This window comes from Gallinula chloropus (genome assembly GCF_964237585.1).
Source record: "Gallinula chloropus genome assembly, chromosome: 1".
In the NCBI taxonomy this organism is placed as follows: domain Eukaryota; kingdom Metazoa; phylum Chordata; class Aves; order Gruiformes; family Rallidae; genus Gallinula; species Gallinula chloropus.
The window spans coordinates 24,181,442-24,325,620 of NC_140085.1; the positions used below are offsets into that span (position 1 = coordinate 24,181,442).

A 144,179-nucleotide genomic window follows, 5' to 3' on the forward strand; every position below is an offset into this window, starting at 1 on the left:
CACCCTAGTGCCGCTTACAACTTAATTTAAAAAGTCCATGGCAGAAAAAAATCTCTTGGAGGAATTAAATGTGATAGCCCTGCCTTTGGCTCTGTGCGTCCTTGAACCATACATCACTGAAGGTGGTATCACCAAGAGATAACTTTTTCTTATATTTTTTCTTCAGTTTCTGGCATTGGCCCTGTCTGGACTACTCAGACCCTCCCTCTATCTTCTCTTTCTTCAAACAAATAATGGTACTTTGTGATCTAAAAATCATTGACACCTTACAAGCAAAATACATCATAATGTATTGTTATGGAGGTAGAAAAGTTGCTCCACCAGATGAGAAGTACAAACAACGGCAGACTAACTCCTCCAAAGAACCTGGCCTATTGCATTGGATTTTCTCTAAACAGCAATGACAATGGGATACAATCAATGAGAGGGTTCCTCATCTGGGAGAGCAGATGCTCCGAAGGAATCTGCCTGTGGAGCCTGCTCAGCTGATGTGCCCCCATTGGGTCTGTGCCTGCTTATCGTGGGGCTTACCAGCTCCAAGCCCTTGGGCAGAAGGGAGATTTGGAGCTGTTTATACCACTTGACCCTCCATCCATATGACCTTCCATCATCTGGGGCCAGCTGATGCTAAGCAGTAAATTAAATTCAGTGGCATGCTGTCTCACTTCTCAATGGCGTGTTAGCGTGAGAGCCGGAGTCCATAGAGCAGGGCTCATTACACACTGCTGCAGCAGCTGGAGCTAAGGGGAGTGTCAAGCTCATTACCTTTTATAATATGCCCACCGATGGAGCTAGGTGTGCTGTAGATGGATTTATCAGAGGCCAGCACTTTTGTCTGGGGGTGAAGCACTCTGTTAATTTGACAGGCCAAGACTTCACATTATGCAAAAGGAAGAATTCAACAGGAAACAGATGCATGTGGCTAGAAATAATCAATATTTTCACAACCTGCACCTCTGAGTGCAGCAGCATCTGTAGCAGTTGAAAGGACATATCTTCTCCTTCCTCATCTCTTTTCCTCAGCAAACCAAGGCTTATGGCGAGCAGTTTGCAAAGTTTCACTCCAGTTCAATGAAAACCTTATATGTTACCTAAGTCTTCAGCAATTGTTTTCTTGGCTTGCTTAGTCAGGTCTGTGTATGTCATTGTCTAGTCCACTAAACCAGGGATCATTTTGCTCCTGAATGTCTGAAGTAATGCAACAAAACCTGTGTTTGACTATGTTCATTAGTATTCTAGCACACGCTTCCATACAAAGCTAACCTTGCAACACCATTTTGTTTGGAGTGCAGTGCAACATATTTCAATAATCTATGTGCATTCACCTAACTCACCATACTGCAGAAAACAATGCCACTTGCCTTTAAGGGAGAGAGAGTGGCAAAACTAGAGAAGAAAACTGACTGTGTCCAAATCCCCTGGGTAGATAATGCATACCTCGAATCTGTCCATTAATATCTAGATTTGTTGAGATAAAGAACGTCAGAGGTGCAATGATTATGAAGTCAGAAGGGAGTCCCTTGCTGGTCTCTGTCCACACAGTACAGCAGTGGACAGCTGAACTGGCAAATGCAAGAATAATCCACTTGCCACTGCAGACTGTCTTCCCGGGAGCTTTGTTGTTCAAGATCCTGAAGGATAAGAGGTTGTTTCCGAACTTCAGAGCTCATTAGCACTTATTGGTAAAGGCCACTGGGTCATTGATGGTGTTCAATGTCTCTGCTAGAGGATAAGGAATAGTTTGCAGAGCTAGGAGAAGGTGAACTTCAGGGAATGCACTGACATTATAAACCTTGTCTTTTCTGTACCCATTGATTCATGTTTCACACATGCCTGTTAAAAGAAAGTGGTTGTATGGTAGGTGGGAACCTTACACAGGCCCATCACTGAGGCAGCCAGTTTTAATTTCCTGTCTTCTTAGTCAGGAAGATGGCAAGGATATGTGTGCATTGTCTCAATTGCAGCAGTAGCAGCTAGCAGACATGCATTTAACAGTGGTCTTAATAAGGCAAATGCTCCTGGTCGTGTCTCAGAGAAGTAGTTGTGCAGCCCTTGCTTCTTTTCATGCTGTGGTGGCATCTGGCACAGCTAGATCCTTGTTTGGGTTATTTAATTGCTTCTTTGCCTGCCTTATGCAAACTACATTTGTAGCTGGGTCTGACGTGGGCTTTTGGGCACTCGGACCCATGACTGCAGTGCATTTAGTAAGCACTCTGCTCTGTCCTGTAGGCAGTATTTCACATTGTCACCCAGTGACTTTATTCAATTCGCTGGTCCCCAACGTCATTGTCACTCTGAATCATTTACCAATACAATTTTCACAAACAAAATTAGTCATTGCAATGTAGGTGTATGGAAGCTGTCCCACTCTGGAAGGATTCATTAAAATTCCCATAATAGTCTCCTTGTCAGGACTCTTGCCTGCTGTCTGGGAAGTATTTCAACAAGTCTGTCCTACTGTTGTGTTAATTAAACATTGTTCTATTTATAAATGCTCCATTGGTCAGTAGCAGTTCCCCACACAGAGAGCGCGAAGGAGCAGTGGTAACTAAAAGTGATGTGCCAAGAAGACAGGATTTGGCCATGCTGAGAAGCCAAGTGACAACCCAGGCTGAGCAGAGTGCCCTCGTGGACCTGTCATTGTCCCCGTCACCTGCCCCTGCAGCCACGGTGGTCTTCCAACAAGCAACTTTGAAGCAGGGGAGGAAAGGAGGTTTGCTCCCTGCTTCTGCCAGCAGCTTTTTATTTCTGGTTGTCCCTACATCATAATCCCTTTACGGTGATTGCTGCAGCGTGTTGTAGAAGGCACAAATGTGTCTGGGTGCAGAACAAGTGCAGGTAGGTGAATGGAGGATGCAGCCATCAGCGAGTACCCAGGATGGGCAGGCGCAGCCTCCAAAGCAGTGCCTGGCTGTGAGATGCGGGGAGGCTGCGCAGCCCGGGGGAGGCCTACTCCTCCTGTGCCTGCCTCACAATGCCACCAGCCTCCTCTACATGCCTCTCACACAAGCACATCTCTCTTCTGACATATGCATGGACACAAGGAGAGGGAGCTGTGGGGAGCCCCAGGGTGCTTGCTGCTGCGGGATCATCTCCTGGGGCTGCCAAGTTTTGGGGGTGTCTATCCAGAACTGCCGTTTCTGTTTGCTCCTGTTTTGCTCATCAGTAATCCTGCACTGTCCTGACATCCTGCCTAGCAGCACGTGGCATGGCTTCTTGGTAGGGAGCCTCTGTCTCCTTGATGACTACTGTGACTTTCTGCCATAGCATCCCGTGATAACTGCAGGTCCACGATGTCCCCCTTTCTGCACAGGTGGGGGGAGTTGCCAGCACTTTTACCAACTTCTACAGACTCACTGACCTCAGAGGCAGGAGAAGTTTACCACCATCCCCACCAGCAGGAGCCTAAGATGCAGAACCCAAATCTTTGGTGAAGCCAAGGGGAATTTAGAATTCTGGTGGGAAGTATTTGCAACAACATGCTTCTGGAAATCACATCTACGCTTTCTTCTTGATTTTATGACTCCTTCCAGCCCACATTTGTTCTCAATATACTATGTTGATGTGGGATATGAGAGTGCCTGGATGAAGACATATGCATATAGATACTTTGTCTTGAAGCTGGTTCAAGGTGTAACTCTTGAACTGCTGCAGGCCTAGATACAAGAAGCAATGAAGTATAAAAAGGAGGCCAATGTTTTGGAGGAGAAGAAAGCGAAAATTTGACAGCAGAAAGTCTAAAGTGTTGCCATGTTCATCCATGGACATAAATCTGTCTAAAACCTTACTGGGGTGCTCAATTCCAGCTTCAAATCATTGAACATGCAAAATCTGTGAGGACTGTATGAAACATTGGGGAACATCTGAACAGCAGCACCGTCAGAGATGTGAGAGAGAAGCTGAGCCTTTTTTTTTTGGCAGTACCTCAAGTTTGACAGCATATGAAACCTTCCGAGGTCAAGGCTCATCCACAGCTGAGCAAACCAACCTGTTGTGCATTACAGCAGTCTAAAATGCAGTTTGCTATGAAAGTTAAAGCAGGATGAAGCAAAGTGTGTCCAACTGCCTGCTCTTCAGCTTCTTGGGTCAGCAGCTCCAAATGCAGCTTGTGTAGCATGGAGGAATACACACAGACACCATGAAGAGCACCCTTCATCTGGAAGGCTCAGGTGGCTATTAACCAGTGACCCTTTGCTTGTAGACCCACTGTCTGACATTATCCCATATATTGCCTGAAAGCTATTGTTGTCCCATAGCAACACTTGGGACTGTGGGAGATGTGGGATAGACTGCATGTTTTGTGTTGGCTGGTTGTACCATTGTTCACTGGTGCACCCTCAGACATGCAACAGTGAAGACCTCCAGTGCAGTGAGATATTTAATTAGAAGAGAGAGGAAGGGAAGGGAAGGGAAGGGAAGGGAAGGGAAGGGAAGGGAAGGGAAGGGAAGGGAAGGGAAGGGAAGGGAAGGGAAGGGAAGGGAAGGGAAGGGAAGGGAAGGGAAGGGAAGGGAAGGGAAGGGAAGGGAAGGGAAGGGAAGGGAAGGGAAGGGAAGGGAAGGGAAGGGAAGGGAAGGGAAGGGAAGGGAAGGGAAGGGAAGGGAAGGGAAGGGAAGGGAAGGGAAGGGAAGGGAAGGGAAGGGAAGGGAAGGGAAGGGAAGGGAAGGGAAGGGAAGGGAAGGGAAGGGAAGGGAAGGGAAGGGAAGGGAAGAGGAGGACTGAGTTGGAAGGGACCCATAAGGATCATCAAGTTGTTTAAATGTTACTGACACTTAAGCAGGCTGTCTAGCCTCCTGTCTTGCTCAGGGAAACCCTCCATCACACTCCAGTAGGTCTTTGGCAAAGCAGAGTGGGGAAATTCGCCATGCTATCGCCTGTGCTGTGTTTGCCGTGGATATGACGCAGGACTTTGCCCTCCTGCGCTGTCAGTCAGGCACCTTTCAGGAGCACCGCGTTCACTTCTCCAAGTGCACATGTGAATTGTTGTTTACTCAATAACAAACCAAACAAATTCCCTTCCCTATTCAAAGCAAACCGCAATGATAAAAGCGGGCTGATTTCCAGCATTATTAGCACCAATTAATGTCTTCCCTTCACTTGACTGTCTATATTTCACATACAGGTGGCTTTGGTTTTTTTTTTTTTCCATTTAGAAATGTCATCACCACTTAATTAGCAATGTGCTGTTACCTGAAAGTAAAAGCAAGACCACCTTAGGCCATATGGCAGGGTTTTAATCTGCACTGTCACAGTATAATCCTGTTGAGATGACTTCCCTTTTCAGTCAAAACTGCATTTCACACTTTACTAATATGGTGCATTTCCTTTCCTGTTCCAGAGTAGTATAGCCCTGCCAGTGCAGCAAAGTGCAAATTAAAATAGCTCAGGGCTTTGACCAGCAGCAGGAGGGGAGAGCAAGCAAGAGATTGGTGTGGCTGGAGGGGAGGAGGGCCCCATCCTAAAAGTGGAACATGAGCTCTTTCTGTGATCTGCTCTCTGTGATCTGTGAAATTGGACCAGATGAGCTTGGACTTCAGTTCAGAAGACAATCCCCAGCACTACTGCAAAGGCCTGGACTACCCCCCCGGGGCTGACTATAGGGGTCTTTGTGATTTTTACCTTTCCTTCCCCACTTCTACCAAGTGCTTATAAAGACAGAAAGCGAGAAAGCAGCTTATTGCTGCAATGTAGGAGGAGCAGCAGCAAACTTGGGCAACTGGACTGCTGCAGTTGTTTACAGGATCTAAGACAGGATTGAAGCACACAGCCAGATGGATCACATTTTCAAAGCAATTTTGCTCCCCTGCAGTGTGCAGGTAACAAATAGGACAACATGCAGACATTTGCTCCCATGTTTTAGCAGAAATGAAGCTGTTCTGGGAAAAAAAGACGTGACTGTCCCTTTCTGGGGTGGTAGGTGAAGAGTACAAATAGGATTGAATCCTGCTCACAGAGGGGTGAAGGGAAACATGGATAGTCTGACCTCAGAAAAATAAACCAGACTAGACTATTAATAGGCAGTGGATCTTCCAACAGCACTTTGCACACGAGCAGAGTTTGGAGCAGGCACCCCCTCTTTCTTGCCAGCTTTCTCACCTTCCCCCAGTGCTGCATATCCCCAGGCACCTGTGAGGAGCTACTCATGGTCCCTGTTTAGCACTTGTGCATCTCAGGCTAACATAATTGATCCAGGACCAAATCACAGCCAGCAATGAATGTAGATAGCTTTGGTCCAAGATCAATGCCTTGTCACAAAACCAAAGCTGTTCTCCCTTAGTTACCTTTCCCTGTATTTTTAGCCAACCTCTCTCCTTGCACAGTAAGTACCAGGAGGGCAGGCAGAGGGAGAAAAGGAACCTCATGAAACTTCTCCCTGCTCCTACTGGTTGCTTGTGTTTGCCCAGGACAAAAGTTCCAGAGCTAATGAAAGTGCCAGTGCTCAGCAGGGCTCTTCCTTATGTCCTTCTGGAGACACATCTGGCTCCAAAGCCCCAGGAAATACCTGTCTTCTCTGAAGGGGGACAGCAAGCACCATAGTGCCTGGATGCACTGTGCTGCCTCATGGTGAGGGTGCTGCATGGGATGGAGGACTAGGGCTCTTGTTCCGGAGGCCAGAGCTCCTTCCCTGTAGGATGTATAGGAATCACGCACGCAGCTCTCTAACCAAGAGCAGAGTCTGACATCTATCTCTCTTTCATGTTGTCTGAGCTCTTGCTGTGTCCCTTCAGTGGTGTAAACCCTAGAACTCCTCAGATGTTGTTTGGAGATACTGCTTTTCTTCAGTCACTTCTAATTTTACTGTAATTTTATTTTTTCAACCCACTTATGAATAGCACAACACACACAGCAGTATTCTCCCCTGCTCTTCCCTCCCCAGCAAAAGGCTATAGAAGCTGTACATTGATGATCTGGTCCTTATCAGATATTAACATACACGTGCATTCGCAATGGACAAGGTAAAAAGGGAGAAGGGGAAAGGGGTGGGGGTGGGGACGGGATGGTCTGAGATTTTGCTTATAGTAAGAAAAGAAGCAGAGCTCTCTTGTAACTGAGATGCTTGAGAAAAGCCCATGAGTTGTCCAGGAAAGTCAAAGCTGAGATGTTCATTTGCAGACAGTGCAAGAAGGTTTTAAATAGTTTGGTGTCCTTGTCACGAGGTATTTCACTAAGGAAAAGGGTTTCAGCATGTGAGTAGTGCATCTGGATAGTTGAAGTTATATATTTGAAATAAATTTTTAATTTTTAATGTTTATTTCTTAAAAAATCTGATGAGTAAGGTAGCTCTGGTTCAGTACATCAACACAGCTCTTCTGACACAAGAATCTTCAGCCCAGCTGGGGATCAGCCCCACTGGACATCTTTATGACCACAGGCATGGAAAATTAGGAGTGGGACTTTGGAGGGAGCAGAAAGTAAATGGCGATAACAGCTCTGCCGTTAGGTTAATGGGCACCTCGAGTGTGCTTTGCAGAACCGAGCAGGAAAAGGTTGAAGATGTAGAAACCGGCGTTAGTGAGCATGATGGTCCTGACCGAAAATACAATTCAGGAGCATGAAACAGATGGATGAGTATCAGGAGAGAGAACATCCAGCTGCAGGTCCCTTTCCCTTCTTTTTCCAGCTTTCGGATGAACTGCAAAGCTGAGGGGGACTGTCAAGAGCCTGGGCCTGTCCATTTTTCTCTCTACTTCTCTGTCCCTAAACCTCCCCCTCCCTCTCCCCTCCCGCAGCTCGGGAGGGTGGAGGTGCGATTCGCTATGCCAGTTTTTTATTTCCAGCACGCTTGACAGGCTGGGCGAGGAAGGCGTTAATGTTTTCTGACAGGCCCCCTCTAATTGTTGGAGCTTTTCTTCTCTGCCTTTTCTGTGAAATTCTGACTTAGGCGAGCAGCATAACAAAATGCTCTGGCATTGAAATGTGCGCTTGCACTACACTGGGCTCGGAGAAACAGCATTATTCATGAAGATTTTCAGCTGTTTTTGTCTTTTAACTAACCTTTGAGTTTGATCAGAGGCTAGCCGGGCTCCCTTTCTCAAAAGGCGGTCTTGGCAACCCGACAATGGAGCCAAACTGTTTTCCCTGTTAAAGAGATAACTATGCCGTTGAGTTGGTACATGGGGAAATTAATCTTCAGGCGCATACAGATGATAGCTTTACCTCGGTCTGCAATCGCCTGCGCGGGATTATTAATAGGACAGGGGTAAGGAGCAGGAAAAATGCAGTCTGGGGCAGGGAATTTAAAAAAAAAAAATAAAGAAAAAAAACCCCAACCCCAAACCCATCATCCCTTTTGATTGCATAAAGCCTGCGATTGATTCCTCACCACTTGCCTTTTGCAGCAGGAATTAGCCCTGCATTGTGCGGCCTGACACGCTAAAAGCGAGCTCGCTTGGGAGCAAGAAGTTGCTGTGAGCTGGGACGGACTGGGGTGGCGGCCGGGGGCGCGGAGGGGGGCAAAGTGTGTTGCGGGGGGGATGCGTGTGTGTGTGTGTTCTCCCCGCTCCCCTTTCCAGGAGACGGGGCGGGGGGAGACACCGAAGCCCCCCTACACTTCAAGGCGAGCTAATCCCTGAATGCACTGAGTAATACGCGCTGCATTATGGAGCTGCGCGCAGCGGCGAGCCAGGGCGTCCCCCTGGCCCCGGCCGCGCCCGCTCGCCTTGGGCAGGTGCCCGCTCTCCTCGCGTGCTGCCTGCTCACCCCCACCCCCAGCACCCCCTGTCCCCCCCCGCCCCGTCCGCACCACGGCCGGAGACGGGAGACGCGGAGCGCGGGCGCGGAGCGGGGCGAGCGGCAGCTGCGGCGGGCGTACGCCGCCCCCGAGCCCGGCGGGCCCCCGCCGCGCCGCCGCCACCGGGATAAAGGCTGAGGCGTGACACGCGCGGGGGCAGCGCTGCCCGCTGCCTGCCCGGCCCCCGCAGCCCCCCCTTTGTGCCCGCACACAAAAGGCAGGACCTGCGCCGCGGGGAGGGCGGGGGGAGGAAAGAAGGGAAAAGGGGCTGGGGTTGGGGGGGGTGGGTTGTAGAAAAAGAAGAGGGAACAAACAAACAAACAAAATGGAAAACAAATTTTAAAAACAAAAAGGAAAACGAAGGGTGAAAGTTTCTAAAGGGGAGGAAGCGCTCAAGGCTCCCCAAAGGCCCGTGCTTGCGTAGCTGGGTGCGGATCGGCGCCCCGCTGCGAGGGAACGGTGAGAAAGCAGTGCTGGGGCTTCCCGGGGTGCCCGCGCCCCTTTCCGGGTGCATGCCCGAGGGTGCCTCCCCCTCCTCTCTGAGCGCGGAGGAGAAGGGGGCGCGGAAGCTCCGCGGAGCCGGCGCTGGTCCCACGCGCGGCCGAAAGTTTGGGCAGAGGAGGGGCCTGTGGGAAGTGGGCAGCGGTGGGAGCAGGGATGGGGACCGTGAGGAAAGTCCACGCCGCGGGAAGAGTCCCCTTCCGCCGCGGACCTCGCGGGCTGCTGCGCACTTCGCGGAGGGGGGAAGCGCTGCCCACCTCCTCCGCGGCCCAACGCGGCCGCGCTGGGAGTCTCGCCGTCACTGCCCGAGGGTCTCGATTTGGGAGCGGGGGCGGGGGGACACGGCCGGGACACACACACACACACACACACACGGCACGACGACTTCGGGTGAGGCACTTGTTAACGGGACACTTTTCCAGCATTACGACAAATAAATACACAGGTAAATAAATTAATAAACCCGTGGCCCAGCAACCTCCATCTGCACCCCCTCCACACGCACATCCCAGGCCTGAGTAGCTCTAAAACTTCTCCTGCGCCCAAAGAAGTCCCTGATTTATGGAGTTTACTAATGCTAACTGAATACTGTCTGTCAGGCAGCGCTGAAAGGCTCTCCGCGCTAATACAAGAAAAGGCTTTGTGTTGCTAAGCGATTAGAGCAGATGTAATGAGATTTACCCCAATCCTGCTTTGCCCTTTCCCTATCTTCAGTAAAATTGTGTGTGTGTGTTTTCTTTCTTTCTTTCTTTCTTTTCGGGAGGGGGCTTGAGGGGAAAAGGGAGGGAGGAGGTGGCGAATTTCTGAGCCTGCCTTATACATTGTAGCGAACAACAGCGTAACTTTGCCTTTAGTTTAATGAGTCTGGATATTTACTATTCAGAAGTGAGCAAAAAAGAACACCTGTCTACACAAGGAAGAGAAATTTCGCCTTTGTAACAGAATGAAACATTATCCTAATGTTATATTCATAGCTATAAATTACTCGCTACACTTTCTTTGCATACCTTATCTGCGCACTTGCAAAAGTGGGTAAATAAAAAAGGAGATGCTGTAAAGGGAGAGCGGATGGAGCCATATAACGGTTATTATTTTCATAACTAAACATTAGTTCCACGAGCGGTTAAAACAATGGGTGTTTGTGCTGAAGTAATGAGGGATTTCGTGACCCCAGCGTGGCCCGTCCCCGTCCCCACCCCCCCCTCCCCGTCTCCCCCCGATTAAATCACGTATTGATCATTTCAGGGCGCGGGGGGAGGAGGAGAAGGTGCAGAGATGTGGATACTTTTAAAGCAAGGCAGAAAGGGCTACACATTGATATGCGCGCATATATATGTCCATGTATGCGTGTGCGCGTGTGCGTATATAAATATATATATATATATACACACACGTATAGTTCCACAAACATACACACAGAGAGAAAATTCCGGGGTACTCCACCAAAGTTTTTCCCTCCTCTTTTTTAAAAACAGCGCATCCCTCGCAACTCGACGGCACGTTTGTAGCGGAGCGGGCTAGATCTTTTTAACTCCGTACGACACACACTGGCTCTCCCCGGTCTTTGTTGGGTTTTTCTTTTTTTTTGTTTTTCTTTTTTTTTTTTTTTTTTTTTGTAAGATGCATTTTGCGCTTTGCTTTCCGCTTGGCTTGGTGCACGCAAACTGAATTTGCAAGTAATGCGGGAGCCAGGCGAAAAGGAGAAAGCGGATTCTGGTCACGTCCTTGCTAACTGACAACAAGCAGGCTAGCCAAAAAAAAAAAAAAAAAAAAGCGGGGAAGGAGGGGGGAAGAGTCCAATTTCTTTTTTGAGTCTTGGTAATTGGGTACTTTTGCAGGCAGATCACGCTATTTGGATTTGGGTAGAATAACAAGCTTAGAAAGACCAGTGTCTTTAAGCTGCCACCCATTTCTACTACTATACTTATTTATTTATTTAATTTCATCCCCCCCCCCGCCCTGGCTTCCTCTGGCTTCCCGTCTTCTCCCGAGTGTTTTATTTATCCAGCCACTATCTTCGCAGAGCCAACACAGTTAGCCCGTTTTTTCGGTGGCGGCGGTTCTGCCTTCCCCCCTTGTAGATATTTTTTTCCTACCCCGTTGGGTCAGAGCCGCGGAGGACGGGGTCACACTGCCGAAATGCGGGATGGAGCGCCCTCTTTTTTAGGACTCGGGCTTTGGGGGGCGGGAGGCCGGGGGCGGGAATTCTTTAATGTGCAGTGATTTCAGGAAGGACAATGCAATCATTAATCATCCCCTCGCCTTTTGATTTGGATACACATTTGCAACACAGAAGGGCAAGAAAACAATGGTGATACCGCCAGATGTTTGCATATTTATATAGAGATAGATAAAGATATATATGTTACATCCATCAGATACAAACACTCCATATGCAACTTAGCTCCGGCATAACATCATTTAACAGTTTGTCCTTACATTCATCGTTGTCAATGGCAGAAAGAAAAAAAAATCGCATGCGGTAGGCAGCCGATAATTTTAATTTTAAAAAGTTTTATTACGAAACTAGTTTGTATAAAACAGGGTTACACAGGACCTTTGTAAGTTTATAATAAAACAGTAAGAAAAGGCAGTGGCATGAGGGGGGTGTGTATTTGTTTGCTTGTGTATTTTTTTTCCTCAAAAGGCAGCATATAAAAACAAATGGCTACCATTTTGCGTTTGGACAATAGCTGCATAAACTTTGTTCACTTTGAACATTGTTTAATAACATTATTAATACATTAACAAAGTTTCTATAAAGTAAGACACGTTGGTGCTAAAGTACATCTGGAGGAAATCCAAGTCCTTTACAAAACCACATACAAAAATGGCAGTTGTAAGGTAACGTCGACTACAAGTCTAAACATGAAGAGGTAATAAGCATTACATATTAAAAAAGTATCAAGATATACACATTTTAAACCATTTGTACAAAACCTCTATAAATCTCTCTCTCTCTTATGTACAAAAATAGCTTAATATATCCCCAAACGGGTTAGGATAGATACAAATAGATTTTCTTATAATAAAAAATTAACAAAAAAAAAAAAACCAAAAAAGATTGGAAGCATTCTATGATGGAAACGAGAGGAAAAGCTCGGAGCAAGGGCATGGAGAGGCACGGGGAGAAGCGGAGACGGCGGTCCAGGGGCTTCTTTGAGTACAGCATAACTTAATTTCAACACCTCCACAAACGTCGGGGAACTAACTTTGTCCATGGAGTGATGAACGCCGGTCTCCGAAGGGCCGCGGCGGCGGCGGGGCCGGGATGCGGAGAAGGAGTGTGTGTTTGGGGCGGTTGCCTTTCTGTTGGGGAGGAGAAAGAGCTCCTCCGCCCGGCCGGGGCCGCCGCGGCTCCCCCGCGAGACATCCGCTCCGCCGGGGCGCAGTCCGGGGCGGTGCGACGGAGTGCAAAGGCCGACCGGGCTCCGGGGCTGGGGGCGGCCGCCTCGACCGCCCCCGCGGCGCGCAGCGCTGTGCCCGCCCGCCGAGAGACGTGCCCGCACCGCCCTCCGACGGCGGGGGAGAGGGAAACGCAACAGGTTCTTTTTCTGGGTGGATTTTTGTCTGTCTTTCTGTGTGATATATATATATATATATATTTCCCTTTTGCAACTGTCCTGTAACAATAAAAGAGAGAGGAGATCAGAGCCGCGCCGGGACCACCGCACCGCAGCGAGTAAGTACCGCGGGACGCGCGGCGTCCGTCTGCGGGGGCACCCCAGCTGCGCCCCCTCCCCAGCGGCTGCACCCCCCGCCGCCCCGCGTTCCCCCTCCCCGGCCTCCCTCCGCCCCGCGGCGCCCCGGCCCTCCGCGGGCGCGCACCCACCTGCCGCGGTGTCCGCCGGAGCTCAGAACCAGCTGGTGAAGTCGAGCAGCTCCTGCTCCTCGGGGCTGAGCGGGTCGTAGGAGCCCTCGTCAGAGGAGTAGGAGGAGACGGGGGAGCCCGCCATGGAGTTCATGTCGTGGGAGTAGCTGGGCGAGATGGTGGGCGAGAGGACGCCGGCCTGGAAGGCGGCGCTGACGGCGTCGTGCTCGTCGAGCAGCTGCTGCAGGGCGCGGATGTACTCGACGGCGGAGCGCAGCGTCTCCACTTTGCTCATCTTCTTGTTGGCGGCGCCGTTGGGGACGTGCTCCCGCAGGGTGGCGAAGCCCAGGTTCACCAGCTTCACCCGGTTGCGCTCCCGCTCGTTGCGCCGCGCCACGGCCGCCGGCTGCTGCTGCGGCAGGCTGTACCCGAAGCCGCTGAAGTTGAGCCGCCGCTTGCAGCGCATCAGCTCCGGCGAGGCCGAGCGCTGCCGCTTGGCGGCCCGCGGCGCGGAGGGCTTGCCGCCCGGCGAGGGCTGCCCGCCCGCCGGGCTCAGCTGTGGCGGCGGCGCCCCCGGCGGCGGCCCCGGCGGGGCGGCGGCGGCGGCCACCGCCGCGGCGAAGAAGCACGCCGGCTGGAGGAAGGGCGGCTGTCCGGCGCCGCTGGCCATCCTGGCGGGGCTGCCGCTGGCCATGGGCGCAGGGGCGTCCTGCGAGGTGGGGGCGCCCGAGCGGCGGCCGGTCCCCGGTCCCCCCCCACCAACCAAGGAAAAAAATTTAAAAAGTGGGGGAAAAAAACCCGAAACCCAATTTGAGGCGTTGGATTAAAAAAGAAAAATTAAATATGAGACGGGCGACGGAGGGCAAGGGGAAAGGGGAAGCGGCGACCAAAAGGAGCGGGCGGCGGAGCCGGGCGGGCGGGCGGCCGGGGATGGCGGGCGGCTCTGCCCGCCCCCCTCCCTCTCGCCCTCCGTGCGGCGGCCGCGGGGAGGCTCGTGGCGCTCGCGTGTGCGCAGGCTGCTTTGCAAAGCCCCTTTTGCAAAAAAGTGGCTGGGGATTGTGTCTCTTATAAGGGGCGGACGGGGCTCGCCCCCCCCTCCTCTCCTACACACACACACACACGCTACGCCCGCGCCCCCCCGCGCTCACACACACACACACACACACACACTGCACCTTGCGCCTTCCACGCTCCCCGGCTTTGCCGGCCGCGGACCGCGGAGCGCCGCCGCCTTTGCAGCGCGGGGGGGTGGGGGGCGCGCACACACACACACACACACACACACACACATACGCACCCCCCACCCCCTCCGCGGTCCCCGGCGCACACGCGCTGGCCGCCGCACGGCCCCGCCTCCCCCCGCCCCCCTCCGCCGCCCCCCGGTGCCCGCTCCCCCGCCCCCGCCCCGCCGCCCCCACCCCTCGCGGGTTTGTTGTTGCAAGTGCGTGCGCCCGGCGCGTGCCGCGCTCCCGGCCCTGAGCAAACACCCGCGCCGGGGCGCCGCGCGGGGCGGCGGCGGCGGCGGGCGCGGCCCGGCGGGGCGGGAGGAGGCGCGCGTGGGCCGCCGCGGGGAGGGGGGCGAAAGGGGGACTGTGGGGGAGCAGAGTCGCGGGTACGGGGGGGACACACACGCACAGGCGAGAGGGAAAGGGGGGAGCCCTGCCCGGGGAGGGAGTGCCCGAGTGCCGTTTGTTGCCGTGTCCTCCCGCTCCCCGACGAAGTGGGGTGCCCGCCGAGGCGCTGCTGCGACGGGATGGGGGCTTAGGGTGGGGGTGGCTCCCGCGGGGAGCCAGGGTACGGGCAGGTGCGGACAGCCCCTGGAGGCGCGGGGCACCCTCTGCTCCGGCTGCTGCCGGGACGTTGCAGCGGGCTGGGGGCGTCCTTAGCGGCACCTGCCAGGGTTTGGAGGGGAGGACCGCCGTGCCTACAGGGCTAGCACGGAGGCGTCCCGTGGCGTGGGCAGGCAGGCCGGTGCATGCCCGCCGGTGAAGCGTCCTTGCCAGCGCCGGGACGCCGCGTGTGCGCAGGTAGCCGAGAAGGGAAACTTCTCCGTGTGCGGGACCGCGAAAGGGCGGGTTGGTCCTTCTCCCTTTGGAAGCACCGGGATGCCCGGTGCCGCTTCTGCGCTCAGTGAGTGCTGCGAGCGATGAGCTTCGGGAGTGTCCGCGACCCGCCGCCCGGGCCCGAGCCGCGTGTGCTCGGCGCTACTCGCGCTCCGCGGGCGGCCTGACGGCTCTATTAGCTCGCGACGACGGCGGGTGAAGCCGTGCGGGTGTCAGGAGGAGCGCTGCTCGGAGCCTGCCTGGAGAGAAGGGACCACCCCACCGTAGGTGCATCCAGAGTGGCCGGTACCTGTAGAGTCTGAGTGCCGCGGTACTGCCGGTTTGTCTTGGAGGACGGGTAAAGTTTGTGTGAGCTAAGCAGAGCATGCAGAGGGAGAGTCAGCTCTCCCTTTGCTGCCAGAGCTCGTGTCCCAGGTCACGCTGTCCGCTTGCTGGTCTCGGGGAACTCTCCGAGCCCCTGTTGCCTTCCACGGCACCCCACAAAGTGCCTTTCCAAACAGTGATGGCATTTGCCTGTACTTGGGGAGTCAGGGTGAATCTGGCCTGCGCAGGAGAAGTTACTCCTGCTGCCAGGTGAAGTCTCACTTGTGGCTTGTGGAAAAGCAGCGCTGAGGTGCTGAGGGCTTAGTGGTCACACTGACCCTTGGCACGGTGCGTATGTGGGCAACCTGAGAGACATGGCCAGGCTCAGCACCAGGGAATGCTGGTAGACCTGCTGTTGGCACTAGCAGCAGTGAGGACCGTCCTTCCCTACCCTCATGCCTTTCACGTATCCACGTATCCGTGCAAGCTTTAACACGTTCTGCCTTCAACTCTGTCCATCTCTGTGACTCTCTGCCCTGAAAACTCAGAGCTGTGTTTCTCTAGCACCCAAAAAAAGCAAAGCAATGGTATGACAGTCGGTGAGATTATGGCTCTAAGAAGGCCCTGACACAGACTTCATCAAGGCTTTCATCCCTGATGCTCACACCAGCCCTGAAGCAGGGAAGGAGGGGACCTGCGTAGTCCCTCTTCAGGTTTCAGGGGAAATGAGTGTAAAAAATAAGCCCTGCTCTGCTGGTGGCCTCAACTGCAGCAGCCTCAAGCTGTAGGCATTTCTTCTCCGATCCCTGACCCTGGCCAGACACATGAGTTTAAACAGTGATAAGCAGCAGCGTCGCATGGCAGAAATGTAGTGTGCACCTGTTAAATAGTCTTTTAGCATTTTTTAACATGGCAGCTTTTAATACACCTGTATGTTGAAAAAGGTGAAGTACCTCTGTCTGGCCTGACCTCTATCCAATCTATTTCAGGACCCTCTACACCAGTCATTGGGTTTCTTTCTGATTTTTAGCCTACTGTCTCACTGCATGTGAAACGTATTCAATGATTTTATTCTCTCTCGGGCAGGACAGGCAGACCTGAGCAGGACTTTTAAAAAATCATATAGGGAGCCTTCCCTTTTCAGTTCCAAGTCTTCTGGATAGTTTGTTTGATGTTGCTTGTCTGACATCAGAATTCTCTGCACTGGAAATAGTTGTTGCATCATCAGCTCTGTGTTGTGACATCACCGGAGGGAGAGAACAGTAATGAACGAGCCCTGCGATTTGCATCCCAGTGCTTTGGGGAGCAGCAAGAGAAATATCAAAGTAATTGCAGCTCTGTAAACTATATACGTATGTACAGAGTAATCCTCCTGCCGCAGCCCACTACCAGAACTGGCCTGGAAACACCATGTAGGGAAATTCCTGCCCTTTTGCCCCAAAATGGCAGAATAAGAGTGGCGTTTCTGGGTCCCTCCTTCTCTAGTCTCAAAGGGCTCTTAGGCAAAAGACTAGAGTCTCAGAGGTCACCAAGTGTAACTTGCATGTAATTTTCTTCCCTGGTGTGGCTCTGTCCCTGCTCAGCTCCCCTGAGCCCAGGATGAGGAGGGAGAGCAGAGCCTTTTCCTCCCTTTGCCCAGGACAACCCTTGCCATCCACTGCTACTGGGGACCAAACTCACCCCTCACATTGTCCAAGGTAATGCCAATCTTGCCAGCTCCCCTCTGCTCCCTGTGCAGAGTTAAGGGGTCTGGGGCTGCCAGATTTATAGATAATAAATATTGTTTCAAGGTCCCCTGCCTCCACCCTCTTGTATGCACAGTCCTGCACCTGCACTTGGAAATTCTTAATTCTAACATAATGATAAATAGCCCTTGCCCTTTTCATTGGGCTTTTTTTTCTCTTGTCTTTTTTTAAATCCCCCCCCCTTTTTTTTCTTTTTTTCCCCTTTTTTTCTTTATTTCTTCTTCTTTTTTTTTAATCTTGAACTGTCATTATTTTATAGTGGCTTTTTGTGTGCGTAAATTGTAGCCACACTCATGAGCTCTTTTGAAGTCCTTGCTTTTTTTTTTTTTTAAACTTTGGTATGCCTCTTTTTTTTTTCCTTTTTTTTCTTCCACCCCTTTTCTTTTTTAAAGGCCATTTACGTTATGATTAAATGCTGTCTTGGAAAAGCAGAACGAAAGTCGTTAATCTATATAGATCTTCAAAGAATCGATACATTCGGGACTTCTGTAGGATTTGTTACACTCCATTTTGTTACAGTAGGCAGCTCGTCTGGATTTGGGCACATGTGTTTCCCTCCCTCCCTCGCCCTCCCCCTCCCCTTTCCAGCTTCCCCCCCAAGAGTGAAAATAAAGTAAAAGGTCTTTCATGGTAAACAAAACCAGCTTATTCTCCACATAGAACACATGAATAGCTGGAAAAAAAACTTACAATAAATGGTGCATTTTTTTCTCTGCTGGGTATAGCATTCAAGATCAGTCCAGTATTCAAGAAGCAGTCCATTTTTTGCTCAGCAAGAGAGTTTAGAAAAGAAGCGTGGGGTCTATTCAAGGATCTTTTCCCCCTTCACAATTGCTGGGCTTTATGAAACCTATCTTCCATGCCTTGTCAGAGTATTTCTGGGGACCAATTAGTGCTTTGTTGCAAGGCTTCTTTGCTGAATCTTTGAGCAGCAAGAAAAAGCTCTCTTGAGTCTCCCCTTATTTTGACTATTTCAGTCATTACTCAGTGTAATAATTAATATGACAACTGGACGCTGAAGTTTGTATAGAAACACCTCGGCTGCAGGAGCGAGCGTGCAGTGGGTGGTAACAAGCTACAGATCAGACCGAGAAGCCACACACACAAGGAAGGGGGAAAAAAATAAAAAGGGAGAATAATGAATGAAAAGAAAGACAGAAAGAATAAAGATAAATAAATAGTTGGCGCAACCTGAAGAAACATAATGCAGACTTGGTAGGGGAAATAAAAAGAAAAAAGAAAGAAAGAAAAAAAAAAAAAAGAGGCAATTAGGAGGGAGGGGAGGGCGACCCCGGAGAGGTAAACTTGTTTTGAAACAGTTTCTGTGTGAATATAATTTTCAAAACTTTGGTACTTTCAGAAGGCAGGAAAGCGTTTCCCTCCCCCGCCCCCTAGGCCACTAGTTCCTTCGGATAAGTAATTTTCAAGGAGCATCTGCCTACACTTTCCCATACTTGATGAACTTTAACGTCTCTTTCTAACTGTCCCTTCACAGAAAGGAGGACTTGGAGCATTAAACCGTGTTGTGCGTGGCTGTGGCTCGCAGGGCGGGCAGAGGGTACTGCTCGGGACAGCGAGTCGTGAGTTTCTTAGCGTCGTATCGTCTACAGGGAGAATAAAGTCTCTGATCCAAATGAAGTATTAAAAATGACGTTTGACCAGGAACACTGCCGAATTCTTCTCGAAGGGCGCCTTGGGATGAACACTCATCACTTTGCAGACATTTCTTGGGCTGCCAATTAGGGCATAATAAATAATTAGAGGTTTTAAGCATATTAGATACAGCTCATGCTAATGAGCTACATCAGGTCTTGTGCTAACCTGAAGTGACAGTTTGCATATAGGGCTGTAAAAAAAAGCAGCCGCGGCAGTCGCCCCGCCCCGCTCCCCGCTGCCCCCGGTCCCAGCCCCGGGCCGCTCGCCCCTCCGCCTCTCCCGCGGGTCGCACCGGGAGGTGCCGCCCGCCGGCGCCGGGGTGCGCGGTGTCCTCGGCCCTCCGCGCCCGCGGAGCGGGGCCCTTCGCCCGCCGGCCCCGCCGGGTGGTCCCATTGTGCGGCCACGCGTCCCGCGTCTATCACAGCCCCGGGGAATAAATCATAGCTGGCTGTCCCGTCCCCTCCCTTCCTCCCAGCACTTAATTTTGAGAGCTGAATTTTGGAGGCTGGGGGTGTTCTTCCCGGCGTCTCCGCGCTGGCAGTCCCCAGGAAAGGAGGGGGGGGTGTGTGTGTGGGGGGTGTTTGGGTGATGCCTGCCGTAGTCTGGGAGGCGGACATCCCTTCCCCCCTCACACCTCCCCCCCGCCCCGTTCCCGGGGCTAGGCGGCTGGGAGAACTGGATGTCCGTCCCCGCCTCCCCTCCCTCCATCACCCCCACCCGCTCCAGGCTTTGGCGGCCGCTGCCGTGAGGACACAGTGCCACCTCCCGGCCACACCGCGCTCCGGAGGGAGCAGCGCGGGGGAAGCTCGTTAGGGACCGGATGGGGTGCTGCCAAAATACATGTAGCAGAGGGCTCTGCAGGTGTAGGGGAGCCCGGCTCTGCAAGGATGGGGGATGTGGCTGGGCGGCTTTGCAACTACAGTTCAGGCTGGCTTGCGAGGAAATGCAGCCTGGCTGGCGCGTAATGGAGGCTTGCAGTACTGGAGACATCTAGTACATGCATACACAACATTGGTAAGAGGGGAACTCTCCCCCCCCCCCCCAGCTCCCTGACATCACACACACACCCCGAGATACTGAATTTGAATTCTCATTTGGGAATTTTTCAGGAGCTTCTGGTTTCTACTAGAAAAGGCCTCTCCGTTGCTCACTTCTCCCTCAAATGGACTGGGACACCCTGAAGCAGCAGGACAGGCAGGGAGCTGCAGGCCATGGATAGTCTCAGTGTCTGTGCACAGGAAAGAACATCCCTGCCCAAAGTAGAAAACACACAGCTCCGGGGAAGACGTCACTCAGCAAATACTGGCTAAAGGCTGAGGCGGGCAAAAGCAATCTGAAATGCAGCCAAAGTCTGTGGCCCTTTGAACTTGCATCATGCTGGCCAGGGGAATGAGCCAACTTTCAGTGCAAGGAGTCCTCTTAGCTGTGACTGAGCCACACAGCCAGGAATGGATGTGTGTGTTGTGTGTGTGAGCTGTGTGTGTGTGTGAGCTCTGTGTGTGCGTGTGCACCCCTAGGTGTATGTTTCAGAGAGTGAAAAGGTGTTTTTAGATAGAGGCGATGTGGGGCATCAGTCCATATCTGCATATGGTAGGAGGCAGAGGAATTGTGTGGTGCTGCAGCAAGAGCCCAGAGCTGGACTAGTAGATCCACCACTCAGGTGCTCAGCCAGGGGCTGGGGAACCAGGCACATGGAGCATCTTGAAACCCAAGTAGCAATGCCACGGCAGGGGGGTGAACCCATGCTTGGCATGCTAGACTAAGACTTCAAAGACGACTTACCTGTCATGTCACCAAAAGCTCATGCAATTTGCATTCTGAAATTTTCCAAGGTACCCAGTACTGATGCAATTGTGTGTTCATACGGTGATGACACTGGACAGAGACACACACAACTTTGCTCCAGACAAGAGAATCTGGGAATTCCTCCTGGAAAGGAGGAACTTTGCTCCCCCCACCCTGTGCCTTTTGCTACCAGGCAACCTCTGACAGTCCGGGCTGATTAAACAGTGAACTGGTGGCAATACACTGGTGATAGTGTTATGATTATGTAGCAATAACAGTTAAGAGATAAGCTTGCAAGATAAATAGAAAACACAGGGGAAAGGAGGAGTCAAAAGAGATAATTAGGAGGATTTAGCATGAGCAGTATTTTGCATGCCAAATATTTAATTTTGCCTTGCCATTGCTGTCAATGTAGGGTGAACGGAGAGTGTAATGAGTAAGAACAGGAGAGGGAGGGATGGACAAAAGCAAAAAAACCCCCAAATAAATGCTTGAAAAAGTTGCAGAGGAGAAAAGGGATAGATCAATGATTAGTGAAAAGAGGAGGGGAAAAACAAGAGGAAAGCACAAACAACAGAAAAAGCAGTTTATGACTTTGGATGCCACAGCTGTAGGACATGCGTTCAAGTTTTTTTAAATGTATTTGATAGATATACCAGGTAGCAAGGCATTGATTGTGTAAACTAAACAAACCTACTTGCTGGAGACCGTCTTGTCTTGCACAGGGACTGCTGTAATCAGGGCCATCACCATCATCTCTTTTGTTTGATTTTTTTTTTTTTTTCAAGGTGGATTTCAGCGTCCCTGTCATGGATAGGATGGTGCCTGGTGCTGCACAAACACAGAACACAAAATGCTGTCTCCTGTAGTGATCTTGTTGGCAGAGCAGTTACAAAATAATAGTTTTTATACTGCTGGCAATTACCAAGGTTAACCTCCCTTCCCCCTACTGTCCCATCTGCCCTTGCCCCAACCTGCTGGCCCAGCAGTGTTATGTGTATATTGCATGCCCATGTGTAAGCCCATACCACAGGCTTCCTGGTCACTTCAGAAATTAATTTGCTACTCCTACGTGTAATTGTAGGAAGCACAAACAAGCAGTTCTTCTGAAAAAGGTATGTATTGGCATCCAAAGCACTGAGTTACTTCAGATGCACATTATGCAGGCAATAATTTTGATGGGCTGGATTCTCACTCCATGGTCATAGGTCCACATGGATTTGGACTGAGATCCCTGTGTTTTCCTACTGTGAGGCTGATCAGATCTAGCACCTATTGGATTTTGTAAGTACAGCTAATTCACAGCAAGTTTCTATTAGTATTTGCCAAACTGAGTTGGCGCTGGTGCTCACTGTTTCCCTCAAGGCTAAAAAAACCAGTAAAGAGATGACTCCTCTATTCCACATAATTTATCTTTATCATTAAAATATAGCAAGATTGCCTGCCCTGACACAGCTTGTCTTCGTACAGACTTCATCCTTCCATATAACAAGACATCCTTCCATATAACGTGATCCCTTCCAACTCCTTACATTCTGTGATTCTGTGATCAGTTATTCATCTGCCCTCAGGTATTGGGCTACAGAATTATCCCAACCCCTTTGGTGACTCTTCCTAAACCGAGTCTATCTTCTTTTATGCCAATCCTTTACCAGCCTTTTCTGAAATTACTCACACACCTCACCCTATTCCCACTGTAATGCTCCACAGCTGCAAGAACACATAAATCTTCTGGAGTTCTTCCGCATTCCCCTGCCCTCTAGTTCTGACCTACTGTTCCCTGCTCCTTTTCTTCCTCACCTGCTTCCCCTCCTCCGTGTCCAGAGTCATCTCACAGTGTGAAGTTCACACATCTGACTTAAGTTTCACTCTTGCTTTGTATCAGATATCTCTCTCCAATGCCTAGTGCTTGTAGCGATGTCTCCTGCTATCTGACTTCTTGGATGCAGTCCAAAATGTCCCACTAAAGGACAAATTGCCCTGTGGCTGTGCTGCACCACAGCCTTCCCTGGCGTCATGACTGTCATCCAAAGAGCAGATCCTGAAGAACATCTGATCTCTGGTCACGTGGAGTGGGGCCTGACGGGAAACCCCCCCTGAGGCTGAACATGCCTGCAGCGGTGGCAATAGATGGGGAGGGGAGGCTGAACTGAAGATGAGGGTTTGACACACGAAAATGAAAACAGCAACTGGTGTTGATCAGGAGGAGGAAAGTTGTTAATTGAAAGCACGCTGCTCTCCACATCGGTCACAGATAGAAACAACACGCTGGAGAACTTCTGTGTGCTGGGGTGGGACTCACAGGGGCTGGCTGGTGTAGAGTGGCTTGTCCATGTGTCAGTGGTGAGTGGGTGGGGGGGGGCGTGTAGGGAGAACGCCCCCTTGGCACAGTGTCCAGGGGAGGGAGTTGGAGAAGCAGGGGGGGGGAAGGGGATGGCTTTGCCTCCCTTGCTCCACTTTAAATACCTTTGCACAGAGCTCTGGCCACTGTAGTAAGGTCAGAAGGCTTCACCTGCAGCAGCGAAGGGGCCTCCCTGCGTGGGCATCACTGCCTCTGCAACATGGACGCACAGCACTGCAAAATGAACGGTGATGCTTTCCAGGTAAGCGATGGGGTCTGTGTGCTGGGTCTTTGCAGAGGGGCTGTGGCTGCCTCCCTCTGTCCCTTCCATGCTTGCAAATCTTGTTCCCTACTCTTTGAAATGCACTGTGACCTGAGATGGGGGGAAACAAGGTGCCTGTCTTGATGCTTTGCAGTGCCTGGTCTCCACCGTTCTCCCTTTCGGCAGTTGGTGTTCTTGTCTGTTGTAATTGTGCTTGCAGAGGTGCAGTGAGAAGGGAAATGAACAACACAACAGTATCCTTGCATATATGGCAAATGGAAGAAGCAGGAAAGAACAGAAGCTTAAACACAGGTCTTAAACCTGTGTGATGAAAGCAAGCGGCTGTCTTCTGTTAAAGGAAAGCAGCTGAAGTGACATGCTTTCCTGATAGAGCTATTTGTTAAATTTTGGGACTCTTACATCACTTTTCTTTTTTTGTTTACTGACTTACTTTAAACCCTTTGCTTTTGAAAATACAGGAAAGTCCTGAAGTCCATGCCTTTTGATTACAGACACTATAGCTTCTGCAAGGGCAAGTGATGTAACTTGAGGCCAGCGTGGTTAATTATTAGGACCAAATTCTGCATGTATGTGTCCTATGCAATGCTGCTGAAGCCAGAGGCAAGCTGCAGAATATATGCAAAACAGGGCTTCAGTTTCTACAAGCCTTTTTAAGAGTGGGGTAGCCAGGAAAGTGTTGATTCCTACTCTCTATGTGCTGAGGCTGAGCTCACACAATGATTCTCTAGGATCTCACTTCACTACTTTTCCAAGCTGTACATTTTTAGTTTTGCTTTCTCTTAAAGTAAATGCAGATTTGCACTGTGCTCAGGTAAACCCACCCTTGCATCTACATGTATCCTATCTTTGAGCTTGTACTAAGTCCAGGAATGGATTTTCATTTTCACCAACTGTTTCTTGCTTAATTTCCAGGGGAAAAAAAAAGGTGCTGGAAGAAAATTAGAGCTTAATTTATCCCACACTATGTTTATAAATCACATATATACATCATATAGGCAGTATTTCAGTGACAGTTAAATGATTTATTCAACTCTTAATCATAATCACAGTTGTAATAGAACAGTAGAACTATCCCAAAGCTGCAATTCCTCTCAATATATGAAATTGAAAGCCAAGAAATTAAAATCTGAATTGAGAATGCATAAACTGTGATCAGCAGTTGAAACGGTGCATAGGTACTACAAAAAGCAAGTGTGTATGTTGAGGTATATTGCCTCCAGTGTATATGTTGATGTACATTGTCTCCATTGCATATTGACCTATATCACTTTCATATATATTGATAAGAACTAGGTACCAGGAAAACAGAACCAGGAACCTCCTGCAAGGAAAGCTGTCATCTTTGTGCTTATGACCTAAGTTTCATTCAAAGAACTTCTGGTGAAATGAGTAGATATACACAGTATGTTAGTTAAATAGTTAGGCAGTAAGTTAAGCAAGTATGACCCTGTTTGGATGATTAGTGCCTACTCCTTACTGCAACCAGTCCAACTTTTGAGCACCCACATAAAGCAATTTACAAGGATGGGAAAGTGAGTGAGGACAGCTTGAGGGTGGCTGATCTCAACACATCAAGGCTAATGGCCACTGTCAATCTATCTATCCGGGTTGGAAAGAAGGTTTTTAAGGCATTGCTTGGTAACCTTATGGTATAAAGTGATCAATTGACATCAACATTATCTTGCAGATCTTAAACCTTGCATTGTATCCTCTGCAGTTGTCCAAAATGAAAATTATTCCTTTGTTATGCAGATTCAAATCAATCTGCCATAGAGTTGGTCCACAGAGCATGCCTTGGCAGGAGGATTTTAAATACATAAGTGCATGGCTTTTAAAACAGTTCCAGTGCAGACCATGAAAGACAAATTCTCAGTACGTCAGGCAGACACTGGTGTATTACAGTTCTGTCCTTAAGATCAATTTTGGTTGTGGTGGGGGAAACAGAATGGCAAAGCCATGCAAGGATGACATTTCAGATGATGGTTTTGGTTACACTAGTAATTAAAAAATTTCCAGAGTACTGACATTTGGTTTGCCTTTAGACAAGGTCTTGTCATTGTTTCCCCTCACAGTTGCTTCAAGTTTAAATAGGTTTCATTAGCCAGCAGCCACACCACTCCTGACTGTTTTCCTCTTGGTCCCCTCCCCACCAGTTAAGTGCTGGACCATCTCCCTGGCTGGCTGAGGAGCCAGGAAACACAGAGATGCTGTGGGAAGTGTCACAGTTGTGCAGATGACAGTCTTCCTTCCAAAGCATAAAACTAGCATTTGTATTACAGTTCCCACTAGAGGTTCCCCATAAAGATGGAAAATATTTGGATAATCTCTGCAACCACTGGAAATAAAGCCAGGTAGAAAAATCCGTTGGCAAACTCTGGGTATGAATTCTCAAGTTAGCGTCAGTCTCAGACATAGCCTGAAGAATCAGCAATTCTTTACTTTACAAAAGAAGGCAGTTCCTTACAACACTGCCTCAGAAAATGTAGTCCCACCAGGAACTTCATGGCTTCAGGGCAGCCATATCGATTATTAATTTGTTTGCTACAAAGACAGTCTTTATTAAGGACAATATGTAGGAACTGAGACTATGCTCTGATTAATATGTTAAATTAAGCAATACTATAATGACTACAAACTCTGCCTGAAAATGCAGATCTTCATAAAGAAAAATTGAATGGATATCTTGAGTCAAGTTTTGACCCGTGACCTGTTACATCAGAACCCATCTGTGTTGCAGATGTCTTGTGTGATCTTCCAAATACCAACCAGGGGCCATTTGCCCGAAGTCAGTAGATGTTAAAAAACCCCAACACATAAGGCATTAATGTGACTTCCTAAAGTTTGCGATGGTTGTGCATAAAATTTGCTCTGACATCAGAAAACTTAAGCGATTCTGGAAATCTCAGCAGGTACTTACCTGCCATGTCAGGTACCCAGATAATTTTGAAAATCTGGCTTCACTCCACTTTCCTGTTTCTGAAGTGGTGAAATAGATCTTCCCTATTTAACAGGGTTTTTGTGAAAAGAACCACATGTACTGAGACATACTAAGACATTCTGGTAATGAGAACCCTGAAAATAATTAAAATAAACATTCTCCTTTCTAGGGAACACTAGAAATTGCCTTTTGGAATTTGCAGAGTGGAAAATCAATAAGAGAGAGGGAACAAACATAAATGAAAACACATCTTGCCCTGACTGAGTCTTTACTCACTGTGGGATTTAGGGAAGATAAATGTTTGACCCAACATTTCCCCAGGTCTTTTTGTTTGGTTGGTTGTTTTTTGTTGCTGCTGTGTTTTTTTTAAACCACCTTCCATATCCCTCTTGTGAATACCACCTCTCCTGGAAGGTACAAGCAGAATTGAGGGAAACAGAATTGCGCTCTGTTTCTCTCAGTTCATCTACATTGCTCATCTACATCACTCTGCTTAATCCTGAGTGTTAATGAAAAGAAGGCCTAAGGGAAGGTCTTTGCACTGTAGCTGAAACCAAAGCACAGTAATGCTTCCAGTCATCCCTGAGCTTGATACACTGGAGAAGTGAAGCAAGGCAGAGATTATATTAGATTATTTTCATGTCCTTTTTGACTTCCTCACTTGTATGTGGACCCCAGTTTGAGAGAAGGGATTTGTGTCTCTACCATCATAAATCAGAGCATCCCTGGAGTTGCTCTACTTCTGACAGCAGCAGTTGCCTTGATTCCCATTTAAAGCAACTTTCTGCCCTCTTTACATAGCTGATGCTGTGCAAAAGGGAAATGGAGCGAAGAAAATGAAGAAGAGAAGTCTCCTGGGGGACTATGTAGCGGCCTTCCAAAGGTGCCTATAAGAAAGCTGGGGAAGAACTGATCACAAGGGCATGTAACAATAGGACAAGGGGTAACGGTTGTAAACTCAAAAAAGGGAGATTTACATTGGATATTATGAAAAAATTCTTCAATATGAGGGTGGTAGATCACTGACACAAGTTGCCCAGAGACATAGTGGAGGCCCCATACCTGGAGGTATTCATGGTCAAGCATGATGGGGCTCTGAGCAACCTGATCTAGTGAAGATGTCCCTGCTTACTGCAGAGGGTTGGACTAGATGACCTTTAATGTCACTTCCAAACTTACACATTCCATGATCCTATGATTGTAAGTCCTAGGGTGTATGTAAATCTTTTTTTTGTTTGTTTGTTTTCTTCTAGGAATCTATGTACATTGAAGAGTCATCAAATAAAAATGGTGTGATTTCTTTGATTTTCTCTCTGAAAGAAGAAGTTGGGGCATTGGCCAAAGTTCTGCGCACATTTGAGGTAAATATTTTCCTTTGGGAGACCTGACTGGGTCTTTACATTTTTGCATTGCAGTCACATTTGCTCATGGCATTTGTGGTCATGTTTGTGGTTCTGTGTCATTTCCATCATGGGGAAAAGGACCACATGTTTCTTTTCTGGGGTGAAAATCCCTTAAAGTCTTGGAGTGTAAGTAGTCTTTGTAAGTTAAAATTTGATTTCTGAGTATGCATGTGTGTAGAAAGGCAAATATAATGTGGATATGAGCCATGTGACTTGTAGTGCACACGTTGCATGAAATATTTCTACTAGAGGAAGCTACTATCTTCTTAACCCTTGTCCACCTCAGAAGATCTGATATAAATAAACCCACCACCTCCAATTGGTAACTCTCCAGAGTGGGTAACTATAAAACCACATCATGATGACAGCATTTTGTTCACACCAAAGGAACTTGTACAGGCTGCTTTGGAAAGCTTCTGGGGAAATAAGGAGCCATTTACCTTTCAGGACACTGTGTGCCTATTCATTCTTGCAGAAATATTTCCCAGATGTCATGGATTCTGTTTAAAAAGCACAAAATCCTTGCAATTGAGGACGGGTGTGTTGCGACACACAGAGCTGTGTACTCCATGCTCCAGAGCAAATATGCTGTTATGTTGGTTTTGTGACTTCTTTTTTGTTGTTTGCTTATTTGTTTTTAGAACATCATCATGTAATAGTTGTACCTGAAAGCAGCTCTTTCTATAGAATGCTGTAAAAAAGTTGTGGTCTGCATACTTTCCACTTGTAGTCTGAATTGACTGGGAAATGAAAGGTTTGTGTGGTATTAGTACGATTGAAATATAATTATGAGTTAAAGGCCATATTTGATTCATTAAGATGATGGGAAATTCATATAAACAACAGTAGGACTAGTCTAAATCTGTGAATTGACTGCTGTAATACAGTCCTGGAAAAGTGTCTGTGTGTTGGTGGTGTGTAGCCTGTGAGTCAATTAAGGAGGCTGCTGATATTCTCTGATTAAATACATTGCTGTCTACATTGCTGTCAGCTCTAAAGGAAAATCTGCAGGGCAGATAGTGTAGGAAAGAAAGTAGTATACACTTCTGTGACTTATATAGATATAGATGTGACTATTCTTGTCCCAAAGCAGGTACCTAAACTAGACTGAATGAGAGATGGTGGCCCTGATGGCAAATGAGGGGATGGGGCTCAGCTAAAGATGTCTGCACTGGTGGCTGTGTGGTTTTTGACCCCAACAAAGTAAATTCTTTCTGTGCAAGCTTGTGGTCTCCCCCAGCACAAAGGCTTGACAAAACACCTGGCACAGGCACTCTTGTTCTAGGTTTGCCTGCTGTTGGCAATCACAGAAGTGTAGAATCAAATGGATGAGTGGCTGGAGGAAAGGGATCTAATGGTAGAAGTCTGCTCTCCTCAGAACTGTCATCAGCTTCAGTTCCTCAGAACTGTTATCAGTGCATTCATGAGCGTTGGAGTGTGTGAAACAGAGCAGCCCTTGGGCTGCTTAGTGCAAAGGACCTCACCCTGTGTACAGCAGTGTAAGACTCATGCACATGCATGGCTGAGGTAACCTCCACCCTTTCCCACCAGGGCCACACCATGGTTTCTCAGAGACACAGACTTTGCACCATGGCATCTGCAGCAGAGATGGGGAAGGTGGTGATATGCAGGTGAAGGTTAAGGGCAGGGAGGAAAACCTTGAGAGGATGATTTCCTCTTACACTCCTTTCCTGCTTAATAAAATCAACTGTGAGATGCAGGTTAGCTACAGGAGTTAGTTCAAAGAATCTGAAACTGAACCCCAGTTCAGAGAATCTTGGTGGGATCCCCTAGGCAGCGAGACCCCTCACCTTGTCCACAGGGTTTCTGTGCTCTCCCAGGGAAACACAGTGGGTCTGTCTCCAAGGGGCAGCACAGGGATGAGAGGTGGGGATGGCTGCTCTGGTTGTTGTTGAAAAGGAAAAACACAAAATACGATGAGAGTGTTCCCTGGAGAGGACTCAGCACGGTATCTGTTTACCCCTTCTGAGGACCAAACCTCGCACAGCCGCTCATGCTGATGGCCACGTGTGGCATGTTTGGAGCCCATCTGATTCCTGGTGAGGCTGGGGGCTGCCCAGACTGCCTGGGTCTCTCTGGGCACTTGCATGAGAACATAGGCAGAGAGGACAGCTCAACCTCCCAGCTCGTGCTTGAGAGTAATTACGGGACAGTGCCTCCAGCACTGGCTTTGAGGATTTTCCTTTTCTCTAGCCAACCTATAAAACTACTCTGGGACACGAAAAAGGGAGGAAAAGGATTAAGAAAGCTGTAAATATGAAAGTCTTGAAAATAAATCCTCTCTTAAGACAGGGAAGAAAGCAGGGAAACAAGATCCAGACTGAGCACACAGGGAATTGAGTGGCTACCTAAACAAAGGAGAGATCTCGTGGTGCCATCAGCAGCTAGGCTGCCTTTCTGTAAAGGAGGTGTCTGTGCCCCTGGGGAGCTTCCTTCTTTCCTTGGTTTAAGAGCCAGAAAAAAAATCTGTTCCTCTTAGAAGCCTGTTCAGATACTCTTGTGTCCTGGCCCAGGATGCAGGAGCACTTTGTCACTCCCAGGTTCACATCCCACCCATGTCCTATTTCTGTGCATGGCCAGACATTAGTCCCCACCACAGCTTGATCTCCATGGGGAGCAAGAGCCCAAAGGGAGCTGCGCTGCGTTCATACATAACCGGAGGTCCAGGACTGCTGGCTCATCAAGCACCATGGCTGTTCCCCAGTCCAGACATAATCTTTACTTGCCCAGGAGGAAAACCTCCTAGGGAAGGAGGTGATATCCAAACACAGCCCAGAGGAACTGGGTAAGCCCCCACTGTGGGCCAGGATGGACTGAAGGTAGGGAAGCCTCCTATCCAGGTAGATGAAGGTACAAGGCCAGTGACCACAGAGACAATGCCTAAGGCACAGAATTACATCTTGTAACAGAGACACCAGTTTTAAGAGAATTCGATTGTGTTTTGAGGAAACATTAACATTTGTCCTACTCAAACACCCTTCAGGGTTTCTCATCCACTTGACAGTGCCTCATACTCTCATGTTTGTTTTTTTTTCCACTCAAAACCCCAAACTCTTGTTTTCTTGCTTTTCCTATGTAGCTTGAAGGGTTTTCTCCCTGAGGAATGTTCTCTATGGACTCAGCTCCTTATGTCTGCTGGCTTTATGTCCAAGATGTACTTGGTTATATCCCCTTTTTTCTTATGTTTACTCTTGATTCCTATTCTCTCTAATCATTTCAGTGTTGGGCCAACACACGCTGTTCAAAAAGACCAAGTAGTCTGTATGGAAGAAGGGTTTGTCCTGTCCTCAGAAGGCACATATTTAATGAAAGATTATATAGCTTTTGAATCTGAAAGCATTTCTGTCTTCAAAAGCAAACTAGACCATGTCTATGGATGTGTTCAACAGCTTTGGGTGGGAGGAGGGTCCTTTCCCAGGCTCACACACACAAAAAAGCACCACTTAGGAAGACCTCCCCCTGGCAAACACAAGACCTCAGCAGGCTCCTAAGCTTTTCCGACCCCCGGCTCTCGTCTCCCGTCTGCTTTGCAAATCCCTGCCTGGCTGCATGAATCTGCCCTTCCTGGACTGCTCTGTACCCAGGCTCCCTATGCTGCTGTTGACAGTACATTCCCTGCAGCCTCTTCTCCCCCTTCCCTCTGGAGACACAGCGTCCGCAGGGCCAGACTCACACTCTGACATGTGCTGTAATGTAAAATCAGCTCAATCATACCCAGCAATAAGCAAATTTTAATCCATGTTGCTTCCTCACTAGTTGTTCTGTGTGTATTCCAGGATATGCTAAAGATTCACTTTCTGCTTATCAAATCAAATCATTAGGCACATGAAAAGCCTGCATGCCCATAATCTTTTATCTGTCCTACTGTGCATACAGCTTCCTTATGGGTTCTGCTTGGGCGACACCTCTGTCCTCATTGCAGGCTTGAGGGTGGCCATAGAGACATCATAAACCTGTCAGCAGAGTCTTTAAACCAACTTTGTTTTAACAGGAAATGCTGTATATTAAGGCGCTGCATGGTGCAGCCATATGCTGTTTATTTGTCCCACGCTATTACAGAAAATGCTAACTAGGAAGGCAAAACTCAAATAAATACCTTAGTCTGAGACAAACTATCACACATAAGCAGAATACCAAACTTAAAATCAGGAAGGCAGAATAGTCATTGTGGAGTTACATTTCTTTTTTGATTCACTGGATAAATAAAAAAAAGGCTAGAGTATGAGTACAGGTCGAAAAAAGACTGGTTTATTATCAAAACTGAAATGGCAAGGCAGAGAATTTTTGGTTAAACCAAATGTTACACTAGAAGGGTATGTTTATTTTTCTCTGTAGTGATAAAAGTCTATTGAAGTTCAGATCATGTATTTAAACAACAACAAAGTTCACTCTGAAAGGGAGAAAAAGTTGCCTCCCCTCGAAGACTGCATTTCATAAGTTAAAGTAATATTTAGAAAATATCAGAGCTAAACAATTAGATATGCAAAAAGGATTGCACTCAAACTGAAATGTTTCCACATGAATTTGTGAATACATTAATCTCCTCTTCAGTTCTTTTCCTGTAGGATATACAGGTAGTAGAAGACATGCCAGCTGCAGTATGTGGCAAACATTGGGTTAGAATATATTACAAGTTTGCCTAACCCATTCTTGGAGAGGAGCCTTCCATTTTCTCTTCACTGATACATCCTTGCCAAACACAGAGAAGGACTTCAGTACAAGATCCATCTGTCAGTGATGTTACACTGTGTAGGGCTCAAGCTCAAAAGCAGCCCCAGTGATTTTCACTGAGTAGTAATGCTGCTCTTGGACCAAGTTACTGTTCTGTGGGAGGACTAGATGAGAGTAACAGGCTGCACTAAATGAGACCCCGCACTTTCAGAGCCAACAAAAATGACTGTTCTCTTTTTTCTATTTCTGTTTTGGAGCTTACTTTATTCAATAGAAAGTCCAAAGTGACTGTTATCTCTTTGTCCCTTGGGAAGGTATTGGCTCTGCAGTGTTCTGGATTGTTTCCAAACCAGGAGAAGCAAGCATGACCCCATTTGGCCAGAAGGTGTGTTGGAGGTATCTGTAGTGATAGGTGAACAAGCCAGGCATGCCCCTAGCAACAGACTTGTTTTTCAGCACAGTATGCATACGCACCGCTGCAATCATTTTATTACACTTGAACACTCCAAATCCGTGTCCTCGGTCTGAGCTCTCCTCTTTCTAGGCCCAGGAGAGCAGGCCCCCTGATCTAGTAAAACAACACGAGTTCAAAGAGAGGAGTGCCCTCTTGCTAGGTGTTTGTGCTGTGCTGTGCATTCTCATGTCTGTGCTCTACATGTTTTGTGGCTAGACTGTGCTGAACGCCTCATAACAAACTTCAGGGCTGGAGCAGAAGTGCTGAGGCATGAGCACCAGTAGCTCCAGGGCAGGCTGCCACCTCTGCCTCTGTGAGCTTGTCATGCAAGCAATATCCTGGCAGATGTGAGGGAGAAGGTGGGGAAGCACTGTCTTCAGCTGAGAAGGCAGTTGAACCAGACAATGGGAAACCATTGCTGCAACTTCCTAACTCCCCTAATCTGTGAAAATTAGGCACTGAGTTTCTACTTGTGCTTCTGAAAGTGTTTGCCTTCAGGAAGCCTTGAACCAGCCTGTGGCAAGGGTTAAAAAAAATTAAAAGTATCATTTTTGGTATCAGGAAAGTGCAAGTAAACCCTTATTTTTGGAGAGTTCACCCGAATTCTCACTGAATGTTGATTAGCGGCACCATAGAGCTGCTGCTGATTCTTCATCTGGTAACAATGTGGAATCTCCTGATGAGGCCAAACTTGCTTAATGACAAGTCATGAAAACAGGCTTCAGACAGATTTCACAGCTGTGCTTAGTTTTAGCAGCCATGTACAGGAGCACTAAGTAATGTGTAAACAGGACTGCCATGGGAAGCAGTAGCCCATAATATTCCGAGAAAGGATCCATCTCCACTGAAAGCTTCCCCATGTAGCTGTGAAAACACAACTTTTCTTTTCCAATGATCAGGCCATTAAACTCTGAGGGTGTGGTGAAGCTCTCTTGGCAGTGACCTCTGCAAGACTGCTGGCATAGTGTAATAATAGCATAGTTTTATCCCTCTAGTATGGGGCAGTTCCAGCCCTGGAGATGCTTGGTCAGGATGGCATAGCTGGAATAAGCTGGGGAAGGTGCCAGGAGCAGCTTCATGGCCTCTGAGAGGTTGCTGAAGCTGAGATCCAGCAGTGTGGGGTATGGCAGGGAGATGGGCAATCTCCCCCCTGCATCCACCATTTCTTCTGGTGTGAATTGATATCTCTATCGCTAATCCCTGTTATTCAAAAATCATGACTTACACAGACTTATTTTGAAGTTGAGTTTTGGGCTCCGAGAACACATCTTGGCACTTCTTTGTATAATGGGGAGTGATAGAGATACAATTAACTTGGATATTAAAATAATAAAAGCTGAGATAGTTCACCTTTGGAGCAGAGGTTTTAAGAAAACCAAGAAATCTGGAGTGAATTCTGCTAACTTCAAGACATCTGGCAGTACTGTACCCCTGTGATCTCTATTAAGTGTTACACTTAATTCTACCCTTAATCCTCAAGGCAAAATCTGTTCTGAATTGTTAATACTTGCTAAAAAGTGTATTAAAAATGGCCTAATACACTGCTTTGAAATAAATGCAAAATGAAGAGCTACCTCTCCTCTACCAACACAGAAGCACTCCAGCAGGTACGTAGTTGTGTGATTGGATGTGTCCATGTAGGACAACCTCTGTGCTGGTCATAAAGATGAGAACTACAGAAGCACCAACCTTGATGGGGTGAGTTCAGCAAAGTCATGTTGAATACCAAGCCATGGGCTAAAACAGGAAAGGCAGAAGAGACTAGTGTAAATAGTTACTTAGGGTATCAATCCAGCCTCGAAGTGTAACAGCCCAGATCTTCCAAAACCAGTTAAGTTAGGAATTAGTTTCCATCAACAAAAAATAGCTCAGAAATCATGAAGCCCTGTGAAATAAATGCAGGCCTTTTTATTAGCTACCTTTTGAGGGCATATATTTTCAAGATTTTCAATCTTACTTTTAAAAAAAAAAAAGCAGATTGAAAACTTTGAAATAAAAAACTAAACAACCCCCCAAATTCTCCTTTCTCAGGTAACTACTTGTCTCCAGAAGATGGAGATTTAAATAAATCATCAACTACTATGAGAAACCCCATGCAGTCACAAGATTTGGCAATACTGAGGATGCATTTTGAACAATGTGCAACTATGAAGATTAAACACTAGATGGAGCAGTTGGACTAGAATGAAAATGAGATTTCTAAAGCAACTCTAGTAACAGAGCCATTGTAAATATTTTGAAATTGGGGACTTAGTAGCAAGGCACAGGGTATGAGAGCATATTTTTACAGGAGCACCAGTTCAGGGAGCTGGATCTGTGCTGTTGAATTCTTGCTTTGAAAACAGTGACCAGAGAGGTTCCTGCTTCAGCTTCTCTGCTGTGAGGTCCCAAAGCCTTGGTGCAAAGACATAGCAGGTTGGCTTTCACATTGCTGAGCAGGATATACCACAGCTGAGCTGAGCTGTAGGTAGCTTGTTGCTTCATTCCCAACCCCTTCATAATTCCCTCCATTTTGTGGGCACCACTGTTGGTGCAGCTGCTCACTAGGGCAGGTCGGAAAGCTGGCACAGAGGAAAATCACCTGGCCAAAAAAACCCTCAAGGATGAAAGGATATGGTTGAGGTACTCACATGATCTCTCAAACAGCTCTGCTATCTCCAGATGAGGGATGCTGAGGCAGGGATAGACGTTTGTGGCTGGGTGGGGGAAAGAGAGGATAATGTCTAACAGCGTCTCTTAAGATGTAGAAAGCCAGTCAGGGCCAGGGACCCCGTTACCCTGTGAATCTACACTGAGACTGAATATGACTTGTGAACACATCAGTGCAAGGTAAAAGTAAAGCAGTGACCCAGAATGCCTGAGCTGGGCCTTTCAGAGGGAAAGGTTTTATATCTGCTCTCCACCTATGCAGAGCAGCTAAACTGCCCCAGGCCCTGGGTGCCAGCCCCATGTTGTCACACTGCGCTCCATGGTGCAGCCGTAGAGAAGGCGCTGGCAGCCCCCTGTGTCTGTCAAAAGCTTTCCAGCCCCCAGCCATCTCAACTTCCAGCTCTGTGCCGCCTCACCAAGCAGAGGATACAATGTGTCATCTGTTTGTGAAATGGGGCTGTGGAGGCCTAAAGCAAATTGTCCTCAGGGCCCAGGACAGTGGCGGCCATTCTCTCCTGTAGCCGGCCTGCGAGGACAGAGTCTTTCAAGAGCAGCAGTTGGTGAATGCGCTTTTGACCTTTTCAACTTATTGTATTGGTATCAAGCCAAACAATTTAAGTTCATCTGTAGCGTGCGACACTCAGGAAACAGAGGAATGACATGCATGCTGTTTCCTACTGAGTAATAAACTGCCTTTTGTGGTGGAGTGAATGGCGCCTTTGCCACTGATGGCCAGATGCCCCCCTGCACTGTGCAAGCACTGAGAGGAGCAAAGAAAACCTTAAAGCGCCTGAGAAGCTCAAACTAGAGGGAGGTACAGAAAAAAAGCTGCCCTCTTTCTTCCCTGTAGGTCACAAATAGATCCTTGCAATGTTTCTTCCTGGATGAAATCCTGACCCCACTACAGCAGGGGGGTTGACACTGACACCAGCAGGGCCATCATTTCAACCCATGTAGCTTGGGGTCTTCTTAAACCTGAAAGCACAAACCAGCAGCTTCTCCAGGGCTGCCGAGCACTGTGTGTCAGTCCCTCTGACTCTTCTGGGTTGATATTCAAGCCCAAATTTTCTCCAGGCCCTTGTCTATTCTTCTCAGAGGATAGAAGCCCAGATCTGGTGGTGGCTGTGGCTCCAGTCTGGTAAAATCAGCACCAACTGAAATCTATTTAAAAGTCTTTTCTTACAAAAAAAAAAAAAAAGAAAGAAAATAAAAAAGGTAATATTTTCATATTGAAATTTGAGCAAAACATTTGAGTTCTGGTAAGTTGAAATAGATTTTCCTGGACTTGTGTTTAAGGGACTGGAAAAAATAGGATCTTTAGCTACTTGTTGCTTTGCATATTGATATGGCATTGTGTTTTGAGGTCAGGTACCCACTGACCATACTCATGATCTCTTTCTTCAGAGCTAGGAGTCACTGCTGCTGGTCAGTGAAGATATTTGCTGAGGCAGAATTTGAATTTCCATGCTAAAGAAAAGACTCCGGTCAAAACCCGACTAGACACAGTTCTGAGCAATCTGCTTCAGCGGACCCTGCCTGAGCAGACTGTTGGGCTAGATGATCTCCAGAGACCCTGTTGAACTTCAGCAACTCTGAAATTCTGTGACTTTGTGATTTAAAACACCCATATTTTTATTTGAAAAAACCTGGGCTGCCTTTTTGATGCAAGACCATGTTTCCCATTGGATCTCTGCCTAACACCTGCTCACAGCCCTGGAAACTCTGCAGGTGGCTTTGCAGGTGACTGCAGTGGCTTGGCAGAAGCGTATCTCATATGGTGCCCAGCTGCTTGCTTTTTCAATCTGAGATGCTCATAAACACAGCATTCACTTTCTCATAAGAGGGCTCTCTACAGGGCAATGCCTTCTTCCCATGTTGATACTGAGGAAATATTCTTGCCCCCACAAACAAGCTCCTATCATGTACCTGCAATTCTGGAGGCACCATTTACAATAAAAAGCCTGTTTACAATTTGTATCCTGCTTCCACCTTTTTCAAGGGTTTATGTAGTGCTTAGTCTTTATGTTTGTGCTCTGCACAAGAAGAGTGAATCCCACAACCTTTTCATTCCTCCTTTTTGTCTCTCTCCCCGTTGTGAAAGTCCTCAGTCCAGTGGCCATGAGAGGCAAGTCTCTAATTTTCAATTATTTGGATTGTATAGTATGGGTTTTTGTCTAACACATGAATTTTAGCTAGTCTTTATGTCATATTTCTTCCCCTAAAACCTGTGGAAAAAAATCTCTTTCTTAGGAAAAAGATATAAACCTGACCCACATCGAGTCTCGACCTTCCCGTCTCAACAAAGATGAGTATGAATTCTTCATTAACTTGGAAGGCAAGAATGTTCCAGCTCTGGACAAGATCGTCAAGTCCTTGAGAAATGATATCGGAGCAACAGTCCATGAGCTTTCACGAACAAAGAAGAAGGACACTGGTAAGGACAGACTGACAAGGGTAATATTGACAAGGAATAATTACACCACTTACTTCAATGATTTTTTTTTTCCTGTAGCAAAGGAATTCCTCTTCATGTATGGCTGCATTTCCCTCCCTCTGCCTATTTTGCCTATGTTGTAAGCTTTTTCATATGAAGATTTTCTCTCAGTGTAAACTGCCATGCTCCACCTTTTACCACGCTCCTCTCTATGTTTCCTGGGGAATGGTGTTGTGGTGTTATGTAATCATTTGGTTGGTTGGCAGCATTCAGTCTCTTAAAAACAGCCTTGCAGCAATAGCTTGTTAGACTACCTGCAGAAGTTAACAGGGATCAAAGGATGATTGCAATTGCAGGCTGAGGGCTCAACTTAGAAATCTCTAATCAATGGTGCAGGAAGTTGTAGGTACATTGATTTTTCTGCTCCAGGTCTCTGTTGTGTTTTAGAACAGGCAGCATTTATATACACAGCTTTTGGTAAGTCATGCAGGGTGGCAACATTTGTTCTTGATGCGCACCTGTAATGTGAAGGAATAACAAAGGTGCAGGTGGGATGCAAACTACCATGTTTAACATAGGTATGTTAGTTTATCAAGCCAAATGACATATGACCTGAATTTTTGCCTACCAACCCATAGCTTTTGGACCACTGAGCACTGAAAGCCACTGCAGGGCCTGTACACCCTTAGTCTTTTCCTATTTTGTCTGTCCACATGAGAACTTAGAAGAAGAGAGACAAGGTTCTCCATGTGAGATGCACTACATCTGTCTAGTTACTGTCTGCCCTGAGTGAAAAACCCCATATAAACTCAATCACAATTTACAAGGGCAGCTCCAGCCAAATCTGCAGGTGTGTGCATGGACTTGGCTTGCAGATGGTAGATCCATTCCCCTGAGAAATCCAGGCCTTGATCTGCTTCATTTTCCCTCCCATCCCATCCTCACAATAAATCTGGGCCAGCAGAGTTAGGCCTCTACAGTGCGGTTTTGTGGAAAAATACCACCTATTGAAGACTGCTTTCACCTTCCTAAGGAAGGATGACTCCTTGGAGTCCCAAGGGAGCTCACCATGAGGGTGTCCTGGAGGCATCTACAATGCCTGTGCATGTATGTCCTGGCTGGGGGACTGCCTTATTCTGAACACTTCTCCCAGAGAGCACTCAGGTGAAAAGAAGCTGTATTTTTAACTTTTTAATGATACACAGCCGCTGTGAACCTAGTCAGACTTTGCTGTCTTACACAGTGAGTCTATTCAGAGTCAGTCCATACAGACACACTCACTGCTGACCGGTGAGCACCCTACAATTCAGATAAGGTATCTTAAAAATAGATGTAAAATTTTAATACAGAAGATGGAGATGAAAATCCTGCAAGGGGTCATGTGGACTGTCCCCTGACAAAAGGCAGGACTAGCTAAACTGCCATCTGTCCTGAGTGGTAGAGATTTCCTGGGCTCCACAATTCTGCACTGCAGGGCTGCCCTGCTCTGACCCGGTGTCTCTTTGAGAGCTGAAGACTTCTACTTGTACCTGCCTGTCTTTGACACTGGGAACACAAGATGCTCTTCCTCATTTGACTAGCCTTTTTGGTGGTTGTGAAGTGACCTGCCCAATCACAGCCTTCTCTGCTCATTTCCTGATTCTTCATAAACTTCACACAAAGTCTAGCTGCCTTCCAGATTCTCCTTATGGAGGTAGGAACTACTGGTAAAGGGCACCACAGCAACACAAAAAGTGGTAAGGAAACTGTTGCAGTGTCTCCGCCTTGGCAAATCTCTCTGGGAATTCACAAATCAACCTGGCACAACTGGATGTGCCAAGAGCCTGGCATGAAGTGGTGGCATCTTTGTGGGGCAGGAGGAGGAATTGCCCTCCTGTGGTCCTGGGCTGACACGTCCCTTTGAACACCTTGATTTATTTTCTGATTTTAGTCTCATGAACCCTGGCTGTTGGCTGCTGCAGACACATCCTTGCAGGACCCTTACACCTCTGGGCTGAGATGAGAGGTGGGGACAAAAAGTCTCGGTGGGTGGCCATGGCCCTTGCTCCCCACTGTCCCTCACACAGGTGACATTCGCCTCTCTGCTTTTTGGGATTGTGGATATCCCTCACTGCTGCTATTGAAACTGGGTAGGCTTTGCCACCAGCTTTGGTGGGAGCAGAAATAACTCTCTGCTCCTGGAAGAAATCCCAGGGACCTCAGTTGTAATTCTGCTTTCAAATAGAGAAAGATTTTATGAGTTGTCCACATTACTAATTCTCAGAGATTTTTGCTGGAGTTAAGGCTGCTCAGTACAGTGGTGGCTGCCCAGCATCCAGTCTGAGACATACTTAAATGTCTCTTCAAATAACAGATGTGATTGTAATAGGATTTTAGACTTTAAATACTTTAGGTCTGGATCTTCCTCTTCCTTCCTAGAAACAACATGAAAAGACATTAATACCTTCTTGAGATCAATGCTGGTAATCCTTTTACCGCTTCCTTTGTGCCCTACCCATGACATTACATTTGAAGATAAAAAAGAAGAAGGCAGATACTCTTTGGAGTCAGTTCTTTCCATTCATGAGACATGGGGACAAAAGGTTGATTAGGTGATTTATGATCTTGTCAAATCAAAGATGTTCTCTTTTGGGGATTTTTTTATTTCCAGAAGAAATCTACAGAGCCTAGCAGGGCTTGTGATTACTTTAAAAATATTTTAAAGTAGTTAATAATAAACTTTATTAAATAATAAAATTGTGTATAAGCATAAGCCAGAACTGGATAGAGATACAGCTCTAAATATCAGCCAGGAAAGTCTTGTGAGTGAAATTCTGACCTCACAGAAGTCAAAACTCCCGTGGTCAGCTGCAGGATTAGGATTTTGCTGCATGTTGCTGTGTTGATCAAAGGTTTTTTGAACTAGATTATCCTATCAGCGCCGCAGAAAGGGACTTGATCCTCTTCCGTCTGAGAGGACATGTTTGTTAATTTCAGTAATACAGAAATAATGTAAAGTGTGAGCAATTTATTGCCAAGGGAAGAGAGGAAGACTGGTATTTCTTTTTGCTCCTTGCCTTGCCTTGTCTTGCCTTAGAGAAGGAGAGCAATATGCCTCCAGGGAGCAAAATCTCAGGAACAGTTTATGGAGACGTTGTCATGCTCCTCTCAGTTGGCAGGTAAAGGCTGGGAAATTTTTCTCCTAAAGGCAGTCTGAACATCCACAAGACTGATTCCTTTCATCAAGGCTCTCTGTCCTTTGTTAAGGCTTCCTTCTGCTTATGTTCATGATTTGAGCAAAAAGCCCTATTTTGCTCAGTTTCCTGCAGGAACCACACAGTCCTGTTCTTGGTACAGTGCTCTGTGGACTGTCAGAAAAAAAATTATTGTCTTGCCCCTTCTGTGTAGTTCAGCATTAAACACTTGTGTGTGTGTTGGGCAAGGTATAAATTAACGGTGCCTTTTATTTTTCATCCAAGCACTCTGTTTTTCGTGTCTTTCCTCTCAGATTCAAAATGTAATTTTGGTTTCCCATTTGCACACTAAAATAGTTACAAATACAACAGTGTAATCTGAGCTAAGAGCAAACCAGCAAGATGCTCTAAATCCAAAAGGTAGTTTCAGAGCTTCAGATGAGAAGGGCTGGCAGTCACCGGGCCAAAAGCCCTTTGTAGAGATGGAAAGATTTGTTATGAAAACACAGTGCATCTCTTCATGGCTCTTTTTGGAAACAGGCTGGGTATCTGCAGACCACTCAGAGCCCATGACTAAAAAGAATTAAATATTATTGTGTTGCAGCATTAAGGAAATGCAGACAATTTATTGCATTTCTGAGACAGGCTGGAGGCTGAGGTTCTGTAGGGGCCTTGTTTGCTAAACCCTGAGGCAGGCCAAAGCATTTGGGACCATTTAAAAAAGGGCTAAACCTGGACCTCGGACTGCTATAAATTGCATAGACCTGTCTTTGACCCTCCTCACAATCGTCCAAATGGAGGAGTTCTGCAGAAGTCCTTGCTGCCCCTGCTTTGCTGCCCCTCACATAAATGGCTTATTAGCATTCTGCTAAGTATTTGACCCCATGGTAATTTGGTCACCACTTGGGTGTCCAGCACAATCCCATAAATGCTGCTGTTTCACTTACAGACAAATCAATATTTATTACTGATCAGCCCATGTTTGCTCCTCAGGCCTTCACAGAGGCCCAGTGTTGCAACAGCTTGCCCTGGCAATTCATTAATGGCAGACAGACAGCGAGTCTGGCGAACGGGGCTGGAGGAGGATGTTGCAAACAAAATATGGGATAGATTCAGCCAGGGGGTAATTTGATTTGATCTTTTAAATAGTCTCTGGAAGGGTTGGGGACAGCCTCCTGGCACACCATGGCTAGGCAGAAGACCCAGTAGCCTTTTCAGACCCTGGTCCCTGATGTGGACTGTGTGGACTTAGTGCAGTACCTGCCCTGGGGGTGAGCTCAGCACCTTAGATTCTTGTTTCCACAAGAGCTGAGAAGGTTCAGGACTTTCCAGGACCTGACCTAACATCAGCTGTGCACTAAACATTCTCAGGATATCTCTTTCACAGCCTGCCACTTTCAGCCAGCTCTGCAAGCTTAGAGCTGCTCTCTCTTAGCTACTGCTGGTGTCTTGGAGGACCTGGGTGGTGAGCATCCTGCATCAGCCCAGGAGCCAATCTGTCACACAGTTTATAATGATCTCTACAACAAGTATTTTGGAGCTCTTGAGAATAAAATGTATTTAATGAAATTAAGTCACTATTAGATATCTTTTTTATCAGTTTTTGAAGTCGTGGTGATTTAAACCCCATCCACCTAGCCCTTTCTGATTCAGGGCAGCAAAAGCCTACAGATGTTGCTGCTGTAATCCACTGCAGCCTTCAGCTCCCACCGGTCTGCCTGCACAGCACAAAGCCTTCAGCTAACAGTGCATCCCTGAGAATAGTGGTTATTAAGTCTCACACTAACAAATCTGTTGCCGTAGGGCTGCCAGACAGCTTTTTTTTCCAGTACCTATTCCCAAAACATGTATCAGTGTGCCTAACCCCAACCTGATAGTGGGGACCCTAAGGCACAAAACAGTGAAGTGATTTCCTCACCATGACATAAATCTCAGTGGCAGAGCTTTTTAGGAGATAAACCCAATGCCTGTCTGCCTATGTAGAAAATGGGGACAGGATGGCTGGGTGTGCTCACCCTTTAAATGGTGTGAGTAGTGACTCGTCTCTGGGACACAAACAGACCTTTTTCTATTCACTCTTTCTGGCTGGTTTAAGTCAAGGGGCTGGAGGTGCCAGAAAGATGCTAACGGTAAGGTGAGAATTTCTGAAGAAACTAGAGTTAGTGGTACAGCCATCAAATAAGTAATTTAGGGAAGATCTTCCGGGGGCTGCTGCTGCCATCTAGTGACTTTTTCAGGCCTGGCTTTTAGGGCGAAGTAGAAGGGTGCACAGCTTGGAAAGGCAGGAATTAAAACCCACTTCTGCTGGCCGGGAGCAGTGCCGAGCCATCGGGCTGGGTCTCTGCAGCCCGGGCAGCCCGGGACCTTCCCTGGCTGGCAGCCACCAGCTGCCTGCTCTCCCTGGCCTGCCTGAAACAAGTCTGGGTGCTCCACAGGATGGAGCCAGGTTGGCGGTTGGACAGGAGGTCAAGGGGAACGAGGACTCTTTGTGGGGCTAAGCTGTAGCCCCCCAGAGCGTGCCTTGTATATCTGCTGTTCTTGTGCTGGCCTGTCTGTGCAGGTGTCTCGCAGAAACCCAGTGCCACAAGTGTCTTCTGCATTGTTTGGCTCAGCAGAGAACAAGGCCAAATAATCCTGGAAACAGAGTGATCCTCTTACCCTGTAGGTGGTCCATGCAGGTCTGGGATGAGCCCCATCAACGAGGCGCTGCAGGGAGCTCATACAGCAGCTGCTGGCTGGGGATCAGGTTAATTTGGCACAGAATCCAAAATCCAATGGGGAGGTGTGGCTGAGTGGCAGTGCTCCTAGCCGAGCAGAGAGATGCACAGGGAAACGAGCTGTTTTCCAAGCACTGACTGAGCAAGCAGCACCAATTCATACAAGAAAGTCACTAAATGAACTGCAACATCTTATTGACAGAGAGACTGCTCGGAGTCCTGGGCTCTGACCAGCAGACCTTTGGGTCATAGTAGCCTGAGAGTCCATGGAGCTGACTTGTAGTCAGTGTGGGAAGCATATAGGATGTGATTGCAGGGCCTGAACATGGGACACATCTTTAGACTGAGGCCTTGTGTCCTTTCCTCAGAAGAAGTATAGTAGAACTGAAAGTGGTGCAGAGATAAGTGATGAGAGTGCTTAAAGATGACCCCCAGTTTCTGTGCTTGAAATACATAAACAAGGTCTCAGCCAGGACAAAGGATGGCAGATGGATGTCTGACAGGGAGCTATAAAATCCTATGTGACCTGGAGAAGGAGAATAAAAACAAATGATGTTTATATGCAGGAAATAATTAACATCATATGAAATAAAGTATAAAATGACAAGGAATGCTTCCACTGAGGTCAATACACCTGTGCCCACCTTTCCAGGAAGGAGGTCTGTCCTGGGATGACTGCTCCACGTACCTCACAAGATTCAAAGACTCTCTCCTCAGAGTGCACTCGCCTTCTGCTTTCCCCTGTCTGAACATACTGCATCTGGAAAGCCCTGTGATTCTTCTTTGCTCTCTACCTTATGTACTTCGGTAACAGAAGGGATGCTGTGTAGTTCGTGTGGTCCCATTTCATTTCTGGTGTTCTGGCTGCTCCGTAGGAAGTGTATAAAATATGTGAATTACAAGGCAATAGACAACCAGGCCCAGAATGTTAATCGAATGCATAATTGTGTAACGACTGCAGCATGCTAGCCTGAGGTATTAGGGTGCCATTTATAATTTTATTTCAGCAACATAGCTTAAGTGAGGCCACCAAATAAGTATTAGAAAGAGATTTTCAGAGGGTCATATAATCCTGTATCCATTTCTTGCTGTTCCTTTGAAATGGATGATTCTAGTTACTGTGAAAGTAAGGATACTCTGGAAAAATTCCTACATTTTGGTAAGCTAAGAAACCAGAATAATAAACAGAAAATCATAAACATTACAAGCCAAATCTGCGCCAAGGGCTAGATATTCCTGATACTCTGTATTCTTCCAACAGTGCAAACCATCCACAAATTCAAGTCAACTTTCAGGGTTTGCTCTTGCCTCCTGCTACAGAGAAAGGCCATCGGTGCCCAGAGAATTTAGCCTCTTGTATATGTTTCTTTGTATTTAAAATGAAACCGTGGAAAGACCAGAATAAGGCCCAGTCCGAGGAATGAAGAAATATACCAATCTCTATTTCTTTTCTCTTTTGCAGTGCCATGGTTCCCAAGAAGTATCCAGGAGCTGGACAGGTTTGCCAATCAGATCCTAAGCTATGGAGCAGAATTGGATGCCGACCATCCTGTAAGAAACAGAACTTTGTTTTCTTAACATGTTTCTAGTTATTGGGACAAATGTTTCTCTCATTTGCATTTGCTCTGCTTTAAGACAGATCTAGTAGACTAAGTCTCATGTGGTTTAGGAGGAGAAAGGTACCACATTTCTAGGGTTAGAATTGTCCCAAGCACCAGGAAGAAGCAATTCACACCAAAGGTTGCTTTAATTTGAGCAAATACCAGGAGATCTTAAAAATCATAGCAGTCATCAAGGAACAGAGCTGCCACGGGGATACCTCTGGTTTTCCCAAGTGGCTCTGACATGGTGACTTCAGGCTCATTTTTTGAATCACTAGCAATAGAATCTTCAGAAGCAGCATATTGTAGCGTAGAGATAGGAAGACGGGTTTTTTCATCCTGGATCACACACGATTGAGCTTAAAGCCTTGTTATGTGGTTGTAAATCTGCACACTTCATGTATGGTGAGACAGAAGAGGAAAGAAAAAAGGCCTCTGTTTCCAAAAGTCTGTGGTTTAAATGGTAGAGTCAAAATGTATTGTCCATTGGCTTTTTCCATTATTCAGTGTTTTTCAGGTCTTCCAGATACAAGAATACTTTCTGCCTCTATTCCCTCTCCAAGCAAACAACAATTTATTTTCATTTGTCAAAACACACTGAGTTCCATGCAGTGCAACAGAAATTGCTGCTATTAGTTTAATTGAGATAGGGTGATTATAAAAAAATTACATGCAGCGCAACAAAAATTGCTGCTATTAGTTTAATTGAGATGGTGTGATTAGTCATTCACTACCTATTGCTTAATTCGAGATGTGTTATGTATCATGTACAATGATTCATGATGTTCAGTGTGGTCATATGAAAGGCAGAGTGAAAGGAGATACACTGAGTCAATGGCCCCCTTGTGTGTCATGTGGGAATAGACCAAGATTGTATTTGTAAAAGGAAACAAAACAAATAAAAAAAAATATTAAAGGAACAATTTGGCAAAACAAATAGAAAATAAATTAAAAGGAATGAAGCATCTCTGCTTCAGTTACTAGAATTAATGAGCAGTTAATGCCTTAAAAAAGAACCCAGCTGCTGGGGTAAGTAGGTATGATGGTACATAGAGTGCAGAAAAAGACACATTAAAAGACCCTGTGTTTTTAGTAAAGTGATACGAGATTTATCACAAATACCTCTGTGCCAGGTTAATCTTGGGCAGAGAATTTCTTAGGTCACTGGCTGACTCTTTTTGACTCACACTCTTAGATCTGCACTCCAGCTGTCTGTAGTACTTGGTTGCATTTCGTGGCCCCTCAGTCCAGTTGTGCCATGCAGCACTAAGTGATGCATTCATGAACTGTCCCAGTGCCCACTGAGTTGTTGCCATTTGCCCCGCAGAAGTATGTCCTAACTTGAAAGACCATTTCTTCATTTTAGGTGGTGAAGACACTCTTAGTCCTGAGGAACTTTTAGTCTAAATAGCAGGCACACTGGGATTTGAGAATGGCTATCCTAGATGAAGATTTAGAGATTATGTTTCTTATCCCTGGTTTTAGTGGTAATTAGCTGCAAAGGTCAAGCTCCAAACCACAAGGTCTATTAGACATTGTCTGTAGTAATCAAATCCCTTCAAATGGTTGGATTTGTAGTGCAAATAGTACTTTTTGGCTTGCTAAGTGCCTACTGTTCTTCTAAGAGTTGGAAAATGAGCACCTTTAAGTGTGGTTCATGCTGAAAATCTGCCTAAAAAGTCTGACTGAGTCGAAGAGTGTGTTTCTAATGTGGTTTAATTCTGCTCCTCTAGGCCAGCCCAGCTCTGCTAGGAACTGCAAAAGCTTCCTGAGAAACCAGAAGGACATGGTTATCTGAGTACCGTTAATGAGGTTTATTGCTCTTGCAGGAGCACTGGCACTATAAATGAGCATGTTTCCTTTTTTTGTAGCATGTGGAAATGAGAAAATGTAAGGACTTGGGGGGTGAGAGGTGCTGGGAGGCTGCAGATGAATGATTCCTTTGGTGGCCCCACAGGTGGGGAAGGATTGGTGCTCTGGGCAAGCAGGGAGCAGAAAAGCCAGACAGGATGAAGGCACTCACCCTTCTGCACTTCTTGGACTGCATCAACTGTGCCTGAGGGTGCTAGGTGAGAGAGAGGAAGGCTGTTCACCACCTGCACTTACACAGGGTCTGACCATTGCTGTTTCTCTTTAGGGGTTCAAAGATCCAGTGTACAGGGCCCGGAGGAAGGAATTTGCAGATATTGCCTACAACTACAAGCAGTGAGTGCTCAATGCCCACATCTCCTGCCCTCTCCTAGGGCTCTCACCCTGCGGGCAAGCCCTATTTTCCCACAAGTGTCCTCCTGCTGTTGGTTTTTCTCTGCTATGTGTTTGAGTCTTCCTGTTCATGCATTTACTCCCAAATAGCAGTAAAACAAAAGTAAATTGTTCCAGGCACATGTTCAGAAGAGAACATCGCCTCCCTTCTTTCCCCACAACACCCCTTTTCATTGGCTTTGTTGTCTAATTGAGCAGCAGACTCAGTTGCTACTACAAAGACCTGAGCATTGAATAAAACCACTCCCCATTAAAACAGGACTGGGGGAGGAGTGCCTATCATTTACATTAAAGCAGGAGCTGCATACACTATTAAAATAATTAATAACTTATGGTTCTGATGCTAATCCAGCGCCTGATACTCTACTTTTATCAGGTCTGACCCAGCTGCAATCAGCAATTTGGGCTTTCATTTCCCAAGAAAAATAAATGAATAGAGATGATAAATTCAGATAGAGCAGGCTGCTTGATTGCTTTCAGTGATCAAATCTGGAGGAGATAAAATTCTGTTCCCAGAGCCACTCACACATTTACATCAGTACTACTAGGCCTGATTCTTGCTGAGACTGGTAAAAATTGTGATTGCAAAGGATAAAATAACATATGTTGTACATTTACGGCTCTGCTCTGCACAGGATAGTCCCTGAGCCAAAGACCTAATCATCTAATCACAAAATAAGAGACCAAATTGGACTGATTGATGGAAAGTGAAAAAAGTCAGGAGTCCCATTTATAGCTGGAAAATTTGGATAAGGCTTTGTGGCCAGATGTGGATGGATCTAATCCCCTTTTCTAGGTATCCCACAGAAGATTTACCTTTCCTGCATAATGGACAGCAAATTCTGGTCTCTAGTTTTCAGGTTTCCATCAAATCCCACAAAACACTAAAACAAAAAACATGTTAACCACCCGTTCCCTCAAGGATTCAAACTTACACCATCTTCAGAAGATGAAGCCATTCTTTTCCAACATGTAACTAATTAATATTTAGTCTTTTATCCAGATTCTCAGAGACATCAGAAACAGCCTACACAGACCTGGACCTATGTTCCAAAAGCACTTTCTATGTAAAGTTCTTGGCTTCCCAGTAAGATCTTTCCATATCAGAGCAATACACAGGGTGTGAAAGCCCATGTCTGGGCTTCTGGGGTTTATGGAAAGAAGGCATGAAGGTTTTGTGACTTTGGGTGTTGATTCAGGAAGGCCCAGATGGGTTTGTGATGTCCTTGCCCTGGGTGTTACACCCGGCAGACATGCCTTTCAGGATCTACAATGGGGAGGAGAGGTCAGAGGGGTGTCTCCAGCAAATCGGGACAGAGGTGCAGAGAACTGGCCAGGAGGAAAGGGAAAACCAAAATTATCAAGCTTTCTGGGAAGCATCAGAAAAAGGCAAATGTGCTTAGCTTGCAAAGACAGCTACAAAGGTGAGGTGGGTCTGTGGTTGTTTGTCTTGTACTCTTTTTCCTGCCAACAATTTCATCCCCTTCTGTGTACCTTCTTTGGCACCTGTTTTGTTCTCTTTCCTCCTGTTCTTTGCCTCTCTCCTTTGCCATTGCTCTTCTGACAACATTTACTGGTCATTTTTATTGAATGCCTCATTTTCCTGAATTCTCTTTCCTTTGCTTTTAGTTTGCCTCTTCATTCTGCCTTCCTTTGCTTTAGACCCTGTTGTTCACTGATTATTTTTTTTTAATTGAAATTTGGAAGATCTTTAAGCCATAGTTTCCCCCTGTTGCCCTGCAAGGTGACTGAGGATTACTTAAGAGTGCTATAGGAACAATTCCCCAGCAATCCTCAATTCAATATGATGTTTAAAGCTCCATAGATCAAGGAGGGCTGATACAGACAGACAGAAAATGATGGTGCTCCAGAGGAGCTGCCCTGAGGCTCAAGTAAAAAAATAAGGGAGTGGGAGATGGTGGGGTGTCATCAAGAGTTTAACAATGGGTCTCTGGGGCTCAGAAAGCTCCAGCATTATTCCAGCAGTGATGTTAACCCTATTAAGTTACTTAAAAGCCTTTGATTTTTCAAAGCTGCTGGCTTCACCTATGGCCCTATCATTATTGCTAAGGAATTGACTATTCACAGGAGGCCAAACTACATTGCTTGTGATTGTCTAATTCCTGCTAGCTTCAACATGAGCTAAGCACATGGAGGCCTGAGGGTGGGATTTGACTCAAAATTACTCATTACAATTATAAAAAGTCAAACTGGCTGGAGTCTGCATCTGTTACAGCATGAAGCACGGATCAGAATTTCTCTGCCCCTCCAAGAAACAGAGGTTTTTGGAGCTGATGGCTTTCCTGTTGTAACCAAAACAATTAATGGAATATCTGTTAGAGCAAGAAATAAAACAGCTGGTACATATCTAGAAATGCAACTAAATTGAAGCCAACAAAGAGATAATATTTTAAAAGATCTTGTTAAGACAAATAAGCACTAATTTATTTTTACCACAATAGTGCAAGGAGCTGTCTAAAGGCCAGTATCTCAGCTGAGGTCAATAGAGTCCTTCCCAGCCTGTGCCTAAGGGCAAGTGAGGCTCCATTTTCACCTGCATGTCAGACCAAAGGCATCTTCCCTCCTGCACCACCAGTTCTGAAACAGCCCATGTAAAGCTCCTAGGTATGATGCTGGTGGCACAGGTCATTTTCTCTGTCACTCTTATGGATGGTATCCATTTTCTTTTCAGTGGCCAGCCTATTCCTCGAGTCACCTACACAGAAGAAGAAAAGAAAACATGGGGCACTGTCTTCAGAGAGCTGAAGAGTCTCTATCCAACTCATGCTTGTTATGAACACAACCACGTGTTTCCACTGCTGGAGAAATACTGTGGCTACCAGGAGGACAACATTCCCCAGCTTGAAGATATTTCAAAATTCTTGCAGAGTAAGTTTGAAGCGTATAAAAGAACCAGATCAAATTAAAGGCCTCAGCTGTCAGTGGGGGTGGTGCTTCCAGGGATGGAAATGCAGTCCCTGCTTTATCACAGGTTTCCTGTGTTTTTTGGGCATAACACTTAACCTGTGTCCTCAGTCCCTCTCTAAAACTTCCAGGGGCACGATGGTACAGATGCTCATATACTGTGAAGGGGGTACACACGTGTTAGAAAATTCCTTGCTCTCTCATATCTAAACTCTGTCTAATATAGGGAGAGCAAAGAAAATAATTAACAAACTTTTTTCTACTGTGAGGAGTCCGGATAAGGATAAATCAAGCATACTAGGTTAAGATGCCATTTTCTTCCCCTTGCAGCCTGCACTGGGTTTCGCCTGCGTCCTGTTGCAGGTTTGCTTTCCTCCCGTGATTTCCTGGCCGGGCTGGCGTTCCGAGTGTTTCACTCTACGCAGTATATTCGCCACGCGTCCAAACCCATGTACACACCAGAGCCGTAAGTACTCAGGAACAGAAAGCACGTAAAGTTGCAGCAGACTGCCCAGGGTCAGCCCAGCTGATAATAAACATGTGGGGCACTGGGGCATTCCTGGGAACACAGCTAATGGAAAGTGGCCAAGCAACTACTCTCTTCTGAGAACATTTTCAGGTGGTTTCTAGTGTTTTTAACAATCTGTGAGTTCTTATGTGATTGATCAGACAGACTTGCTATTGAAGGCATGATTGTGTGGTGGCTGGGAGGTGAGAGAGTAGTGTACAGAGGCATTTAGCTTAGCTATTATCACCTAAAGAGTGATGTGAGTGCAGGAATGACTCAACATGTTGCCAACAGCCTTCTGTCAGAAAGGAAGCCCAGATCATCGATCCTTTCTCTTTTTCAGTTTTATATTGTAGTGTTTCTCTCTGTCCCTGTCCATTGTCCTTTTCCACTTGCCATTTTCAAAACAATTTTCTTCCTCTACTTCATATTGTTCCAATTCTTTCTCATCTCCCATACCATTTTTTTGTATCCTACTTCAGACAATCTCCTTATCCACTCAATTTTTCTATCCCCGTTCTGATTTTCCTCTCTGCTTCTCCTCACCCCATTCTCATTGTGCACAAAGTCAGGATGAAATATCTTCCATAGATCTTGCCCTCCTGCAAGCATCTTATCCATCTCCCCTTTCAATCTCACCAAACAACTTCTCTGTCTTGGAAAAATCTAGCAGTTCCTCAATGAGTTTTTCCCCTAAACGTTCCTGTCCACCTTCAAACTTCAACTTCTGATGAAAATAGTCCTACCTGAGGAGGAATAAGCTTCTACCTCTCAGTGGGAGGCTGTAGGCCTAAACACGGTCTAGAGCTGAGCTCTTGAGGTACATATTGACACTAGGGTAACCTGAGCTTAATCTAAAAAGGTTTCTTGTCCTTGAGACTGAAAAGTCCATATTCCCTTTGTGGGGTGATTTCTTTCTGAGGTTTCCTGAATTGGTTGGGCCGTTGAATACATGGGTTTCTTTCATAAGGAAAAAAAAATCAAGTCTGAGGTATGTATGATGAAAAAATTACTGAAAACCCTGGAGTGTGCAAGCCTTTCCATCACAAGAATAATTTTAGAGCAAAGTGTTTTCCCATGAATTCTGAGCATTATTAACTGGTAGGAGCAAATACACAGCACTCCTGACTATCTCTACTATGTGCTGACTTGAGGGCATTCATCCAGAATTGATGGATTTTTCCTAAATAAACATTAGTAAGATGTCATGTTTTCCTGCAGTGATATTTGCCATGAGCTGCTAGGACATGTGCCTCTTTTTGCTGATCCCAGTTTTGCTCAGTTTTCCCAGGTAAGTTGCTCAGTGGTTTTACTATTTTTATAAACAATCACATCAGATACTAGGTAACTCAGAGGATGAAGCAAGAGCTATGAGGGGTGGGGCATTTATTAATATTTTAAGAGCTGACAAGGCTGATTTGTTTATTGCTTGAAATCTTGACACAAATCTTTTAGGTGAACTCATCCATGCAAACTCCAAATGTCTGTCTTGTGTTGAGTTGTTTTTTTACAGGAAAAACCTTTGTGAAGCCATAATCTAAAACCTTTTTGTAGATGTTGATCTTTCGAGCAAAGTTAAATAGCTTATGAGTCACATGAATTATTGACCCACACTGCAGTCCAAATGTTAGGGAAAGTGAAGACCTTTTTGTTTGTTTTCTATTGAAGACACAGAGGAGGCTGAGTAAAGTGGGGAACTGTCCCAGCTGCCAGCATGGCAGAAGGCTGGAGAGGATCTTTCTATTTGGTAGTGTTAATTTCTCTGGAAAAGAATCCAAATCTTGATGAAGGAGTAAATTTTTGGCTGCATCTTAACAGAAAACTTGAAAAGGCAGAGAGGCAGAGTACGACAGAGGGAAAAGAAGGGGAAGGAGAGAAAGAGAAAGGCAAGAAAAAAAAGACAAAAAAGGCTGAAAAGAAGGATGAAAAGGAGGATGGAGGATAGGGAGGGAGGAAGGGAGGGAGGGAGGAAGAGAAGGGGGAAGGGAGGAAAGGATGGAAGGAAGGAAGGAAGGAAGGAAGGAAGGAAGGAAGGAAGGAAGGAAGGAAGGAAGGAAGGAAGGAAGGAAGGAAGGAAGGAAGGAAGGAAGGAAGGAAGGAAGGAAGGAGGGAAGGAAAATGGATTTGATGTAACATTCTGCTCACATGGCAAAAGTCAACTTGATGGATTTTGTAAGCACTCAGTATTGCCCGCAGGCTCTGCCCTTCCCCAGAACTGAGGTTTCCCTCAAGATAAGCCCTACAGCACCTTGGTTTATTAGGATTTGACATGGTGATTTTTGCTCTGATGCTTTTGGGGTGTGGGTGGCTCTGATTTTGCACTGTGCAGTCCTCACTAGAGCAAACTAGTATCTGGTTATTTACAGTCCTGTGTGGCTGTATTCTGAATCCAGTTACTGTATTCCTCATGGGAAAATCTCTGTTAGCTAAGGTATGAATAAACTCTTTCAAATTGTTCCCTGTCATTCAGAAAAAAACCCCAAACACCTCATTCAAGGCTCCAGGAAAACTCCCGTAATCAGGGCCCATCAAAACAAAGAGAAATATCCAAGGTGTGTGGGTGTGACTGATTTACCTCCTTTGCACCATATTATTCTCTGGGGTGTGCATTGTGGACTTCATCAAAAGCCTGTCAAAGCAGTAGGAGAATTTTATTTGAACTCCGTGGGATCCGTAGCAGGCACAAAGGATCATGCCTTGTAAATGACATTTGGACAGGACCCTTTGTTCATTTCTGGATAGATTTCTGGTTTAAAATCGATGTTGCACGATAGGAACATGTCCTGTAAACATTTGTGTGTGGTAGTAAGTGATGGTAACATTTAAAATGTGAGAAATTACATAAGACAAGACAGGAAGAATGTTCACAATAAACAGCTTGAAGAATAATGGTTTATTGTTACAGGAAATTGGACTGGCATCTCTGGGAGCTCCAGATGATTTCATCGAGAAACTTGCTACGGTAATTCAATAAATGAGGGCTCAGTTTTCCAAAGCACCCTGTGTTGTCTTAATTCTGCAGCCACTGAAGTCACTGATAGAACTCCCATAGAGTTGAATGGGAACAGAGTGAAGTCCATGATTGGAAAACCCCACCCTGAAACAGTTGCATTAAAGGAAAATAACTCTGGGACCCCTTATTCAAAGTGGCAATTGTGATTAAACACAGAAACCCGGACAAGTTTTCCTCCAGCACAAATATTGGGCAAGAAGAGGCCACATACCCCCAGGAGATTTCAGGAGGAAGCTTCAGTAATTCTACCAATGAATGTCCCTTCTCTTCCACCCTGCTAGGCAGATAATGTCTTCTGCAGTCAGTGTGCTTCACCTGAATCATATTCTGAAACTACTGAGATCCAGAATTGCAAGAAGATGCCTGTGAGATTAGTGTCCCCAGTGCCAACTAACCTGGGCAAAGAATTGCATCATCCTTGCTGTTTCAGATAAATAAAATAGTTCTTCAAAGCCAGAGCAGGTATCCTTTCAAAATGATAGGCCAAGAAGTTAAGATAGTCAACACACCATCTTCCTTCAATATTGCACTAACAGCCCATTCCCTCTCCTGCTGATGCAGCTAGATATACTCTGTGTGAAACAGGACACATCTGTCAACCAAGGTTCAAACTTCAACTGGGTTGCTATAGTTCCATTGTCTCCCCTCTGCTAAAAAATGTAAGCTCAGTAAAACACAACTGTGCTTGTCAGGGAACTGAATTGATTTGCAGGCACATTAAGTCTAACACTGTGATCCTTCTAGGTGAAGAATTTCAGTCTGTGGGGATATTTATTGTATTTATACAGTTGATATTTGAAACATTGCAACTTTTAAAATAGGAATTTAACCTTGTAAACTCCAAATGTATTCAAATTTATCATGTGCTCCTGTTATTTTTGATCAAGGAATCATATTTTCTGTCTAATTTTCTTGCTAGGTTTATTGGTTTACGGTGGAGTTTGGACTATGTAAGGAAGGCGATTCACTCAAGGCATATGGTGCAGGGCTGCTGTCTTCATTTGGGGAGCTGCAGGTGTGTTCTATAAAACAGCATTTCAAAGATGTTTATAATTAATCAAATTTCTAGATGTCTTCATATGTTGTGCATATAAGCAGCATTAAATGTCATGCTTCTAATGTGTCAATGTATGCATACACAGGGGACACATACCTCCTTCTTGCCTAGTAAGTGACATTATCACGGTATTGCACTGGAGCAGTTTTTTCCTCTTGGAAACGGGGTGACATTCAGTAACTCTATCTTTCTTTCACAACAAATTCAAGCACTTTTTAACTGAAAAAGATTTATTATCCTTTTGCTCATAGTATAGTTTATCAGGCAAGCCGGAGATTCAGCCACTTGTCCTGGAGAAGACTGCTGTGCAGAAGTACCCAGTTACTGAGTTCCAGCCTATCTACTATGTTGCTGAAAGTTTTAAAGATGCAAAAGAAAAGCTAAGGTAACCCAGTCATTCCATATAATGAAATGTCCACTGCAAATATGATGGATCCCATTGCCATCACAAGTCTTGAATTGGCAGTAATGTTTTGAGAGGAATTAGAAAACATTGAGCAATGGTTTAAGAGACAAAGCCATTGATACAGTCAAAATCATGTTATGGTCAGTAAGGGGAACATACCTTATACATTCTTTCCTTTCTGTCTTAAGTCAACAGTCTGGTAGTGGGGTGGAGTTGTCAAGTAATCAGCATCTTGAGGTCTTCAGAGCAAGGGCAGATCTGTGATGTTAATTAATGGAACTTCTTCCTTGCTTTCTAGAGGAGGTGGATGGTGTTGATACTTCCTTTTTTCCTCCTCAGCCCAAGGTTTCCTCAGGGGCATTTTTATGTTTCCTAACATCTTTCTCCTTCTGTATTGGTCTGCAAATCAATGTTACTTCTGATTTAACAATTTATGTTAAAAATGGTTTTCTTTTTCCATTTTGTTTCATCTAAAGCTGTTTCTTTTTCCTCAGCTCCTAAGTTTGCTTTATGATGAATAACTGACCAGTGGAGAGTTGTTGATAGCCTGGGGACAACCAACATCATCCTGTGCCTGCACCTTTAGGGCCTCTGTTATCAGCCCACACTCCTTTACATGGCATCACTACTTTAGGGTCAGACTTAGTTCACTCTATGCAGCTATTCCTGCCTATGTAAAATTATTAACGATAGGCATTATAGCACACAGTTACTGAGAATTAAGGAAAACTAAACCAAATTAGTTAATAGCTGCATGGTCATTAGACAACTGCTATTACAGCTACACAAGACTGCAAGCAAGCCTAATAAACCCACTCCTGAGGCCTGTGTGGTTAGCTTAATACAGAGCATCCAGCTTGTTACCAGCAGTGTGTTTACAACACTACAGCGCTACACAGTAAATCTTTCAGTCATCTGTGACTGAAAAACAGATTCAGTTTTGAGTTCCACAAAAACTTTGAAAAAATGGTCCAGGTTCAGTTCTTGTTCGTGAAACAGGATTGGCTCAGACTGTGTTTGGGGTTCAGCTTAGTTTTCACCTCACAGTAATATTTCTATTTCTGTGTAATGCCTCCTGCCACCATGTTTCTGAATGCTAGCCAAACCACTGGGGGTTAGCCTAGGTTCATGCTTAACAAATTTTTCACTTGGAAATGCCACACAGGGACTTGTCCCAGACCTGCAGTCTCTGCTCTCTCTCTGTCTCCCATCCACAGATAAACACATACCAAGACCTAAGATATTCTGCTGCCCCAGGCTCCCCAGCTCCAAAGTCTTCCTAACTACCTCCCCTTCTTCTTCCTCAATTGTCACAAGCCTGCAGCATCACCTTCTGCCTTGTTCTCTAGGGCAATGCCTGAGAAAGATTGCCTTCTCTTCTGGTTTGTGCTATTAATATACTGCATGTAGTTTCTATCTCCTCTGTATACTTCTTTAACCAAGAAGCAAGTTCCTTGAGAAAATGGAAGATACTGTCTCACACTATAAAAATGATCTTGGAGCTTCTTTTAATTATATCAGGGACCAAATTGGAAAACTGGTTAAATTGGAATAAATGTCTGGGGGTTCATCCAGTGCCTGCATTCGTGGCTCGTACCTGGACATGTGTGTTTGTGTGCAATGGAAAACCTCCCTGAAAAAGCTGACCTAAAATATTTAGGCTGATTTAAAATATTTCAGTTTAAGGTATCCATCTTCTAATTAGGACATCTCCTCCAGCTGAGACTTAGGAAGACTGTCTTCTAATGTGGATTTCTCCTATAAGAAAAACTGGACTGATGCCACTATGGGCTTTCATCCTAGCCAATATAATTTTTTTTCCCACTGTCACACCTGGTGGTCTGCTCAAACTGAATTCTTTAAGGCAATGTCCTTAGCTGATAATAATTAGGACCAAGTGAAGAATCAATGTGGAGTTGGTGTCCAGCATCTTCCACTGTTATGGGCATATGGGATTTACCACGCTGTGTCACACAGTCTGTATAGTGGAGCTCTATGATCGACTCCTGCGTGCTTTCTTTCCTTTTTCAGCAATAACTTCAGTAATCCAAAGCAGATATATAAGCCAGTATCCTGCTGGGGTCTACAAGGAATCTGAAACAATAGCTCTGACCATCTCATCCCATTCAGAGTCCTCCTTTCCACAGCCCTGTGGTTATGCAAATTAATGTTTTCCCCAGACACAAAAATCTTAATGTTTCTGCCATGGATTTAACTATTTTACAGAAGGGAAAGCTCCAAATAAGGGGTTGCAAGAATGCTGCTTCTCTCCATTGATTATCTCCTATCTTTTCAATGACCTTGAAGCTGCTAGCAACCATGCCAGAAGTTACTCTGCTTGCTGCTTGGTATGCCAGGATGGCATAGGTACTTGACCTTACTTTCCCAGAAATTGCAGACTTGGATCAGGTTTCCTATATTTTACATTACTGAAAGGAAAATGAGGTTTTCAAGTTTGGCAAATCCCAATAGCTGCATAGTTGGCCTATACCAGGAGCAGTGTTGCCATGCCAATAGCATAATTAGTCCTGTTTGGAAAAAACCAAAGGTGGTAAGGACAAATGCATATTCAAGCATGTTAGAGAATGCTGATCACTCAGCAGGAATTTCAGTTATTTCCTCTCACAGATTTTCTTATTCCCCTCACCAAATGCACACACCAGAAAAAAATGAGTTTCTGAAAGAAGGAGTTTTTCAAGTTTGTATGCATTTCTGTCTTTTTCCCTCAGGAAATTTGCTCAAACGATCCCTCGTCCTTTCTCTGTTCGGTACAATCCCTACACCCAGAGGATTGAAGTCTTGGACAATGCAAAACAGCTGAAGAACTTAGCTGACACCATCAATAGTAAGGAGCTACAGATTTTTTGCCTTGGATTTCTCAAAAGTTGGATCAGAAATAGCAACCACAAAGCAGATTTCGTCTGGTTGCATTTAATGCTCTGAGCCTGACCAAGTTCAAGCAGCCCACATATCCTTTCTGGTGAAAAAATTGCTTCCTAATTCTAGCCAAGCTTCAAAATAGTATTTCCACTTGACTGTAGCTTGTTACATCTGAAATAATCTGGTTGTAGTGGAGGTGCTAGGGAAGTTCAGAGGGTATTGTAATGGATTCTGATGTGTGGCTGTAGCTGTTTTCAGAAAGAAAATAAAAGAAAAGTTTGCTTTTAATCACATTTCCTTTTGCCATCTTAGCCTTTTTTTTTCTGATATGTTTCCCCCCTAACATTGACTAGCCTGCTAAAAGGCAGCATTCCTGATCCTGTGAGCCATCCTGGTATGGCTGGTGAAGGCCACGGGCTGACCCCAAGAAACTCACTCTATAAGATACTAATAACTTTGTCCAATCCAGTACTTCTTTGTTCACTTTATTCTTTCAGAGAATGGATAGAAAGGGTAAACATATACAGCAGTTCTAGAAATGGGCTATCTGTAGGATTAACTGCTTTGATTCTTTCCTTTCCAGGTGAGATGGGAATCCTTTGCAACGCCCTCCAGAAGATAAAATGAAGATTTGCTAGAACTTGTTAATCAGTGGCTACTGACTAGAAGCTGACATGTGCAAATACCAGTTTTCATCTAGCCTCAGTTTATTATCTTCTTTTGTTTTGCATGAATGCTTATGTTATATATCTTAATTGCTATAGATTAGCAGAGGAAGAGACATATACAGGAGACCTTTGAGTCTTTTGGCCTTCAGACATTAACCCATTTTTTTCTCACCAATGCAAAAATCACTTTAGTCCTGAGAATCTAAGGAAGGCCTCCATATTATGGGTCCCTTCCAATTCAGGATATTCTATGGTTCTATAATTCTGTATCTCTTGTGCCAAAGGTTAGCAGAAGGAGATCTCCACCATGCAGAGCTACAGTCTGCTGCAGTTGAAAGGTTGCATTACCACTGTGGGCCCAGGCTAATGTTAGCAATGGCTAATGGAGCAATGGCTAATCCACCTTGGGGTTTTTTCAGTCATTCTCCCCTTAGCCCCCCCATATTTGTGCAAGGTTCCCATGGACTCCCAAATTCCACACCTTTCGAGGGGTAAACATATACTGCTTGGCCCCTGTACCTCTGCTTTTAAACACAAGAACCTCCATCCAGGGGTTTTTTTCCTAAAGATGACATGTGATGTTGCCATTGATCCAAAGCACAGATGCTATCAGAAAAGACAGCAAGTATGCTGCAGCCTCATTAACAAAGATTTATCACTGAGTGTAAATATAATGTATTTGCACAAACACAGTCCCAGAAAGGTTTCTGAAAGTCAAGAAGGCTGCATGCTGTGATGCTGCACTAGTTTGCAGAGCCGAGTCCCTAAGCAAGGCACTGAGACTGCCTATCCAGGGCATGGAGTCTGTGCTCCAGTGGAGTACCCACAAAAAAGCCCCTTCAGAGGAGAGTTCCTTACAGGCAAGACTGTGTGGCTTTTTGCAGTAGGATGTGTGGTCAGTTTGTCAATATGTTGTGCAAGGAAGAAAACATGCAGATGTTTTAACAAGGCATGAAGGCCTTATCAGTCCAGTCTGAGAGCTGTTAGCTGTAATGTTGCGTGACATCATGGATTCGTAGCTGATTCAGAAGCAGCCATTTTACAGAAAGGTGAGATAGACTTCCCTTAACAGAAATAATCAGCTACTCACTGTGGGATGCTTATGTGTGAAGGGTACCTTGTGTTGTGCACGTCCTTCTCTGAGAGTGTTTTATTCAGGACTGCTACAATGTGTCTCCTAACTTTCTGGACTCACAGTCCACAGGGTGTATACCAACACCTTGGAAATGGAGGAGAACTGGTTGTTACAATGTAGATGAGGACATCAGAGCCTTCTTACTGGCTGTGTCTGTGGCTAGAGTCCCCACCAAAGCTGGGAAATACTTGGGTCAGCTGTGTCCAAGTGCCTTCAAAGCCAAACATGGTATTTTTCAAGGCAGCTCCTAAGTCATTATGCTTTTGGGTATCTCCTTCCTTCCCCCAGTGGAGTTTTAATCTCCCTTTTTTGGTTCAAGCAGTTCTATTCTTGCAGAAGTGTAGCTTGACTGAGACAGCTAATGGAAGCAAGTGTGAATCCAGCGTAACTCAACGGCTGAGCCATGGACAGAGAAGACTCTTATTCAATAACTTCTGCTCAAAGCATCTATCTACATGCCCTCCTGGACTGGTCCAGATTGTATAATGCTTCACTGTAGCTTCCTGGATGAAGAAGGAAGGAGATCAGCATTTGTACATTGGAACAAAATGGAGCAAAGCAAAGCAGAACAGTACTTCCAACTCAAAACAATTCTGCATCATGATGCTAACATGAAACAGCAGTGACATTTCCATTAGAAGATCCAAAGATGATTTGAAAATCCACAAGTCTCTTACCTACTATTGTACTCCTGTATTTGTAGCTTGAAAATCAATGGAGATTTAATGTAACCATGATCCTTTAGGTAGATAGAAAGTACAGCTGTTTCCATTATATTTATGTTAGGTAATAACATTAATCTAATCATACCAGCTGGAACCCCTTTCAATAGACATACACTTATGCAAAATGGTATAATTTTGGTGCTTTGAAGTATGCTTTTTTATCTCTGTATCTTTTTTCTTCCTTTTTTTTTTTTTTTTTTTTTTTTTTTTTTTTTTTTCTTCTCATGACAATGTCTGTGTAGACCTTTCAGTCCTGCTTGGCATGTATTTTCAGTGTGAAAGTAGCCCATACTTTTCTCTCCTAATATAATAGGATCCATAAAGTAACTGTGTACCACAAAGACACAATTTCATCTCAAGAGTGAAATACTTCAAACTAATCTTCAGTCAGATTTCCAAGCTCATCTGTTTCTGGCTGTTGTTATTAAAGACAGCAGCAGTAACTTTATAATGATATTGACAACCCAGGGTTCACAGTTGTTTTTTATGTGCAAATGGAATGGATAAAGAGAACTGATGCCACACATCTGATTCTGTGTCCCTTAATGCAGATTTATATGAACAAGAACTCCAGCCAAAGCAGCATAACATAGCTGTTCAGCAAAACTGAGGTGAGAAGATGAGCTAGAAAGATAGCCTGTTGGAAAAGGACTTGGGGGTGTTGGTTGACTGCCAAGTGAATATGGGCCAGTTGTGTGCCCAGGTGGCCAAGAATGCTAATGGCATCTTGGCTTGTGTCAGAAACAGCGGGGCCAGCAGGTCAAGGGAAGAGATTATGCTCCTGTACTCAGCATTGATGAGGCTGCATCTCAAGTACTGTGTTTAGTTTGGGGTCCTCACTACAAGAAAGACATTGAGGTTCTGGAGCATGTCTAGAGGAGGGCAACCAGGCTGGTGAAGGGTCTGTAGAGCAAATTGTATAAGGAGTGGCTGAGGGAACTGGGGTTGTTTAGCCTGGGGAAGAGAAGAGACCTTATCACTGCCTACAACTACCTGAAAGGAAGTTTTAGAGTGGTGGGTGTTGGTCTCTTCACCCAGATGACAGGTGATAGGATGAGAGGGAATGAATCCAAGGTGTGCCAGGGCAGGTTCAGATTAGACATTAGGAAAAAAATTTCACTGAAAGGGTTATCAGGAACTGGATCAGGCTGCCCAGGGAGGAAGGTGACAGAGTCACTGAACCTGGATGTATTTAAAAGATGGGAAGATTAGGTGCCTATGGATATGGTTTAGTAGAGGACAGGAACGGTTGGAATTAATGATCTCAAAGGTTTTTTCAAACCGAGGGATTCTTTGTGATTCTGTGAGAAAAAGCTAAATGCTCATTATTTTAAAAGCTGAGGAAATGTACTGAATGTAAATTGACATGCATGTCTGCATATGTGCTTTAAATAGTATAAATAAGTTGATTTTTAAATAGTACTTCTTAGTGTGTAACTTCTTATTTCCATGCTAAAGAAAATTTAAGCTGTACAACAACCTGCTTGGTTATCTGGCCAGTGTACCTCCTCTTTGTAAGGTAACCATGCATGTTGATCAGAATCAAATACTTAGGTAGGGAGGAATGACCATTTGAGGTGGGTTCCGACTGAGAAAATGCTGTCTTGCACTGGTTGAGTATTGTTCATCCAGACAAGATCCTGAAACTGATAAAAAACCCCAATCTTGATGTGTGTAAGTACCTAGAAGTGTACAGCAAAACCTTGATTGCTCTACCTTTGCATACTCTGACTCATGCTACTCTGACTAACACATTCCAAGCTACTTTTTAAAGTAATCTTCCTTTCTTCTATCCTTTTTTTTTTTTTTAATGTGCTGATCTCCAGCTCTGTTTGAAGCGACCAAAGAAGCCCTTTAGTGAGGCCTCTTCCTTTGCAGTGACCTTGGCCAAGGTCAGCAATGGCGATGGAGGGGGAAATTGTCAGCACAGGTTACATGGAGAGATAGTCTCCTCTGAGTGTCTATATGCATAGATATGACAGCAGCCTTGGAGTAGGGACACGTTATTACTCAAAGGAGGCAGAAATTATAGAAAGGGATTAAGGACCTCACACAAATGCATTATTTTAAAGCCTATCTCTTTGCTGCTTCAAACCATTCTGGGAGTTGACAAAGATGACTGTTTTCATGTTCAAATGTAAACATTTAAACTAACAAAAATAAACAGAAATATTAATGCCACACCCATCTCAAATAAGTAGCACTGTGCTCATACAGGGTGGAGATATTCACAATGGGAACAGATCAAAAATGAGCAGTTTGTTTGTGGTGATCTGACATGGCCTTTTAGAGCACACACCCCAGGGGCTCCATACAAGAGGGTGAGGCAACTCTTGGGGTGGGAGATCCCCACCTTCTGCAGGGAGAGGCTGCCTGTCTTCACTGAAAAGGCTGACACACCGTGCTCTAGCCCTTGCATATTCTGTTAAATCATAGAATCTAACCGAAGACCTCTCCTGTGCTCCTAGAAGTCCCCAGAAGTGCTGAAAGCTGCTTCAACTATGACATTCTTTGATGAATCCAGTCTGGCTTTATGGAGAAACCTCAATTCATACACATAGCCATTATTAGTGCTGAAAAAACACATAGATATGAGATATTAATACTAGAGCATAAATACAGCCGTAGGAGCCTGATGTTCTTGCTTTGTGACCAATGCCTTAAACATGCATCTTGAGCCCTAGGGCTTTCACCTACATGTCCACATAGCACTGGAGTAGAAGGCCTTGTGCCATTTGTGTTTGTGCCATGTCTGTGGCCTGGATTTGGTGGTTCGTGCTCCCACCCTTCACAGAAAAGGCCCAGTTTGGACTCAGATAGTCACACTCAGTTCAAGTTGTTCGGTGCCCAGACTTGCCACCACTGCTGGTGGAACATGGGAGTGGGAAGAGCCCTTTTCCCTCTTAAAACCCACTTCTCCCTCCACCCCGTTCAATTTGCAGCTACAATTCAGCCACATCCGAAGTGGCCTCTTGACACCCGACCTCCCCCTGGGACATGAACCGGGTCAGGTGCGGGAGTCCCGGGCCAACCGGCGGAGCAAAGGGTGCTGCAGCCCGAGCCGGGCCGGGTTCAGCACCGCGGACAGCGGCCCGCCCTGCCCTGCCCGCGGGCGGCGCCGGGCCCCGGCTGGGCAAGGCTGCGGGGGCACCTCTTTCCGGACTGGCACTTACCACAGGCTGCCTGAGGTCTGGATGGGTCGATGTTCTTCAGGATGCTAAGACCTGACTCCAGGGCATGGTGTGCCAAAATTCACCTTGGGTTTTCTGGCTCATCCAGGCAATAGATGGGGAAATTGAGACCTTCCCAGTGCTCTGTCTTGGGCCAAGGGGGAACACGATGCTGTCATGGTCTCTGGAGAACAACATTTTGTTGCAGTGTGTTTATCCTCCTTGGCCAGGGAGGAGGCAAGTGCAGTACACCACCGTGGAGTGTGTCAGCAAGGATTAGCTAAGGGCACATCAGAAATTACTCCATTTGCAAACAGAAGTCAGAGAGGTGGTCTTTTCTGTGCACCTACAAGATGACTTTCACAGGGTTTTCAGCCCACTGTAACCTGATGTATGAAGATATGGGTGCTTACAGCCAGACACATGTTTGTGGTTATCAGATGATGCTGTGCCGTGGCAGAAACGGTCTGTGCAGAGGAGATACCATTTGGATTGGGCTAGGTTTTGGGGCAAGAGGCCCTTTGGTTCCCTAGGGTATGGTCAGTGCAGAGGCTGCCAGTGAGGTAAGAGACAGTGTGGAAGGAAGGGCAATCTCAGACACTGTGAAGGCAGTCCAGACTGGGAGATGTAAATGGGACTCAGACTAATTGCCTCTCCACAAAGGAGCCAAGGTTGTACCATTTGTTGCAGACACCTTCAAACAGAGCAGGAGGGTCACACTTTGAAGTTACCCAGAGGAGGAGGGTTGTGTTGGGCACTTGCGCATATCCTACGCAGGCGGTTTCCCTTGATGTGTCTAGCATGGCCAACATAAATGTCCCTACACCTAACACAGAAGCAACCAGCTTCCTTTTCTGCTGTCCGGCAGCTCTGATCTCACTGCCCACATATACACACTTCAGTCCCACCACATCCCCTGGCCATTTCTCTAGGAGAAGCACTCACATCCCCAGCCAGTTTTCACTCAATATCTGGCAATTGTAATCAACTCCCCGTCTCTGTATGAAGACTGACTTATTGGGGATCTCAGGCCAAAAGGAAGAGGCCAGCAAGAAGAAGGACATGTGTGGCAAAGAGTCATTGAACAGGCAAGGCAGCCTGGACTCCAACAGAGAGGAGAGCAGAACCACTCTCTTCCTGACCCTCACTCTTGGCAATGTGAGGAAGACTGAGCTCTCTAAGGCAGCCAAAGTCTTTGAGGTACAGACCTCCCCATTCCCTTTCTCCACTGAGCCCTCTCTTCTGTTCCTATGTCCTTTATCTCTCCCACTTTGCATCTTGCCCTTTCTCATGCTTCACCTGCTCCCTGCCTTATGCCTTTACTTGCCTTCCCTCTTTCTCATTGTCCTTTTTGCTACGGCTGCTCAGAGAGGTTGGCTGGCCTCTCCAGGTGAAGAAGGAAAATGTGAAGGAGGAAGCACCTGGTAAGTCATTCAGAAGAATCATCATTTTATACAAGGGATTTTTAGGCAGATACCAATGTATTATTTCTTCCTAGCAGTTGTGGTGGCCAGTCACTACTAAACAATGGGCCAGCATTTCAGATTATGGGGATGTTAGAAGCCAATGATTTTTCTCTGCATATTTGGCAGAAGATACAAAGAATACAAGAGATGTAAAATACACAAGCATTATATATCCTGGGCACTTGAAGTATCCCTACCAGGTGCTCAATCTCATCTGTGAAAATGAATAACTCAAAAGAAAAGTATTATATTTGTTACTTATTTTTAATTATTTGCAATTATTTAACAATTATGTTATTATACATCAATAGATATGCTTTCATTATGCCAAGGTTTTAAGAATTACTCAGCCACTCATCTGTTATTTCTACATAGATGAAATGCTACAATCAACAGTATCTCTTCTTTCATCTCCATCTATCTCTTCTTAACTCTACAGTGTTTAATCTTTAGCTCTGCCCACGATGTAGCTCCTTCTAAACTGGGCATAATTAAGCTTCATTGCTTAACACACACTTCCTTTTAAGACCCCTTTTAGTCACCCTTTAAAGACATTGTAGAAGTGGATTGAGACTTACCTGGATTTTCAGTCTTGGGAGAATCTGCATCAGGTGAACATCTGGTTCTTGCAGATATTTGAAACTCAGATCCATCACTTTGAAACCAGACAAGCCAAGAAGCCCAGGAACTCTGCTGATGATCTTGACGTTTTTGTTGAATGTGAAGCTCACAGTGCTGATGTTAGTATTCTTATCACCTCCTTAAAGAGAGTAGCAGAGGATGTAAAAACTAGCAGAGAAGACAAAGGTAAGAAACATATCTGTTACTGATGCTTTGTTTCTATTTGGAGTAACTTTTTAGCATTAGATTCACAATAGTAATTTAATTAGTCAGGAAAGCAGGTGAGAATGCATTCATTTTTTCTTCACTGCATGACTGTTTTCCCTGAATTGGGACCATTCCTATCTATGTGGAAAGGGAGACATTTCATCAAAGCCATTATAACTGAGGTGAGAAAACTGTTCCAGCACAAAGGGAGGTGGTAAGGATAGACCAGCAAATCAAAAAGCTGAGAAACTGGAAACTCCTCAATGACAGGAAGATTGTGGGCTGAGACCCGTACAGAGAACTGAATGCTCCAAAGCAAACATAGTCACTTGATGGGAAAGAAATGATATAACAATGGGTCTGAATGTCTCATTTGCTTGTAGAATAGTGTGTAGGTTTTGTTAAAAGAAGGTAGATGGCAGGTAGATCGCTCCTTCACTGAAAAGAGCTAAGGAAAGAGGGTCAGCAGAAAGCTTGCTGAGTAGGCTGGAAGAACCAGGGATGGAATTTTCATAGCGAACAGAAACACTGCCAAATCTGGAGTAACAGAACATCAGACATTTTCCTAGGCACTTGAAAAGCTTGTTTGGAGGTTGTGCAGCTTCAAAGTTTGCACTTTAGGACCAGTGTTTCAATTGAAAAAGTGCTGCAAGTGGCTACACCGCTGCCTATGCTGTATTTGAGTCACCACCCCTATCAGTCATTGGGATGGAAAGTGAGTTTGCCAGAGGTAGACTGCTACTTTCCCCACTAACAGGCAGTTAGGGCATTGGTGAATACAACAAGTTGTTAAGAGACATTTAATACAAACCTGAGGATGCCAGAGGTGCCCCTGGTAGATCAGAAAACTGAAGGTCCAGCTCTAAGGTTGAGTTCTTTGAATAAAGAATTGCCATGAGGTTTCCCATGCTTGAAAAGATCAGTCAGAAATCCCCAGGGCCCTTTAAGCTAATCCAGCCCTGTTTTGACATCTTTGGGTGTTGCTTGTGATTTGGCTTCAGGCTAGTGATGACAGGCAGTCCATGCCAAGCTGTTCTCCAGGACTGTGGGGATCTCAAAAGGGTATCACTGTCATCAAGGAAACTGGAGAGCCACAGAGGGTTTTGGAGATGGGGAAGTATTTCTTTAGGATTTCCTCTGAATTGAGAGGTTTGTGCTCAGAAGCAGCAGTTAGTTTCAGGTACGCTGGGACTTGGATCTACAATAAAAACAAGGGACTGTTAAAAGAGAGTGTGCTTATGCAGAGGAATATTAGGGACATAATTTTCTTCAAATTTTCCTTTTTCCTGTGGTTTAGAACAGTAATCATACACCTAATCAGGCTTATTTTGGATGTAATGATGCTAGATGCCCTTAGGTGTGGGCACCAGCATGAATGAGGAATTTGGAGGTTTTGGCCTTAAAGTTCTTTGTGGGTTTTGTCCTACTGAGGTGAATTTGGTGGTGCTGAAGTGTCAGAGGACTTTCAACTCAGCCATCTCCTAAGTCTAACATGGGCTAGTGGCCCATTTTACTGAATCTTACTGAGAGCGGCAATGCATTTTACTGAAAGAGGCTAGCTGCATCTCCACTTTCTGGTGAGATTTGCAGAAGCCTGTGAGCACATATTGGTAACTAGGAGATACCTAATTTGTATAAAAGTGCTTATTGGTCAGCAGCTATTTTACTAGGCAGATGTAAATACATTCTCACTACCACCATCACCTGAAGCTCCAGCTCCTGTTTGTAGGGGTTTTTTTTGTTGGTTTCTTTTTTTTCCTGCATGGACATTTTATTCTATTTTTGGAGTTTAAAAAATGAAAGGTAAGGCAGTTTGCTGAGGGTCAGTGATGAGACAGTGCCCTGCCTACAGTGGCTTTAAACCAAATTAATTTGGTCCTCAGCTGAGAAAAGCAGTGGTTGTCTCTGCTTCCATGAAGCAGGAACAGATACACTCAAACTGGCATCTGTCAGCACTATTCCTGTTGTATTGGCTACATCCATTTATGTGGCCAGGCCAAGGGTTCTGCCATGGCCCTTCCTCCCCTCTCCTGTCTGCCCTCCCCCAGGACTCACTAAGAGATAGGCAAGATGTATGTGGGGATACACACTGGAGTACTTATGATCAAATACAAGTTTTGAAGAGATACGGCCACAGACAGCAAACATCCTTGCATGCAGAACCATTGGTACAGCTGAAGACAAAGGCTCAGCAAATAAATTCTGGGGTGATGAAAGCCATCTTTCAGACTAGGATTTCTTCCATCTTATTGCAGAATTGGCCATAATTGAAGGAAGTGGAATTTCCCAACATCAGTGTCTACTTGTAGCCATGTAGGTTTGTGAACTGTCTGTGCCTGGATATAATACAATAGGGTTAAAGCAGAATTTGCCATTCAGTACAGAGATACCCTGTGTCTTGTTGGGTATGAGATTAAGGTGACCCCAAATGGATCTTTTCTGAACTGTGACACCCTATGTCTGATCGCAATATCAGCCTGAATTCAGAAAGCAGTATCAAATCTGGGGTTTCTTTTAAACATTTTTGAAATTCGTTGGTTATAAATGATGTCACTAAATTAAAATGACCACATTTACTCACCAGAAAAGATCCCTACTTGAGCAGAAGAAAACTGGAAATTCAGCTAATGCTAGAATAATTTTGCTGAAAGAAAATAAAAATGAGTCAGAAGGGAAAAAAAATGAAGTCAAGATCCTTCTTGGCCTGTTTTTCTAGAAATGTCATGTTTTCCCTTTAAAATGTTGTTTTCACTTTTAGAGGTATGAAGATTTAAGACTACATTTTAGACATGATAAAAATATTTTCTTAAATCAAAAATAAAATGGAAATAAATTTGTTGTACTGTGTCAAACACAACTTTTTATTTGGCCTAAAAGGAAATGATTTTGCTTTTAAAAATTGACTCTACTACTTAAAACTGAGAGATTATTCTTGCAAATTAGTTTCAGATCATTTTTCATTCAGTCTGCCACTTTGGTCGGCAAATGAATTCTACTACTGCCATATGGTGACACGTAGATATGAATAGTCTTCGATATTGATGAAAAGAAAGCTTGTAATCTTCTGCCTAACATTTATTCTCAGTGTCTTTTAAAAATTAATTGATCTTATTTCATTTAGCTCTTGCTGTTTTCTCTCCAGTTCCCTGGTTCCCCAGAAAAATAAAAGATCTGGACAAATGTCACCATCTGATCACAAATTATGATCCCAGTTTGGACCATGCTCACCCTGTAAGTCTGATGCCACTGTTACTTAATTAAAAAAAAATATTCTCTGCAGTGAAACGTAGTAAGGAAAACTTCAGGAGTGAAGAAATGCTCACGAAAGGACAGAAAAAATGAAGGCTGATCTTCAGTGGAATTAAATATTATAGAGCAAATAAATAATGAGAAAAGCTTATGGCTCCTGATTCATCAAGATACATATCATTAACATCAGACACATGCTGAAGTAGTTTCTATTCAACACATTCTTTAGCATGATTTTACATTTCATTGTTTAGTTTAAAAAACACTCTTGTTTATTATTTCTCCCTGATATATTTGAAGTTTGTCCACATTTTTTCATTGTTTAGTTGCTCACATCTCCTGCCAGTGATGGGATGGGGAAGAGTCAGACAGAAACAGTGAAACTTGGGGGTTGGGATAAGGACAGTTTACTGTGACAGCAAAGGGAGAGGGAAATAACAACAGTACTTAGAATATATAGAATGGATGATAGACAACGCAATTTGCCCACCCAACCCAATGCCCAACCTGTCCCCAAGCAGCGGTTCCTCCTCCCCAGCCAGCCCCACTTACATACTGAACATGATGTCATATGGTACGGGATATCCCTTTGGCCAGTTTGTGTCACCAGTCCTGGCTGTGTGATCCCCTAGATTCCTGTGAAAATTAACTCTATTCCAGCCAAAAAATAGGACAACTTGTACTAGCTGGCCCATGAAACAGTCAAGTTCCCCAGGTTTTCTGCTTTTTGCATTTTCTGTGTTTTGACCTTTCAGATATTCCATACTGTACTTGGAACCTTGCATGTGCCAGGAATATCATTCAAATGCAGGTGTACAGAGGATAGTAATAAGTACAAATGGCAAAGAGCTAGTGGCTAATAGATACCAGATCCTCAGATCCCTCAGAAGGGAGTGCTACTATTCCTAAGCTTGCAAAAACTGTCTAGACAGAAAATTTGAGAAATGCATGGCGGTACTGATTAATGGGTGCAATACCTGAACTGAGATTTAAATGTGACTGGAGAAGCTCAAAAGATCTAGTGATTTCATTTGAGGTACCTGCTCTGGTGGGGGCATTGGACTTGATGATCTCTGGAGATCCCTTCCAACCCCTAAAAATTCTGTGAAATTCTGTGAAATAATCCTAATTTACATTTGACTTTTCACAAGATCTTTGGAGCCAGGATTTTGGCATTATTTATAGATACTAATCTGCAATATTCATAGCAGCTTTGTGTGTATAGTTTTATCCTTGCCATAATCAGAAACTATGAGAAGGAAGAGGAAAAATGTGTTGCAGAGTTCTGCTCTAGTGATCATAATAGTAAAGCAAAGTACTGGGAACAACAAACACTTGCTTGTCTTCCAAGTTTTCCATCTTAGGTACACATGAGATATGAGTTAAGTACAGACAAATAAGGGACTCCAAAGCTCCAAAGGGCTATTTGCTCATTGACCAGGTAGGTCACAGAATTGTTGTGAAGTGTTCTGCCAAACAGCACATAGAAGAAATGCATGAAAAGCAAAAAAAAAAAAAAAAAAAAAAAAAAAAAAAAAAAAAAGCAGAGTTTACACTGAAAAATACAAGGAAGATTTAAATGGATGGCACCAGAATCTACAATATTTTGTCATTCTCTTTTCTAAATGGTCTGAATTCTGTTTAGACCCTTTTATTAACTTACACTATGTTAATGCTTTTAGCTATGCACAGTTCTGTGTAGTACAAAAAACCTTTCCATGTCTATCTCCTATTTGTGAGATTCATTTATCAAACTATAGTGCTCTAGGAGAGATTTGTATCCTTAACCAGGACATCTTCCGTTCTTCCTCACATGTTTCTGATAGAAACAACTCAAGTAATTGTCTTTTTCCTGAGCTAGCTCTGTCTCTATTTCACATGAGAAAAATTAATGCACACTGGGAATTCTTTGAATTGGACTAAGTTCCTCTCCTACTTTTCCAAATAAGAGGTATGAACACTGAAGATGAGAGAAAGCACCAATCATGCAGAGGTACCGAAGTACTGAGTGGGGATAAATCAGAATGCAGTGCAATGCAGAATTACCTAAACTAGCTTAAAACAAATTAGTTTAGGCACTGAAAATCATTTGTCTGTGGCAGGACAGAGCACGACATGGGCTCATTCGCTGTCCTCCTAAGCATGGACCAAAACCAGACAGGTTGGAGGAACATACCACTTGTGTTGACTCAGCTGGTATTTTGCATATACATTTACTACCAAATATGCAATTCGTGCTATCTCAGCAGCTTCACATTGTTCTTCACTGTCTCTTTAATGGCCAAAAAGCAAACCTACGACACTATGACATCAGTCTCTGGGGCACCCTGACCCTGGCTGGAGCAGTCTCCCAGGGAAGGTCCTGCTGCTTAGAGGGTGGGTACGGAGCCCTGGGAACATCAGGGACAAAACTAAGAGGTCACAGCATCAGTGCTAGTCTGGCCACGTGGCTTTTCTACATGTTTTGCACAGACTCATTACAGCTACTGACAAGCAAGGGTGGCATCTGAATAAACATATTATCCATTACACATGACAAAAATAAACATGCTCTTGGGATCCAGTTCTTTCCTCAGATTCAGGCACACAATGCTCATTAACTGCAATATTACTGGTATTATTGCTACACTGAAAATGATGTGAATAAACCTAAGGGAGAAATTTGGCTTCTAGTATGCAAAGTGGTTCCAGTAAATTTTGAATATTTTAGAATAATAAATATTTGCACAGTGATGCTGATCAACGCTGCTTTATGAGTTATATTAGTAACACTGTGCCAGATTTCAGATTTTATTCCTGTTATGAATGATGTAAAATTCGAAGTAATTTGATTCCACTTCTCTATTAATATTTAATAGCTGGAAAAGACTGCTTGAAGATCAACTTCTAGTAAACACTGAGGGGGCAAAAATAAAACTCTGGTATTTAATAAGTAAGCCCCTTTAAACAGATAGAACTGAATCTGTCATGTTAATATGGTAATAAATGGTCAAGGGCAAGTTAAGATGAAAGCCTGTACTTTCTAGATATTGAATGGTGGCTCTAACGATTTCTAGCTGGTGAGGACCCCTTCTTCGCCCAAAGTGCAGGGTACTGTGCAGTTGTAGTTTACTTTCTCTGGCTTGGTACTATCCTGTTCATCACAGCCATATATTGCAACCTTCATGCAGGAAACAAATGATTCAGATTCAGCTCTTCCCCAGCGGAAATGGCACATGATTTCAATTTCCTTTATAACGTGACTTGCATTGAAATTCGACTCTAAGTGTAATGGTTTGTGGCGTGGTGCTTATCAACAACTCCAAAACCTGCCCACCAAGCCTTGCTGCTTTCCTTTCTGGTCACAGGCCCTAAATATTCATCAAAACGTCATGGGTGTAACTGATTGCAAACTTCGTTTTGCTGTTCATAAGGTTCACAATTCATCACCTTGGAGGAAAAACCTTTCTGAGGTCTAGGTTTTCTAGATGCTTCTGTTACCAAATCTATTTATGTCCACAAATCTCTCTTAATGTAAACTTTTTTCCGAATTATTTCCTCACTCAGGGATATGCTGACCTGGATTATAAGAAAAGGAGGGCATTCTTTGCTGACCTCGCCTTTAATTACAGAGCGTAAGTACAAGGTTGGTGAGGAGGTACTTCAGCGATCCACAAATTGCTTTCAGAAATCTTCACGTATAAGAAATACCAGAGACTTACTCTTTCCATCCATCTGGAATAGACTTTTCCTACAACACAGCAAAGATATCTTAAGATAAAAATCTTAGAATTGCAGTCACATCACCTTCAGTGCCGTATTTTGTCTTAGCAAAGGAGGTTTCTCAACATGACCCTTTCATTTCAACTTTGCTGTTCCTTTTAGCACTAGCTCCTGAGCTGAGGCTAGTCTTTTTTGAGGAATGATAAGGAGAAATGTTTAGGAACATAGTTTTGACAAAGAAAAGGAATTTACTATTTTTTTAATTTGCTTGATAAAACATTCCTAGCCATGACATTAGTTACATATGCACCTAAAAAAACCTCTCAGGTCTCTTGCAGGTGATTGAAAATGATTCTGCTTTTTTTGTGTAAAACTTCACTAGAATCATCCTGCTGTCTGTCAGAGTCGGTCAGATGTATAGGTAAACTGATTGTGGATTATGAGCTTCATGGTGTTCAAGAAATCATGAAACCTCCCATGGTTTTAGTACAGTTTTCTCATCACCTCCATGTATCACAGCTAGCACAGCACAAAAGCATAGAGTGAACTGACTCAGTGCCACCAAAGAAGCAACAGTGAGGAAGAGAAGACTGCCCATCAGAGAAGTTAGTGATAACCACGCAGTGTATGCCTGGGCAGCTCTCTGCTGATGAGGACTCTGTGATGGTACTGTTCTGATCACATTCTCCAGGGATGGACCCTCCAGGCACACACTATATTTTGCTTGCTAGCTTACATTCAGTGGAGGTAAGGGTAAGTCTGAAGACCTCTTTTTTCCTTCTGTAAAGCAGAACACTCTCTTTCTTACCATATCCCTTTGTTTCCCCCCACACTGGAACAGAGGAGGAAAATGCACACATTAGAGCCTACCAAGGCAAAGCATTTGTTTATGTATTATCTTGCTGTTTCTATCTTCATTACAGCAAATATTCATGGTGCATGCTGAGAAACTAATACTTGGAAACTGAACTTGAAGCCTGCTTTTGACACATGCATTATTTCCTCTTCATTTCAGAGGAGACCCTCTGCCTTGCATTGAGTACACAGCGCAGGAGACTTCAACTTGGTGAGTTTACACCTTGTACTCTGACTCCTGGGCCATTCCACTGCAGTGTCAGGAAAGACTGGCAGCATGAGACAACTATATCATTTTAAAACCGTATTTATCCAGCTCAAATTGTACTTCTTGGTTGAGTGTCACCTTTCAGTTGTTTGCTTTGCAGAAAGCAAAGGGCAGGTCTTGAATATTCACTTTCTAAAAAAATCCACATTTCCCTGACCATCTCCCTGCTTGAAAATCCCATCAGGATATCTGAATCCAGACCATACCCTGAGCCCACAGTATAACTTCTAAGTGACCTGTAACTAACCATAGCTATGGTGGTGTCAGAAATATTACCTTTCCAAGTCTGTTACCAGAAGAAAATGCCAAACCACAGGATGGAAGTTCCCTCATAGGATGTTGCTAATCCAATGTTCATAGGACAGACCAGCCTTGCTTGTTCTCCTGCAAGTATTCATTGCTGTTGACATGAATAGGTATCATTCTCTCAAACTGAAGGTAAATGAAATTTTGGAGTGCTCTTCCAAGATACATTATTTACATCGCAAAATTCCTTTGATGTCATATGAAATGATAGCAATTTACTTTTACACGGGTGCAGCATTTATTCACTGAGGCTTTGTTTCTATTGAAGATTTGCCACTCAAAAAAACCCCCAAACCAACAAAAAATCCAAACAAACAAACAAACAAACTAAATTTAATTCCATTCAAAGTATGTTTGTAGACTAGGTAAGCATGACAGATTTGAAAGAAAGCAGAGTTCTTATTTCATATACCTGTCTTTCCACTTTTTCCCACTATAACAAATCTCATTAAGCAGCAATAATTACACATATGTATGAGAATACCAACATAAATATATCCATATGTCCCAGTGAAAAGCAGAGCCCTAGTATTGTGTAAGGTGCCATGTATGCACATAATAAGAGGGAGTCATTAATCAGAAAAGTTTACAATTTAAATGGAAAGACAATGTAAAGGTGAGAAAGAGGAAGAATGATGACTATATTGTATAACTGTGGAACTGAAAAAGCTCGAGCTTAAGTGATTTGACCAAAATTATACACAATATTTATGTCAATGCCAGGAATTAAATCCATACACTAGGCATCTAATGCCAGAATCTCAACCACAGGGCCTGCTGTGATTATTTTATTTTAAATAAAATCTAATGCGCCATAGAAAGCTTGAGGGTGTTGACCAGAGTCACATAGAAGGCTTGCATCAAACTTATCCAGGCAGTCACATTTTTATTAAGCTCAAATAGGTTTTTATAGCATCTTTCAATTGTCAAAGATTGATGGTCGATGTCATGCTCGTGATTTCTACCACCAGCCAACAATCTTGGCATGGGGTGGTGTGTGGGAATGTCATATTTAAGAAAATTTAATTTTGTGTTCTTTCCTGTTTTTTTCCCTTTTGTTGCCAATCTCCGTCATTCCAGCCCTTCTCCACCTAGAATTAGTCCCACTGTGGTAACAGAAAAGACCTTTAAAGGAGTATCTGCCCATTTCCCCAAACAGCCAGCCCCAGCAACCCAGGTTGTCTTGTTATGTAAAGCTGTTTCCAAAATTAGACTTCCCAATCGTTATCACAGCCCCCCTGGGGCTGTGCCCTGAGGTCAGCAGCATTACAGCACAACTTAATTGAGCACAGTGCAATTGAATGGGAAATTTATAGCACAGAAAAAATTCCCTTGGTGTTCACTCTGAAGAGCTGTTGGATACCTTCGGTTTGTAGCAACATGGTTATAAAAATGAAAATTAATCAAGTGAAGAAATATGACTTTCAGGGTACTGATGATCTGAGTGTCTGTTTTCAAGCAGGCTTCTTGGAAGGCCGGGAAACTAAGTGGTCATAAAAGGTGTCCTATGAGTAAAATCTATGGAACAAAAAGGGAGAATATAGGATAAAATTATGGGGATGCACCTGTCATACCTTAATAATAAAGCTGAATAGTGCCACTTTTTTCTAAACGTTTAAGGACATAAACTCCTTGCCTCTAAAGTCATTCACATGGCTGGCTCCAATCTTTGTTACGAGGGCTTTTTCCAGAGTATTTCATAGACTGCACTTTCAGCAGTTTCTCTTTCCATCTCTGCACTGAAGTACCATCAAGTAGCAGCTTAGTGGTTCTTTGAGTGATAGCACCTCCGTGCTGTGAGGTGTTACACTACATTAGGGCAAGCTAAACTGTTGTCTGGAAATACCTGCTACTCTGACTTTGGAGTGAACTAAGATAATAGCCTTAAAGGTACTTAGAGAGGAGGGACACTGAGCTTTGGACAATTCATCACCAGCCTCTGAGACTGCCTCTGTTTCTGTGGTTGTTGATGTTTGGCTGCACAGTAGAACGACGCTTTGGTAAAAGAGACCATATATGCAGAAGTGTAAACAAGCCTGCCCTCTCTAGACTCTGGTCTGGGGATGAACTATGTACTGGTTCAGATCCTATGCAATCCCTCTGAAGTCAGTAGTATTCTCTGGAGATAGAACCAGGGCAACATCTGAACTCTAGTCCTCATTTTTTCCTAATTCTTCCATGGAAATGGCCCAGTCTCCTGCGGCTTTTGCAATAGTGACAGCAGCCACTGTTTCTCTCTGCTATTTTAATTCTTTTTTCCTCCTAAGGTTTTCCTCCTCCCCCCTTCATTCTGGTTCTTTACTCCCACACTGTGTAAGACATTCGTACAAGTGAAAAAAGCCATTACCAGGGACTGGCTATCACCTCCATAGCAACAATAGCATCACAAAAAAAAATACAATACAAAAACAACAAAAGGTCATTTTCCGTAGCCAGCATTTCCAAGAATGATCTCAATTTTCATAAAACAACGTTTATAAAATTGTTAACACCCTAGGGCCATGTCTGAACAAAAATAACCATTTCTATAAGGTTTTTTGCCATCCTATTACTACTTGTTTATTTTATAACAGCTAAATATATTCCAAACCACAGCTCTAAATCCAAGCACCACCAAATTTGGGGGAAGCTTGAATCCTGTGCCCAAATCTGGTTATATATGCTTTTCTTCAGCTGGTCTCTTTTTGTATAATAGGCTAAATGCTTCAAGAAGTTGGCATGTCTTTCAAATACACAGCCCATGCCAGGCATTTTGAACTGCAAAAGTATGAACCTCTTTGCTGGTCCAGATGTTACTCCTCAGTATCAGAAAATGTGCTTTTTTAGGTTTTAGGATGAGGTTTGTAAGACGTCAAATATAGACCAGGCTTCAGCAAGGAGATGGAGGGGCCAGCTTTTCAAGTTTCACCCTCACATAGAATACGTGGGAAGGAATGTTCCAACCTTAAACTGTGCAATACAGAGAGGGACACCACCTCAGCTTTCTCGCTGGGATTTCTTTGGAACCTCCAGATCCTTATACCTAAAAAAAAAACCCCAACCATCTGAAGCAGGACTAGAGCCCTGCTACATTAAAAGAAGGTGTAGGAAGGAATAAAACAGATTTTATGAACAGCATCTACCTTCAGAGAAGGGGAAGAGCATCTTTGCTCGTAGGCTTGCCAAGCTGGTTGAAGAAGTCTTTAAACTGAAGTTTCTGTGAGAGGGGGATCTCAATCCATCTCATTCCTACTAGTTCACTGCCAGTGCCAGCAGTAGATACCCAGAAATGGCAGAAAGATCATGGGGTCAGCAGGAGACCACCTGTCCCACACGACATCCTTGTCTTTAAATTGGAGATGTATGCATTTGACAGATGGACCACTCAGTGGATAAGGAAGTGGTTGGATGGTCACACTCAAAGACTTGTGGTGAACAGCTTGATGTCCAAGTGGAGGCATTTCAGTGCCATTTAGCATCAGCAACATGGACAGTAGGATCCTCAGCAAGTTTGCTGACAAGACCAAGCTGTGTGCTGCGGTTGACACACTGTAGGGAAGGGATGCCATCCAGAGACCTTGACAGGCTTGAGAGGTGGGCCTGGGACAACTTCATTAAGTTCAACAAGGCCAAGTGCAAAGTCCCACACATGGGTTGAGCAATCCCAAACATAAATGTAGGCTGGGCAGAGAATGGATTGAGAGCAGCTCTGAGGAGGACTTGGGGGTGTTGATAGATGAGAAGCTCAACATGAGCCAGCAATGCACTCTTGTAGCCCAGAAAGCCAGTGGTATCCTGGGATGCATCAAAACCAGCATGACCAGTTGAGGTGATTCTGGCCCTCTACTCATGAGACCCCACCTGGAGTACTGCATCAAGCTCAGTCATCCCCAGTACAAGAAAGACATGGAGATGACCAGAGGGCTATGCTGGGGGTTCATGCCTCTCTGTGGATCTGTAGATAGGGCAGAGAAGTACTGCTTTATTGAGATGGGTCATGCTATATGGCTTATGTTTTTCAGGGGAGAAGTCTACAGGAAGCTGAGCAGCCTTTTCCCTACTCATGCCTGTACACAGTACCTGGATGCTTTCCACCAGCTGGAGAAATACTGTGGCTACCGAGAGGATAACATACCCCAACTTCAGGATGTCTCCAGATTTTTAAAAGGCCAGTCATTATGAACCATGGTTTCCTGGATATGTATGTATACCACAAACACATACAAACCATCTTGTAGGACCCAAGCTGATGAGCAGAACTGATTAGCTGTAGAGTTCCATAGTGGCAAGATGAGCTGTGGCACAGGACATTGATACCAGGCATATCTAGGAAGGAAGCTATTAGCAAGTTTGTGTTTGCTCTGTGACTGGCTGCAATTGGTGTAGCAGTAACCAGCTAATTCCAGTGACAGCAGCAGTACAGCCATGGCAGAATGCTGGTCAGCATGACTTTCACACACAGGTTTTCTATGGTTTTGGCTGTATTTTATGCTTCTGTAGCTATTCTGCTAGTAAGACCCAAACACAAGTACAGCTACTGTTATCAAGAATGACTGAGGAAAGGTGTTTTTTAAAACTTCTTTGTTCCTTCTCAGTGATAAGGAGATGTCCCATTTCACTATGCTGGGACAAATAAAAAAGTATGGCTTAACTTTAATTAAATTGATTTTGAATGCAGTATTCAGGAAATCAGTTACCTGCTCCATGTATCAGTAGGTGATGCTAAGCAAATTTGAATCAGCTTTGTGTTGCTAAGAGTTTTCTAAGACATTGCCATTTTTAGGGAAGATAAAGTTGTTCAATGACAAGTTTGTTATCAGACCTTTAGTGGAAGCGAACAGAGGGCTGGCATATGGAAAACATCTCTTGAGTATACCAGCACCATCACAACCAACTGTAGGATTTTGTGTACTCATTACCTACTTTCTCATGTATTTGCCATTTTATTCAACTTCTCTCCTACAGTAACTGAACTTACAAATATTGTTTCTCAGGAAATAGCCAATATCATCTTATCTCACTTACACAGTAGCTGACAGCAGGGAGCTCCAGAAAACACGTGTTGCTAATTTGATTAGCACAGGTATTCATATTTCTTAAGTGAATCAGGCAGTTTCAAAATAGGAGGATTTAGAATAACAGAAGAATACCCTGTCATAATATTATTTGTAATGTTCATATTGGTTGGCAGGATTTGATTGCCTGGAGTATGGGCTTGATTACTTCTTTTGAGGACTCTGGTTCAAATTTTTTTCTATGCCATACAAATTGGCCTAAGCACAAAAAAAGAAGTAGTAGTAAAAATGGTCATTCTGAAAACTTTATGAATAAAACTTGGGGAGAAGTGTACTGTGAGTATCAACTCATCTACTTCTAAACACAGAGTGTCTAGTATAAGCTAATCATCCAGACTCTTCTGAGTGGGAATGAGAATTGGGAAATTTAGAGGCATTTTACTCCATCCTGGAATGAGCATCTAAGGAAAATGGAAAGAATGGCTCTCAGAGCACTGGTCCTACACTTGTTAAGTTGTAGTGAAAACATAGATGTCTAATTTAGCCTAGAGACTTTGTAAAAGATTAATCTTTTTAAAAGATTAATCACAAATGGAACGAAGTTGATTTATAAGAACCATGTTTACAGCTAGACACGATTAAGAGTAAAGTGTTTTAGTCCAATTATATATGGCTTTGAACCGATACTGTCATTATCTTAAAGATTCCCTCCAATAATGAAATTTCTCTATGCAGAATACATTCTAGGATAGCATAAAGATTGACATTGGAAGGTCCCTTTGTAACAAGTCAGAAACACCTGCAAGGTCTGTAAAATCTATGTTAAAGACATCCTCATGCCAAGCAGCCACTGGGTGAGTGGTATGATTTATAAGGAGTTCTGATTTATTAATAATTTTTACTACCAGAGTCAGCGAGACCAGAAATTTTGCTCATTACAGCTCACTGACCAACTGTGTGCTTAGGCTTCTTCCTGTGTTACAGGCATGCAGTGCTCAGCCAACCAATCAAACTATGGGCTGTGATGTGTCTCCCAAAATTCCTTGGCATACAGTGGATGTGTTTCAGCTACTACAACCTATGTGGAGATGCATAGTGCAGTTCCTCCTGCCACTGGTTAGCTGTGAGTGAGCCCTGAACTGTCTCACTCCCCCAGTTAGGGCATAAATCCCAGCATGTATCTTTGCCAAACGCTGCCTCTAAGGAATTGATCATTCTTTATCATACATGATCATGAGCCTTTCTATAATTGTAGGGATGCAGGGAGAGAGACAGAGAAAGAGGGAGAGGAATATCTTTGAGAGAAAATGATCATGCTATAACCGGCTCACACATCCAGAAACACTTCCATCTTTTATTTACTCAGCTGTATCTGTGAACTCAACCAAGAAATTCCTTTTGCCATTAATATAAGTTGAACGACAAGATCTGCCTAGTGATACTGGGCCTGCTAGCGAGGCTGGTTTGAACAGAAATGAATTTCACATCGTAAGTATTTAATAATTTCTTAAAGGGAATTAAAATGTCTCACCATGTAATCATTTAACATGGCAAGTGTTTTTCTAAAGGGTTAACTACATGAACCTAGGCACATCTTTCTAGGAAAGATGTTTGGATTTAGGCATTCATTGTCCTCCACAGCTGGAAGAAATTACAGACAGGGAACTCAAGCAAGCTCATACTTTAACGCATGGGTCTGTCTGTAGACATGATTTTTTTAGGCCAAGAATTAAGCCTTACAGATCACTTTAAGTGAACTGCACAAGCCTTTCTATTCAACTCATTTTGATTTCAGAGATCTTGGGGCAGCAGGTCCAATCAGCCACACCCCCAATTCTCCACTGATTGCTGGTTTTATTGCATGGCAATGAAATAGAAGTTTAGTTTTTGCAGATATTACCTTCAGCAGATAACTTTTTCCTATGGCTTTTCAAGGCAACTGGCCAAGTCTGCTCCATCAGCAGACTGTCTGATTCACTGGCCTATATTTAAAGGGCATCTCAGGGAACATAAGCTGTAATTTTCATTTTCCCTCCTGCTCCTCCAACATGGATGCTAAAGCAATATAAATTTTCCTAGACTCTTTCATAGTCCTTCCAAAACTGAGTTGCTTAGGGCTTGCTGCTTTCCTGATACATTTTTCAGCTGGTGCAGTTTTTGCTTCACTTCGGCTCAGAATTTAGCCCAAAGATGATCAGATTCGGAGCCTTTCATGTCCCTCTGGATTGGCATAGTATGGCCCAAATAGCAAGGGAGTACGCTTCTTGTGCGAGCTCCTGGCCAGTGCCTAAGAACACATAGCTGACAGTCTGTCTATTCCCCCTAAGACCCTGCTTCCTTAGTTGGGGAGGCAGGAGAATAGTAAACTGCTTTACAACCACTTCTGATTTCCTGGTTTACTCCGATGCCTTTGCTCAGCATTGGAGCAAAGACAAAGATGTAGACATAATCTCCATAGTTTGGTGGTGGTTTTTTTTTTTTTGGGAGGGGGGTTGTTGCTGTTGTTCAACTTCAAGGCAGTTCTGTACCAATTACAGCTGAATTCGGTGGAGCGACAGAAGATAACCACAGCAAATGCTAAACACCTAGTTCCTCACATTGTCAGGCAGAAGCATGCCTTGCATTATACTCTTTTTCAGCCCTGTATAGCTTCATACGTTTTGTCACTTCTAATTCTTCAAATGAAGCATATTTTTTTCCTTTTCTTGTCCTTTTTTCTTTCTTTCTTTCTTTTTTTTCTTTTTTTTTTCTTTTTATTGAGAAAAGTGCTAATAGCCAGACAGAACAAGACACGAAATGCTGGAAGAAACATTAAAAACCCAAACAAAACAAATCTCATTAAATGACTTGGTTTCTGGGTGGGATTTTTTTGTTTGTTTACATAAAATAAATTAAGTTCCAGGCTTCATGACACAATAGAATATGGATAGAGAAAGGAGAATAAAGCCATTTCTGATTTTTTAAAAAATGTAGTTTTATGCTTTAAAGAAGATGAAATGTCATTTATGAGAGCTGAGAATGCAACACAGATTTTGAATATAGGACTTCAAAAAGATTATCATTGGCTTTCTTTTAAAGCAGTGATTTTCAAATTTCTTCACTTTGCAGACCACCAACACATTTCCCATGGAAATGTAGATCTTGGTTCTGATGACCATAGGACTGGTTATTTTGTTAGCTGTCTCCCACAGACCTTTCACAGTAATGCCGGGTGTACTGAGGTAACACTGATAGCACAACCTGAAATCATGGTACAAAGGTACTTCTGTCCTGTTCTATGGACACATGCAAAGCAAAACATGTACTATCATGTCGTTGGGAGGCTGTGTAGTTATGCCTGGATAAACACAGTGGTGGAAAAAAAATAGAGCAAAATAAGTGGCAGCACTGGTGGAAATTCTGATGTTAAATGGTTAAGGGCCAAAATCCATCCGCCTTATCTCTGTCGAGGGCCTGTTTGCCCTTTCTCCTGTGTATTCCCATTCTAATGAAGTCAAGGCAGAAAGATAAAACTGATAGTAAGCTTTGACAGTGCAGGGCTAGTTTATACATGTAGAACATGCACCAGCAAAGGGCAATGATGTTGAATAGTACACTCCAATTCTACTTCTGGGGTATGTCAAACTAGGCCCACCGAGGAACAGGAGAATAGCCCAGGCTGGAGCATACCCATGGTCCACCTAATTCTGTCTTCAAAAGTGCAAGTTGCCAGGGGTTTCAGTGCAGCAAGTAAGAAAGTTTGCAAGGGGGGACTAAATAGTAACCTAGCATTAGGGAAGAGCCAGGTGCTCTTGGACAAATGTAGGAGCAGGGTATGTTCCTTATCTAACTCATGCTTTTCTTTTACACGTGATATACAGGAAATGAGAGAGATAATCCAAGAATTAATAGGTTAGCCAGGACTGAAAATGCAGGATCATATGTGATGTCAGACACATCACTGACATGTGGGACAGAGTAGATAAATGTGTAAGTGTGCAAAAAACATAAATCAGGGTAGACAATACTCCCACACCTCATACCATTGCTGTGTGAATACGTGTGTGATGCAATGATGCAGTAACTGGACCCATAGCAGTACAGGGGCACACTGATAATGGTAAACCAGGATGTTTCTGATATGCGTAGGTGGAAGGGAGCTACTGAAACAGAGCTCTATGTCAAGCTCTCTAACAAAGGCTCTCTGAAACTGCTTATCTGAAGTAAGTGTGCCATGTAGTTAACCCTAGAAATGTCTAAATTCATTCTCACTTCACTTTGCAGAGAGAACAGGTTTCCAGCTGAGACCAGCTGCAGGACTGCTGTCTGCTCGTGACTTCCTTGCCAGCCTGGCATTTCGTGTTTTCCAGAGCACACAGTATATCAGGCATTTCTCTTCTCCCATGCATTCCCCAGAACCGTAAGTTTGATGCTCTGGCAGAGTCCCATCCTTCTGAATGTCTTGGGGATGATTTTCTTAGGAACTGCTCTGGACTTCTATCCAGTAGTCAACAGCATGAAACAGTTTGAGAAACTGGTAGCTGGAGAATTAGAAGGGGAAGTCATGCATGAGAGGGTGTGGGTCTCTCTCTTGCAAAGCTGTCTGGGGAAGGAAAAGACTGGAGAATATCTGGTTTAATCTTTTCATCCTGCCTTCAGTTACCATCTGCTGGGGTTTGATTCCCTGCTGTGAAACTCTCCCAGTAAGTGTTGGCCAGACATCAGCAATTACATTTCATGAGAAATTACAAGTTCACACAGAGGCTTTTGTTGTATGCTGGGACAAAACATGGGCCTTTCAAAGATGTTGTGACATAGGAGACCAATGCCTGTGCCATCCCAAGTGAGACAATAGCCAAGGTGGTGGGGGGCAGCTGGCTCCCCATGGCAGAAGAAAGTACTCAGTGATACTCCCAGGGCAGGTATGGAGGCAGCTACTGCAGAACAGCCCTCGAACAGCCCTCACACTAGCTCCCTTTTGGGGAGAGTGTATCACCTTACATCTTTCATGGGAAGTTCACGTGGGCCAGAAAAAGAAACTTTTATTAAGCATGAAGGTCACTTATTTTCCAGAGACTGCTGCCATGAGTTGCTGGGCCATGTTCCCATGCTAGCTGACAAGGAGTTTGCCCAGTTCTCACAGGTAAGAAGCTTGTTCTGCTGGTTGTTGAACCAACTGTTCAGCTATATAGCCAGACATGCCTCAAGGACATGCAGTCACCGTGCTTGAATGCTATTGATTGTGCCTGAGTCAACCTTCAGGGGTGGTGGGCTAGCAGTGCCTGGGGAGACATTTACTCCAAGGGAGTGGTAGCACTGTCCCTGTGGACACCGTGTAAAAGGAAGGGCAGACATTACTTGTGGGACTTCACTGTGGGAGGGCTGTGTCAGTCTGCAGAAGGATGCCAGTGGAGCCTCTGTTTGAGTTGGACTGATTGTGCTGTTCCCCTGGCTTCCTGTCCTACACCACATGAACCTAACCAGCAACAGCCGTTGAACCCCCAGGCTGGTTCTGTCTCTGGGTGTACATTTTTATCTCACATGATACTTTAATTGTGTCCATCACCATGTCATTCATTCGAGTTGTTTTTCCTTTTACAACTCACCAGATTCTCACAGTATTGCTCACACTGGTGAGGAGGTTCCAGAAAGCAAACAGGGCTGCTTTGTACAATAAAGGGCTATTTATTATGAGCAGTCACTGTCAGACCAAAGTGAACTCAGTGACCTCCTATAATTAAAGGCATCAGAACTATGAATGTGCCTCAAAACCGTAGCAGAGGGAAGAAGATAACGCATATTTGAGGTTTATCAATCACTGGCTGGTGTGGAAACAGGCAGTAAGAGTAGAGGGGTTACATGATGTGAGTCCCTGTCAGAATATCTTAAAAAGAAATACAGTTCCTCTTATACATTGTGGTTTCCAGTTGTATCAGCTTGGATACATGCTAGGTTCTATTTTGGCCATCAATATTGGTTATTATCTGATTCAGATGAGTAATACTTACAGTATCCTACTGGTCTCTAATTAGTTATGGAAGAAACTTCTTTAGTTAAGTTCAATATCAGAACTGAAGACACATGAGAAATAGAACATTATAGCAATTTCAAAACTTTCAGCTTTCCTCTTTTCCCATCTATAACACAGACTATACAACATAGGACCAGATTAAATGGATTTTGATTTTCTGTTACCCCTAAAGTATTTTCAGAGTTGAAATTCACCCCATAAATTTTTTTGTTCCACTCAACAAGAGATGATGGATGGTAAAAACGTCCTAATTTTGTTTGTTTGCTGCATGATATGGCTGCCGGGATAGCCAAGATGAGACAACTACAGACTCTCATGGTGCGAATAACAATTAACAGGGAGCAGAGATGCCTCCCTGCACAGATCTGACCCACTCGCAAGGGCTGCCAGAAAGAGAGTGAGAGGCAGAAAGGTTAAGTCACAAAGATAAATACCCACCTTGCTGTCCTTGTTATGTCTCCCTATAAATCTCTGCCAGGGTAGTCCAGCATTAAGCTAAGAGATAGTTAACTTTATACAGAGAACACTGAGGATTAAACACTCATCTAATGTGGCTCCCAGTGGTATGTAGCTGGGGGCCGGGGAGAGGTAGGCATCCTGGAAGCCATGGAAGGTCATTTTGGGTGACAAAAACAATGAATAGTTCATGCTATTCATGCTAGAAATGATGCGGTCCTCCCCCTTCCCCTCTTTCTCTCCCTTGGGCTGAATAATCACACTAGTGTAACGCTGCCTGCTTGCTTACTTGCTTTAGGATATTGGACTGGCTTCTCTTGGATCATCTGAAGCAGAGATTGAGAAACTGGCCACAGTAAGTACAGATGGCAGTTTAATATCAGAGGCAAAACCCAAACGATTCACTGTATATCCCTTACTGCACAGGGAAGGAAGGGTCTTCTCCTGTGTCTCAGATTAGCTACAAAAATGGGACCATCATCAGGATTGTCTCTTCTCCTCATCCACAGGTCAGGGAGGTTCTAGAGCAGGACCTGGAGCCCCTAAGTATGTGATTCCACCTGAGGAAATGCTTATACTTTCTGTTTCTGTAAGAAACAAAGCTGAGTTTCTGTAATTTCAGCCCCAGGATGGTCCCAGCTTGCTCTCCAGATTGACTGAACAGCCTGGATACTCAATGTGATTCCTGCATTTTCTCCTACACAAAGTGCAGGAAGCTACCAGAATTTGAATCACTCTGTATTCATTATCCCATAAAATAGGCGAGAACTTAAAGGCAAGTTGAGAGCAGGTACTGTCATGTGGTTCTGAATAACTTGGCTGCACGCATCTGCCAAAACAACTCGCGCAGCCTCTCGCTGCCATCTTAACTTGTTCTGAAAGTAAGCTGGAGGCCAGATGACCTTTTTTTTTTTTTTTCTGATAAAGACAGCCATCTCCCAATCTTCAGTATTTTTGCAGGGAAGGAGAGGAGCCTTACTCTCACCCAGCTGGGTGAGGCTCATTAAGGAAAGGGGATGGATGGGAGGAGACTGTCACTCCTGAAACTCCTCACTCAGGCCACAGCCCCACTCATGGTGAGGTGGAATAAGGCACCATGTGAAGGAGATTATGGTTCACCTAAAATCTATCTGCATGTATCCATCCTTGGGTTAGGACTAGGTAAGACCAGAAGGTTTTTTTAGAGTTCAGAGAGCAAATGGTACCAGTGCTGAATTTGTTTTGTAGCACCATTCAGGTTCTGAGCTGGTGATGTGAGAGGACTATATAGGAAGAGGTTGTGCCATGTCCATATTTTCACTGCAGTTTCCCCTCTCTGGGTTTAGAGAGGCTAGAGGAAGATTAAGATCCATGCCTTTGCTAGGGTTAAAAGAATTATGGTCCTAGACACCCACTTTGCATCATTACCTGAGTCGTGGTGAGACTAAGTGAAGGCCAGTGGTTTACATAGCATTTCTCTGCAAGCACTCCTCTCTGACCCTGAACTGGCTAGGACTAGTTTAGAGATACGGTTAAGGTTAGAAGAATGATGAATCTCATATCTGACACTGTCACAGCATCATCTTGGTTTTTGGGAAGTAGAATAAGGACACCTTTTTGAAAGGGCTACTAGCAGTTTGGAATCTGTGACAATTCAATTTTGTAAGTGTCATTCAAGCAATCTGAACAGTAAACATATTCCAGATTAACATCTCAGTCTTTCATTGTTATAGACATCTAGTCTAGGTTTATTTATTAGGTTCCTTCACTAGAAATTGAAGATAGAGAAGAACCTGTAATATATTCACTATCCTGACATAGGTGTCTAATATAATTTTTTTTCCTCTCTGAAAGTCTCTGTCAGTCTCTGCTCATTATAAAGTGAATGTAGGTAACTAAACTCATGGCTAGGAAGGTGCAGTGTACTTTGTGACATCTTCCAAAGAATGAAGAGTATAGGACGTTATGACTTTATTTACCAGTGTAATTATCATTAGTTAATTTTTTTTTTTGGAAGTGAGAATGGAAGGGATGGCAAATTTTGAAAAAATAAGAGTTATAATTTGTGTGTATTATATATATTGAAAGAATTTTTTAAATTAAAATACCGCTATAAAACTGAAGATACACAGACATTAAGAAATAAACATAGAAGAAAATTAAAGGAAAAATGAGAAGCTTAATAATGAACTGCCTGTTGAGACTGTTTTTCCCAAGTTGTTCTTATCACCAGCTTTATTGGTTCACTGTGGAGTTTGGCCTCTGCAAGCAAAACGGATCAATCAAAGCTTACGGGGCAGGACTGCTTTCGTCATATGGGGAACTTATGGTATGTATGGTATTGAAAGATTTCTGTCATCCAGATTTCTGAACTCTGCATTAAAGGCAAAATATTGTTTCCTCACATAAACCAGTATGATTTAAAATACTGATTTTTCTTTTGCAAAGAAATTTATTCTCCCTTCCCAGAAGCTTCTGAGTATGGGAATAGCTACTATAGGTTTGCACCTGTCTTCCACCTAAAGAGATGAAATGCAAAAAAAAGCATCCATCCTATAAAGAATCAGATTTGCTTCTTTCTGCTCCTGGCCACTAGTAAGTAATGCAGTTGGCTTGAACATAAAACTCATGTATGTTTCTGCTTAATTCACTAGAGGGCAATATTATGCCTATTATGAACTCTGCTATATGTCTGTGCCATTGACATTCATGCCCATATGAATTGGAAAGGGACTGACTGGCTGGACCAAATAAAGTGTGAAGAAACTGTAAATAACATGGCCACTGGTAAAAAGGAAATGCTTTGGTGTTTTACACTCCTAAATATGTTTCAAAACTAATCCCAGCCTGAGATTTGTGTAGATGGAAATCTGTGTACACAGATTTGGTACTGCTCTGCCTGGACATATTAACTGCAGAAAGAGGGACCGTACACCTTGATTGAAAGCTTCTGAGTTTCCCCTCCTTTGAACAAACAGCTGATAGGGGAGACATTTATTTCTCCTCAGTTTTGCAGAGCTCTGAAGCAGAAGATCAGGTCTTAAGTGCAAAAGCCCTAAACTGTTATCAGTAGGTCTCAATTGCTTCAGATCCTGGATGATTTTTCAGACTGAGGAAAAGCCAAATGAAAATAAAACAAACTCTTTTAAATCGTTTTTATAAACCAGAAATTATTTTTTTTATGGGAGGTGTATTTTAAGCTTAACATAGACACAACAGAAATTGAGGCTGAGTAGCAAAGTTTGGAGTCACGTAACTGGAGATAGTTGGACTATTATGACAGTAAACATATGACAAATCTCTCTTAATGGCATACATGTCAGCCTGCTTCCCAGTTGATTGACAGAAGGGAGAAACATGTTAAAGTATCTCAAGACATTTGTAGTAGGAGTCCCCACAGAGAAGGAACAGAGAGTTAACATAGAAAGGGGAAGCATCACAGACATCAATCTTCATTTTGCCACCTGATGAGTTTAGCCTTGGTTTTCTCCCAACAGTTGCCATTTGGAGACTTTTGTGAGCAAAGTCTTCGATATAGGATTTGCAAAGCTTTGTCTTGATAAGTAGAGATCTGCATGCTTATTAGCCCTCTAGAGAAATAAACATGCCTTCCTTTCCACATGGCAACCTGACCTTGTGCCTGACTGCTCGTGAACACGAGCAGAAGTGTGCTAGCACTATTGAAGCACTCACAGAATCACAGAATCACTAAGGTTGGAAAAGATCTCCAAGATTTAGTCCAAACATCCTCCTATCACCTGCATTACTAACAAAACCATGTCCCTAAGTACCTCATCCAATCTTTGCTTGAACACCCGGAGGGACAGTGACTCCACCACCTCCCTGGGCAACCTTTTCCAGTGCCTGACCACTCTTTCTGAGAAGAAATTTCTCCTCATTTCTAACCTGAACCTCCCCTGGCGCAACTTGCAGCCATTACCTCTTGTCCTATTGCTACTTACCTCCGAGAAGAGGCTGACCTCCAGGTCACCACAACCTCCTTTCAGGTAGTTGTAGAGAGCAATAAGGTTTCCCCTGAGCCTCCTCTTCTCCAGGCTAAACAGTCTCAGTTCTCTTAGCTACTCCTTGAAAGACTCATGTTCCAGCCCCTTCACAAGCTTTGTTGCCCTTCTCTGGGCACACTCCAGGGCCTTGATGTCTTGTAGTGAGTGGCCCAAAAATGAACCAAGTATTTGATGATCACTGCCCTGGTCCTGCTGACTATGCTATTCCTTCTGGGCCACCTGGGCACACTGCTGGCTCATGTTCATGTGAGTGTCAACCGATACCCTCAGATCCTTTTCCTCTGTACAGCTTTCCAGCCACCCCACCCCAAGCCTGTAGTGTTGCCTAGGGTTGTTATGACCAAAGTGCAGGACCTGACACCTCACCATATTGATCTTCTTCGCATTGGCCTCTGCCCATCAGCAACCTGTCCACGTCCCTCTGGAGGGCCTTCTGGCAGTTTGACACTTCTCCCCAAAAAACTTGGTGTCATTTGCAAACATAATGAGGGTGCACTCAATTCCCTCATCCAAATCATTAATAAAGATATTAAAGAGGATGGGCCCCAGTACCAACCCCTGAGAAACACCACTTGTGATTTAACTCCATTCACCACCACTCTCTGGGCCCAGCCATCCAGCCAGGTTTTAGCCCAGCGAAGAGTTTACCTGTCCAAGCCGTGACCTGACAGCTTCTCCAGGAGAGTACTGTAGGAGCCTTTGCTGAAGTCAAGCTAGACTACCCCAACAGCCTTTTCCTCATCTACCAGGCAGGTCACCTGGTCATATCATCTGTAAGAGAGTGAAACACGCTGTTTTAAAACAGCAGATCAATGATTTTCCCTACAAATTAGGCTCCAAGGCAATGCATTGCAGTCCCTACGTAAGCTCTGCAAGTTCATCATCATGTAACTTTTGGGGGAGCAGCTTAGTGGGTTCTGCATTTCACCTTGAACAACTGGATCTTTTTGTATACAAATGAATGATATATATGGCCTTAAGTGCTGCAGTTTCCTTTTATGGCTGATTGATTCATCTCATGGAGTTTTATTTGGAACAGAACAGAAATACAGAAGTGTTTCCCTTTAATCACTGTAGTCTGCATAAGTGTCTGATTCAAACATTAGTGTAGTCCATGGCAGTGTGAGTAAAGTGCTGAGCTCCTATGCCTAAGCAGCTGCTAGCAACTTGAAAATGTGTATCAACTGTTTCTTTTACAGTTGAAGAGAGGAAATACGTGTAGTGCTGTGTTTATTTTGCAGAAGGGATTTATTTAGAAATGCAGCAGTGGCTAGCTAGTTTTATTAGAGAAGGTGAAGCCTGGGAAGTAGTCAGGCTCATTATTATAGCCTTCAATTCCTTGCAATGCTCATTTTGCAATCTTAGTTCGGCTCTTGAGAAAGCTCTAGATAGGTTTTGCTGCTGCTTGAGAGAAAGCCAGTCTTCTCTATGGGCCCAGATGTGGGCTTGTGCATGGAGGTCCCAAACTTGATTCCTTATCATTTAGCTGACTGGCATATTTGACACATGCAGACTCGCTGCAGTTCATGTGACAGAGGAGACATGAAGCAGCGACCTGTGCAAAGGAGGGGTTTCCATGTCACTGAAGGCTTCTGAACCAGGAATAGGAGGATGATTTAGTTACTGAGGAAGCCTGAGTTACTAAGGCTAGGTTTTGGCTACAAGAAGATAACATCTAACTGTCTGGAGAGGGTGAGCAGCAGTACCTCCAGCTAAAGTTATGTGAGAACTTCGCATCAGCAAGGAGCCTGGGAACATCCCTGATCTGCAGCCTGGAATGACTGACTGTGGGTGTGTGACAGTAACCCAGGGAACCACATCCTGACTATGAAATCTTCAAAGTGTTTTCCTCTTCTCCACAGAAACCCACTCTGACTAGAATGAACTGAGCTTTAGCTAGTTATTTCCTGTGGATGAGCTGCCCTAACTCAGGAAAGAACTTGGGAGAAAAGCAGCGGGTGAGAGATAGAGCTAGATGCCCTCTGCATGAGACCTGCACTTGAATCCATGTTATCTAACAATTCATTCAGTGACAGCAGCTAGGTATTCAAAGGGACAGGATAACCATACCAAAGTCTAAACTGAGCAGTTGTAATGGGTCTGACTGCTGGCCAACCTTGCCTCCTCTGAACTGTAAGAATTCCTCCCCAACAGCTCTCGGTATTGCACTGTTTATTTCACTATATTCTGTCAGCTGTTCTACATTATCCAAAATGCTTCTCCTGTTAACACTCAGCTGGACTCTGTCCTACATACTGTAAAATCTTATGGCTCATACCACACTTCTGGCAGCACTTGGTGCTACATATGCTTTTCTTGCAGCACAACAAGTACTTAACTTGTAGAGGCCTTTAAGGCCATCCGGTTTCAAGATGAACTTCCACTGAAATCAATGGGATTTCAGTTCTGCTTCAACACTGACAGCATAGAGGGACCCTGTCAGGTTTTGAGTTTCTGAAATGTTTTCCCATTAGTCCCCAGAGCTTCTAAGATTATAAGAGCAGCCTCATGTATGTGTATACCATCCATCTTAGATTGTATGAGTGCTCTCCAAGGTTTCTTCTTCAATTACACACTGCAAATGAACAGGAAAAACACTATCTCTTAGCTTTATATATCCTTGTTCTTTCTTTTTTCAGAAAGCCAACACCCAAACCCTGTATTAATTTCTGCACCAGTTCTGCAGCAAATTGGCCCACTAGTTAAGGCAGGCCACTAGTGATGGAGTTCAGGCTCAGTTCAGTGAAATATTTAAAAATGTGCTTAAGGGTACCCTCTGATTTTTTCCAGTTAGCAGATTGAGCTGAAAGTTTTGTGCAGCATCACCCATTCTTACCAGTTATTTACTAATTCCATGGGAGTTGGCATTTGGCTCAGAAAATAGCAAAGAGAGCCTTCTGAAGACTGGGGAAGAAGACAAACAGGCAGATCTCAATGAAGTGGTGGGTACTAAAAGTCTGTGTCTGGGTGGATGGGGACCACTGTCCAGGCTGGAGGTAGAAAGACAGGTCTCAATGTTGACTGGGATGAGTTGCCTTTTTCCTTTTAGTTTTTGCACAGGATATTTCATCGCAGTGGCCATGGCACTCATCAGCCTGAACATCTGGAGGCCAAAACAGCTTTTAGGCCTATCTACAATGCAGTTCAGATGTCAATGGAGCTGAGATAGCTTTAAACTTTCTCACTTGGGTTTCAGAGGCAGACAAACTGAGCAGGAATTCACTTTTAGCCTCAGCTGCACTGTCTTCCCAGGACGCTGTGCAGGTATTAAACAACCAACAGCAATACCTACTCAGTCCCACTGTCACCAGCTCTACTACTGCTTAGTTTAAATGTGTAAACAAATGATAGATGTGCGTATAGAACTGCAGTGAGGATGTAAGAGGCTTCCATAATCCCCCTGTCTGCCTGAGGCGACAATGCGGAAGAACCTGAGAACAATGTATAAAAGAACCTCAGCAGGTTCAAAGCACAAACACACACACACAGGGTACAGTGCATATTTTTATCTTGGGTTTCAGGGAAGCTTTTAGGCTTCTTAACTGATATGGGACCTGTGCTAAATTACCAGGAACACTCTGTCCTTCAGTGCAGCAGATAACATGTGACATGGGCTGGGGACTTTGAAGTAGTGCTGTGAAGGGCTGTAAATCTTCTGTGGTACTAACTGACAAAACCAGCATGATTTTAATTTTTTCTTACAGATATTAATTTTTTGTGGGGTGGCATAGACTTTCACCTCCCTAAGAGCGTGGCTATGGTACCAAATTGTACACCACTGTAATACAGGAATTATATATTTTTTTCATTTTTCTTTTTCTAAAAAATATTTATTATTCAGTTTATTAACTGCTAATTATGAAAAGCAGCTTTCAGCTACGAATGAACGGGACTTGATATAACCTTTACATGTCCCACAAAAAGCATTTCACAGCCCACAAGGCACTAATTGTTGCTGTCTTTGTTCACTTGCTCTAACCCGTGTTGTTCCCGTCATGAAGTATGCTTTATCCAACAAGCCGGAGTACAAGCCTTTTGATCCAGAAGTCACTGCAGTTCACCCCTATCAGGATCAAGCCTTCCAGCCTGTCTACTTCATAGCAGAAAGTTTGGAAGATGCCAAGGCCAAGCTTCAGTAAGCAAAGTGTTTGCGGGTTATTTTCATCGAGGGGGGCGCGTCAACTGGAATCGTAATCTCAATACTACTGTGATAACCATGCCAGGCTGTCTCCCTGCACACTTCATCTGAACAGTGGCTTTTTTACAACAAAGTTAAACATGAGATTGTTTATCTTTGAAAGCTTCATAGAAAATCATGGTTATTTATTGTTATGCTCTGTCCCATGCTTTATCTTAGCAATGCCTCATTTTAGCAACTTCTGAAGTAAATTCTGTAAATGAATAATGAGCATAGAGCTCAGTCCCACAGTTGGGGTGCCTATGTGCTAGTCCATACAAATACCAGGCTGCAAAGAACTGATTTACCCGAGGTCACACGGAAATTTTATAGCAGACTCAGGAATTAACATGGATCAGCAGGGGGCTTAAAAACAAGATTGCCTTTCTTCTCTGATTATATCTGCACAAGAATGCAGAATCAGCATTCACAGGCAATCTGATTTCTACAAAGTAGCTCACTTCAACCTAAATAACATTATTTCAAATTAGCTTGAGGTGTTTCTAAATGTATTTCTTTGACTGCATTATGGTATGCAGTAAGGATTTGTTAAAACTTTTTTTGTAGTTTTTTTTAAGTTAGCAGGGTTTAAATTCTGGCCTTCATCGCCAACAGTTAGAACAACATGACCAATTCTGGCTGGAGGCAGAAGGCTGGTTGTGGAACTACTGGGGAGTATGTAGGAGGTGAAATGAGGAATTTATTAGGGGAAAAGAACCTGGGCCAAACTTCTTCCCTACTCCCCCACCTCTACTCCAGAAGCACTGTCTGCTGGGGTTATAGCAATGGCAAATTAGGTGCCTCATCTTAAACCTGAAGTTCGCATTAAATTATTAACGTGCGTAAAAACGTGGCTGAGAACTCACTGGCAAAAGAGAGAGGAGTTTCAAGAGCATCTGCCTCTTTTCAGTCAAACCTGAAAAGAATTTACAAGGATAAGGAATATACCATTCTCAGTCTTGAAGCTTTTTCATACATTTTTTTCAAGGTTGTTGCACAGCCAAAACTGCTCAAAATAACCAAAGGCACAAGAATTTGTCAGAACAGAAAACATAAGGCAACATCAGTACAGGGGGTTCCTACCAGCATGTACTTAATGGAAACATTGTCAAAAATGGCAAGTGATCATGTTTTTTCTTTTAATAGAGACAGCAAAACAGTCCAGGTTGCCTCATATCAAGAGGTTTTTAGAATTTTATGCAGAAAGAGCTACTCCAGGTTATTTCTTGGAAGTGAAGGCAGCAGACATGCTGTGTTCTTGCATTCCTCAGTTTGTGGTTGTAATAACTCTGAATTGTGTTAATGTAGAGCTGTAAGAGCACAGACGGGTCTAAGCCAGCCACGCTGGAAAGCAGGCACTGCAGATCTTTTGGGCTGCAAGTAGTTGAGCTGTGGGGAGGATGTACTGCACCAGACAGCATTAAGGAATAACTGTGAGGAGGCATCACAGCAGCCTCCGCTCCCTAAGTCCATGCCTATATACTGAGAAATTAGACCTTGCCAGTTTTACACTCAGGGAAATAGCTTCTGAATTAGCAGTTGTGTCTTCTTCCCCCCCAGAAACTATGCGATGAAGATTAAGAAGCCTTTTTCTCTGCTCTACAACCCATTCACCAGCAGCATAGAGGTTATGAACACACCTCAGAAAATCAAAAGGACACTCTGTCAAATGAAAGAGGAGCTGAAAAGCCTCTGCTTGGCTCTTGAAAACCTCTCTTAAAACTACAGCAATACGTGTCACCCAGCACTGAGATACTTGTAGATGGTTTCAGTCCTTGAAGATTTAGTGATGAAGTTGTAGTTGCATGCAAAAATCTTTAACCTACAAAACAGTACTGTCAAGCTGATCCGTTCACTGTAATTTGGTCTGCTGATTTAGCCACATAAATGAGTTCCTTTTGAGTATGTTTCACTGTCAAAGATGACTGAATGACTCCAATTTTTGGAAGTTGATACAGGCTACAGCTGTTTGGAGTGTATTTATCTGTTACTGGGCTTTTACAGGTTTTTTTATTCACCTGCTATCTTTTCAAGTTATCTGTCACAAAATAACACAGTAACCCTTCAACCACAGTATTTTTACTTGCTGCTTAAATGAATGACATGATCACAATCTTTCGGGTTGGCTAGCTGCCTACAGTTAGCAAGTTAGCAGTCCTTGCAGCTAACTCATTTCTGCTAGCAATTACTATCTGCTATTGTGCTTACAAACTAGGAATGGTTTCCTTACAATGTGCAAATGCAAGAGTTTGTAAGAGAAACTTCTTGCTTCTGCTCCCTATTTTTTAGACACATATTCAGTAGCTTTCCAATATGGCAAAATAATTTCTTGACATATTTGAGTTTGCAGAATATTTGTCCCTTGGCTCAAAAAAACCCAAACCCAAAAAATAATAGGCCCATGATGCTCAAGCACTGTCACTTTCAAGGATGCTTCATTTGAAAGGGAAATTTGGATTCTGGAAAGGAAATTTGGGGGTGTGGTGGTTTGACCCTGGCTGGAGGCATGACACCCACCAAAGTCACTCTATCACGCCCTTTTTCAGCTGGGGAAAAATATATATTGAGAGGCTTAGGAGTTGAGATAAGAACAGGGAAAGATCATTCCACAATTAGTGTCATGGGCAAAACAGACTCGACACAGAGTGAAGGAAAGAAAACTCTCTAATTTATTACACTACACTGCACACCCAGTGACACCAGAGTCAGGTAATGAGAAGTGTGACCAGATCTTAAACCACCTCCCCCCACCCCTCCCTTCTTAGCAGACTTCTCTTTAGTCGTGATTTTGCTCCCTTCTTCCCCGTCATTGTGGCATGAGGAGGGATGGGGAATGGGGCAATGGGGGTTTTGGTCAGTTCCTCATGAATTGTTTTCCGTCTTGGCTGGGGCTGGGGGGAGGGGGAGGGCAGAGGGGCATTCCTTACACCCTTCCCCTGCTGCACTGTGGGGTCTTCCTCACAGGGCTTCAGCTTTTCACCAGCTGCCCCAGTGTGGGTCACTGCTATGGCAGGCAGTCATAAATCATAGAACGTTTCTCAGTCCCTCAAGCCCAGACTGCTCCAGCCTGGTCTTCCATGGAGTCACACGCCTCCCCTCCCAGCAAACCGGCTCTGGTGTGGGTCTGTCTTGCTCATCTCCGTGTGTCTGTCGCTCTCCACAGACTGCAAGTGCTACTGGCCAAGGCTTGCTCCAATGCAGGTCACAGCATCTTCTGTATGTCTCTACCTGCTCCAGCTGGGGCCTCTCCATGGGATGCAGGTGGGGTTTCGGCCTTTTCCATGGGCTGTGGGGGGTGGACACGCTCCACCATGGGTTTCTCCATGGGCTGCAGAGGCATCTTGCTCTCCATCACCTAGGGCATCTCCTTTCCACTCCCTTCACCAGCCTTGGTGCCTACACAGCTCCTTACATTTTCTCACTCCCTTCTTTGATGGCAAAAAGTGGCTGCTTGCAGTTTTTTTTTCCTAAATATGATTCACAGAGGTGCTATGACTGTTGCTGATGGTCTTGAACCAGCTGGTGTTTACTCTGTCGGGCCTGCAGAGACCTTCTGGCTGCTTCTTGCAGAAGCCACCTCTGCAGCCCCCTTCTTCTCCATCAGAACCCAGCCATGCAAAACTACAACAGAGGGCAAGGAAGAATTTTCAAAAAAAGTCTTTAAGAAATAGAGTCCCATTGGTGTTACATGGGATTTGAATACTCCTGGAGACCATTAAAAATCTTATTTCCTTACTGATGTCATGATGGTTGCAGTAATAACTAAAAGGCCAAATCTACAGAACGTCTAGTTTAAAACCTAAGATCAACCACTAGCAGCCATATAGCCCTGCTATGGAAACAATATCATATATGTATTCTAACTCATCTTGCCTCCCTCTCCAGTCCCTCTCTGAGATGAGACTGAAATTTATCTACCCTCTTCAGGTCATATTTCCCAGAATCAATCCCATAATTGCTTTTTCTGGACTTTTATGCTCTTTGTGTCCCCTTCCTTTTTCCACTATCAACAAGTGGAGACTAGTTCAGGAAAAGATGAGCCTCATGCCTAGAAGGATTCCCTCTCCTCTCAGCAGCAGTGCAAACAGACAAGGCAGATGCAGGTGACAGGTATGGCATAAGCAAGGGCAATGTGGATCTCATGGCTCAAGCTGGGTGACAGTGGTCTGTGAATGTTGAGGTAGATTCATCCTGTGCAATTTAGAAGCTCTCCTTATTTTTTTCCACCGTATATTTAGCACGTGGCATACAGCAAGCCTGTCCACTGCTATCCACTTACTGCCAGTGTACATGGTCTGAACTCTGAGGTAAATGTGAGGTGGTTTGGCTCTTTATGGAAAAGGAGTCATCATCTCTGCCTTAACTGGTCACTGTGGGATAGGAGCATGTACACAGAAAATCGCAACAGAGCAATTCACATACTATTACTTCATACAGAGCTTATCTCACTGTAATTTGTCCACATTCCAGGCTCTAAAGAAACTGTCTTATTGAAAGTTAATGGGATTTTTGTCTCTTAAATCTTCATGTCTATAAGCACTTCAGAAAAATTTCCCACAGACAGTAACACAGTATTCAAAATCTGGGGAGCTGCTGCAACTGCTCTGTTTTATTAAAATGTGTCGATGCCTGAAAAATTTGGAAGCATCTTGGCAAAAATGGCTATGAGACTCCTTCTTTTCAATAGCAGGAACATCCCAAGGTCTTTCTTCTTTTCATTTAAGTCCAGGATTCTTCTATTCTACTCCAGGAGAACATTTGCATATCATAAACTCTTTTTTGCTAGAGATTGAGATGAGGACAGAGCTGAAGTGAGCTCCTTTGTTTCCAATGTATTTCTGCTGTGATGGAGGATGATTTCTCAGCATACTTTAACAGATTTAATTCTACTTATCCCTCTCACACACACACACACACAGAGACCATTTCTCTGCCCAGTAATTTGTTTTGTTACATATTGTAATAATTTATCTGTCTGCTTCCTGCCAATTGGTGCACAGGCAAAAATGCTTGATAGTTCACAACAGATTGTTTTCAAAAGTATTATTTTCATCAATCAGTTGTTTTACAGTGAAAATTGAACCATGTGTTCCAGTTCTGTGTGTTTTCTTTTTCTTTCTTTTTAACTGGAAGATAATGCCAGAGCGGAAGAGCTATCAAAATATTTTCTATAGATGGACTCTCTAGGCCATAGGGTCTTTTTCATGTATTCCCTCTGAAACAGTTGAATGTGGAGTTTAGACTTGAGTTTGGCTATTGCTCAGAACAGACCTATATTTGGAAGAAATGAGAGACCTGATGGATTTGTTTTGCCCAAGGCCTCACACTTTCCTTGGAGGGACTCCAGGCCCGCCCACACACCCTTGTCTTTTCCAGTTCCTGTAGCAAGGAGAGAAAAAGAAACCATTTGGAGCCAGATTCTCCCACCCTTACACACGCTGAGTAGTACCCAATCTCTCGAGCAATCCCAGGGACAGTACTGAGCCTATTTTAAGGTGCTGTACACAGACATTGAAAGCAGGATTATTGAAACCTCTGCGGGTGTACTTGCTTTTTCATTGTCTTAATGACAGTCAGCCAGCATACACAGCTAGGGTAGGTTCCAGTGAAGCTCAGCAAAGCTTCAGAAGTAAGTAATTCGGCTACTTACATTTTTAAGCAGCATTAATATTTTTTCCAAAAGGAGGCAAATCTTTCCCTCGTTACTCAGGCAAAGCCTAGCCCAGGATAGCCATGTTTGACACTCCTCTCTAAGGAAATCCAAATTCTTCTCTTCTGATTCAGTGCAGTGACAAAGCAAAAACCTTCAGGGTTACATCCTTATGAGGTACACTGGCCATACTGCTCCTCCAATAGTCATTCCTTCATTTCCCTCCTGGAAGCCAAGAAGTACCTCATACTCCTGTCAGTCTAAGGCAGGGGTGATGGGGAAGGCAGTGATGGGGCCTCCCAATGAAAATAATGGCACACAGGAAAACGCACCAACCAGTAAAAATATGTCTTTTTGTCGGTTTACATTTCAGCAGTTTCACATTAATCTTGCACAAGGAGGCTCCAAAGCCAAGTAAAACACATCTTGTGACTTGAAACTGAACTGATGAACTCCCCATGGGTCCTTTGCTTATCCCGATAAACTTATTTTTCCTAGATGGAGTGCATTTAGAACAAAGTAGCGTATGTTATTAAATCTGTATTGTGTTGCTCTGTTACACAAGGCAGAGTTAGTAAATTCAGCTCGTGGGTTTGGGTTTGTTTTGTTTTTTGGCTAACCATGTCTGTCCTCTACCAATTTTGGTCCATCTTCAAGCCTCCAGCTGCTTCACTGCTTCCCTGCAGATTTACTAGGGATGCCAAGGGTACCACTGTGTAAGGAGAATACAGAGTTATGCAATTTGGGGAATTTGGCAGGACAGGAAGAGGAAATTTAGGCAGGCCTCCCACCCACTCCCATGAGAAATGGTATTGTGTTACAAGGCAGAACTGTCATCCTCAGAAAGACCTTCTCAATCACTTGCTTCTGGTTCCCTTAACATTTTGACCTTTATACTACCTGGTGAATGTAAACCTGTCTTTAACAATTGAAGAAATGCCAGAGGGGAAAACAAAACAAACCAACCAAACAAAACAAGCAAACAAAAACCCCACTAAAACCCCACTCCAACCCCCTCCTCCATTCCCCCCAAAAACATTCCAAGAAAGGAAACCTCATTATACTCAGTCTTCCTTTTCTCTGCTGATGCATGAATGAAGCAAACAAACAAATAAAAAAAAGGGTAAACTCTCATGGAAATGAGTGAAGCAACCTAATCCATTAAATTGTTCCACATACCTCTACACACATAAAGATTGCCTTACATCCATCACTGAAATGCTGTAACTTACCCGGTAAATCATGACTATCAACTAAACATGCACAGAAGTGCTACATGACTGCTTGAGGCAGGAAATTATGCTACCAGGAAAAGCCCTGCAGTAGCTTTGCTGTATGCGTGTACTGCAAAAACAGAAGGTTCTCTGGAGTCTGCTTCCATAGATATCCTACAGCATGGAGAAATTCCAGCTGGCAATGAAACAGAGGGGTATATACATACATCCCTAGTAATCTCACCCACCACTAATCAGGAGTTTCTATGCAGACTTTGAGATTTAGTTAGAGGACATTATTTCACAGCATTCTTGAGCTGGTGCATGGTCAGAGGTTGGCAGAAAGGGTTACTGGTGTATTGTACTAAATATACATTAACATTAGGTAACGCTGGTAGTTGAGGCCCAGTGTGAAAGCAATCTCTGGCACTCTCTCCAACCACAAGAGCTCCTCAGGGGAAAGAAAGACAGACTAGAAAAAGAGTCTGACTGACAGCTGGCAGAGCAAAGGGAACGTAAAGGACTGCTAGATAGGCCTAAAACATATTTGATTTGCATAGTCTGTTTCATTACATTTGAGAAACATTTCTGTTTGAAATGGAGGTTTTTAGTATAAAGGAAGGAAGTTCTTACCTATAAGTGTAGAGGAGTTGAGGTCAGTTGAGACTTTTTAGCTATGCCTGAGGAGTGTCAGCCTTATCCTAGGCATTTGCTTTCAGCATAGGCTATTAAGGTTAGAAAGTAAAAAAAGTCTTTGTGAAAGAGTTTTTTACATGGAGTTTGAGAAGGCTGAAGCTGACCAGGTCTTGCTGCCCTGCAAGAGGCAAGAGTCTTAAATTTTGAGTGAAGGGGAAATTTAGGGGGGGAAAGCAAGCAGCTGGCTGGACATTGCCCCTGCAGCAGAAGACTGGAAAAATGTTATTGCTATAGCTGTGTGCTAGGTGCTCTCTTTTATGCTGCTTAACTGTTTTGCCAATAGTTTTGGTTTTTTCCCATTGTTTAAAATGCTATTTATTGATCCCCCAGACTTGTGTTTGCAAATGGGAAAAAATCAGCTCACTGAACATAAAAAATGGGTAGATGAGGTACTTAAGGATATGGTTTAGCATAGGACAGGAACGGTTGGACTTGATGATCTTAAAGGTCTTTTCCAACCTTGTGATTCTGTGATTCCGTGATAACAAAGTTTAATAGTATTTTCCCAGGATTTTGTGTGGAATTTGAGCAATAAACAGACCCTCTTAAATTCAAACCTGGACTTTACCAAATGGCATTAAGACCTGGCAAAATGGTTACATTTGGGCAAAAAGAGGTGATAGGTACCACTCGATGTATCCAACCCAAATCTCTACTCCGATCCACAACCAGCAGTGTTAGTCTTCAAGGGACATCTTTCACAAAACGACCCGCGACAGATTTAAAGATAAACTACTAAATACAAAACATAGCACATAACAATTATCAGATAGGGTAGAAAAATCCTCCATTTTGACATTTAAGTGCCTGAACTGACAGTTTTGTAATGATTTTGCATACCATTCACAATTACGTGACCTATTTTACCTGTCGCTGAAGTTGTGGAGTTTGAGCAGGGTGTGCATTAAAGCAGGATACACTGTTGACCTTAGTGAAGCCAGTTTGACTGATCCCACTTACAGACTCTGAATCAACAGCAAAATTTCTGTTGAGCAGGCTAGTAGCTAAGAAGTGAAAATAAAAATAAAGGACCCAATTGCAGTCATACCACTGCAGAGTTCAGTACTTTCCTTTTATATTTACTGAGAGAAAAAAATTACAACTATCAGTATTTTTGAAATATTCCTTGAAGTGGTAGATTGGCAGGCTTTAAATACTCTGACATAAATAGACAATTAAAATGAACTCATAAAAGGAAAATATCTATTAATTTCTTAATTAATGAATGCTGTCTTTCAAGAACATCTCACAAGATGAGACAGATGATCATCATTATGTTTTGTACACGACTGCTAGAAACATTCTCAATAGAACCCATAAAAAAAAAGAAGAAAAAAAAAGGGTCTGTTTTTAAGTATTTCCTGAATGAATCCCAAAACTGATGGGTTAGAAATGGAATGTGTGTTGGATGATGATATGAATTTTGTACAGTGTTTAAGTCTTGTACTTCAGACATTTCAGTTTGGTTCTGACTCTTGTATTAGTTCATATTTCTTAGTTTAAATCTGAGTAAACAAAATGATTTCACTTGATTCTTGTGTCTCTAGTGTCCTGCAAAGGCAGGCTTTGTAACTGAATCTGAATTTTAGCCCCCTTTATGAAACATCATGTTAGCTGCAGGGAGCTTGACAAAGAAGGAGTTTTGTAAATGAAACTTGCTAGTCAGTGTTGCTTGTAATTTTCTTCCAATTCCCAATCTTTATCCCTGAGCAGGAAACAAGTCAAAGGTTACCAGCATGCTCTTTCTATTACAAATGGATCATCCAACAGTCCTATCAAATTCATACACAATTTGGTAATAATTCCACCCCATCACTAATGTGGTAATGGTTTTATGATGGCATTACCTGTTTGGGTTGTGACCAAACCATTAAAGGACATTTTCTCAGTGCTTTGTGGTACATCATTAGTTTCTGAATTTCTATCTTACTTGGTTAAATGTAGTTCAAGTTAGATTAAAAAAAAACCAAACAAATTGAGTTTCCTATTGCCTCGACATCTGTATTTGTTGAGGAATCAGGCTGAAAGCATGAAGAAAAGACTGAATGATGTAATTATGCATAAAACTAGAAAACAGCTCTTTACTACTTCAGTGGCAAGGATGGGCTGTACAAATGCTTGCCTGATTAATTTCTGTAAATTGTTTTTCACATTCCAAAAGCCTTTAGGTGCTGACTAACAGCTGAAGAAACTAAAGTTACTACAGAGGATCATTTGGCCCAGTATGATCCCCACTGATGGCTTTGTCCCATATCCTTAAGCTGATATAAAATGGTATTACAACACCAGTTTCAGATGAGCTGTCTTAGGTGATGCTGTACAGCGCACTACGTTGCCTGAGAGTTCAGGAAAGGAGGTTCAGGTTTTGAGCTTTCTAATGCATCAGTTTTGAGATTATGGAACCCCATTTATATTTGTGCACAAGACAGATGATATATCACTTAGGAAACATGGAGCAAGGAGAAATAATTTTTACATATGGAACTCAACTATTGGAGTGGGTAAGAGTATGCTTCCTGTATATGACAGCACCAACAAAACCCATAAAACTGGGTTTGCTCTGAATTCCTCCTACAACACCATCACAGTCTTCTGGTAGCAATTTCTCTTCAGGAAACCAGATTCAGAATTTGTCACATTACCAGACTTCCACCCTCAGTAAAGAAGTTGTTATTTTCAGCATGACATTAAAACCTTTTACTAGAAAGATCTTGGTTAGTACATCTTTAAGATTAAGGTCTTTGGTTGCGGAATGAGGGTTTCAGTCAGTTCCTCACAAGTTGTTTTCCTTCTTAACGGGAGGGTGAGGGGGAAATTCCTCACACTCTTCCCTGCTCCAGCATGGGGTCCCACTCATGGTAGACAGTCCTCCATGAACTTCTCCAATGTGAGTCTTTTCCCATGGGGCTTCAGCTCTTCACCAACTGCCCCGGCGTGGGTCACTTCTGTGGGGTGCAGTCATAAAATCATAGAATGTCTCTCAGTTCTCAGGCCCAGACTTCTCCAGCCTGGTCCTCCACAGAGTCACAAAGTCCCCCAGCAAATCTGCTGCGGCATGGGTATCTATCTTTCTCTCTCTCTCTCATATCTATATCTCTCTCTCCATGGGCTGCAAGTGCTGGCAAGGCGTCTTCCATATGTCTCCACCTGCTCCAGTGTGGGGCCCTCTCCATGGGCTGCAGGTGTGATCTCTATTCCCCATCATCTTCCACAGGCTGTGGGGCAACAGCCACCCCACCATGGGTTTCTCCACAGGCTGCAGGGGCATCTTTCTCTCCGACACCTGGGGCACCTCCTCCTCTACCTCTTCACTGGTCTTGGTGTTTTCACAGTTTCTTACATCTTCTCACTCCCTTCTCTGGTAGCAAAAAGCCACCATGAGTTTTTTCTCCTAAATGTGATTTACAGAGACACTACGACCATCACTCAGTGGCTCAGTTGTCAACAATGACTCTGGCATCGAGCCGGCTGGTGGTTACTCTGTCGGGCCTGCAGAGAGCTTCTAGGTGCTGCTTGCAGAAGCCACCCCTGCAGCGCCCCACTCCCCTCCGTCCCATCTCCACCAGAATCCAGACATGCAAAACTGGTACACAACCTGTTTCTCCATGGCACTTCTGCTATTTGACCGTATTTGTCAGTGGAAGAGAGAAGCAGAAGGACAGCAGGTGAGCATAAATAGGAGAAGCCATAGATTCATTATATTCTTAGATTCATGATATTCTTGTGTAGCAATTTTTCTGTGTTTAAGGCAGAGCAAGGGGTGAGGGAATATAATCCTAAATTAAAGGACCATTCTTTCATAGAGCTGGAAGGGAAGAGCACATGTAGTGCAATTACTGCCTCTCATGCCGTAAGTTTATCCTGTGCTTCTGCCACACCAGAAAACCCAAAGAACACACATAAACCCCACTTTGGTCTTTCCCATCTCCTTGTAAGACAGAAGCTGGGCCAAGAAGGGAACTGGGGCACTGACTGCAGCACTCCAGATGCAGTTTCACCAGTGATGAGGAGAAATAAAGACTTCCTACGTCTGGCTGCAATGGCCTTCCTAATGCAGCCCAGGACGCTGTCTCAGGGGGACATTCATTGCTTATTGTCAACTTGTTTTTGACAAGTACTACCAAGCCAGAAGGCCTTCTCTGCCAAGCTGCTTTTCAGGTGGTGGATTCCCCCATCTTGCATAGGTGCATGGGGCTTTTCATCCTCAGATACAGGATTTTGTACTTCCCTGAGTTTCCTAAGATTCCTGTTGTCCCATTTCTCCAGCCGAGAAATCAGTGAGCTCATCAGCCTTTTTCATGACCCCATTCAGCAGCATGCCTACATTTCCCCCAGTCTTTTGCTGCAGATACACTTGTAGAAGTCCTTTCTGTTGCCTTTTACATCTGTTGCTAGATTCAATTCCAGTTGGGCTTTGGTTTTCCTAACCTCATGCCTGGATGACATAATGTGTCTATATTAGCTATGGGAGATATGAAACTAATTGCAACTCTTGCATGTTGTTTTTTTATGTTTGATGTTTGTTTGGACCTCCTTTTTTTTTTTCCATTCATGCAAGCCTGCTGTTGTTTTTCCTTGGCTTCTTGCCTATAAGGATGGACCATTCTTGACTTTGGAAGAGGTGATCCTGGAAAGAAATGCTCAAACTGTCTTTTGAAAATGTAGAGGTTGGTGGAGGTGAGATGGAAGGGAAGCAGAAAGAATTCTACTACCATTAAGGCTATCTGTAGTCATGTTAGAGAACTGTGTTCATGTGCTTGCTCCAGTAGACACCTGATTTACTGTGAAAAGAGAACTACACTAATAGATGAGCTATTGAAGAAAGCTTGCTCTGTAATATCAAATAAATGATGATTTTTTGCACATGTTCTCTGGATGTGGAAAGCCTCAGTTGGATTTTGTGTCACCTCAGACCATAAAAGGAATTTGGCATGGGTGTAAGTCTGGATCTCTAGCCTGTTGACTAACAGAGGCTCAGTTGCCCAAAAGCTTCTGCCTTCAGCCATGTAAGACCCAAATCCGACCATGTCAACCACCTTTGGCATGTAATTGATATTTCTGAGTAATACTTATTTTTCTCTATATTTCATATGTGAGAAGACACATCAGACAGTACGTCTCCTGATCGTGCAGAGTTTCAGACTTGTGGGGGGATTTCTTCAGTTTAAGGAAAAAGGAAAATAAGGGTTTGAATACAACTTGTCTTTGCATCTGCTCCTGATGGGATGAAGTGTCTACCAATAATATTAATAGCGTATTTAGTAACTGAAGTTTTAGGTGTTGTTCTGATTTCTGTTCTTCCCTGAAGCACAGCAATGAAATGCAAGAGAGATGCTGTAATCCCAGCACGTGGATTGAAAACCAAGGAGGAGTTGGGACTCCAGGGTAAAACACTAAAGGACTCAGCTGAGCTAGCAGGTAGAAGACAGTCAAGGAAGCAGCAAGTGGCTCTGAGGACTATGGTTGAGAGAGGGTAGGTCAGAGTCATCGTCTATATAGAGGCATTTGTATCTAGTATCACAGGAACATGATTTCATTCCTACTTGCTTCTCTCTATATCCTAAAGGAGACTCAAACTGTTAATCCCTCCAGGGGGTACCCTGCCCCAGCTATCGCACTTCAGGGCTCCAGCAGATTTTTCACAATTTCTTTGGCTTCCGTTCGCTGCCCAGACCCTGAACTGGAGGATTCAGACTACTTTGTGCTTCTCAGCCGGACTGCCCACAGTCACCTGCCCCAGCAGTGCTGTACCTATGTCATACGGACAGGGTCCCTGCGTGTAGAACTGTTCAGTGCTATCTACCTTTTGCCCACAAGGTGGTAGTGCAGCATCAGCATTAATGTAAACATGGTGGCTGGCTTAACTTTTGCCCAATTACCTGACAGACTCCTACTACTGGGCAAATGTTGACAATCTTCCTTTTTTTTTTCTTTTAAACTTCCTAGTTAAAGAACAGATATATTAGGCTGTATACCCTGGGATAATAAATACTTGTGAAAACAATGAAGAAATACAGAAATCTATTCCATGCCTAAAAGGGCTATTTGGAGAGCATGAGTGGTGGGGAAAAAAATCATGTAACCTGGCTTTGAGATTTTGTTTTCAGAAATGATGAGGCCAGATATTACCAAATGCTGCTCAAGGGGGATGAAACTGGCTGGGCTGCAGTGGCCCCTAACATCCTGCTATCTTGCAGCTTGTGGAACCATATGTTGGTTGCCTCTTTAGTGAAAGGCTCTTCTCTAAAGCTCGTTTAGGTTATAGTTTTGCCTTTGGAAACAGTACTAGTCACTTCAAACATACCCATCTACAACCTCCTCCAACTTTCCACTGTTCATCGCTGGCCACCACACCTGGCAGTATGACTAGGACAGATCAGAAAACTACTGCAACATTATTGTTATTCTCTGAGTTAAACATACTGCTGTTTTTCAACAAAATTTCAGACGTCTAGTTCACAGCACAGGCTCCCGAACTGTTGTGCTGCCACTGACAAGAAGGCATTGTGCTTGCAGTAGTGGGTTGGGAGTGGGAAGGAGCACATTAAATTGGAGTTAAACCCGTAAGCACTTTTAATCATTGATCTGTGGCTTTAGTTCTCCATGGTGAATGAGCTCTCCTGCCAGGTTTTGTGTCTTGTTTTTCAGTCTGTTGTACCAAGTGGGGTAAGATGTCATATAAAAATGTATTTCATATTAATGTTATAAAGATCACTATTTAGGAAGTCAATAACAAAATATTTGTTAATTTTTCATGCCATTATAAAATATAGCCAAGTTAATGAACACTCATGAGGATTCACCCATGCTTAAAACCTCTTCATCCTCGTAGGTCAAAAAATAAAAGTCAAGTGTTAGAGACATTTTTAGTGGTCAGTCTCTTGTTCAATAGAAAATCAGAGCATTCATATAAACCCTTTGAATTGACATCCTACCTCCAGCGAATTGTGCTCAGTCCTGGGATATGTAAACTAATCAAGTAGTGATTTTTTGCTGGAGAGGAAGCTAATTAGTGTGGTCTCAAATATTTATGTCACATCACAGTTTGTGCTGAATAACTAGGGCATTCTTTAGATTGCCTAATTCATAATCTCCTTTAGCAGGTTACCAAACAAAAGTGGCTTTAACGTCAAACCCAGTCTGCTAGGCTTCTTCCATAGCTTTGAAAGGACGGAGAGTATTAGTATCAAAGAGATCAAAAGAAGGTTTTCAACCTGATTGGTACCAGAACCTAGCACTGGAACAAAATTCCCTTGAGTCCATTTATCAGTAATTCTAGGTGGTCTCCTGTCAAAGTGCTGGAAAGCCCTCCTCAGTGTCATAGTGACTGCCCACAATCCTTACAACCAAGACAGTGTGTTGCACAAACTACGCAGGCTCTTAGTTCCCAAGGGCATTTCTACATACCATGGGTCTGACTATAATTCTTCATCTGTTACTGTAACTGTAGTAGGAGGCCTTCATTTATGTCAGACTACCCTTACAGTGTCCTGATAAAGTATTATGAAGTATTCCAAGGAATGGACATAGCTGTCTCCAAGAAATGGAACTGCTGTTCCAGTCTAGTGAAACTATCCAGTTGAGTGAAAACACTTCTATTGATGGAAACAGTTTTGCCAGTATGCTCATGGCACTGCTGGGGATCTTACACTCCTGACAGACAGAGCCTGGCAGGAATTTGAAGCGTAGATGGGGCCTAGATCAAATGAACAATTTGGAGTTAGAAACATATAGCAATGATCCTTTCAAAATGCTTTTATTTACAGAAACATTCAACTGAAATAAAGTCTCTTAACAGGAGGTCTTGATTACTTTTCCATTTCCAAACCACACATCATAATGGGGATGGAATGTGGTTACCATAAATTGTTGGTTTACAAATCATCACTGACTTGTTAGCAACAGCTAGGATGTTAGAGTTAGAGCAACAGTTTGGATGTGATAAAATAGCAAGAGCCCATTTTTCATGGCATTGTTGGAATGAATATAAATGAATTCTTCCCAGAGATTCATTGTGGTGGTTGTGGTAAATAGCGAACTGCATATTTCCTGCTCATGTTGAAATCAATGGGAGTTTTATTATTGACATCAGGAGATGCAGGATTTGACCTTAATAGAAAAGAGAAGAGGAAAAGAGAAAAATATGAGGAAAAAAAGAAAAGAATGAGCCTGAAACTTCTAAAATGACTAGCAATTCAGATGCCTGACTGGAGACACTTCAAAAGAGGAGTCTGAAAAGCAGAAAGTACCAACAACCTGAAACTGGGGCCCCTTTTCACTTGGATTTCCTTCCAAACTTTACTTTGAATTCTCTGCTTGTGAGCTTTGAAACTGAGGAATAACCAACACTAGTCACTGCTGAAAATGCAGATTTTCAAATTTTCCTTTTTCTTGGAAATGCTTCTGCCTCTCTAAAGGCACAGAAGAGTTCTCTTATTGGGTTTTAGATGAAGCCTATAAAAAACAGCAAAGGAATTCTTTCAGGGAAGCCAGCACAAACTTTCTTCCATACTTGAGTTTGAGTCATGACATAGATCACTATCAGTCACTTAACCTTGCTCAAAATCCGCATCTTCTAATAGTCAGAATTAGCAACTTTGAGCTGTCATATAGGTAAATCTTTATAAGAAAACTGCATTAGAAATAGACAAAACAAGAAGCTCTAGTCCAGAAGCAATCAGCACACGTGCTTAACTACTAGACTAAACTACAAAAATGTATGGATTTCTCCTCAAGTACTCTACAAAAATAGACTCAACCAAACAAAATAGCAATGCATTCATTCTCACCACTTGGTACAAACATCACAAACCTATTTCCCTTTTCAGCTATATTTAAAACATTCACCAGTGTCACAATTCCTAAATATAATTGTTAAATATTTAAAAGAGTGAGTGAAATCTGGTCCTCTGAGGTCAACTGCAAAGCTTCCAGTGACTTCACATAGACCAGAACAGATGCTTAGCTGAATAAATGTAGTAATGGTGAGACTAGGATGATCTCTATTAGCTGAACATTTTGTACTTGTCTACTTAGAATTTAACACAACAAACATATGAACATCTTTCCAAAAGTATAGATGCCCTGAAAAGATAGCTGATGGGGAATGCCAATAAAGATACAAAGAACAAAGTCAAAGACTGAGGACTCTGCCCAGAAGAATTATTGCTCCATTTGATCGGTGTTCTATCCTTCGATATTCACAAACCACATCTTCTAAAATACAAGTCTATATCCAAGGACTCTGAACTTAATGTTCACAAAATTACTTGTCGTGTACCTCCTTTTGGACATTCAGACTGGCACGCAGGTGCTGAAAATGATCATTCTGTGCAATTAGTCCTGAGCATGGCGGTAAAGAATTTGGATTAACATTAGGGTGTTTCAAACTAGGTCCTGCAGCGATGTAAAGCAGGATGAATTTAACCTTTGCTAAAAAACCTGAAATTGGACATTTCACGGACTCTTAACATATGGTGAGAGTAGAGCCAAATCCAAAATCACCATGGGTTTGTTTTGTTTTGGTTTTTTTTTCTTAAGGTAAAGGGCTAATGCAGTTCATTTTTTCCCATTTGATATTATTTTTTGGTTCTTATACAGAATTCTCATTAGCTGCAAGACAGCCCTTTAAATAGAACGTGTTGTCCCAGCCAGATAAGAAAGGTTTGTAAAGGCAAGTTGTGTCTAATAAATGTCATGTTTCCTTAATAGAGTCAGACATTGTTGAGATCTAACATGTAAGAGCAGATGATTCAACTGAGATTATCACAGGAAATCCAAGAGGAATTTAATCCAATCTTTTGAACTTTCAGTAAGATTTCTTAACTGTGAAGTACACAAGGAACTATGTTGACTATTGTCATATTTGGCTAGAGACTCCTCATCTTACCAAAGTATTCTCTAGAAAATGATCCTTTATCCCCAAAGTGTTTCTGATGTTGCTTGAAAGAGAAAGCAAACACAGTTGAGACTGCATTTGGAGGAAGGATATATTCTGTGTTCTAGAAAATACTAAAATTGACCCTCACAAAGGTAAAATGTGTTTCCCAGTAGATGCACTTAAATTTATTCTTAATTTACCTTTTGCCTGGACAATTTATCCTAAACCTAATCACTGGAATACACAAGGTCTCTACTGCAGAGGTACCTATTGGCCATTTCACTAGCCTAATAAATTTGTTTCTCATTCCTCCAGAGTGGAATAGAGGTCTTGGATCCAAAGGAGCAAAATCCCCCATTTCGCAACAAGAAGACATCTTCCTCATTAGTTCACTGCTCGGTGGAGCAGAAACAGTATTTTATATCCAGTTTTGCTACTTTCCCCATGACAACTGGGATGTTCAAAAGAGAAGCATTCAAAGAGGTATCTTGGAGGTGTGTTGGTCTACTTTTTGGGAAGTGGATTTGATTTCACAAATTTGAATTAATTACTGTGAGTATTTAAAGTCTGAGTAAGCCTGGGCTATGGCTTTACTAGGTGGTACAGTATCCCAGACTCATGAATAAAGATACTTCTATTAGAGGAATTTAAAAATGTTTCAGCATTTATTTCTCTACAAAGCAGACAGAATGGTTTTGTAATGTAAACTTACCTAATGTAATCTGTTCTGTTTGCACAAGGGTAGCTGACTCACTGTGCTAGCAAGGAGCTTACTAAGGGCTAATTTACCCATCTTCAGGGAGTTTCACAGCCTGTGCTGAATTTCCCACTCCCATGACCAGACTCCCCCTGCTGATAGTCATCAGCAGGTGGAGGTCAAGTCTGCTGCCTTGATGTTTTGGTGGGATCAAAGCTAACTTAAAGCTTACTGTTAAGATGTCCTAGTATGCGCCATAGTAATACCAGTTAATAAAGTACTTGCTCAATAATCAGACTTGGGACTCCAGGAATTACGAACTAGAATATTTAGAGGCTGTGCAGAGCTTACATAGCAGACCAAGTTGCCTTTTTATGTACTAAGATTCAGGCATAACAAAATTACTTTCTCTCTCAAGATGTTTAGGGGCAGTTTACCCTAATGCTATACTTTTCATGTTTGGCACTAACTAGGGGCATTCAGGTAATGACATTATTTAAGAATTACCTATTTACCCACAAGCACTTTCTACCCTTTTAACTACTGCTTTTTCTATGGATTAAAAAAATCTACATTAGGGAACTTCCACATTTCAGTGTTCTGGGGTTTAAGAGAAAGAAACATGTAAGTGCCTCCCTGAAAGCCACAGTTCATACAGGGTGCTACTCACAATCAAGCAGTAGCCAGGAAAAGAGTACTTTGAGACCTCACTTTTGGGATATGCCCAGAGAGGCACGGAGGGGTCTTCTCAGCTAGCACAATCCTGAGAATGCCCATGAAGTTAACAGGCTCTGTAGAAACTCCCATGGAGTTCAGAAGATGCTTCATACCGAGTGCTTCTTACATCCTGCTTGATGGATATAATAGCAACTGTTCAGGCATCTGGTAGCCTTTGGCTATGTGCTTCCTAAAGAGTGTATAGTACTGCACACTGCTTCAAGAGCACAAAGGCCTTTGCTATGTGGTTTATAAACAATGCACAAGCCAGAATGTGGTTATTCAGAAAACCGATGTGTTTCTAATGTATTAGACATAGTTGTTACTAATATCTAAATTATAACCCCCCCAATATCTTCCAAACTGAATCCAAAGCACCTATCACTGCCAGGGACAACAAAGTAGCCCAAATTTGGAGTTTCTCGGTCATGATAGTTTTGAGCCATGACATTTCTTTAAAATAAACATTAGGAAATTATCCAAAAAGTGAGATCACCCCACTTTTAAAAATATCTCCCTATCTCCCAAATGTTCTGCCTAATTTCAGTCAAGTTTTCCTGAAAAATTGTAGTCTGACATAGAAGTTTGCCTGTGAAGTTTCAGGTGGATTAATTTAAGCTTTTTTCAGGCTGGGTGGTATTCAAAATAAGGCTCATAATAGAAGATCTTGCATTACACTAAACTGTGGAAGAAAGAAGCATCTCTCCATCTTGTATTTTCTCTCAGCAAGAGCTAACAATAACTTTGTCTCTGCTACTGAACAGCCAAGCCAAAGAACCAGAAAGACAAAAGCCAAAGACAAACCAAAAAGACAAGAAGCAGAGACAGCAAAGAAAGAGGGGGGGTGGGAGAAATCTATCCTACATACAAATATTGCTCTGAAAGCCCAAAGATAAGAACAACAGCCCCTATAAAAGTCAGTTTTGACATTAAGAGATGATAGCAGCAGCAGGGATGGCAAAGCACCTAACCTGACCTAACATCAAGAAAAACTAATTTAAACAAGATGGAAAACATAAGGTTTGTCACTCTAAAATAAAAAAGTAATTTTTAATACTGACAGTATGCAAACCAGTAACATACTTAGATGTTGGATGAGGTCCATATCAAAGGAAGTCAGCCTATAATTACATGAGAATCAAAAAATGTAAAAACATAATAATAAAGACACTGTGGAGTGCTTTGTCCTTTGTGGAGCAAGCCCATCCATACCACCAAATAAGGGAAAAAGTTAAACAGGAGTTCAGCATGATGATTACAAGAAGGGAACCATAATGGATAGGAATGGGCAGATGTGGGAAAAGAGAAGAAAATGGGCAGAAATTATCAGTAGTGAATAGTTAGTCAAAAAGGAAAAAAAAAAAAGAGAAAAAAAAAGAGGAAAAAAAAGTGGAAAAAAAAAAAGTCTGCCTTGTGCTTGATAGATACCTGAAGAGGAGCTGAAACATTCAGTCATGACTTGAAGAAATCTTTATATATAAATTTGCAGAGAAAGACAGTATCACCCATCAGTCCAACTAATGTGAGAAAAAAAACCCAAGCATGCCATCAGAAATACCAGCCAGTTTTCACATATGAAATGGAAAAAAGGTCTTATATGCCCTGAAGGTTGTCTGATATTCCAGCAATATAAGATGGAGTAGCAAACATATCAGCTCTTCTCACAGAACAGATTTTGCCTGTCTGCTTAGCCCATCATAGCTATGTCAATACTGTCACTAGGAATTTCCAGAGGGTCAGATATAAATTGATCCAACTATACTGTGTAAAGTGAATGTATATCAGTTTTTATTAATTGATAAATCACTTCAGGGTCTGGCCAGCATAATTTTTAGTCCAATGCTCCCAAATGTGGTCATAATTTTACTACCTTTGTCCCTATTGAAGTGAGTTGATGAATTAACCTTTCACTTTGTTGGGAGCAGGATGAGGCCAGCTCCAAGCACTTTGAAAAACCTTACCTATTTAAAAAAAAAAAAATCTCTGTTTTATAGGTGTAAATCTCCCATCATTTAAAAATTGAGTGCATGATTTAACTCTTTGTAAATACAACATTGATTATTTCTAATATTTCTTCAGGAGGCTTTGAAGTATATATCAAATGCAAAGAAATAGAGAAAAGGAAGTCTAAGCAAAGTAATCACTAACTGCATTACCTAATGGCAAATGGGAGGTTAAAAAGGAAAAAACCTCCAACCAGATAAAATCTTCTATGCCTTCAGATTGCACATAAACACAAAAGGGATGGCAACCTTCTGAAAAAAGGACAGAAGCTAGTCCTTTTTTCTTCTTACAAACCCTTTGTTTAATCTTAGATCATAAATAATAATCCTGAACTTCCCGCATTTTATCCTAGAACTACTACTGCTGTCAATGGCAGCTTTCAAAGCGCAAGGAGCCATCACGGGGCTAGAGCCTTGGGCTGTAAGATCTAAGTCCAAATCTATGCCTTTCTTTGTGACTGAAAAGTGCCCACAATTTTATGGGCAACCTATAAAAACAATTGAAGTAATTGTGGTGATCTTACATTGTTTAGATTGTTTGCTTTACACTCCTCAAGTTCGTAATATGAACGGTGCTATTACAATGATCTATTATAGCTGGGGCTAGTCTCACTATAGAAAACTCTGTACAAGCTGGGAAGCAAAATGCAGCCACAGCTCCAAACAGCTTGAGGACAAGATGAATTCTTTGTCTATCCTGCATCCTAAATGCATCCAAATTATTCTAGTATCTATATATCTACATGGACCACTTAACTCTGTCTTGAACTCTCCTTAGTGCTTTAAATTGCTTGTCAGCCATATGCAAAAAATCTCTACCCTATGTGAAATTTACATTCTAGAGCTTTTTAACACTGATTTCTCTCAGCAGTAAGATTTTTTCTGATCTCAGTGACACTGGAACAATGGGATTGAGCTTCTCCTGCCTTTTGCAGAAATACTCAGACTTGTGCATGGAGCAGAAATGTAATCATCCCCAAGCCAGAATTTCAGCAGTCCCGTATTTAGTGCATCAGCATGGGGGAGGGCTAGCTGAGATAACAAGGTAACATGACTGCTGCTGCTGGCAAGAGGACAGATGTCAACATTGCCTCTCCTTTTCATGGAAATATACCTGGCTTTATGAAGAATAGGTTAGCAAATATTTTAATACAAATAGTAACCTCAGCTGAGCTGCCAAAGCAGGCTCCAAAGAGACTGACTTGTTTACAGTTTGGACCAGTGCCTTAAAACCTGACATGCTTATTCAACAGAAAATTAACCCCAAAACGGGTATCATCATTACTGCAGGGAGAAGCTCCAGAAAGATAGTATCCTAACTCTCTCCAGCTGAACTCAGGACATTGTCCACGTTTTATCACATCAAGTGCCCTTGTAGTTGTTCAGAATAAACAAGCAAATAAAGAAGTGAGGTATATCACATGTGATAGCTTGGGTCACTGGGACTGCATAAATGTTTGGATGTGACCCAACCCCCTGCCTTCACTTGAATTACTACTGGAATCTGACTTCTTGCATTGTTGTAAGAGACTAAATTGTTCTCTCTGTGTACTTTGGTCATCCCAACTCAGATGTTATCTTTTCCTTTCCCACTCTAGTTTTTGGCTACAAAAAATATACATGAAGAAGAGTGCTGAGAAAAGCCTTTTTTTCCCCCAGCTGCAGAGTGTGTGTGTATGTGTCTATGGTACTGTTCTCCTCTAAATGCCTTTGACAAAGATTGTCATTTATGAGGTCATTTGCTTAAGAGGTTATTAGTGATTCTCATGAAAACGAATGCTGGTATAGATTTGACCTGGGAAGCAAAATTGGCAATACCAAACTGGTGTAGGCAAAAAGGGATGGAAGAAATAGTTTCTGAAGTTGCTGTAAACGTTCACTGACAGATGAAACCTTCATAGTCAATGGTGACTAATTTGGAAAAGTCACTCTGCAGACGTGTCATAAACTTTAGCTATCAAATTTCTTGGAAGATGGAAAGAAGTACTGGTCCTGGAATTATTATGCAAAGGCCTGTAATAATGGATTTACCAGTTGAGACCTCAGTCATCTTTCATTGCATAATTCAGTTGATTTTGAGCAACTCCATGGGGGACCAAGAGAGAGAGCTGATGAGGGACAGCTAAGAGCCCAGACTTTCCTATCTGACCTGGTGGCAGAGCTCTGTGGGGAGCCACGCATTGACTGGCATCACATGAAGGTCAGCAGCAGGCATTAGTGTGGCAGCTTCTATGTTGAAACAAATGAGGGTATCGCTTCTCATGTCCATTACTTAGTACGTCAAACTCCACTTCTTGGAGAGAAACTGATCTCAGGCCTCCGTATAACCTGGAAAGTAAATCAACTGGATTTGGATCTCATGCAAGTATTTATGGGTCATGAAACTTTTACTGAAACTAGAAAATAAGGATTTCTTCTATCCCAGACTATTGCCTTTGGGATCTGAACTGAAGCCATTCATGAGTTGCCAATATTAAGATACAGCAGTTGTGCTCTAGAAGAAAGGGTGAACAGAGAGAGTTATTGCTTGCGGTGGTCAAAGGTAATATTCATTTGCAATGACCGCTTTTGATGACCAGCATGGAGGCAAATGACTTAATTCCTTGTTCAACTACACCATCAGGAAAGTTATAGTTGGACAAGCAGGCTTCCTGGAGCTGCAGAAATACGTAATTTCTTTTAGGGATAGAATAGCAGTCTCTGTCAAAGTGGTGAACTATTGTTAAGAATGCAAAACTGAACCAGTCTGTAGTTACTAGGTCACAGGAAAGTTGGGGATTAAGGACAGAATCGGACTGTTTTTTTCGTCAAATGTGAAAGCACATACCCTCTTCCACCGAAAACACATGATGGCATCTCCTTTATACAGAAAGTGTAATAGAAGGGAGTGAAAATGGAAATGTTTTCCACAGTATTCTATAAAAATTTGAAAAGAATTGTATCACTTTTGTAGAACTTCATAACTGTTTAAAAACAAAACCAGAAGAAAAGAGCATTACTTCCTCTTCTGTCTGTATTTTTAGAGTACTTTACGCAGAAACTTATTAGAGCCAACCCTGCTAAATTCCTTACAACTGTCCCACAAGGGTGGTTCTCAAAGTGAAAAAGAGAAAAATGTTGGCAGTTTATGCAATGTCTTTTTCACTTATATAATCTGAGAGTCTGTCTAGGAAGTTTAGTGGTATACAAGTCTCTGGTGGGAAGAATCAAGCTGGAGAGCTTTCTCAAGCTTAGCCTTGTTTATCCACATGTCCTCCTGTACACCCTTGTCCCATATCTCCTCTGCTCCTGAAAAGACAAAGCCCCTGCATTCCCCTGAAAAATGACAGACTGAACTGGAATTTGGATGACTGAAAAAACACTGATGCATTTTATAAGAACAACTTCTGGGTCTGTTTTGCTGGAAGCAAACATTTGTCTACTAAAAAGCCTGGTCAGGTTCAAGTGGCATAGTAAAATGTTCCCTAGCCAATCCTCAGTTCATTCCCTGCCTTTCCTATAAGTAGCCTAGGTTCCCAAATCTTTTCTATTTAAACTCACAAAGGCCAGAGTGCTCTGCCCTCTCCCTTGCACCATACGTGATCGGGAACTCCAGACCTTTAAATGCCTATCTCATACTCTTGCCATTCGGCATATTAATGACTTTGTGCCCCTGTGCTATTTTCCCTCCTCACATGTCTGGTACAAAATGTTAAGCATCCTTGTGACCTTTAAATATCCTGCACAGCTCTCCATCTCCTCTTTACGTGATCCAGACTCATCTCCACCTCCTGTTAGAAAATCCTGTGCATGCACCTGGCTTGATTACATCAGCATATATGCACACAGCTGAGCTAACACATTTCAATGAATCTACTGCAGAAGCAAACGGAAATGAATACCTCTCCTCCTGACCGCAATCCAATAGTTGCTCTACTATGGTATAAATTTGGCATGAAATTAGAGTTATCTGTAAATCTGTTTTCACGGTTACCTGAATGTGCAAGCTACCCATAATGTGGGAGCTAGAAAAGAACAATACTGACAAGATACTGACAAGGTCACTGAAATCTGAAAGATTTTCAATTTCTTGTGCTTGAAACATCACCTCTTATGTGGCTTGTTTTATTTTTTTTTCCTTCTTTTCTACTAGATGACGTAGCTACATATTCCGGGAGTGAATGTGAGTAAAGCAATTGCACAGGAGATCCAAGACACATACCATTCACTATGAGCTATGATGAAATTTACCTTAAATGCAGAGAGCCCAGTGGTTGTATTTCTCAAGATATCTGCTAAGGATGTTGCATTTTTCAGCATTGTTTTACTGTACATGTCGGTGATAGCTGTTTCTTTAACCTAAACAATCATGCAGGAAACACCAGGAAGAAACCCAAGCATCATACAAATGTACACACACAGCAATACATTTGATCTGTAATTCTCAGTTTGACTGTAAAGCACAAACAGTCCTTTTTCCTTCAATGTTAAGAGGGCTACTGGATTGGAGGGTACTGTAAATAACTTCTGGCTACTGCTGAGCAGGACAAACCAGTGAACAGAAGTGTGGGTTCATCAGAGGCACCAGTTAGCTGAAGGAGAGCAACAGTGTAGGAAAACAAGTGTTATTAGGAATAAAATGCCTGCTCTGGTTTCTCGTTCTGAACTTGACACCAGAGTACCAGGAAAGTCTCTGTGGGAGAGTTTGGAAGACTTCAATTCATGTCTGGTGGTGCAAACAGTTGCAAAATCTCAAGAGATGAGGGCCACCCAGAGTGTGTCAGTTTATCAACCGGACAGCTGTGGTGTGTCTACAAATGCCAAACCATAAGCATATTGGCAGGGGAAGCAGGAATTGTGGCCAGCATACAGAGAAGTGGCTCCTGAGTTTCTGAATTGCCTGCCTCTTGGAATACACTGGCGGTCCAGGCCAGCCTGCCAGCTCCAGCAGGACTACTGTGCAGCAGGCCAGTGAGATAAACATGCCTCACACCTGGCTTCACAGCTTTTGGGAAGATATATAGGATGGTAATTTGGGGATATTGTAGCACTGTGCTCAACAAGGGAGGGTAGGTTAATGAGATAATACCATTGTAACTGGAAAGAACTTAGTTTCTTATTGCTCCTCAGCTAGAGAAACAGCCCTTTGGGAGCTACTAAGTTTAATACAGGGACCTTCTGGTGGCAAAGAAATCACTGAGGGACTTGATCAAATGATCTAGGATTACGGCAGCATAAGCATAGCAATAAAGCTACTTCTGCACACACACAGTGGTCTTCCCACAAAAGAAAGTCCTGTGTCTTAAATTCAAAAGGTTCAGTTATTGCTGATGGCTGAATTTTCCACTTACAGGAAAAAAAATAAAGATGGGAAGCAAACCAAATTAGTCACAAGAGGAAGACAGAGAATCATGCCTCAAAGAATAACTTGGGTTACATTGAAAAGATAGTGGACATCAGCAGTAAATGCCCAAGAAAACTGGACATGCATTAAATTAAATATCGAATGAAGTGTTATCCAAAATATACACAATATTTTTTATCAGCCTTAGGTGTCCCTCAGACACTGTATAAGCTGTCATATTTATGTTTATTGGTGTTTATACAACTAATAGTAGCAACATTAATATATCAACAGTCTCTGAAGATATACACTCTGTTTCTGATGAATTCCTAATAGAGTTCTAGTGAATATTAATGGATTTCACCTAATCCATTCTGAGGACAGAAACTGGTAGTGTTCAAGATCCTCAGAGCAGCAAGGAGGGCACATGGTAAGCTTGCTATCCTAGACCTCAGACTTCAGATTCCTCAGGGACCTTCTTGGTAGAGTTCCATGGGACCAAGCCCTGGAGGGAAGAGGGCCCTAAGATAGCTGGCTAGTATTCAAGGATCATCTCCAAGCTCAGGAGTGATGCACCCCAAAAAGAGGAAGTTAGGCATATAACACCTGGAGGCCTGCATGGATGAACAAGAAACTCCTGGTCAAACGCAAAGGCAGAAAGGAAACCTACAGAGGGTAGAAACAAGGGCAGGTATCCTGGGAGGTATACAGACTGTCTGAGCAGCCAGAGATAAGATTAGGAAAGCTAAAGCCCTGATAGAATTACATCTGGCCTGGAAAGTCAAGAACAAGGAAAGTTTCTATGTCAGCCATAAAAGGAAGATGAGGAAAAATGTGTCCCCCATCACCCTCCCTCCAGAATGAAATGGGAGACCTGGTTATTCAGGATACAGAGAAGGTAACAATTTGTTGCCTTAGTCTTCACCATCAAGGGCTCTCATCACACTGCCCAGGATACAGAAGGCAATGGCTGGAACTGGGAGAACGAACTGCCCACCTCAGAGGAAGATCGAGTTCAGGTACATCTAAGAACCTGAAGGATCACAAATCCATGGGATCTGATAAGATGCATCCACGGGTCCTGAGGAAACTGGCAGATGAAGTAGCTAATCCATGATTCATTATATTTGAGAAGTTGTGGCATTTCAGTGAAGTTCCCACTGACTGGAAAAAGGGAAATGTAACCCCCATTTTTAAAAATGGAAAAGAGGAAGACCTGGGGACTACAGGAACTACAGAAAGTCGTCTAACCAGTCAGTCTCACCTGCATTACTGACAAGATCATGGAGCAGCTGGAAATTATGCTCAGGCACAGGAAAAGTACAGAGGTGATTGCTGACAGCCAACATGGCTTCTCTAAGAGAAAATCATGGCTGACAAATTTGATGGCATTCTATGACAGAGTTGCAGCACTGGTGGATAAGGGAAGAGTAACATCATCCACCTGGACTTGTGCCAAGCATTTGATACTATCCTACATGATATCCTGGTCTTTAAATTGTAGAAACGTGGATTTGATGGATGGATCACTCATTGGGTAAGGAACTGGCTGGATGGTTGCACTCAGAGAGTTGTGGTCAATGACTCAATGTCCAAATTGGGACCAGTGGCAAGTGGCGTTCCTCAGGGTCTGCATTGGGACCAACACAGTTTAACATTTTTGTTGGTGACATGGACACTGGGATTGAGTCCACCCTCAGCAAGTTTCCTGACAGCAGCAAGCTGTGTGGTGTGGTTGACATGCTGGAGAGAAGGGATGCCATCAAGAGGGATGTTAAGAGGCTTGAGAGGTGGGCCCATGTTAACTGCATAAAGTTCAACAAGGCCAAGTGTCTACCCATATCCTGGACATGCGTAGGCATAATCCCAAGCACAACTCCAGGTGGGGCAGAGAAAGGATTCACAGCAGCCCTGAGGAAAAAGACTTAGCGGTCTTGATAAATGAGAAACTCAACATGAGCCAACAATGCCTGCTTGCAACCGAGAAAGCCAATGTTATCCTGAGCTGCATCAAAAGCAGTGTGATCAGCACGTCAAGGGAAGTGACTCTGCCTCTCTACTCTTCTCTGGTGAGACCCCACCTTAGGAGCAAGTCTAGAGGAAGGCCAAAAAGATGATCAGAGGGCTGGAGCACGTCTCCCTTGAAGACAGGCTGAGACAGCTGGGCTTCTTCAGCCTGGAGAAGAGAAGGCTTTGGAGAGATTTTACAGCAGTCTTCCAGTACCTAAAGAGGGCTACAGAAAAGCTGGGGAGGGACTCACTCTCAGGGACTGTAGTGATAGGACAAGGGGTAATGTGTTTAAAATATTAGAAAGTAGATTTAATTTAGACATTAGGAAGTTCTTTACTGTAAGGCACTGGCACAGGTTGCCCAGAGAAGCTGTGGCTGCCCCCTCCCTGGCAGTGTTCAAGGCCAGGCTGGATGGGGCTTTGGACAACCTGATCTAGTGGACGGTGTCCCTGTCTGTGGCAGGAGGGGTTGGAACTAGATGATCTTCCAACCTAAACCAGTCTATGATTTTATAACATTGTCTGTATTTCAAGCTTCTAACACTACAATTAGGGGAGAGGATTATCCAGGCTTCTTAAAATTCTCTAACCAGAGACGAGCTAAGCGGTGCTGTTGTTGCCAGAGCTCTACCATCCTCAGGGCTGCCTCATGTGCAGCTAGATATTCTGGCCTAACTTTTCATCTCATATACTTAAATTGGAAAAGAATACATACTAACAGACTGGGATGCACTCTGGAAATGCCTGCAGTTGTTCTGAGGTTAAGGGAGACATGAGCATGCCTTTACAGACTGAAAAAAGATCCAGTCCATCTCTCCACTGATTCTGCTTTCCTTCCTCATGCAGGACCAGCATCTCCAGAATCTTGGCAAGTAACAAGGACACTTCTTTCTGCTTCCCTGCAAACACAGAGAAACAGTCTCAGGACATTATATTGGTCAGGACCCAGATACTGGTGGTGCTCTTTTAATGGAAATATTGGTAAAAGTTTGCAACAATTACTTAAATGTCCCAAACTCCTGCTTACAATTGATGTTTATGACTGCAACACACAAAACAATACAGACTGATTTAAATATATTTCACAGAGATGGGATCACAGAATCACAGGATCACAGAACATTAGGAGTTGGAAGTGATCTCAAAAGATCACCTAGTCCAACCCCCTTGCCAGAGCAGGATCACCTAGATTAGGTCACACAAGAACATGTCCAGGTGGGTTTTGAATGTCTCCAGAGAAGGAGACTCCATAACCTCTCTGGGCTGCCTCTTCCAGTGCTCTGTCACCCTCACAGTTCCTCCTTATGTTCATATGGAACCTGCTATGCTCCAGTTTGCACCCATTGCCCTTTGTCCTATCATTGGACATCACTGAGAAGAGCCTGGCTCTGTCCTCCTGACACTCACCCTTTACATATTTTTAAGACAGTGATGAGGTCATCCCTCAGTCTCCGTATCAATTCCATCATCGATGTCATTGATAAAGATCTTAAAGAGTTCCAGTCCCAAGACAGACCCCTGGGGGACCCCGCTTGTCACCGGCCTCCACCTGGACATAGACCCATTGACCATCACCCTTTGTCTATGATCTGTCAACCAGTTTCTTATCCACTGGATGGTCCATCCATCAAATCCACATCTCTACAATTTAGAGATAAGGATGTCATGGAGGACTGTGTCAAAGGCCTTGCACAAGTCCAGGTAGATGACATCGGTCGCCTTCCCTTTATCTACCAATGTTGTCACTCCATCATAGAAGGTCACCAGATTGGTAAGGCACAACCTTCCCTTGGTGAAGCTGTGCTGGCTGTCCCAGATCACATGCTCATTCCTCATGTGCTCCAACATGTCATCCAGGAGGATCTGTTCCATGATGTTCCCAGGCACAGAGGTGAGGCTCACCGGCCTGCAATGCCCTGGGTCTTCCTTGCTCCCTTTCTTATGAATGGGAGTGACGTGACCTTTTTTCCAGTCCTCAGGGACCTCGCCCAACAAAAAATGTTGGGGCCCATTAGGGAGCAGATGGTGATTTGGTATAGCAGGGGATATCAAGGTGTGTGCCAGTGAAAGAATGAGGAGACCCCTACTACAGTTCTACTTTTCTGTTCCACCATGCCTATGAGTTTTTGTGCATTCCTTAAAAGCAGCACTATTCAAAAATAATGTTGCTGGCCCAGGCCAGGGTGACAGGTTTAAGCAGGCACCAGCTGTGACCATGTGCATAATTGCCAATCGGCATCATGGCACTTGGTGAGGGTCTTGTCACCAGAGCATTCAGCACTTTGTTGATCACTGAAACAAGTTGTTGCCAGGATGATATAGATCGCCTAAATAAAGTGGTCCTGCTACTCAGCTGCTGAATCCTTTCGGCTCTCCAAATCAAGTGGAAGTGGGACAATCTGGCGCAGGCTGACTCTACTTATCTTACTGTCTGGATCTTTTGTCATAATCCCAGGAAACAATGAAAAAGGGTAAAAAAACAACCACAAAACCAGCCCCACTTCCTTGACTCTACCCATAAATACCACACCTATTAAGATAATCTTTTGCCTACTGAGGTCAGAGTGAGCAGTGAATTTTGCCTGAAAAATGCAAACAGAAGTACCTTCTCTTGAAACTTTCGTGGCAATATCCAAGTAGAGCCCTGCAACAAAATCTGTCTTATTAGTTACAGTGCACAGCTACAGATTTTACTAGGAAAAGAGTGGGTGGTTATTAACAAGATGCAGCCACAAATAAGATGACAACTATGACTCTAACATGGCTTGCTAAAGAAAGGGAAGTATTAATGTCATTGCAAAAATCTTTGGCCATCCACTGTTGTGAACACAATACATTTCTGACCACCCATATGCAATAAAAATGTATTAAAAATTAGGCAGGTACGGAAAATAACAACACAGCTGATCAGGGCTGCCTGATGTTCAGCAGACATAAGAGAAGGTACAAAAGTAGGTATAGAGAAGAAATTTTTAAATCTGAAGACATTAACAGTGTCAGTGGTTGTAAATTAGCTAGGACTAAGTTTAGACTGGAAATTAGAGGGTTTCAAACTTTTGGAAGAATGAGTGAAGCTTTGGTGCTCCTCTCACTGCATTCCCTTCTGTCAGTCCTTCATGGTCTCCTCTAGTTGCTATTGCTATTTCTCCTATGCACATCTGTTCTAGCAGCACAAACTGGTTATTGAACTGAATGGTGCCCCTAGCTTCTGTGGTACCAAGGAAATTACACTCTGTGAACAATGGCTGTCCTTCTGTGCACTAGGAGTAAGTAGGTTTTGCCCTGTATTTTCCTGTAATCTATAGCAGAGTCAAAGGGATCACCTTCTGTTCCATTCTGTAATGAGGCATTTAGGTCCACAAAGCAAATTTTTTTTTTCTTTGTTGTTGCAGATATGGTAAAATAGCAAGTCCTAACAGCAAAGCTACTACATTTTCCTCTAGAACAACAACAAAAACATAAAGAGAATTAGATTTTTATTAAAAACATAGAAATTTACAGAGGCACTGAAGGTAGGCTGGATGCTTTCAGGTTGTCCACTGTGCAGTACAAAATCTGTTTCCTACTAAATGCTCCATACCAACTACTGAAATTTCATTCCTCCACTATGCACTGCTTTCATCCCTACCACACATTACAAAATGTAATACTGAAGATAAGAAACCATAAACAGCAGCTTCACTGCTTTCAATACATCTGCTTGCTACTTCTTTAAGAACCAACACCAACATCTGGATTAAACTGTTGTTATTTGCAGTAGCAAATTCTTATCGTTAGTCTGAATTCTGGCATAAACTCATATAAACAGAGACTAGTGTAAGAATACTGAAATGCATTTTATTTATCCGCATGGGAACTTGCCATTTTGCTCATAAACATGGGAACTGTCATATTTAAATATTTCCCCAGTACAGTCATAAATCTCTTTTATAACTGAATGTCTGGGTCTAGCTTTCTCTTTGAACATTATCTTGCCTTTATGGAAATGTATTGTCTATTTTTTTTTTTTAATTTTAGTTGCTTGCTTGTAGTTCTGTCTACTGTCTGTTAAATATGTTTGTGGTCTGCAACTTGTTGAGTATTCCTATGTTATAAATGAAGGCACCATATCTACAAGCACAGTTAAAGCAAATATACAAGGATTTACACAGGAAATACTGTATACTCATTATTCTGATCCCAAAGTCTATGAAGCCAGAAGCAGCTTTTACCCCTTTATTTTTAATTAAGCCTTCTAAAAGACATTGGTCTGAAGCATGAAGCATAAATCAGAAGGTCATCTGTAGGCGCTCTGATTTGAGAACTTCATTTAGGCCACACACTACTACGGAGCCAAGAAGGGTACTTCAACTGAGGTAAAAACTCTGTCAAATATACAAGATCTAATGTAATACTACACAATACCTTATTTTTATTCCAGATTAGGAATTTCCACAGAAAAAAATATATGACCACTATTCTGAATAAATTCCTAGGGAAAAAAAAATTCAAACTATTGTGTTGACATTTAAAGAAAGTCAATGGTTCTGTTCCATATTCAGATTTTAACTGGTCTCAGAATGGAAGGGCACAGGGAAGGATATGGTAAATCCAAGCACAGTGACAGGAGGCTTCTGTGTTATTATTAGTTTTAACAGAGTCTGTTAAGATACATGCAGATATTCTCCTTCATGATCCTCAAGTGAATATTTTTTGTAAGAGGTCCATGAAAATTTGGGAGGGGTGTGTGAGTCCTGATACCATTTTCTCTTCTTAAGTCCTTTACCTAATGTAGCCATCTGTATTTTAACTGTGTTTTAATTCACAAGGTCTTATTCCTGAATGCATGGTTAAGAAGGCAAGGAGACCCTCTGGTTTTACTGGGATTATCTGCATCTTCAAAATAAATTAGGATCATTATCAAGCAGTACAAGGAAACGTCGTTATCATGTTACTCCTTAAGCACAGATTTGTCAGTGGAGGTACAGTCTCCCATAGCACAATATTAGCTTAAACTCAGTGCATTATTTTAAGATTTGCACCCAACTATTTGTTACCTTTCCCTTGAATCATATGCCTGAGCTTTTTCTCTTACTGTAAAAGGGGATCTAGCTAGAAGTGTGTAAAATGGCATGGTTTAGTTCATACTGACAACATGCAAGCGTTAGCACCTATTTCCCTAGGAATATACTCGTCCTGTATACCACTGACAGTTTTGAACACATGGAAATTGTATGCTACTGAAATGAGAATGAAACTCATGTTTGGCTTGTCCTACCACACATAGCAAGGCAGGGAGCAACTCTTAGACTCTTGGGTACCCCATATTTGAAAATGTCAACAGTTGTAACCAGTTCTGCCTCAAGAATCACAAGGTTGGAAAAAACCTTTAAGATCATCAAGTCCAACCATTCCTGTCCTATGCTAAACTATTTCCCTAAGCACCTGATCTACCCTTTTTTTAAACACATCCTGGGATGGTGACTCAATCACTGCGCTGGACAGCCGATTCCAGGCCCTGACGACCCTTTCAGTAAAAGACTGGGATGAGAGGACACAGTCCTTTAAAGAATGTCCTTTCCCCCTCATCTATAGAGTTGAAATGTAATGGCAAACTCAATAAAGTTGTTAGAATATGTTCCGTAAGTCTGGTGAAATGCTTGTGTCTATAGCTTAATGTTACAGGAAAAAAAAGAAGGAATTTCACTAGAGTCTACTGGGTATTGAAAAAGCTAGTGCAGGAATCCCAGTTTCACTCATTATGCTGTGGAACCATTCAAAAAATTCAGCAGAAATAAGGTAAATGGTGATATTGTGCCATTTATTATATACTGCACCAATAGCAAAAACATGGGAATCCAGCCAGTTACACAGTAAAGTTCTTCTATAATCTGTATGTATATTCAATACATCTCCCCTGAAATCTTTACAATTTCTATAGGGAGGTTACATTTTCACTTTCTCTCCTCTGGCCATAATCAAATATTCTAGTGCCAGACATCATTGCTGGCCACAAAAGGATCATAAGAATATTCATAAGTTCATAAAATAAATGGATACTATTGCTAAGAGACAAAAAGTTAAAGGGGAAAAAAACTATTAGCACCGCAGAAATTAAATTGTCCATGGCCACTATCACCTGTTTTACCATAGCTTTTTAAAAAGGAATGTATCACAAGCCACTGATCTTTGCCAGAGACAACCTGGTTGATATCCAAAGAGAAGCCTGCTGGGAAATGTTGTATAAACTCTGCTAGCTTACTGAGGTAAGTGCCTTGATGTCCATTCTGACATAAAGGAGGTGGAAGCAATGCCCCAGAGAAGGACTCCAGAAGACAGGCTGAAAAATCTGGCAGAAGGAACCCTACAACCAGGCAAGCCTGGGGAACTGGCAGAATATACGTGAAATTATTGCTAATGAACAGATTAATATCAGAAGCCAAGGGTATGTGGACTTTTGCAGCCTTGGATCCAATATGAGTACCATTCTGCACCCTCTGACACCATGCCACCCATCCCAAGCGCTTTGAGGGACAGTAGGGTTCTCTTCTGACATACTTGAAGCACATCCAGCCGTTGTTGCTTTCAATACCTCTTTGTAATGTGTGCAGCCTTCATGTAGGAAGCAGCTGCTGCATGAAAAGGGAATGAGCTTCCACTGGAAAAAAAATTGCTGTTATTGAAAATAGTCATTACTTCACCACTCAGCATGCTAAAACATTAAATACAGGAAATTGCCTCTCTTGAATGTAGTATTGCTAGAAATACGAAAAAATATACAGTCTTTGCAGGACTCCATCTTTGCTACTCTTAGTTTAAAAATCAACTTGGACCCCCTGTGAAGGAAGCAAGCAACTCTATTTGCTTATTTTTGGAATTTCTGTGCCTACATTTAATGACACAGATACTAGGAGCAAGACTGATGTTAGTGTGGTCTACAATGAGGAAAATTATGAAGGTCAGAAAAGTCATGCCGCCTATGGAAGACCAGAGCCCAAGACAACTTTAATGTATCCATCTGTCTGGGTCATCAGAAAAAATGGTACAATGAAAGGGAAAACCTAGCAGATCTCCTGAAAGGCAAGCCAAAATCGTGAAAGAAAATCAAACCAAACTTTTCTTTCAAAGAACTAAAACTTGGGGAAGGAATCCTTACAGTTTTATTTTAATCCTTTTCTTTTGGGCAAGTTATTTAAATTTTTTCTCTGGCCATGTACTGCCCTACCTGAAGGCCAAGGAAGAGAAGAAAAAAATTATGAGGTCAAATATTCTTAGAACTGGATCTACTTCTGAAAGATACTATAGCAATAAAAAAGAAGAAATAAGTTAAAGAAAGGAATTCCTAGGTAATAATTTATGGCTGGTGTTGGAGCGGAAGGGCTTGAAATGAAGAGGCAAAGATATGAATTCAGTACAGTTCTTTATAAGGAGGAGTCAAAGTCATTTGCCTCTCACATGGAGGAGATTCCACCTCTATGGGAATTAGTACATATGGTAAACTTTGACGTCACTGGGAACCAAAAGCAAGTACCATGGAGTCAGGATATGACCTCTGGTATGAGGCATCTGCTCCTGGCCCCTAGGTTCCTCAGAGGTCTCAATCCAGGGACAGGTAGCCCTGCTTACCACAGTTGGAGGGCCCCATGTAGATGCTGAGGTCCTTTTGAGCTCAGCAATTGGTAAAAGTTGGTATTGCCCCTCAAAAAATACAGAACACTGTGTGTAAGAGAGGCTGCAACTCTGAGTCAGCATGTGTCATTTCCTAGGTATAGAAGGTCTTAATAGGAGCAATCACTGAATTTCTGGGGTACTGAAAATGAGATCTTTCCACAAATAATTATAATAAACTTACATTGCAAAAAAACTCAGCCAACTAACTAACCAACCAAAAAAACCCACCAAAAATACCCCAAACAAAAAACCCCAACAAAACACATCCCAAACTTCCATATGTCCTTGAAATACTTGCTGTAGGAAATCAGATTAAATGAACAGCAGCTGTTCTTTCTGCTCTTCTGGCATTCAAATCTGAGAATTTCTAATATTTGTTCACCTTTTCAACATAAAATGTGTAGAGGGGCTCAAACCTTAGAAACCTCAGGAACATATATTATCAAGAGTCAAAAAATGGTTTCCATTTCTTTACATATAACAGGAACTCATCTTGGTCTTTCTTGCATCTGATCACTATCATTTGTAAGTCAAGGGCCAAGACTGTAGTAGGAAAAATAGAAGTCACTTTAATCTGTACTGGAAGAATGGATATTTGTTCTAGTTGACAGGCTGGCAGGAACTCAGAATAGCAATATATAAGACAAATCTCAGAAAATGGTTATTTATTCTCATTTAACCGCAGTACAAAGTTCCTCATGAAGCTGGAGTTTTGGAATGCTTGACCAGATCTCTGTGAACCTTATTACCAAGGTTGAAATTATCATGAATTACTGTTGTACTCATTAGTGGAAGTTCTCAGAGACATTAAGTCACCTACTGGCTGACCTTTTGGAGTAGCAGATTTACATTACCCAAGACTCAAAAAATACCAATATCAGCACTTAAACACAGAAGATTATTATATAAAGTCTGCCAAGTTAAAGAATTTCATGTATCAGTCTCTGAGACCGGTAATGGTGTGTTCACACCTGCTCCAAAAAAACCTTTGTTGATTTGCTAAGCTGGGTTTTGTTTTCATAGATTTGTGTCAACTTAAAGGTCATGGTGATACCAGATGGTATAATACAACTTCAATCATATTTTAAAAGACAGTTCATTATTGTGTGCAGGCAGATGGTCAAAAAGAATATTCGAGTAGAGACTGGAAGCGTCTGAAACATCAGTGGCTAGTTCTCATTTACATCTGAGAAAATGACAGTATAGGAAAAATGAAGAATGGCAAGGGTAAAATCTTAGTCACACTAAGGTTAATGACACAAGAAATTCAACCCTGAAGAAGTGTTTTCAGTAAAATCTCTCCCAAGGTTTTGTAAAACAGCATCATGTGGTTATGACAGTTACGTACAATTTAACAGGCAAGAAGTTTGCATAAATGTTTGAGGCCAGATTCATTTGAAAGTAATACAAAATTGGAACAATTAGTCCCTTCTCTTCCAGATCCCAAAAGTTCAGGCAGTAGTTGGAAATGAACAGATCTGACCCTTTTTTCCACCTTCACATTGTAAGTTCTAAGTGTACCAAAGAAAACAGTACTGCTCTTCATTCCGGCATCTTAACAGAGCCTTTCAATAACTAATTACAAAGATTTCCTAGCAATTTTCCTTTCCACTTCTTTTCCTCATAAGTCCTGATGTAACTTTGTCTTTAACTTACCCATACTAAAACAAACATGATTCCCTTCCCTGCTGTTGGCTTTTAAAATTATACAGTTTTAGTCTCCTACAGTTCCCTGGCTTTTAAGCTATCAGGTGAACTTCTCTAGATGTATATAGCTATAGCTCAGTATATTGTGTTCCTCACTTCTGTTGGACATGAAATTTTACAGTTTGGTGTTATGCATTATGGAGAGGCTGGAAGGGAAGGTTGTTCTCTTTGCGCTTGGCCCTGAGGCTTGGCAGCAACACTGCAAAATGACTTTATCCCCAAACCAGATGTTCAAGTTGTTTTAATAATATCTTATGTTTCCTTCACAAAATAAAACAAAAACTCACTGTATCAGAATGTTCCAGTGTTATAACAATATGATTTTTGCTGTCTGCATTTTGCCCACCAGATGGTAGCACTGAAATTAAATCTGAAGTTTTCTTATCAAAGCACTTATCACTCTCACAGGTTAGATGAAATTCCTCCTTTGTAATACTTGTAGGATGTAATTGTCACCCGTACCCTACCAGATCTGACAACAACCACAATACAAATCTAAGGTCATCCTTCTTTCATGGCTTAGGTATCACCTAGTTAACTTGCAATTTATATCCTTTTTTTTTTACCTCCATCTTAACTTTGTTTCCTGGCATTATAAAAGAGAGTAGCAGAAGGAATGGTATTTAAATTATGTGACTGCTACTGCTAACTTTATCAGGCTTTAAATTCAGTAAAACTGAAAACACAATGTTGATTTTCCTAGGAAAGCCTAGTTCTTCATTGGGAGAAGGCTAAAGACAACCAGAAGATCACTAAAAATACACACACAGAGCAATTGATGTGTTGCTTTACGCAGAAGTTACTTTATCTCTGTGTTAACTACTTTTATATTTTATTTCTGGACTAAAGATACTACCCTGATTTGAATTTTTGATAAGAACATTGCTGAAATGTCATGACAAGTAACTTTTTTTAGATCATTATGGATCACAGGCAGCACAGGTACCAGAGATATTAGAATCTCTATCCGGAATTCTTCAAGTATGTCAGTGCATACCACTTTTCATTAAGAAAGAACATTTAAAATATATTTAATAAATTTAAATACTTTGTCAAATCCTTTGTTTAAAGTGTCATCATTAGTAGAGCTTCCCAAGAAGAAAGACTTTATAGAAACTGCAGACATTTTTCTCACTTTATTACAGGCTAGTGACTGTCTAGTTTGGAGTTTAACAGAGTGCTTTCATTTTATGAAGTAGTCCACATATTTTCACTGAGATTTGAACCAGGACCTTTTTCTCATAAGAGGCAAGGTTGTTCTATTTAAGGGGTCTTGCTGTGCTTACATGGCTGCTATATCATTGTTGGCAGATCTTTATCTAACACCACGAAGTTTCAGCAAACACATTTTTAGTCCAGAGAAAGGATTATTGTCTCACATTCCACCAAGAAAATAAGGGCCCTGTAGAATACCAACTGTTGCAAGAACAAGACTTCATGAGCTCTAGCTCTACCAAAATAACTGTTTTGATGCATTTCTCTAGCCTTGTTTTTTACAGGCACAGGCTGGTGATCTGTCATTAAGGAGAACTCTTGGACTATGTATAATGTAGACCTTGGTATTTTATCTCCTTTGCTGGGCTCGACCTCTCTGGAATTAAAATTCTTCACAAGACCAGTGAGACTCCCTGAAGAGGGATTTTTAAATATAGATGCCAGAACCGCCCCTCTCCACCCCCCCACCCCCCCCCCCCCAGCCAAAACCCCATAAACAACTCACCAAACAAACACAAAAAACTACTGTAGCAAATGGTTTGGTAGAGAAGACTACAAATATCTGGTAAGCATCTTGGTACTACACCATTTTACATAGCTTCTGGATTTATGTTGAGCTTTACAAGTGAAATGAACCTTTAGTGGTGCAGGTTTAAAATATTTTGAACCTTTGCCATCAACCTGGAACTTGATCAGTATTACTCAATTTTCCATACCTTCTTTCTGAATCTGGCTGAGCAGTAAGAAAATTTGAGGTGGTTTTCTATAAACCTGGGTGGCTTCATGCTTTTTTATATAGAAACCATCTGAAGTATGGTTTTCACTATATTTTGACCCCAAACCAGGCAAAAACTTGGTAATTTCAACTGAATTTCCTTTTGAGGTTTTGGATTCTTTCCAATCCTAAGCTCGCACTCAGGCTCTAAAAGGTTCGTATGCGCCTTCCTAGTGAACCTGCTGAGTTTACTCTTCTCTCATGATCAGAACTGAAAGGTTCTAGAAAGAGGTGAGGGGAAAGGATGTAGAAGGGTTGAATGGACCAAGTCTGTAGGCCCTTGACATGCATGGCTTCCATCAATTTTGTCAAGCACCTTGTGTATGGAGCACATCTAAATCACCCTACACCTTTGGCAGGAAGGGTGATGTCACCGAACAGGGACTCAGAGTTCAATTCCTGTCTCTGATGCAGACTTCCCGTGTAGTTTTGGACAAGTCAGCCATGGAAGAAATCCAGGTCAGATGGAAATGAATGACAAAACTCTCATTGACACAAGGCCAGAATTTCATCTTAGATCATTGTAGCTCTTGATCTTTCACCTGAAGCCGTTTTACTTCATCCTTTTTGTTGTCATAGCCATTTGGACTGCAAACTCTTTGAGTTAAGGGCTGTGTCTTAGCACAAGTCTCTGTGCAGTATCTAGGATCAGCAGGAGCTGATCTCAGGTGGGGCCTCTAGGTGTTCCTGTCATGCACATGACAGACAGTAAAAAATGAGAAGCATGTGGACTTGATCTGAATGGAAACAGATGGAGAATGCAAGTCCAGAGCATTTCATTTGACAAGATTACAGCTCTGCACTCTACATTGTTAAATTCTCCAATGTCCTGCAGAAGTACAGAATCTTCCTATATGCTCTGCTTGCTAACAGAGAAAAACAGGACTTCTGGCACAACAGAAGGCTGTATTCATTGACAGTATTCACATTTAGAGTTGTTTTTACTCTATATTTTACTTCAGCTGACTGGTTGGATCTAGGCAAAGGCACATATGACGTGTCCATAAAACAAAATTATGTTTTAATGAATTAATTATAAGTTTATAAAACATCTTTAATCTTCAATATGTGAATGTTAACTAATGTAAAGGAGGTGAAAAGAGACCTAAAAGCTGCTTACTTAATTCCAGGTCTAGCTGTACCCAACTTCCAGATCTCTCCATGAGATAGTCTGCTAATTTGTAGATTCAGCATCTGCACATTTGTCACTAGATCTGCTTTGTTTCTAGACTGCACGTGCTGTCTAGAGTAGCCCAATCCCCTACACATACTTCTATGAGCACAGCCATTAGAGAAGATAATAAACAAGTGAGCATGGGCATGGGCAAGACCCCAGATGTTATCACCTGTACAAATGCAGCATTAACATTTCTCAGCATGGCAGGCAAATGTTTCAGCTCTATCTTCAGTTTAGTTCCCCTATCACACCCCACCACCTCCACCCGCCCGATTTATACAGGCACTTCTAGTTTCGCAGTCCCTCATTCTTTCATTGCCTGGAGGTGCTTCTGCTGTTCTTTGTGTGTCTTGCCTCTTCCCCTTCAGAGACTTGAGACTGTTCTTCCAGCAGTTTTGTAATGCTTTACCTTTTCCTACCTAAGGGAAGCTGACCTTGTTCTAAGCTAAGGAGTAACTACATCCTCTCTTTTAAAGAGAGGAAACAATGCACTCTTTGGCTGCATCCATGCTAGTAAACTAAATGTGCTAAGGAATGTTCCCTGGCCCACAGCAAGTTTGGCACAGAACAGGCTGCCTCAATCCCATTCAGTTCCCTTGCCCGCCAAACTGGGGTGAGTGCATCCAAACTGCCTACTGGGACCTGCCCTTGGCATGCACTAACTCCTGAGCCATACTTGGGAATTGTCTAGGAGAGTGCTATCTGACCTGGGTCAGACTGTTGCCAGCATCCATGCTAATAATTTAATAGTCAAAAGTGGTCTTCAGTTCTCAGGAACATTCCCTGGCATTGCTTAATTTGCTAGAGTCAGTCTAGGCTTGATTCCTGTGCTGTTAGCTAAGCATGCATAGTTGACAGTATGTAGGGTCATACTGAAGTTTCCACATACCAGATCCTCCAGTGGTGGGTATGGCTATCAAACCAGAATAGCTAGAGGTTCAACAGCATTGTCAGAGATAGAAAGACTCCACTGTCCTCAGTGAGATATAAACAGACAGCAGACAAAAAATATGATGGGAAAAAGCCCCAACCAAACAAAAAAGAAAGAATGGCTTCTTTGATTGCCTACATCGGCCTGCCTTTTATCCCAGAATATTCCTCCTCAGAGTTCTTTGTTGTATTTCTCTGAGCTCCTCACTCTTTTCTCATTCCCATGTGTATTCTGTAGTCCCTGCCACTTCCTGTGATCTTTTTTCTTCCCTTCACCCCTACTCAAAGCTATTATTTCTGAATCAACTTTGACACACATTTCTCAAACCATTACTTTTCTTCTCTATTTTACATTTTTCTACTTTATGTTCTCCTCCCCTCCATATTTTCCCTACTTTCTCACAACTAGAAAAAGCTTTTCTATTTTATTCTCTTAGTCTTTTAGTTTTCTTCCTTTAGCCTTTTAACTCGACCATATAATCTCTCTTTGACTTTCCTAGCCTCACAGTTACTTGTTGCCTTCTCTTGACATACTCTTCATGCAACCATTCTCTAATATTCAAGACACCACAAAAATCTTTCCTGTTTACTTAATAACCAAATCTCCATTCTATTGCCTCTTTTCTCTGTATCCCTTGAATCTTCTCCCAGACTTTCCACTATCCTTTCTCAAATAACAACTGTAATAGTGAACAACAATTTGTTTACAGACAAGGGAAGGGGAAAAGAGTACTTCCATCAATGTCCATGGGTTTCATCTTGGTGGGGCCATGGCAATGGTGTCATGCAATTCTTGCTTGCCAACTGGCAGGTTGGAAAACCTTGAAATTTGTATGAGATGTCAGTGAATGTCTGGCACATTCACAGCCTGACACCCCATTTTTACTCAAGAAGCTCCAGTGGTAATTTGTTGTCCTTTTGAGAATTCTGTTTCAGATGTTTCAATCAGTGTGACCTTGCTATTTGCATCCACTAGGTCTTTTTGCTGGAACTTCTTACATGTGCATGTAGTGATAAGACAAGGGGTAATGCATTTAAGATTAGGGAGGGTAGATTTAGATATTAGGAAAGATTTCTTCACTATGAGGGTGGTGAAGCACTGGAACAGGTTGCCCAGAGAAGCTGCTAATACCCGCTTCCTGGAAGTGTGCAGGGCCAGGTTGGCAGCCTGGGCTGGTGGACAGTGTCCTTGCCCATGGAAGGGAATTGGAACTATGGAACTACAGGATCTTTGAGGTCCCTTCACACCCAAGCCACTCCTTTAATTCAGTCCCTAGATTATGCCAGTTTACTGTTTTTGCGGAATCCCAATTACTCCTCTGACTGATATTTTACATTAACTAACTTCTAGTGTCAGTAAAATATTTAAGCTTGTGGCTAAAGAAATCTCTGTGCAGCAGTAAGGGCAGCAGTACAGAAAGACCTGAGGTGCCTCAGGTAAGAGTTCATCTGCAGCAGACCAAATGCCTAAGCATATTTCTGTGTCCCTGGGTTTGTTTTTCAGCCACAAATCTTGGTATGAAAACTAGGTGTTTTTGAAGGAACCTGGGCATGCCTGTACTCAAATTCAGACATTACTGGAATACATTATAAGGTTTGAAGGAAATATATAGCATGCCTACATCTCTCCAGTCTTTTCTGGCCAATGGCAAGATTATTAAGCAATTTTCAAGCGGTGGTCAACAGCATCTCCCAGGCTTGGAAATCTTATGAACAAAATGGTGGTCTACTAGGAATCCCAGAATCCCACATTAACTGGGCATAGTTACTAAGCTCAAACAGAAATAAATGGTGACATTTTGTGTCCTGCATTCTACAGGAAAACTGGATAATCTGATGGTCCTTTCTGATACTGAAATCTACATCTCTGGAAAAAACTTTTTGCCAGAAGATATTGATATTTCATATGGTGCTTGAAGTATGTGATTTTTTTGGTCACATTTTCAATTAAATTTCTGTTTCTGAGCCTATTCTTTTTTATGTGGATATGATTTTAAACGGCATAAAATGTACTATTCTGCAACTTTTCAAAGTTTTCCCTTTTTGAAAAAATTTCCTCCTTTCATTACTTCCCAAAATTTCTGAAGTTGAGAATGTTTTGGAAGATGACAAGTGAAAAAAAAGGAAAGAAAAATGGAAGTGAATAGTGAATTAGTATTTACATTGTACTCAGTGGCAAAAGAAAGGAGGGCACAGGAGAAAGAAAAAAAAAAAAAAAGAGAGGAATAGAACTCCCAAATACTTGGTTCCAACAAAACGCCCCCACCCAAAACAACAACAACAAAAAGCTGATTTACACTGAAATGTTTTACTCCAAGTATGTTTTCAGTCAGTTCTAAAACTATTCAAGTTGAACTCTTCCTTCACTAGCTGTTTAGCAGTCTCAGGGAAAATCAATAAGACATAGACAAGTCTTAGCACAGTCCCCAAATATTCCTTTATGGTCCAAAGAGCTTAACTTTTTTTTTTTCCCCCTTTCTATGTAGGATTTTTCCCCTCCTCTCAATTCTAAGAACACTCCACAGATCTCATTTGACCTTTCCTGTTCTTTGGTCGGTCTCAAAATTTTTTGTTGAAACTATGCAATAGAAATTTTGGGATTTGGCAAGAAAAAACACAAAAAAATCAACAAATATTTGCAAGGGGATTTTTTTCAAGCTTTTTTTTTTTTTTTTTAAACACCGAACCTATTAAAAATACATCCAGTTTTCACTTCTGGCTGAATTTTCAAGAGGAACAGGATTTCCAAATGAGCTATTTAAATAATTTCAATGATGACTCCTTCATAACCTTTATAAGTTAGTAGATGTTTGTAGGTGATCAGAAGTTTTGTTGTAAGTAATGCTTTTGTTTTTTATAAGTAATACAGCCCTGCAGTGAGGTACGGAACACTCCCCATTTCAACTTAAACTGGTGGATAGTTCTCAGTCACACTTACTCCAGGCACGTAGAGCTACATCTACTGGTTTAGCTTCCTTGCAACTGTAGCAATACAAGCATGCATTGAAGGTGTAAGCAATACAGAAAAGATTAGAAGTGAATCACAGAAAGCCCACTTTATCTAAAGTGAGTCATAACTTTTGGATTCATACAAGTTATACAACCTATTGACTGCATACACTGGACACTAATTTTTGGCAGTGTACTATTGCATTCACTTTGTATTGCACTTGTTCTCCACTGTCATTAAAAATTTTGCCAAAGAAAATTTCCAAGGAACCTGGGAATCTGGGGACTGTGTGCAATCTGAGGAATTTCAGGGTGGAGTTAAATATTTTACTTATCAAGGCCTAAGATCTTATAGTTCCCTGGCAGTTCTTACAGAAGCGGTCCTCTACCAGGACAGGGGAGAGAAACCTATATCCTGATTGCTTCACTCTCTTCCTTACCACCTCACCCCAACACACAGTTACTGTATGGTTATTTACTTTTCTCATCAGAGGATATTTTGCCTAGAGTTGGAGATGGCTGTAATATAGGCAGGGGTGGGGGAAATATAGTCACTCAGTCCTTCTTGCCAGTTACTTCAAACCAACCAAAGCCAAGATGTTACTAGTGAACAGAGGAAAGCATCCCAGTCTTCTTCCTCAGAAAAAAACCCATGAACCCGTTTCTTTTGCAGATACATGAAAGTTTAAAGAAATAACAGTTCTATGCCTTTCCCAGCTATCTTCTAATTACAAACACCAGATGCTTATGATCTCTTTCCACTTGCTTACAGGTCTTTTGGGACTGTAATTAATCAGTGGCATACTCCAGTATCCAATATGAAAAGGTCTTTCCTTTATGCCTGTGAAAGAGACCTTCCCTCAAACTTGGTGTTGCCCTTTTGGCAAGGGCACGGAGTTGCAGAGTCCCATCTTGCTGTTTTCTTTGCTTGTGGCTAGAAACCTTTCTTGGCTCCATATGCAGCCAGCCAGCACTTATTCTCTCAACAGTAATAATCACATCCAAATTAGATTTGCTGTTAAACAACATCTCATTTCTTTCAGAAACAGGAAAAATGAAAACATGTATAGGAAAGTCTTTATTCCTATTCACAGCAACAGGATGTGGGGTTACAATGGGTCATGAAAGCATATGGTGCAAAAGGTGAATATTTGCTGAGAACCTCTGCTGTGGAGATCAGACCCTAGAAAGTGTATTTTCTCCATATGGGTTTGAACATTCCTATTGGCAATGACTGTTTGTTTCGATTCACACAAAAATTTGATTTTGGGCTGACCGCAAGTACTTATTTATTTTGGGTTCAACCACTGAACCTCCCCAATCCAGCCCCAAAAAACTCTTACAAAAAAATAAAGTAACAAAATCTACAATTCTAATCCAGACTGTATTTCTTCATCCAGAGTTTCACACTGCTTCCTCCCTCTAAATCAAGGAGTTTCTGCTCCTTTTTTCCTTATTACATCAAATCCTTTTCAGCCCTGGAAAAAAGCAGGCCCACACAGTAAATCAGATATTCTTTGCTATAGACATTTCTAACTGACAAAATCGCTGTTCTGCAACTAGTATACACTGGGGCAGATAGATTTTGTCTCACCTGATACATCAGTATTTACAAAATACAGTCCAGTTTCTCTCACCAGCTCACTGAATAACATAACCTTCATCTCAGCCTGCATGCAGAATTTCCACTATTTTCCTAAAAATCTCAGAATGGGCAGACAAATAAGAAGTGTTTTGGTTTACCTTTATTTCTTAACTGGGATAAGAAATTTTCCACTGGTGACTGAATGAAGTCAGTCTGTGTTCCTGTAGGATGCAACAATTTAGAGCATACTGTTTTCCCATTTATCTGAAAACTAAATTAATCTTCCCTCCAAAAGTCTGTCCCTGTTGAAGACACCATTTTCAGCATTACAGTTGTTACAGATGCTGCTACATAATCAATAAAGTACTACACTTGAACCTTTCTGAACCCATCAGGACCTGAAATGACTTTTCTCTCTCATGTCTGCAAGGGAAAAACTGCTTCTGTCACTTTTATTTACAAGCATAAAACACCTTCTGAACTTTCTTATTTTCTAGGAAAATAATTATTAGTCTTCTTTACTAGAATATCATTAGTCTTCTTTACTAGAATATCAGGCTTACATTGTATTTAATATTAACGGTTTTCAGCAAGGCTGAATGTATACACAGACAGAAAGAATGGTTCAGTGTCCTGCATTAGACTGTGTAGATACACTTTAATGAACAAGTTTATTGGAAAAAACTGCAGCTGTCTCATAACATCAAAAATGCTGGTTAATAATGCAGGAACATGTGATGAGCATAAATATGTCCTAATGTAGCTTCAAAAAATATTCCAAAATATTTCTACACGGTGTTATTTCCATATAAGAAGTATCCCAGAACACCACTGAAGAGTTGAAACTGGTTGTTTTGTTGTTTGTTTTTTTCCAAATAGATACATTGCTTCATCAAAGAGGGGTATAATGTGGCAGTAGAACTACTACCAACTTATAGTTCATTCAAACAAATCCTTATGGTTACATGAAACGAGTAATCCTCTGTCAGCGGGCACCAGGAGCAACAACAGATTACTCATTAAAACGCCTCCACTGTTATGGCTTAGAAGCTGGGTGATGATTCTGAACTGCAAAGTGAGCATCTCAGTCTTTGCTGCAGAAGGAAAAATTACTCGTCATGTGACTTATTTGTAGAACTGCTGAAAGATTGTTTCACTTAACAAAAGACAATATTCTTTCAGCATATTAGAGATTGTAATCTAACACAAAGGGTGGTATTTCCTGGCATTAGCCATAGGATATTGGTTGGGTCATAAAAGAAGCAACCACTGGATTTAGTAGCTGAATGAAATCCCCTTGCTCTCCAGATACTTTTTAATCTTGGAAAATTAGATAAGAAAGCAAATGTTTCAATGAAAACCAATAACTACCATGGATTAATTCAAACAATTAGTAAAGCACAAATCAGTATCTATAGAAGAGAAGACAGGGTAAACTCTCAGAATTCCCCACAACCCTCAGCAGACTGTACTGATTCCGAATCAGCTCTGATCCTCCATGGTTTATAATCACAGTGACACTATGCACTCTGAAGCTCATAAGGCTGCCTAACCATCTCTGGAAGTAGAAGCACTGCTGGAGATTCATATTTACTGTTCCCGTGGCTTTCCATTTCTAATGGTTGCATTGACTTTTTTACATTTGTTGTCAAGAAACAGAAAGCCAGAGACTCCTGATGCTCTCTTCTTACAGTGTTAACTACTATGAGTGCTTATAAGAAATGGCATTCTTAAGATCATCAACTAATTCCCTTAGCAGAAGTCCTATTGCTTTTCTTAAATATTCTCAGACTCACTAACTGTAACTATTGTACACTTTTGGAGTAAGTTTTCTGCCCTATTCATCATTCTTGATGTATAGTTCTTTTGGCTAACCACGGTTAACCACCTTCAGCTTGAGAAACCCATTACATTCTGGCACTGAAGCTTTTGTTCTTCTGCCCTTAAGTCCTGAACATCATCTTTGTACAGAGATGTATGATATGTTTTGCAATAGTGCTTCATGTGAATAAATTTATGAAACTCTCCAGAATATATTCTCATAACTGAACTATTTCTGCTAACCCATGCAAATACTCAAAAGAGGCTGGCTGAAAAAAGTCGAAATTTATGGACTGCTGAACACAATCGGTTATTAATTCATCTGGAATCCTGTATGCAGGAGAAGGAGGGGGTTATACTGCAAAATTTATAAATGGTTGCTTTACAAAATGTAACATACAGCAATTTTAATTTAAGCAAGACCTTTTTCATTAAAAAAATGGAATCCATACAAATTATGAATCAAATGGAGACAAAAATGAGCAAGATCTTCCTATTGTTTCAACTTCTTGCTTGTTTGCCAGCATTCCGTTTCTAAGAAACACATTAATGCTTAAGCCCTGATAACGTACTCGTGTCCTTAGAGTAAAGTTACACATTATGAAACCTAAGGAGAAGAAAAGGTTATTTAAAATTCCATTAGCACTTCTCCAGACAGCACGGGGACATTTTGACACTACCTAGTGATGCCCTTCTAATCTCAGCATGTTCCATTACACTTCCAACACCTTTGCAAAAATCTATGCTTAAGCAAGGATCTCCCTGAAAAGAGCCCTCATAGACCACTTCATGTTTCCTCTCCTAATCATGGATATTCTAATTGTGCACTTTTCAAGCCAGGATTTCAAATTGAAGGGTTTTAGGTTTTTTGGTTGTTTTGTTTTGGTTTTTTTTTCATGGACACTTTCTGAGGTTAAAAGGACTATCTGTAGTTTCTATCATATACTTTCCTGTGGTATATGGTCTGTTTCTACCTCAAGTGATTTACAAACACATCCATGAAACCACTCAAAAGGCAGTCCAGTAACTAGCAGTTGTATTTCCTCACTCTGAGTATAGTTTTATTGCGGTTAAATTTGCGTGTTGAAAGATTATGCCCCCAGACTGTCTTCTTTCCGAAGGGCAGTTGCTAATCCACATAAACTTGTATCAATTTAGACTCTTTGTTAAACTGGGAAAAATAAGTTTTATTTCCTCTGTGGCAGTTCTTTAAGCCTTTCTCCTTGTAATCACAGCAGCATTCACTGTTGTCCCCTAGCAATATGCTTAGTAGAATATTTACAATAAATCGGGGAATAGGTTTGCTTAGAATAATGAGCTTGTGAATCACTGGGTGGCCTTTTTCTTTTGAAGTCTTTCCACTTGTCCAATTACCTTACTTACATTCAAATTCCTTTGTCACAATGCACAAATCAGAGTAGGTTTCCTAAATAACCAGTCTTACTCATCCCAGTTGGATATTAGTTCTCACTCTATTTAAGGTTTTTTTGCTTGGCATAGATTACATAGGTTTTTATAACACATAATTATTTCTGTCCCAAATAAGCACACCATCAATCATTATTTCCAGTCAAAGAGATTTTAGTACATCTTACGTGTCAGTGGAATCCTGCAGTGAAAGCACTTGAAATTATCTGCCCAAGGAGAAGATTCTAACTCAAATGCCAAAACCATAGGCTGGAGGAAAAAAAAGTTAAAAAATAAAATAATAACAATAAAAAAAAATCTAGGTTTTAACTTCTCAGCTCTGCTCACAGGCTGAGAGATAACTTGATAGCTTTGCCTCCTTCAAAACATGTATTTGGTGCCTATACCATCAATCAGCTGACATCTGACCT

At 43.0% G+C, this 144,179-nt stretch overlaps 3 protein-coding genes across 3 annotated transcripts; 2 read left to right on the forward strand and 1 right to left on the reverse strand.

Annotated features, from left to right (window-relative positions):
- Nucleotides 1–13,084: 13,084 nt before the first annotated feature.
- Nucleotides 13,085–13,821, reverse strand: ASCL1 (achaete-scute family bHLH transcription factor 1; the record flags this gene model as incomplete). The annotated part of the gene is made up of 1 exon (XM_084267363.1): nt 13,085–13,821. Exon 1 carries the CDS (start codon nt 13,733–13,735, stop codon nt 13,085–13,087), a length of 651 nt encoding a protein of 216 aa, XP_084123489.1. The 5' UTR covers nt 13,736–13,821.
- A 9,333-nt stretch (nt 13,822–23,154) lies between these two features.
- Nucleotides 23,155–59,186, forward strand: PAH (phenylalanine hydroxylase; the record flags this gene model as incomplete). The annotated part of the gene is made up of 13 exons (XM_084270872.1): nt 23,155–23,196; nt 27,409–27,516; nt 37,604–37,787; nt 45,140–45,228; nt 47,416–47,483; nt 50,233–50,429; nt 50,796–50,931; nt 52,195–52,264; nt 53,879–53,935; nt 54,906–55,001; nt 55,295–55,428; nt 58,179–58,294; nt 58,913–59,186. 13 exons carry the CDS (start codon nt 23,155–23,157, stop codon nt 58,954–58,956), a joined length of 1,341 nt encoding a protein of 446 aa, XP_084126998.1. The 3' UTR covers nt 58,957–59,186.
- Nucleotides 59,187–64,563: 5,377 nt separating this feature from the next.
- LOC311198117 (tyrosine 3-monooxygenase-like) lies at nt 64,564–96,062 on the forward strand (the record flags this gene model as incomplete). Its single annotated transcript, XM_084272014.1, has 13 exons — nt 64,564–64,590; nt 65,036–65,227; nt 66,126–66,300; nt 69,464–69,552; nt 73,117–73,184; nt 74,288–74,338; nt 78,703–78,848; nt 83,959–84,094; nt 84,748–84,817; nt 86,460–86,516; nt 88,374–88,469; nt 94,167–94,300; nt 95,903–96,062. The coding sequence occupies 13 exons, from the start codon at nt 64,564–64,566 to the stop codon at nt 96,060–96,062; spliced, it is 1,401 nt and encodes a 466-aa protein (XP_084128140.1).
- Between the last annotated feature and the right edge of the window lie 48,117 nt (nt 96,063–144,179).